The sequence below is a fragment of the Enhydra lutris genome, unplaced genomic scaffold (genome assembly GCF_002288905.1).
Source record: "Enhydra lutris kenyoni isolate GAN:26980312 unplaced genomic scaffold, ASM228890v2 scaffoldscaffold8, whole genome shotgun sequence".
Taxonomy (NCBI): Eukaryota; Metazoa; Chordata; class Mammalia; order Carnivora; family Mustelidae; genus Enhydra; species Enhydra lutris.
Window position 1 is genome coordinate 29,815,481 of NW_019154092.1, and position 144,179 is coordinate 29,959,659.

A 144,179-nucleotide genomic window follows, 5' to 3' on the forward strand; every position below is an offset into this window, starting at 1 on the left:
GTGGCAATACCGTAGTAGCTGTCTGCATTCTCCCAAGTGTGGTTGGCCAGTTTCTAGTGAGTTCTTTATCCACTCTGGTTGCCCACTTCATAAATTGTATGTGTTGCCTTTGTATTTTTTCTTGATCTGTGGGCCAGCAGTTGTATGTGGTTAACATTTGAGAATCTCTGTTTCAAATCTGGGAAGTGAAAGTTTTTTTTGTTTTTGTGTTTTTAAGATTTTATTTATTTATTTGGCAGACAGAGATCACAAGTAGGCAGAGAGGCAGGGCAGAGAGGAAGAGTGGGAAGCAGGCTCCCTGCTGAGCAGAGAGCCTGATGTGGGGCTCAATCCCAGGACCCCGAGATCATGAGCTGAGCAGAAGGCAGAGGCTTTAACCCACTGAGCCACCCAGGCGCCCAGTGAAAGAGTTTTTAATAAAAAATTAAAAACAGAAAAGTACAGTAGCAGAATCTGCCTTTCCCCTATGTCTTAACATCTTCCCCCCCTACTTTCTTCTGTGTCAATTAGCATTAGGTTTGGCTGCATTTGAAAGATCCCTACAACGCACCCCCCCCCCCCCCCCCCCAAAAGGTGCTTTAAAGAGGCCTTTTTTCCTCCAGGACATGGCAGCTATGTGGTCAACAAGGACTGTGCATCTATCTTTCTGCTTTACAGTCCTTAGCTTATAGCTCTCTTTCTCAAGGTCATCTCATGGTTGCTGAGCAGGTCCTTGTGACTCCATCCCTCATGTTCTTATCCCAGGTTGGAGGATAAAGGGAGTAAGGGCAAAGGGCCCATGTCCCCATGAAGTCCTTACCCTTTCAGTATCTTTCCCATGGCCCAATCCAGTGATTTCTGATTTTATCTTATTGGCTACCTTAATCCACTGTGTAAGCCAAGATGTGTAAATTGCCACTCTTAGAGCAGTTTGATTTGTAAGACCAAATAGGAAAATAGGAATTGGGTAAGAAACCAAATTGTAGCAGTCTGCCACAATTTAGATTTTTTTAAAAAAGATTTTATTTATTTATTTGACAGAAATCACAAGTAGGCAGTGAGAGAGAGAGAGAGAGAGAGAGAGAGGAGGAAGCAGGCTCCCTGCTGAGCAGAGAGCCTGATGTGGGGCTCGATCCTAGGACCCTAGGATCATGACCCGAGCTGAAGGCAGAGGCTTTCACCCACTGAGCCACCCAGGCACCCCGCACAATTTAGATATTTTATGTAAAAAAAGTTCCAGTATTATTGAAGTCCTTCCCTCCCTCCTCAGAAATATCCATAATGTGAATTTGGTATATTATATTTCTACATATTATTCTGTCTTTACAATATGTGTTTGTGTCTATGAATAATGTCTTATTCTAATAGCCTTAAAACTCTTTATAAATGGAACATACTATACATATCCTGCATGTATTGCTTTTTTTCATTCAACAGTGTTTACCCATGTTGATGCATACAGTTCTTGTTTAATTTTAACTGCCTGTATATTTTGTTACACAGTTTATTTACCCATTTCCTCTTGCTGTGTATCTAGGTTGTTACCTTTTTTTTTCCCCCATTATAAACAGTGTTGTAGTCTTTGTGCATGTCTCCTTATATGTGTGAGAGTTTCTCCAGGGTACGTACCTGAAGTTGAATTACTGAATAATGGGGTAGTGGTTTCTTCAGCTATTCTAGATATTGCTGGATCGCTTTCCAAAGTGGCTGTGCCAGATTACTAGGAACAACATTGTATGAGTGTCACATTTCTTTATTCCTTACTAACACTTGTGTTTTGCCAGTTCAATGAGGTCAAATTCATTTTTCTGCAAACTAAAGTTGAGTATATTTTCATACATTCATTGGCTATATATGTTTCATTGCCTCTCATTTGCCCATTACCATGCCATTTTTCATTTGTGTGTTGTTTTGAGTTGGAAAAGTTTTTAATACATTCTGATATTAATCTTTTCTTGACTATTTTCCCCTAGTCTTTGGTTTATCATTTGACTATCTATGATGACATCTTTGGCTATATTTTAAAAATTAATATTTAGGACGCGTCCGTGGCTCAGTCAGTTAAGTGTCTGCCTTCAGCTCATGTCAAGATCCCAGGGTCCTGAGATGGAGCTCCATGTTGGGTTCCCTGCTCAGTGGGGAGCCTGCTTCTCCCTCTCCCTCTGCTGCTCCCCCTGCTTGTGTGCTCTCTCTCTCTCTCTCTCTCAAATAAATAAATAAAATCTTTTTTTTTTAAATTAACTTTCATGTAGTGGAGATTACTTTTTCCTTTTATGGTTTGTGCTTTTTGAGTATTAAGAAATTCTTCCTTACCCAAAGATATGAAGATATTTGCCTATATTTTAGTTTAAAGTTGTAGAACATATATCCTTAAACTTTAATTCACCTGGAATTGTTCTTTTGTATGGCGTGAGGTCAGAGTTTTATTTCATTTTTACATGTGGATGAACATTTATTAAACAGCCTGTCTTTTTCGCACTGATTTATAGTGCCACCTCTGTCCTATATCAAGTTTGCATATTCATGTGGGTCTGATTCTGGACTCTCTTCTGTTTTATTGGTTCCTTAATCTATCTCTGCCCATGTATCACACTGACTTAAGTACTGTAGCTTGTATATGGTAGACAAAGTACTTTCACCCTGTTCAAAATTTTATTGACTTTCATGTCCTTGTTCTTCCATGTGATTTTAACCTGCTTTTACAGTTCTTTAAAGAAAATTATATTGAGATTTTTGATTGGAAGCGTATTAAGTATATAGATTAATATTGAGAGAATCTATTTCTTTAATAAACTATCCATATTTGACCATGCTGTTTTTATTTTGTAAAGAACTTTTTAAGCAATATTCTAGTTATTGGCAATAAGAATTTATCGAATTTTGCCTGTTAAACTTGTATCCAGCAGTCTTGCCAAAAGTTTTCATTAGTTCTCATTGTCTTTATTGTTTTGGATTTTTCTATCATTTTCTTTGTTTTTCTTCTTCTTTCCAATTCCTAAATCTTTTGTTTTACTCTTCTGGGTAGAATTTCTAGTACATTCTTAACAGGAAGAAGTGACAGAATACATTTTTATCCTTTCACTAACTTGGAAGAGAATGCTTCCAACACTTTATGAGAAACTGTTTTGTTTACTATAGATTTGGGGCAGATATCCTTTATCAGGCTAACAGAGTTTATTCTTAATTTCAATCTCCTGGGATTTCTTTATAAATATCATGAGTGGGTGCTAGGTTATAGTATTACACGTAAAACAAGTCCCTGGCAACTATGTAGTTCCACCTAACTCCCACCTTTGTTGTTTGCTCTAATTTTTTCACATATTACATCTTCATATTAAGAAATTAATGCACTACAAAGAGTTTTAATTTAGTCAGCTGTGTGTCTTTTTTTTTTTTTTTTTTAGATTTTATTTATTTATTTGACAGACAGAGATCACAAGTAGGCAGAGAGACAGGCAGAGAGAGAGGAGGAAGCAGGCTCCCTGCTGAGCAGAAGCCCGATGCAGGACTCGATCCCAGGACCCTGAGATCATGACCTGAGCTGAAGGCAGTGGCTTAACCCACTGAGCCACCCAGGCGCCCCAGCCGTAAGTCTTTTTAAAAAAGCAAGAAGGTGGGGCGCCTGGGTGGCTCAGCGGGTTAAGCCGCTGCCTTCGGCTCGGGTCATGATCTCAGGGTTCTGGGATCGAGTCCCGCATGGGGCTCTCTGCTCAGCAGGGAGCCTGCTTCCCTCTCTCTCTGCCTGCCTCTGTCTACCGTGATCTCCCTCTCTGTCAAATAAATAAATAAAATCTTTAAAAAAAAAAAAAAAAGCAAGAAGGAGGAGCACCTGTGTGGTTCTGTTTGTTAAGTGGTTAGGCATCTGCCTTTGGCTCAGGTCATGATCTCAGTCAGGGTCCTGGAATCAAGCCCCACATTGGGATTCCTGCTCAATGGAGAGCCTGCTTCACCCACTCTGCTCCTTCCCCTGCTTGTACTCTCTACCTTGTGTACTCTCTCTTTCTCAAATAAATAAAAATTTTTTAAAAAAGATTTTGTCAGAGAGAGAGAGTGAGCACACAAACAGGAAGACCAGCAGACAGAGGGAGAAGCAGGCTCCATGCTAAGCAAGGAGCCTGATATGGGACTTAATCCCAGGATCCCAAGATCATGACCTGAGCTGAAGGCAGACACTTAACTGACTGAGCCCAGGTATCCCTAAATAAAAATTAAAGGGGGAAAAAAAAAAAAAAAAAAAACCAAGAGGGAGGAATCAGGCTTTTACGTTTGCTTCTACATTTACCATTTCTTCTGTTCTTACTTTCTCCTTACAGATCTGGTGTCCTTTCCCTCTGCCTGAAGAATTTCCTTTAGCCTTGCTTGTAGTGCAGGTCTGCAAAGAGATGAGTTATTTTGGCTTCTCTTTACCTGAAAACTGTTTCATATAATGAGAAGTCAGCCATTTTTTACCTCTGTATATAGTATGTCTTTTTTCCCTCTGGCTACTTTCAGGTTATTCTCTGTATCTTTAGTGTTTAGCTTTTGTATATGATGAGCTCTAGTTGGGATTTTCTTTGTATTTATCATGCTTAGGGTTCACTGGACTTAGATTTGTGATTTCTCCAAGTTGTGGACATTTTTAATTGTTATTTTTGCATATACTTTTCTGTATATATAATTTTTATGTAATTTTCTCCCTTTGGCACTTTGATTTCACATACGTTAAACTTTACGATATTGTACCATAATTCACTGAGGCTCTCTGTTCATTAAAAAATTTTTCTTTCAGATCTTCAGATTGGATACTTGCTTTTGATGTATCTTTAAATTGACTGACCCTTTACAGGCATACCTCATTTTATTGTACTTTGCAGATACTGTGTTTTTTACAAATTGAAGGTTTGTGGCAACCCTAAGTTGAGCAAGTCTGTTGACATTATTTTCCAGTGGTGTTTACTCACTTTGAGTCTCTATGTCTAATTTTTTATGTCAAAATCTTGTAATATTTCAGACTTTTTCATTATTATTATGTTTGTCATGGTGACCTTTGATCAGCGAGCTTTGATGTCACTATTGCACTTGTTTTGGGCTGCCACAAACTGTACTTATATAAGATCTGGTGAACTTAATTGGTAAATATTATGTGTATTCTGACTGCTTCACCTGCCGACTGTCGTCTACCCCCTCTCACGTTCTCCCCCCTTCTCTTCGGGCTTCCCTGTTCACCAGGACACAAGAATATGGAAATTGGGCCAATTCTAACCCTACAGTGGCCTCTCGGTGTTCAAGTAAAAGGAGGCATTACATGCCTCTACTTTAAATCAAAAGCTAGAAATGATTAAGCTGAGTGAGGAAGGCATGTTGAAACTGAGATAGGGCGAAAGCTCCAGATAATCTGCCAACCAAGCCCGGAATGCAAAAGAAAAGTGCTTGAAGGAAAGTAAAAGTGCTACTCCAGTGAAGAGTGATAAGAAAGCCAAACAGTGGTATTACTGATATGCAGGAAGTTTTAGTGGTATGAATAGAAGATCAAACCAGCCACAACATTCCCTTAAGTCAGAGCCTAATCCAGCACAAGCCTCTAATTCTCTTCAGTTCCATGAAGGTTGAGAGAGGTGAGGAAGCTGCAAAGAAAAGGCCGAAGTTGGCAGGCCGGGTGGTTCGTGAGGTTTGAGGAAGGAAGGCATCTCTGTAATGTAAAAGTGCAAGGTGAAGCAGCAAGTGCTGATGAAGAAGCGGCAGCAGCTTACCCAGAAGATCCAGCCAGGGTGATTAATGAAGGTATCTTCACTAAATAACAGATTTTCAGTATAGACAGAATAGCCTTCTTATTGGATGAAAATGCCATCTAGGACTTTCATAGCTAGACAGGAGAAGTCAGTGCCTGATTCCAAAGCTTCAGAGGTCAGGTTAACTCTCTTATTAGGAGCTAATGCAACTGGTGACTTTAGGTTGAAACCAATGCTCATTGATCATTCTGAAAATCCCAGGTCTTAAGAGTTATGCTAAATCCTGGCCTTTTCTCTAGAAATGGACCAGCAAAGCTTGAATGATAGCACATCTGTTTATAACATGGTTTACTGTTTACAACATGGTTTTAAGCCCATCGTTGAGACCTACAGCTCAGGAAAAAATAAAAATTCCTTTGAATATTTTATTGCTAATTGACAATAGACCTGGTCACCCCAGAGCTCTGTTGGAAATACACGATGAGATTGACGTTTCCATGTCTGCTAACACAATATCTATTCTTCAGCTCCGGGATCAAGGAGTATTTTTAACTTTTAAGTCTTATTATTTAAGAAATACATTTTGTAAGGCTATAGCTGCTATAGGTAATGATTCCTCTGATGGATCTGGGCAAAGTCAGTTAAATACTTTCTGGAAACTCTAGACGCTATGAAGAACATAATGTGATTCATGGGAAGAGGCTGAAATATCAACATTAACAGGACTCTGGAAGAAGTTATTCCAGCCCTCATGGACGACTTTGACGGGTTCAAGACATCAGTGGAGGAAGTCACTGCAGATGTGGTAGAAATAGCAAAAGAACTAGAATTAGTAGAGTCTGAAGTTGTGACTGAATTGCACTTTTTGATAAAATTTGCACAGATGAGGAGTTATTTCTTGTGATGAGCAAAGAAAGTGGCTTCTTGAGATAGCATCTACTCCTGGTGAAAATGCTGTGAAGATTGTTGAAATGACAGCAGAGGATTTACAATATCATATAAATTTAGTTGATCAAGCAGCAGTAGAGTTTGAGAAAATTGACTCTAATTTTTTTTCAAGATTTTATTTATTTATTTGAGAGAGAGCAGAGAGCACAAAGTGGAGGGTAGAGGGGAAGAGGGAGAGGAAGAAGTGGACTCCCCGCTGAGCAGGGAGCCTGACGGGGGGCTCCATCCCTTGACCCTGAGATCATGACCCGAGCCGAAGGCAGACACCTAAGCAACTGAGTTACCCAGGTACCCCAGTTGACTCTAATTTTGAAAGAAGTTATGCTGTCGGTAAAATACTGTCAAACAGCCTAGCATGCTACAGAGAAGTTACTCATGAAAGGAAGAGTCAGTTGATATGGCAAATTTCATTGTTGTCTTATTTTAAGAAATTGCCACAGTCAGCCCAACCTTCAGCATCCACTGTCCTGATCAGTCAGTAGCCATCAACGCAGAGGCAAGACCCTTCATCAGCAAAATGATTACGACTCTGAAAGCTCAGATAATGATTAGCATTTTTTTAGCGATGAAGTATTTTTTGAGGTATGTACATTAGTTTTTTTAGACACAATACTATCACATCTTAATAAACTAAAATGTAAACTTCTATATGTATTGTGAAACAAAAAATTAATATTACTTTATTTATTATGGTGGTCTGGAACTGAACCCACAGTATCTTTAAGATATGCCTGTATTTCTTCCCTCTCATGTGCTGTTGAACCTGTGAAGTGAATTCTATATTTCAGACTTCATATATTTGTGTTCTTCGTGGTTCTGTATGGTTCCTTTTTATGCTTTGTATTTACCTGATGAGTTACTTCTCTTCCTTTATTTTTCTTAAGTTCTTGAACACATGGTTAGTAGCTGCTTTATAGCCCTTGTCTACTAATTCCAACATCTGGGTAATCTTGTGTCCAAAGTATATTGACTGCTTTTTTTTTTTTTTTTTTAACCATAGTCACATTCTCTTGTTTATTTTCATGTCTAGTAATTTTTTATTGAATACTGAATGTTATAAATGCTTTTGTGATCCATAATTCTGTTTTCTCCGAAAGAGTGTTGATTCTTTGTTGTTCTAGCAGGCAGTTAACTGGCTGGACTTAAATCCCAAACTCTGTTTCTCCTGCATTGGGCAACAACCTGATCTCTTGCTCAGTTCTTTCAGCCATTTTAGGCATTTCTTTTCTTTGGGACCTCTGGAGTCTCCTGTGTTGTGTGTTTAGGGCTTAGGTAAGGATTGTGGTGAGGTTTAAATACATAAATATATCTAGGATTTTCTTCCTTACTTTCCAGTTGTCCTACTGGCCCCAGCCTTCATCCTTTGATGCCACAAGCCAATGAGAGTGAGAGCTCCTTCTTGAGTTTTACCTGCTGCACACGATGCAAGGTGGTCTCTGCCTTCAGGCAAACAGCCATAAAAAGGCAAATCTCACCTAGTATAGTTCCCCTCTTTCAAGGGTTGCCTTTTCTTTTCTGTGTTTTGGTTGCTGTTTAGTGCTTCTCTAATTTAAAAAAAATTTTTTTTAAGTTTTTATTTGAATTCCCGTTGACATACAGTGTAATATTAGTTTCAGGCGTCCAATATAGTGATTCAACACTTCCGTGCAACCCCTGGTGCTCATCACAAGGGCCCTCCACAATCCCCATCACCTATGTAACCTATCCAGTGCTTTTCAGTAGTGGTTTTTATGTTTGGGCCAGAGTTTGTAATTATTGTTTGTGGGAGGGTTACTCCAGTAGGAACAGTTTCACCTTTCTCTGTGTAAGTCTTTCATGTTTTATTTTTAAAGACTTTTTTTTAGAGCAGTTACATGTTTAGAGTAAAACTGAGAGGAAGGTGTAGATACTTCCCGTGTGCTTTCTGCCCCCACCCATAAATAGCTCCCCTATTATAGGTATAATTTCTCCTTCATCACCTCTGAGACAGCGTAACTTTTCCCAAATGTGCCCAACAGTTTTCCCCTTGGGTCCTGTTCGTTGAGATTTGGTCACTTGCACCAGGAAGAGGAATAGAAGAGCCATGGCTAGCTTGAATGAATAGAGAAAAGGTAGTCTAGCAGGGAATGATCAGTTGAATTCAGTTGGAGATCTAATGGAGTGAAGCATGGTGTATGTGGAGGGGGGTAAGGCATAAGCAGTACTGGGACGCCTGCATGGGCTCAGTCGTTACGTGGCTGCCTTTGGCTCAAGTCAGTATCCCAGGGTCCTGGGATGGAGCCCTGCATCAGGTTCCCTGCTTAGCAGGCAGTCTACTTCTCATTCCTCCTCCCCACTTGTGCTCTCTCTATCAAATAAATAGGTAAAATCTTAAAACAAAACAAAACAAAACAAAAAAACAAAAACAAAGGAATAAATAGTTCCTGCTGCAGGTGCTATCTCTGTGTCTTTGGCCTTCCCACCTGGAAAGTGAATATCCTGATAGATTTCTAAGAGGAAGAACAATAGTTTTTTTCCACTGAGCTTGCTGTTGGATCTCAGTAATATTTTATTCATGTATTAGACATTAACTGAACACCTATTATGCGCAAGCTTTGGGGAAACACCTGTTATGTGCCCGTGTTCAGCATTAGAGATCTGGCTAAATAAGACATGAGTTTTGCCCTCAGGTATGGCTGACTTAAAGTCCAGTGGGATAGGTTGGCTGAAGTAATAAGGGGGGGAGGATAGAGTTATTCTGTAATAATCTGATTTTAGGAAATTTATTTTTCAACAGGAAATGTGGGACATGTGGATTTGGGATATGAATTCATTTGAAAAACCACTTTGGGGTAAGTTGATAGCTGGGTGTGAATGACTTCAGGGTTGCACTTCTCTTTGCCTTGGGGCTTGCTCTTACAGCTGTGGAGGTTTCATAGTTGTGTTGATGGGACTTTTTGCCTCATCTATACGTAAGTGAATGGCTTGTATTAAAATGCAAATTCAGGGGCGCCTGGGTGGCTCAGTGGGTTAAGCCGCTGCCTTCGGCTCAGGTCATGATCTCAGAGTCCTGGGATCGAGCCCCGCATCGGGCTCTCTGCTCTCTAGGGGAGCCTGCTTCCTCCTCTCTCTCTGCCTGCCTCTCTGCCTGCTTGTGATCTCTCTGTCAAATAAATAAATAAAATCTTAAAAAAAAAAAAAAAATAAAATAAAATGCAAATTCAATTATTTGAGAAATGTAACCATCAGGCACGATCCCAGTACTAATTAATTAGTGCATTCATATTTCCTCAGGGAGGTCAGTTTGAAGACTAGATGAATATCAGTCTAGGAATAAAAAATTTTTATATGGGGTTTAACGTGCTTGAGCTCACCCAAGAATCCTGTCATGTGGACTGGGAATCACACTCATAGAATCAGTGTTAAAGATTCAGTTAAAGTTTACCTCTGAGTTTCTTTTTGTAGTACTCTGCATGACCATTTGAATAATCATTGCATCAGTACAAGTATAAAAGTTCCTGGTTTTTGGTTTCATCTAAGAAAGTACCTCTAGAAATACTATTTAATATTTACTGAGTGTGTGCTGATATCTAAGTGGTGTACATTACCTCATTTAATTTAATGAAATGGGACTATAAGGTGGGCATGTTTTTCTCAAAGTAATGAAGAGCCCTGAATATATGCAAATAAAGAGTAACATTTCTAGGATTGCTTAGCTAGTAAGTGTTGGAATTGAAACTTGAACCCAGATTTGAATATCAGCATTTGGACTAATAGATACTCACTTCTCTTTTAATATGCTGATTGTGTTTGGGGTTCCCACAGCTACCCCCAGGTTTAGTGATTGGCTAGGAGGACTCACAGGATTCAGCATGTAGTCATAAGAACAACTAAGACTTCTTAGAGTGAAAGGATACAAAGTAGTTTTGACAAAGGGAAAAGTGCATAGGGTGAAGTCTGGAGGACAATAGGCACAAGCTTCCAAGAACCTCTCCCAGGGGAGTCACACTGGATGTGCTCTAGCAATGAATTGTGACAATAACATGTGAAGTGTTACAGGCTGGGGAAACTCACTAAACTCAGTGCCAGTGTTTTCATTGGGGCTGGTCATTGTGGCCTAGCATGTACCAAAATTTTAGTCTCCCAGAAGGCAGTCATGTGGTTTACACAAACTATATTGTTTGACAAATGGGTTAGGCACAGTTAGGTACACTTACCATTTGAGGTGAGTTTTATATCACTGTAGGGAATTGTGTATCATTTAAGTTACCAGATGCCAGTCAAGGGCCCACCTTGCAACCAAGCCCTTTCTAGGGATAGTAATCTTGTGACTGCTGTGTTCACTTTTACCCTGTACATTGGTTTATTCATTTAAGCAGATTGTGATTATGATCATGTAGCATTTAGAAGTAGGTCTTACGGCAAACCAAATGCTTTAATGGTGTTTATTTTTATGGCAGTACCATAACTGCCTATTAGTTTTGATCTTCTGGACTCCCCCAACTTAACATAATGTTGTACTCCTGGCTAAGGTTTATTACAGCAAAAGATGCAGTACAGGAACCAGCAGGAAGAAGCTACATGCAGGTGAATGCTAGGAAGATAAGACACAAATGTTGATGTCTTTCCTCTGTGAGGCTCACATGGACGTATTTTTCTGTGGCCAGCCCTGGTGGCTAAAACTTAGGACCCTGACCAGACACCAGGTGCACATCATAAATCTTGATGCCTACTTTAAACAATGCTGACAGTCTGATATATCCTGACCTGCTGCCTCTGACATCCTTAGCCAGGGACTGTGAACATTCCAGGAGTTTAGTTTTCAGAGTTTGGACGGGGGTCATTACCATGGCTCCAGGCATCCCCCAGAGATTAGGAAAGCCTGAGTAAAACAGACCTGCAGTGTTAACTCTCTCCCTGCAGCGTCCTATTGTATTGTTAAATGTAACATTTAATGCTGATACATTTTTTCTGAATCTGATATTCTAAACTTAGAAAAAAAAATAGTAAATATAGTTGCTAAATTTCACTTCTCTTAGAATTCTTTTCACTTCTTTTAGATTCTTTTCTTTTGGGAATTTATATAATGGTGACTTCTGGATTTACCATTTTTGTCCACAACTATGTGGGTTGTATATGTTATGTTAAAGAATAGTGCAGAAATGTGAAGTGTAAACAGTTAAATTAAAATATTACAAAATTAACCTTCACTTTATGAAGATCTTCCTGTGAACACAATAGGATTTTTTATGGAATTTGCAGATGCACAGAAATACCAGTTTTTCAGAAAAAGAATAACTCATAGTTTAAAAATTGGCTGATTCCAGGATTTGAAACCAATCTTTATTTATCTATTGCTATTTGAAATCTGTATTGTGTGAAAAAGACAAAGTAGATGGAGAAAGCTCTGTCCTTGAAAATGTTAAGTTCTCTGAGTTAACAGAGTTAGATATGTTTCTTTATTGCCAAACTTCACAGAACCTTTAGGGCAATAACGTGCAGTGTGGATCTCCCAGGGCATAGAGAGACTGTAACATTTCTCTAACTTACTTGACCATGGAGTTTCTTCAGTAAGATCCCACAGGTGTGGATCCTGCAGTGCAGTGTTCTTTAGAACAAAATAGGATGGGGCACCTGGGTGGCTCAGTTGGTTAAGCGTCTGTCTGCCTTCCCTGGGTCCTGGATGGAGCCCTGCACGGAGCCCTGCACTGGGCTGCCTGCTCAGTTAGGAGCCTGCTTCTCTCTCTCCCTCGCCTGCTGCTCCCCCTGCTTGCTCTCTCAGTCAAAAAAAAAAAATAAATAAATAAAATCTTAAAAAAAAAAAAAAGAAAGAAAGAATGAACCTTGTTGCAGAAAAGTTTAATATCTTACTGCCTTCTGATAAAAACTAGTTAGAAACTTCCCTATCTGTATGTCTTTTTCCTGCCAGGCTTCCTGAGTTGATGTTTCTCTTTTGTAATGTGAATGGTGCATCTCTTAGGTTCGTGTTTAACTGTGTGATAAGGGCTTCCATTGTGTGGATCATTGCCTTCAGGCATGTACCACCTAGGTACCTGACCTGGTATCAAGAATGTAATTGGCGGGGCTGCCTGGGTGGCTCAGTGGGTTAAGCCTCTGCCTTCAGCTCAGGTCCTGATCTCAGGGTTCTGGGATCGAGTCCCACATCGGGCTCTCTGCTAGGCAGGGAGCCTGCTTCCTCCTCCTCTCTCGAATGGTGCATCTCTTAGGTTCGTGTTTAATTGCTCTCTGTCAAATAAATAAAATCTTTAAAAAAAAAAAAAAAGAATGTAATTGGCGAAGACTCAGTAAATACCCTGAGAGCATGGGATGAACTGTGACTCTAAAATACTGAACCCCCCTTTCTTTTTTAAAGGAACAACAGTATAGTAGACATAAAAGTTAGGTGCTGTAAGTTTTAATAATGACATCATTTTGTAAGATATTTTCAGAATTTTTCTTTTATCTTTTTAAGCATTTAAAAAATATGTTTTAGAGAGGGAGGGAGAGAGAGAGCCCAAGCACAAGTCGGGTTGAGGGTAAAGGACAAGCAGACTCCCTGGTGAGCACAGAGCTCCACTTGGGGCTCAGTCTCAGGACCCTGAGGTGATGATGTGAGCTGAAACCAAGAGGTGGATGCTGAACTGACTGCGCCACCCAGCTGCCCCTGGAATTCTTCTTTTGAATGGCTCTTGAGTTGAACTCCTCATTACCAACTTCTTCTCTATGACTTGTATCATTTTTAAAATTTAATTTAATCCTAACAGTAGGATTATTCTATCATAGACATGTAAACTTTTAACTACTAGATTTTCTTTTTTCAGTAGGTGGAATATCGTTTTTAGGAATTATGGTTGTTATAGCTAAGGAAGGCCAGTTGGTCAATAGTAGCCAAGGCCCTCCTCAAGAAGTAGTGCAAGGTGCGAAGACTTCTTTAGTGTATATCAAGAATTGCTATAAAGCTGTAAGTAAGACAGCAATGTGGTATAAGGTAGATGGTTCGGTGGAACAGAACTTAGAACCCTGGCAATCTGGTTTATGACAAAGTTTGCATTGCATGTACACCTTTAGTAAGAGGATGAACTTTCCACACAGTATGGCAGGACATTTCGTTAGCCACATGGAAGAAAGCGATGTTGAATCTCTATTTAAACCTGAAAGGTAAAACTTAAAAATTTGTAGACATTAGAACTTTATTTTTAATGATATCTAAATAGAAAAGAATTTCTTAAGACATAGAAAATGTAAACCACAAAAGCCACCTCTTATTAAGAAGACAATCTATAAGCTGGGAAAAGATTCTTGCAGTGCATGTAGCCAAAGTAAGATTAGAATCCAGACTGCACAAAGGTCTTTAGAAACTTATAGGAAAAAGAACAACCCACTGAATAGAATAGTGGCCTAGACTTCATAGGCATATTAGAGAAGCAGAAATGGAATGACCAGTAATGTCAGAGACAGTGGGGAAGTGCAAATTAAAACTACATTAAGATACCAACTACATACTCCAGATTGTCAGAAAATAAGAAAGTCTGACATCAGTAAGTGTTGCCAGGGAGCACACCCAGAGCTCTCGGTTTGCTTACTGTTTTGCATCAACCACCTGGGAAAACAAATTGGTCATGTTTAGTCTTACTGAAAATCTGCATTCCCTATGACCTAATACCTTTATGTGTGTTCTCTAGGTCAGGGGTTGGTGTGACAACTCATGTGTTAAAAAAGATTTTTACATTTTAAAATTGTGAAGTGAAACAAAATTATGTAATTTATAATGTGGAAATTACATGAAATTCAGATTTCACTGTCCATAAATAAAGTTCAGTTGGAATACTGTCACACTTACATGTTTATGTTGTTTATGTCTGCTTTTGTGGTGTAGTACCAGAGTTGAATGCTTACACTGTAGATCTGTCTTGCAAAGCCTAAAATATTTACCATCTTGTCCTTTGCAGAAGTTTACCACCCTTGCCCTGCACCCCTTACTCCTGCACATGTGTGCCAGGAAACATGTTTAGGAATGTTCCTAACAGTACTGTTTGTAACTATAGAAACCTAGAAAGAACCACATGTCTATTAAGCATAAAGTGGATAAACTGTGGTATGCTAAGCCAGTGGAATACTACTGAGTAGTAAACACAAATTGATTGTAACTGCAAGCAACATACGATGGCTCTCGGGAACTTGGTATTAAAAAAAAGAAAAAAGGAAGACAGATTTTTCCATTTATGAGCAATTCAGGAACAGACACATGTAAAGAAGGCATTGCTAAGGCTACCAGTGAGGTAAAACTGTCAGGAAAAGAAAGAATGGTAAGTTTGGAATAGAAGTTGCGTTTGAGGAGCTGGGAAAGGGATGGTATTGGAGAGGGAACTTTGAAGATTGTTTTCTTATTCTTAAACTGGGTGGTGGATACATGATACATGTGTTACGATCCTTTATTTCAGTGATGTTCCTCCTACATACTTTCGATATTTGATGTATTTCTGTGATTTGGAGTATTAAAAATTATCTATTCAAATAGTATAGTTTGCCTCATGATGTATAGTTGTTTATAACTAGTAAAAGGGAACCTCATCAGTTGACTAGAACCTGCTTGGTTTCACCTGTTGGTCTCCTCCTCTTTCCTCCCCACCTCTCCACATCCCAGGTGTTCTGGTTGTGTTAGGAACCGATTTCTTTTCTTTTTAAATGTTTATTTATTTTTTAAATTTCTTTTCAGTGTTCCAGAATTCATTGTTTATGCACCAAAACCAGTGCTCCATGCAATATGTGCCCTCCATAATACCCACCACCAGGCTTACCCAACCTCCCACCCCCTGCCCCTCCAAAACCTTCAGATTGTTTTTCAGAGTCCACAGTCTCTCATGGTTCACCTCTCCCTCCAATTTTCCCCAACTCCCTTCTCCTCTCCATCTCCCCATGTCCTCTGTGTTATTTCTTATGCTCCACAAATAAGCGAAGGAAGCATCAGGGACTTGGTCGCCATCCGGACTCTCTGCCTCTTGTTCTGTATGCCTCTCCGTGGGCTCATTCTCTTGAACTTGAAGGTGGCCTTTCTCCTGGTGTTGGGCAGTGTGGTTGACCGCAGAGCTGCTTGCATAGCCTCCAGCTCTGTGACTTGAAAAGCCAAGGGGTGAGGTCCTGTGGTTGGCCTGGCCATGTCACTTGACTATCTTCTGACCAGGGAGCTGGGTCTGTTACCAGAAGAAACCTTTGGGGGAGGGTAAGAGCAAGAGTCAGCATCATGAACCAGAAAGCTCCCTTGGTTTATATCTATTTTATGTCTATTTTTTACGGGTACATTAATACATGGCATTTGACATAGCTTTTTTTTTTTTTTTTAAGATTTTATTTATTTGACAGAGATCACAGTAGGCAGAGAGGTAGGCAGAGAGAGAGTGAGGGAAGCAGGCTCCCCACTGAGCAGAGAGCCCAACGTGGGGCTTGATCCCAGGACCCTGAGATCATGGCCCGAGCTGAAGGCAGAGGTTTTAACCCACTGAGACACCCAGATGCCCCTTGACATAGCTTTGTAAATATCAAGGCTAGTTTGAAATGACCCTTAAGACATCTGATGTTGCCTATAACGTGATATCCAGTAGTTGAGGTGGAATAGGGGTTAGGAATGTCTGTTGAACCTATAACTTAAAAGAAAAATCAAGGGGCACCTGGGTGGCTCAGTGGGTTAAAGCTCTGCTTTTGGCTTGGGTCGTGGTCCCGGGGTCCTGGGATCAAGCCCCACTTCGGGCTCTCTGGTCAGCGGGGAGCTGGCTTCCTCCTGCCTCTCTCTGCCTGCATCTCTGCCCGCTTATGATCTCTGTCAAATAAATAAATAAAATCTTAAAAAAAAAATCAAAATACAGTATCACCACAAATATCTCTTTTGCTACCCCTTTAAAGTCACAGCCATTCCTTTCTTTTCTCCCTGATAAGGACATTTAAGACATTAAATGTTTGAGTCAAACTAGACATTACAAAGTTGCTTTAAGACATATCTCCTGTATTCCAAAGACTGGGAGGACACTTAACCAATTGGTGGTAGTGTTCAATTGGGATGAGTGTTTACAGGGGGTTTTCTATCTTTTCTTTTACTTTTTGTTTGCCAAATCCTTTGCATTGAGCATGTATTACTTTATAATTGAGCATGTATTGCTTTATAATTAGGAAAAATGTTAATTTTTAAAGGTATTGCTAGACGTTAAGTCAGTTTATCACCTTGGAAATTGACATTCCATTCAAGATACTGGTAAATTTTATAGGAGTCTATACCACGAATACCCCAAATGATAAACATGTTTCCCCAACCTCTAAACTTGGAGTAGCACCTGGGAAACAATTAGAGAAAGAGACTATCTAAATTTATATGGCATGTGAACATTAGTTTGTACAGAATTTTTAGACTAGTTCTTAACTAATTTTTTGTTAAATAGAATGAGAGTATGCTGATACCTAAAAATTGGTTCATGTTTTTGGCTGGTGAATGAGTCTTCTCATTGCCAAATTTTAGTAAGTAATCACTTGACAACTCAAAGACAGTGGGAGAAATGTTGGCCTTAAACACTTCACTGGAAGTGGAAACTATAAAATTATAAGCTAAAGCACTAGAGCCATACTTACCTCAGCCAGTGAGTAAAAGGCCAGAATACCTGTGACTTTGTTTTGACAACTTTGGCCTCGTTATTATCTTTGTTACTGGTATAAGGTAGGATCTAAGTTTATTTCGTATCATATAGAAAGCCATTTGTCCCTCTATCAGTTTTCTACTCTCATCTGTGGTAGTACCAGTTTTCTGTACATGTATGGGTTTGTTTTAGAGAACCACATGGTTTTAGATTCTTCGGCTTTATTATAAATCCAGTCCCGAAAAGCTTCGTTTCTGTTTTGATTAGAATTGTATTAAATTTATAGAATAATTTTGGAAAGAGGCTATTACTTTTTTTTCTCCTGAACATAGTATAACTAGCCATTAGTTCTCTTATACCCCTTATAAGTTCTCTTAAAAGTTCTCTTATACCCCTCAGTAAAGCTCTACAACTTTTTCTGTGTCTTGGACGTATTTTGTTAAAGGTTTTGTTTTTTTTGGGGGGGTGGTTTTTTTTGTTTTGTTTTGTTTTGAGATTTATTTATTTGAGAGAGGGAGAAGGAGAAGCAGGCTCCCCGCTGAGCAGGGAGCCCTCTGTGGCCTCTGTCCCAGGACCCTGGGATCATGACCCAAGCTGAAGGCAGACATTTAACTGAGCCACCAGGAGCCCCTATTTTGTTCAAGTTTATCCCCAAATATCTTAGGGTTTTTATAGCTATTTTGAATATGATTTGTTTTCTTTTATATATTTGAAGTAGTTACTATTACTATACAGGACATGATTGTTATATGTTCATCTTGTATTTAGCAACCTTTTTTTTTTTTTTTTTTTAAAGATTTTATTTATTTATTTGAGAGAGAGCACAGAGGGAATGTGAGAGGGAGAAGCAGACTCCCAACTCAGCAGAGAGCCCTATCCCGGGACCCTGAGATCATGACCTGAGCCAAAGGCAGATGCCCACCCAGCTGAGCCACCCAGGCACCCCTTGTATTCAGCAACCTTGATGAGGTCATGAATTAGCTGTAATGATTTATCTATTGATATCTTTTGAGTTTCTGATAGAAATCATGTCATCTGCAAATAATTTTGTCTCTTTTTCTCTCCCTCATCCTTATTCCTTTTCTTGACTTACTGCTTAGACTCTAGTACGATGTGAAATTAAAGTAAGGTTGCATAAGTCATTTCATGTTACAGAAGTGCAAGACAAGTCGACAAGTCGTGTCATTAAATATCTTTACTGTAGATTAAAAAATTCTCTTTTTAGGCCTTTTTTGTTGTTGAAATCCTATATTGATGAATTATCTCCAAAGGTAATGGCTGCAGACAATAGACATTTTTTATCTTGTATTTGCTTGGGTCAGGAATGCAGGAGCTTCTTAGTAGTAGTAGTACTTAAGTAGTAGTACTTAAGTGTCCTTCTGACATTGTGCTGGCTTTCCCCAGAGTGTGAGCTGAGAGAAAGCTGAGGATGTGTGTTTTATGACCAGGCTTGAAATCTCTCACCATTACTTCTACCATATTCTGTTGACTAGAAGCATATCACCAAGTCCAGCCCCATGCTAGGAGGGAAATTAAACTCCAAAAAATTTGTTTTGTATATTGATTTTTTTAAAGTCTGTCTGCCCCAGCGATGTTGCATAGGAGCAAGGGCTTCTGTCCTTATACCTTTACCTTAGACTGTTCCTTTGGGCCCCAAACTTTTGTATCCTTAGCTGCGGTTAATATCTCTTCTTGAAGGTATCAGGGTTATCTGATACTCAACATGTCCAAAGTCAGACAAGTTTCTTCCCATCTTGCATCTTCCTCCCTTCCAAAGATCTGCCCTCGTTCTTTGGTTCCTGTTTCTATGACTGGCACCACTCTGCATCCATTGGTACAAGCCAGGATTTCCTCCTCTTTCGCCCCATCTAATTTGTCCTTAAATCCCGTTGAGTTTGTCCCTGAGTACCTCTTGAGTCTGGCCACTCTTATCCAGCTCCAGCTTTATCTCACATCGCAGTTTCCTCTTCTTTTGTCTTTGATCCCCTGACCTCTCAGTGCTGGGCTCCTTCCTGCCACAGAGCCTTTGCTACTCACTGCCCCCAATGCTTATTTTCCCCTCAAATCCTGTCTTCCTCAGGGAAGCCTTCCTGACAAAGTCCAATCTTTGTAATACAGATGTTTATATTGCTGTGTACCTCCCTTCAAAACAATGATCACCAGTGAAATTTTATGTATGTGTGGCTGTTTGCCTAATCCCTGCTTTCCTGGAGCCAGCTCTAAATTTCATAAGGGCAAGGGGTGTGCATTCTGTTCATTTTTGTATTCCATGCATTTGACACAGTCCGTGTTTTTACTGAGTTTGTGTGCATTGAACAAATTAATAAGTGCATGAATATGTTTGATTCTGGTTCTGATTGAGAAATAGAGTAAACAAAATATATAACTAGTAAATAAACTAATTTAGCCTCTCCTTACTATGTTAGAGAATGATTATCATGTTTTTAAGTCTTTTTAGGTTTTCTGGCAGAAGTTCCAGCTACAAATTAAGTGAATAGGTCTATTGAAATGTCCCATCTCTCCTACCTCTGTTGGGTCATATGCTGCAGAGTTAGTGATCCTAGGAGCTAAGGGTGCTCTTTGAATCGAACTGTACTGCCTTGGAAAAATTAAATAGGAATGGATGCAAAATAATAGAGATTTGCATTGAAGTAATCTGGGCTGTAAGCATTAAAAAAAAAAATCAGATTTTCGAGAACATGAAGTTACTTTTGATTTTCATATACTGTATCATCAGTACCATTGTTTACTTTGCCAGTGACCAAAAGAGCTAGCCTTTCGTGTAAAATAGCACAGAAGATAAATTTATATCCATCTAGCTCTTCTGGAGAGAACTGTTGTTTAATGAGGCTGTGCACTACAGTGTTTTTGGTTCTCCCCTCATCATGGTTACTGTAGTTTTCAGTAGTTGCTCACTGCACATGACTCGATATCAAATATTGAGTAGGTATGATTTTGAGGCAAGAATGTGACAGTAACATGGATCCCTTGTTCACTGTGCAGTCAGGAAATGTTGGTTTGATGAAGGAAGGAATATAGGCAAGAGAGCACAAGTCCCAGAGAGAAAAGAGCACAGATAATACTTTTTAAGTATCCCTTAGGATTTTTGGGGGGTGCTTTTCAGGTTGCTGTCTAGCAATCTCGTGAAGTAGGCAAGAACTATTATATGTTTTTCATAGATAAACTCTCTGGCCTGGCCTGAATTGTTCAGGTAAATACCTCTGCTGCCCACCATGGAACATTAAGGTGCTCTTTGAGAAGCCACTATGTTGCCCATCAGCCCAGTCCTTGAAAACATCTGCTCATTTGGCGTTCACTGTGAGGCATATGTGCAAAGTGTGGGTTTCCTCCATCTCCTTCATCTGAGTGCACTTGGCTTGTCTCCTTCCGGCTCAGCAGTGAGATAGGCCTTTGAGCTTCCGTGTCTGCTGTTCATCACAGTGACTCCTGGCCTCTCTGAAGTCCCTCAGTCTCCTCCAGAGCTCCCCGAGATGACCTCCTCATGTAGCAGAAATGTTACTAGTCACACTATCCCAAATGACTTTCCAAATTTGGCGACAGTTTCTCCAGTCATTTTCTCATGTTATTTTCACAGGTTGTGGGGTAGGGGTAGGGGTAGGGGAATAGAAACTAAAGATCAGGGATATCTGTAAAATTACTGTCAGAGCCAGGACTAGGTCTCAGATCATATGATCCTCTTTTCTTCTCCATTACACTTTCCCTCAGTGTTTCTGAATATCTAGTGATGAGTCAGTGTTTATTTGTAGGAGTTATTAGTATGTTCTTGATACTACTAATTTTTCTGTATTTTATAAGTATTTTTTAAGTCTGATTTTTAAACTTATTCTGAATACCAAAATTTCGTATACATGTTAGTCTTAGTCTTATAGTTCATTATAGTTATTTTTAAGTTAATCTTTTTTTCTTTTTGTCTCTATAGGTTATGAACGTGATTTCTGATGAAACTGGATTGGAATAATTTTCATGACCTTTGTATATTTATATATATATATATTTTAAAATTTTGCATTTGACTTAAGTGCCATGAGAAAATTTGCATATTGCAAGGTGGTCCTAGCCACCTCCTTGATTTGGGTACTCTTGGATATGTTCCTGCTGCTTTACTTCAGTGAATGCAACAAATGTGATGAAAAAAAGGAGCGAGGACTTCCTGCTGGGGACGGTTAGTGATATTTTATAATAATACATCTGTTTTAATAAGTGTATTACTGGTTTGTTCACCAATTTGGGTACTATAAAATTTTAATCTTTTTAGATTAATAGTAATCCCTGGCTTCCTAAATAATGATGATCATATTATTACCAGTTTTCCAGTGACTTCTTCCAACGGTTAAAATATTAAAGTATCATAAATTCATTATTTGTGTTCAGTGTTAAACACGTGGTTAATTTTCTGCAAGTTGTGTTACCAAGAAATGTAGGAAAGCTAATATCAACTATTATTAGACTAATAAGGACTAGTAGTTGGAACCAACAAAATTGTATGGCATTAGTGTAATGCCAGAAATGCTGGGTGTTTAAATTACAGTATCTGGTATCAAAAGACTTTTTTCCCTTGCCTTCTCATCTCCGTTTTCAGGGAAATCATTCTGGATGGATGTGATCTGGAGACTTCTTTTTGTTAATGCTGTAGATAGCACTTTTAGGGAGGGCTTTCGTAAAGATGAGGCCGAATGATAGAGGTTGAGAGTGAGACTGCAATAGTTGGTGTGGAAAAGAAAGGAAACACAAATACGAAGGACCTGGGTTGGAAGTACTAACATTTTTGGCAGTGGACACAGGGAAAATTCAGTTTTGAACCCCTTGTGTTCAAACCAACAAACAAATGTTGCTTTTCATTTTTAAATTATTTTTATTTTTTAAAAGATTTATTCATTTGAGAGAGAGCACATGCGCACAGGCTGAGGGGGCCAAGGGAGGGGGAGAGGGGAAGCAGACTCCCTGCTGAGTGTGGAGCCTGTATTAGGGCTGGATCTCATAACCCTGAGATCATGACCTGAGCCGAAATCAAGAGTTGGAAGCTCAACCGACTGAGCCACCCAGGCGCCCCTGCTTTTAATTTTTTTTTAACGTAATGAAAATGAGGCAATGATTCAGCTGTTCTGAGCTCTGAACTCTCTATGATTAGTTATAGAAAATATGGCTGTGTAGTGATTCTGATATTTTTAGGAATTATATGTGAATGACTACTGTTCTAATGTAAGCTTTGAGTCTGTGATATTTAAATTTTTCATTATTTTTATGAGACCACCTGGTCCTCTAAAGTTTATAATCTAAAAATATTTATTTGTATTGATTATGCCTACTTACTGTAATTTTTATAGATGAGATTATTTAACCAGTCCTGTTTATTTCTTCTTGGGAAATTTGCCTAAAATTAGGCTCATAGGCTCATTGGCTAGTACTGGGCTAGCACTGGTGAATGTTTTTAAACGCTGATATGTGCTAGGCAGTGTATTAGGAGCTAGTGATACACAGCTCAGCAACAACAACAACAAAAAGACAAAATTCCTCCCTTTGGGGAACTCATAGCCATAGGAGAGAAAGAATAATAGTAAAATACTGATAGAATAAATAACATTCCAGAGATGTGTGTAAGAGCAGAACGGGAGGAACGTGTGTCTGAGAGGGTGCAGTAAGGAAATAATGCTCGTGTTGAGTGGTGTCAGGGTGAGCAGGTGTTTGTTAGGTTTGATGAATAAGCAAGGGAAAGAAGCATTCGCAAGATAAGCAAGCGAGAGAACAGAGTTGATGGATAGAAAACAAGAGGAAGGAGCACAGATGAAGCTTAAGAGGTTAGCAGAGGCCAGACTGCGGACAGTCTTTTCTGGCATGCTGAATGTTTTGGATTTCTTTATAGGCAGCGGCATGCCATTGAAGGATTTTAAACGGGAATAAGTAACCTGATGGCATCCAGACTGAGGAGAAAGCATTTGGTGGTCATGTGGCTGATGTACTAGAGGAGACTAGCTGCGAGGCTGTTGTGACAGTTTAAGAGAAGTTCTTAAGGCCTACACTGAAGTGATACTGAAATAGAAAGGAAAACAATATATATGAAAAGTATATAAAAGGTGGAATTTATATAACATGGGGAGCCACTGAATGTAGGTAGTAATAAAAGAAGAGTTTAAGATCTCTCTCAGGTTTCCCTGCTTGGTGAGTTGACAGGAAGCAGGCCCCCAGAGGTAGAGCAGCTTTGATGGGGGTGGCAGGATGAGCTGGCTTGGGAGTATTTGACTAGGAGGTGCTGGTAGGAATGTTCTACAGAAGACAGTTGTTCAAGGTGCAGAATGTAGGTGGCAGTGTAAGCCTTGTCTGTGCAGAACACTGCGCCGGGAGCATGTGTAGGCTTAGAAGAGACAGACCCAGGGTTGGAGAGCGTCATGGAGGTCAGTAAAGGAAGAGAGGCTTCTCAGGAAGTCAGAGGTGGAAGGAGACACCAGAGGGAGGGTGGTCATGAAAATCCAGGAGTTGTGTTTGTCAGAGATTTTACCTGAGATGAAGATAAGGTGCTTCTTTATATTTGGTAATGGGGTTTCTTTTGACCCTGGCAGGTGCCATTTCAGTGCCAGGGGATTTGATGTACCCATGAAGGAGCAGAGATACAGTGTAGCCTCTTCTTTCAGGAAGCTTCCACACAGAGGAAAAGGGGGTCTGCATGGGGTACCTGGCTGGTTCAGTCAGTGGAGCATGAAACTCTTGATCTCATGGTTGTGAGTTTGAGCCCCACATTGGGTAAAGGGGTTACTTAAAAAGAAAAAAAAATGTTTTAAATATTTTCTTTATTTATTTGACAGAGATCACAAGTAGGCAGAGGCAGGCAGAGAGAGAGAGAGAGGGAGGCAGGCTCCCTGCTGAGCAGAGAGCCCGATGCAGGACTCGATCCCAGGACCCTGAGATCATGACCTGAGCCGAAGGCAGAGGCTTTAACCCACTGAGCTACCCGGGTGCCCCATAAAAAGAAAATCTTAACAAAAAGAAGAAACGAAGAAGAAAAGGTGTAGTGCGCTGGTTAAAGGAATGGAGGCAAAGTCATCTCTGTGTGTATGTTTTTATGTACTACAAGGGATAAAATACGAGGGACAAATGCAATACCTGAAGGAGCACATTCTTAGCAGATGAGACAGACAGTGTGGTATCAGAGCCATAAGAAAAGGGTTACATTTGAAGAAATCGCCAAGGTTAATACAGTTCTGAAAGCCACTGTGGCATGAGCATCAAAGACAAGAAGTGACTTTTATACCAAAGCATAAAAGTACTACCTAAAGGAGAAATGGTCTGGGAGCAACAGCAGGAGGCTTTGAGCCCTCATTGGGACCTCCTGGGAAAGAAGGACCAGTTCTCCCAGAAGAGGTTTGTGAGGCTAGTGGGCTCTGGGGGAGGGCAGAGTTAAGTCCAGTGGAAGGGGCCTGTGTGTTGTGGAGAAAGACGATAAAGCAGCTTTACAATGGCCAAAGGGGGGGGAATCTTGGGTGTTTGGTGGGACTACTGAGAAGGAGGGAAGCTCAAGAGAGAAGGACTGAGCAATACACATGAGGGTGAGGAGACAGTGTGGAAGGAGACAGAGTGGGAGGCTGGCAGTTCCGGGTGGAGCATCCATTTGCAACTTTGTTCCTTGTAGCCTTAAGGAGTTAAAGGGAAAGGGGGAAAACGATTGGAGGAAGGGGGACAGGTGGTGCTAAGAATGGCTTGAATAATCTGCTCCCTGTGAAGTTTCAGTGCAGTAGGAGCTGGGAGGTCGTGGGTGGTGCTGGCACCCTGAAGTCCCTGCGTTCTCAGCTTAAGGCTGGGAAGGGCTTGCAGTGGTGCCCTTGAGAACTTGCACTGAAGCGGCTGGGAAAGGACACATAGCTGAGAGCACCAAGGTCATGGACCTTCTTAGTGGAGAAGCACGTGCACCCGCTGATCGGAAGAGTGGAGGTCTCTTGAAAGTACCATGATCTTTGGATCTCTAGGATCTTTGGTTTTTACGGCATTTGAAAAACCAAAAACGCATAAGATAAAAAATAATGAACAGAATTACTGTTTCAGTATTACAAAGATCTCATTCTGAACATTCTTTGAACTGCTCTACAGTGCCCATTTGGTGAAATTTATCCAATTCTGATCTTTATATTGTGAATAAAGGTGTCCTGTTTTTAGGTGGAATGGATCGATTATCTTTACCATAATGCTGGATCTCTTAAAAGATTGTCAATGATAATCTCTTTTCTAGGATTTACTTGTTACTTGCCTACTTCACGTAATAGTGGGCCAGTCTTTGTGATTACAGAAAGGTTGGTTTTGATTTGGTTTTTTTCCTGAGCAGTTCTGTCTCATACTTTTATACTTGGCATTTTATACCCCAGGCTATTTGAGAATAGCAGTACTCTTCTCTTGCTAGAGAATTAGACAGGATCCTCTTGAAAAACTGGGGTTAGTGTGGGTTGTGTCCTGGGAATATTTTTGTTGCCCTCCTGACTTCCTAATTAACTCGTTCATTCAATTTATGGATTTGGATGTTGTATAAAATATTCAGTGTTTTTACAGATGCAGTTTCTAGTAGGAATTGAACTTTTATGCCAGCACTATACTCAATTTTCCAATCATTAATATGTTGATAATTCAAGTTTTCATGTGTGTATGCTAGGATTATTTCAACTTCAAACATCAGGAAGCCTTTTGGTGGTTAAAAACTTAAAAGAATATTATTAGTAAAGGCTTTCAGAAACTTACAAGGTTTTTTGCACGTGTAAAGGTTTATATACTGAACACATTACAAATAAATTGAACATAACTTTGGAATGAAAGTTGAAACTGACAAGGATTTGAGGTAGCAGAGAGTTAATCAGTGAATTTTACTATATACTTTTGATTTACTTTTTTTTGAGAGAGGAAGAGAGAGCACACGTGCACAAGGAGGGGGTGGAAGGGTCAGAGGGAGAGGGAGAATCTTAAGCAGACTTCACACTCAGCACGGAGCCTGATGCCAAGCTTGAACTCATGATTCTGAGATCATGACCTAAGTTGAAATCAGAGTCGGACACTTAATCCACTGAGCCACCTAGGTACTCCTATAATTTTGACGTTAAAAAAATCAGGTAATTTGCTGTATTTCATCACCATCTTACATATTTTTGTTTATAGAATACTTATACTAAGAAAGCAGAAACATTCCAGTTAACATTTAAGCCACATCCCATTTTCGGAGATTATTAAAATGTGGAAAAACATTTTGGGATAGGTAAAATATAATGCCTAAAAACAGTAAGAATGATAATTTTGTAAGAAGATAAAATCATTTGGGAGAAATGATTTTAGCCTTTTATTAGTATTTTTTCCCCCAAAGGGTATTATAACTTTATACTTTTTTATTCTATTTACATGAGAAAAACAGAAATTAAAAAAAAATTTTTTTTTTAAAGATTTTATTTATTTATTTGACAGACAGAAATCACAAGCAGGCATAGAAGCAGGCAGAGAGAGAGGAAGGGAAGCAGGCTCCCTGCTGATACCAGGACTCTGGGATTATGACCCGAGCCGAAGGCATAGGCTTTAACCCACTGAGCCACCCAGACGCCCCACAAATTAAAAATTTCTAAGATTTATTAAAGTACATTCAAAGGTATATCATGTGGTTTGTGTATATTGATATGATTGGTGACATTCAGAATCAATCTGTAGTTTTCTTGGTAATTAAGTTTTTAAAACATACTTTATTGTCTTTTAAATGAAGTTTACTCAAAATATAAAAAGCATTTGTTCTGACATAATACTTTGGATTAACATTAATGTGAACATCTCCCTTGTCAAAGTTGGATTTGTTAGAAATGATCTGCATGTAAAATTTTATGCCAAGAAGAATTTTCTTTCAGTTCAGGAAATGATATCCAAACCCCATTTTGGTTGCTCTGAAACAAAAATTTCACTGAACTCACTTTTAATTTACCTAAAAGACTGGACAGTAGAATGCCTGGAAGTTAATGCTTACCATGCAATCTACTAGCACATTAGTAGTGAAAATATATTCATTATCCACATGCATTTTATCCTGAGCTCTTTGCCAAAGGAAACTATTTGACTAGTCCATTTAATTCTTTAGGATATTATAATCTCTAGATTATTGTGGTGGATTTTGTACTTCATGTAGTAGTCATATAATTCTTGGTAATTTCTACTGTAGCTTGGAAATCTCATGTGTACCGGTAGGTTAAATGATATAATGTGGGCATTATACTAGATATTCCGATTACTAGTAAGTACCAAGTGGTCAAATCAGTAAAATGTTGCAACAGCAGGATTGTATATGTTGTACAGTTTTGTCTGCTTCTTTAAGATACTAAAGCCAGAGTTTTACTTCATAATGATGGGGCATTTAACATTCTGGCCATATAATCTCTTATTCTGTAAACTATCAAGTTTATTCTTACTAGTCCTCACAGTAATAATTTCTGGAGTCTTCCTTCATGCTCCCCCAACCCCCACTGAAAATGTCAAACATAAATAAAAGTAGAGAAAATAGAACTCCCATATACCCACCATCTGGCTCCAGCAGTTGTCAATTCTTCAAGACTAGTCTTATGGCATGGATATATGGGTACCTCTTTTTCTCTGTCCTCCCTTTCAATCTTTTTGTTGTTTTTGATGAAGAAATTGGCTGTTTTCTTTTTCCCAGTTTTCTGTAGTCAGGATTTGCATCTCTTTAACATTTTTTGTCATGTCCTTCAGTGCCCTATATTTTCTGTGAATTTAGTAGGTAGGCCCGGATGCTTGATCAAGTTCAGGATCTACCCTTATCCCCGTCACCTCACCCAAGCAATAATATGTTCTAGACGGCATTCTATATAACTTAATATTCTTCTTAATTTAAAAACTAAACAGCATGAAAAACTTTTTTCTCATTTTAACTTTTCTTTAAAGTATCATCTTATACTAAAATAGGGTTTAGATAACTGAGAGAGATTTATAATTAAGGCCACTAGATGTCTCCTACCTACTATTTGTGTTAACTCTGCCGTGCACACAGGTTGATTGCCACCACCAGAACTCTACTGCTTTCTGTTGACCCCTGAACATCCCAATCCCCAAATCTGTTGGTTGCCCTTTTTTTCCCCCCAGGGACAGGTAATTAAGTAGAATTGACTCTAAGTGTTTTTATAATTTATGATTTTTAAACATTTAAAATTATATGTGGGGATTATACATCTGTGTTTGTATTATAGTTTTTATTACACTTGTCACTGACAGTTTTTGTAATCTGTCAACCCTAATATTTAAAGAGCTTTGGTGCACCTGGGTGCCTCAGTTAGTTAAGTGCCAGACTCTTGATTTTGTCTTGGGTCATGATCACAAGATCATGAGATTAAGCTCCACATTAGGCTGAGTGTGGAGCTTGCTTAAGATTCTCTTTCCCGGGACGCCTGGGTGGCTCAGTTGGTTAAGCAGCTGCCTTCGGCTCAGGTCATGATCCCAGTGTCTTGGGATCGAGTCCCACATCGGGCTCCTTGCTCATCAGGGAGCCTGCTTCTCCCTCTGCCTCTGCCTGCCATTCTTTCTGCCTGTGCTTGCTCTCTCTCCCTCTCTCTCTCTCTGACAAATAAATAAATAAAATCTTTAAAAAAAAAAAAAAAAAAAGATTCTCTTTCTCCGGGGCACCTGGGTGGCTCAGTGGGTTGGGCTGCTGCCTTCGGCTCAGGTCGTGATCTCGGGGTCCTGGGTTCGAATGTCGCTTAGGGCTCTCTGCTCAGCAGGGAGCCTGCTTCTCTCTCTCTCTCTCTCTCTCTCTCTCTCTCTCTGCCTGCCTCTCCATCTACTTGTGATCTCTCTCTGTCAAATAAATAAATAAAATCTTTAAAAAAAAAGATTCTCTCTCCCCGTACACCTGGGTGGCTCAGTGGGTTAAGCCTCTTGTCTTCCGCTCAGGTCATGATCTCAGGGTCTTGGGATAGAGCCCCGCATTGGGCTCTCTGCTCAGCAGGAAGCCTGCTTCCCTGCCCCCGCTCTGCCTGCCTCTCTGTCTACTTGTGATCTCTTGCTCTCTGTCAAATAATAAATAAAATTAAAAAAAAAAAGAAATCTCCCTGGGATGCCTTGGTGGCTCAGTTAAGCATCCAGTTCTTGATTTCAGCTCAGTTCATGATCTCAGAGTCATGAGATCGAGCCCCACCTCCAGTTCCGACTGGGCATGGAGCCAACTTAGGATTCTCTCTCCCTCTCCCACCCCCTGCCTACTTGCGCACATGCATGCCCTCTCAAAAACACATTATAAGGTGCACAGGTGGTTTAGTGGTAGAATTCTCACCTGCCACGTGGAAGGCCCAGGTTCAATTCCTGGCCCATGCAGCACACCGCCCTTTTGGGGTGCCTGGGTGGCTCAGTGGGTTAAAGCCTCTGACTTCGGCTCGGGTCATGATCCCAGGGTCCTGGGATCGAGCCCCACATTGGGCTCTGCACAGCAGGGAGCCTGCTTCCCCGCCCTCTCTCTCTGCCTGCCTCTCTGCCTGCCTCTCTGCCTGCTTGTGATCTCTGTCTGTCAAGCAAATAAATAAGAAAATCTTTAAAAAAGAACACATTATAAAATGAAATTTAAAAAAATAAAGAGCTTAGTTACTTGGCAAACATTAGGCAGGATTTGTTTTTAAAAATGGTTTTACATGAGTTTTTTATAATTGTAAAGTTATTTCCTAATATTTTAATGCCCTCCTAAAATCACAGTTCATTCTGAGAACAGGAACAGAATTATTTTATACCATTTTTTTCTTGATGGTTGTCTAAGATATGTTTTTATATTCTAGTTGGAGTTGTTGAAGACACAATAATTTCATATTTTACAGCCCTGGTGTTTGTAGGTTGCTTTGTACCACCATCTGAAGCAACCATCTTACAGGTCAGCTTTACCAGCCAGTGATATTCTTGGGTAGATGAAACCTGGCTGAAGAGAGATGGTTTGTCTACTGTCTCAATGTCTCTATTTTTGTGTAGAGACTTTTTAGAGGTGCCTAAAAAAATAAACAATGAGAGAATAGAAATTTCAGCTTTAAAAATAAACAAGTAATGTACAAAACAGGTATTTTTATCCCATTCTTGGCTTTACCTCATTCTCTCCTTGTGCCTTTTAGATGAGAAGTTTAATATACTTTTTTCCAAGTTTAATGTATCTGAGAACTTGTTTTTCTTGAAGTTGTAAAGGAAATAACTTTAAAATTATAGAAAACAAGCAAAAAAAATTATAGAAAACAATTCTGAACATCTCAAAAGTGTAAAACAAGAAACAGTATTTGGCAATTGCTGAATATTACTTTTTAAGTTAAATTTAATTTTAAGATTTTATTTAAAATTTATTTATTTAATAAATATATATTTATTATATATAAATATAATAAATATAAATAAATAATAAAAATTATTTATTTATCTGAGAGAGAGAGTGCTCATGTGCACCAGTGGGGCCGGGGCAAAGGAAGTGGGAGAAGCAGACTTCCCACTGAATAGGGAGCCCAATGTGGCATCTGATCCCAGGACCCTCAGATCATGACCTGAGCTGAAGGCAGACGTTTAACCGTCTGAGCCACACAGGCGCCCCTGAATATTACTCTTTTTATGTATATACCAAGAGATAATATTACTTCTGGTTAGAATTATCTTTCATGATGCTCCACCTTGCTTAATGCTTATTATAATGTCTTAATTGATTCTAGGATTTCATTTTGACTTATTTTGAATAGTGCTCACATTTAATTGAGCATATAGTTATAAAACTCCTATAGGACAGTATTATGAATTCCACGAAAGGTACACGAATGAATCAAACCAGAGCTAAAAAGAGGTGTAATCTAGTGGGGGGCCCACAGGACAGGTTAGCAATCATAGGAGGTAGCAGTTGATAAGAGATGTAAGAGCTCTTGATGATGAAATGATGTGGCATTCAAGAGTAGTAGATGATCACTGTAGAGAGATTTGGAAAAGCTGCAGACAAGAGAATCTCTTTTAGCTGGGCCTTAAAAGACAACTAGGTGTTTGGTATTACAGAAATAAGACTGGGGAGGTGCAGTGAGAGGGGACTTCTGTGAGCAAATGCACCAAAGCAGGAAAATACGAGGCACATATGAAGGAAAGTAGCGAGTTGCTGTTTGACTGAAGGATTAAGTACTGAAGTAGGGGTGGGGAGTGGCTTGGTAGAGGGCTGAGCAGATGGTCGGTTTTGAAAGTTAGGTTAAATTCCCTATTAAAGAGTTAGACTCTAGTGCTCACAGGAATACCACAATGAAAGTTGTGCTTTAGAGGGTTAATGTGGTAATGATATTTGAGATGGGAATGCCAAGGCTGTGCATGATGCAGGTGAGTAGTGCAGGGTGAGGAGGTCTTGAGTGAGGACGCTGGTGTGGAGGAGGAGGACAGGGCAGCTGCTAGGAGGTTTTACAGACTGGGAGAGGAAGGGCTCAGAAATGGCTCTGGTTGTTGAGGGCACAGTTTAAACTCATTATTAAAATAGAAACATTTATCAATTGCTATAAAATTGATGTTAAGTTTCTTCTGTATTTTTAGTTCTAGAGCCAATACAAAAGCCTCATGAAGGTCCTGGAGAAATGGGGAAACCAGTCGTCATTCCTAAAGAGGATCAAGAAAAGATGAAAGAGATGTTTAAAATCAATCAGTTCAATTTAATGGCGAGTGAGATGATCGCACTCAACAGATCTTTACCAGATGTCAGGTTAGAAGGGTAAGTTTCTGGTGTGGTCCTGACAGCATTGAATTTGAATGAAAAGTGTGTTCTGAGTTCCCAATAAATTACACTTTGGTGTTGACTGTTCTTAAAGTGAATGTTTGATCACTAAGTTATTACTTACCCACTTAAATTTAAATACTGATAAAAATACTGCTGATCATTAGGCTATAAATTTTAGGCTTTGGAAAATAATAATTTATCTTAATAGATTAGTAAGGGATTTTAAACTTCTCAAAACATTCCTATAATCAGCTTTTTAAAAAAGATTCTTTTAAGAGGTATGTAACTTAAAATGGTAATGTATATAGTCATAGGCGTACAGATGACTAAATTTTTACATATACGTACATACCTGTCTAATCGTCATCCACATCAAGATATGTGTGTTGTGTGGATGAATATTCCATAACTTATTTACACACTCATAGACATTTGGGTTGTCTCCACCTTTGACTCTTATGAGTAAAGCAGTTGTGACATTCTTGTGCATGTCTTTTGGAGGACTTAGGCACTCATTTCTGTTTGATATGTACGGGGAAAGGAATAGATTATACATTTATACAGCATTAGTATGTGCTACCAGACATTTTTCCAGGATGATTGTACTGATTTACATTCCCACTACCAATGTAAGAGGACCAGTTGCCCCACATGAAGAAGGTAACATAAGGTATCTGGGCTAGAGGACAGCAGACCCCATTACACAGCTTCCCATTAGAAGCAAAGGAACTATATAGAAAACACATGGAGCAGGTGAACATACACATTTGGCTCCTGAGACCATAGTCGCCTTGCCCTCTGGGCCTCCCATTAGCACCAACAGCCAGGCCATCTTTCTCCAGGCAAGAGATTGGAGGATCATTCTTGATAGGGTAGGACTAGGCACAGAGGAAAAAAAAAAACCAAACCTCATAGTAATCATCACTCCAAGCTAATATTCAGCTTTTTGGTTCCCTATTTTTATAACAAATACATAACTAAGGAATACTAGACAATCACAAGAAACACTCAAACATGAAAAGTATAGTGCCCAGAAGAGAAATAACACAAGTTGGAGGAAGCAAAAACTCTTCAGGGAGAAGAAAACTTAAAAAGAATTAATCCCAATGAAATAAGAAAGCATATTACAACCATAAAGCAGTAGGATGTTATTCAAAAGATATATTTGGAAAACCAGGAGTGGAGTTTAAAAAGACAGAAAGAAAAGGGCAAAACTTAGTGCAACTCAGCAGCAACCCTGGAAATAAAGGAGCAAAATTTCAGAGGAAAAGAATTGCCAGTCTAGAATTCTGTATCTGCCCTTACTTGCAATCAAATGCATAGGTTAAAAAAGGACGTTTTTGGAAATGAAAAGTCTCATAATCATAACATGGAACTGCCACACACCCTTTCTTGGAAGGTTACTGGAGATTATGATCCACCAAATGAGGACCTATACTCAGAAAAAGATGGACAGAGGTTGTGGAAGACAGGGGATTTGGCCTAAAACAAATGTGGTAGGAGTCCCTTGAGGATGGTGAAGGGAGAGCCCTCGGTGACAGTTGTTAGGCCAAGAGGAAACCACCCAGATGGAAGCAGGACTTTAAGAAGATGGATGATGGTACAGCTGAAGGCCTCTGGAAGAGATTTAGACGATGGGGAGTTTGGGAGGCAATTAGTAAGTGCATAGAAAACCATAGCAGGGGAAATATTATAATTTCAGGGAAGATTTTTAAAGTTGTACAGAGAAAGCAAAAGCAGTTACAGTTTAGTACATGGCACAGCTGTGAATGCGTCCTAGAAGGCCACCATTTAATATTGTTCATATAAAAATTAAACTGTGGAAAAAAAAAATTAAACTGGGGGATGGGGAGTATCAGTGTGTTTGTCCAGCAGATTGGCTAAGTGGTGGTCAGTCAAAAGAAGCTTCGCTATAATCTTAAGTTTTCCCAAGCTGTTAACCCTCCTGAACAATACAGACAGAGAGCTGCACTCTTCAGGGAAGCCTGCAGTTGAAATGTTAATGGTGTCTGTGCTAAAAAGAGCCTTGATTGTTAGTGTTCCTGGTAGAGTAGTCTGCTATATATGTTACTGTTCTCAACACATTTTATTGAACATTTATGTTTTGAACAGTGTTTAAGTGGTGTGATACACATGCTTGTGCACTAAATTTTGGGGTTGATGAGGACTGCCTGGATTTGAAAGTCTCACTTCGCACAAGCTGCTGATATGCAGTCCTTACCAACCGTTTGTTCTCTGTGGGAGTGGGCCGCTTATGAAGTTGGCACAAAGTCGCTACTGTCCCTGAGTAGCTTTTTTGCACCTTCTTGCTCCATCTCTGTGCAGGTATCTTTTGAAGTTTTTTGTTTGTTTGTAACTTTGTGGGGAATTTCAAATGTGTATGGAAAGACAGTAGTATAAGGAACCCTCGTGTTCCTCACCTTGCTTCAGTAATGCCCAATAGTCTTGTCTCTTACTTACACCCTCTCATAGTCCCCCAGCAATCTCTGTCACCTGGTATGTACACCTCTGTGTATCTTGCTACTATTCTAGGGTAAGTCTGTATGAACAGTAGAACACAGTACAAGTGATAGAGTGTTGCTTTCAGGATTAGGTTATAAAATACACTGTGGTTTCTAATTTGGTTTTTACTCTCACTTGGGTCATTAGCTCTGGAATTAGCCAAGCGACTTGATAGCAGCAGCAGTCCTATCGTAAAGCCCCTCTGGTTTGTGGCCTTTTGTGAATAACCAACTAAGTTTGATTAGAAGTGTATTATCCAGTTCCAGGTAAAGGTGTATCATCTGTAAATATTCCAGTGTGTATCTCTGAAAGATGAAGACTCATATAGGAAGGAAGGTCATGATACCATTTCACGCCTAAAAAATTAATTTAACAGTGACTCCATAATAACATGAAATGCTTAGTTGGTGTTCAGATTTCCCTAGTTATGTCATACTTTTTTTTTTGTAGTGTTTTTTTTTTTTTTAAAGATTTTATTCATTTGAGAGAGAGAAGGTGAGAGAGAGAGCATTGACAGGGGGGGAGGGTCAGAGGAAGAGGCAGGCTCCCCACCAAATAGAGAGCCCTACATGGGACTCGATCCTAGGACCCAAGGGCCACAACCCAAGCTGAAGGCAGTCACCCAGCCAGCTGAGCCACCCAGGCACCTCTGTAGTGTTTTTATCAGGATCCAAATAAGGGCCACACGATGCAAATGGTACACATGTCTCTCAAGCCTCTCTCAGTCTCTGCAGGTTCCCTCTCCATTTTTTTCCCCCAGAGACCAGGCAGAGTATCTTGTATCTTTCCTCAGCCTGCATTTTGTGGACTGCATCACTACAGTGTCATCGACTATTCCTCTGTCCCTCTCTTGGCTGTGGTTTGGTAGGTTAACGGCATTTTGTACCAGTATCCTTCAAGTCAGCTGAATTGTGTACTTCTGGTACTAAAGTTGTACAGTCTGGTCAGTCATGTGCATCCCCATTGGACAGGTCTGTTGAATGTCCCATCCATCTGTTTTTCCTTCTTAGAACTCCGATTAGCCAGGCTTTGGACTACTTGAATTGGTTCTGTTAGTCTCTTATATTTTTGTCTTATCTTTATTCTTCTTCCAGGGGAAATTTCTAGACTATCTTTGAGCTATTCTCTTGAATTTTTTATTTGTTAAGTTTTTTATTGCTAAGTTTTTGTCATTGTTATCTGACATTTAAAAAATGTAGACACAAAACCCTACCTACACTTTACCACTTTTATACATATAAACGGTTGTGAGATATTTAGTATAACAATAGCATTTTACTCTTTCTAGTTTTTAAAGTAAATTTAACTTTCTTTTAAAGAATAATCAGTTCTGGGGTGCCTAGGTGTCTCAGTTTAAGCATTAAGCTCTTGGGTTTGGTTCAGGTCATAATCTCAGGGTCCTCGGATTGAACCCTGCGTCAGGCTCCGTGCTCAGTGGGGAGTCTGCGGGAGATTCTCGCTCCCTTTGCCCCTCCCTCCACTCATGCATGCATGTGATCTCTCAGATAAAATAAATAAATTATAAGAAAAATAATGAGTTCCATTAATCAGGGTGTTGCTGTTAAAGTTCTTAAAAAAAATTGCTGTGGCCCAGGATAATTAAATTGAGTTTGGATCCAGGTCTGGCTCTAAATTCTCTTCTTTCTCTACCTAATTTCTGGAAGTTATTTTTTTGTCACTTTCTTAACTATTCCTTTTAATGCTAAGTTAAATTCTGGAAACAGATTTAAATAACATATTTAGTAGAATTCTGTTTATTTTTTAGATAAGCTCCTCTGGATGATTTTGATGAATTCGTGGGTGTTGCTTTGCTTTTAATTTTTTAGATTTTAACTTTCCCAGGTGTTTTCAGTAACATATTTGCTCTACAAATAATTGGTATTTCTGAGGCTGATAGGTGTTTTGTTTCAGTTACATAAAATTTTATTGTGTACATTCTAGCATAAATATTACTTTTTCATACCTTTGTCTTCTAATTCGGTTTCTACCTGCTTCATGAAATGTAAATTTTCTGTTATAGAACTTTAGAAAATTCCCTGATAGATATATATGTGTGTGTGTGTGTGTTTATTTTTGTTGTTGTTTTCTATCTTTTGCCTCAGAAAGATGTGGTAATGAGTAATTTAAAAATATGCTTGGGTGGAGACACCTGGGTGGCTCAGTTAGTCAAGGACCTGCCTTCTGCTCAGGTCTTGATCCCAGAGTCCCGGGATGGAGCCCTGTGTCAGGCTCCCTGCTTAGCGGGGAGTCTGCTTGTCCCTCTCCCTCTGCCCCTCCCCCAAGCACATGTGTGCACTCGCTCGTTCTCTCTCTCTCTCTCTCAAATAAATAAATAGAATCTTTAAAAAATACATACTTGGGGTGCCTGGGTGCTTCAGTCGGTTAAGCATCTGACTTTGGCTCAGGTCAGGTTCTCACAGTCCTGGGATGGAGTCCTGAGTCTGGCTCCATGCTCAGCAGGGAGTCTGCTTGTCCCTCTCCCTCTGTCCCTCCCCTCATTTGTGCTCTGTCTCTCTTGAAGAAATAAAGTAGTTTAAAAAAAAAAAAAAAAGGTTTTTTTGCTTCAAGATATTTGTCTTAAAGTACTTTTTATCATGTATTTTCCATCATTTACTAGGGATCTCTTGAAAATTTTACTTCTTTTTTGGAAAAACTAGCCTTCTCTTTAACTGTTATTTTTTTAAAATGGTGTAAACATTCAGGAAGCTATAGGAGATAACAAACCTTTGTTCCAACCACCAGCCTTTTATTGAATCTTAAGTTGCCATATTTTCTTTTTATTTTGCTTTTAGCAATAAAACCTTACGGCTGTAGTTGAATCTCTTTGTATACTTCTCCCAGTTGCATCACATTTCTCTCTAACCATTGTTCTGGTTTTTCTACTTACTATTACTGTTCATGCTTTAAAAGTACTTCTTCATATCTATATATATATAAACAATATAGTTTATAGTTTTGTATTTTTACTTAACAAGTGGTAGTAGAGCATAGGCACATATCCTTGTACAACTTTGTAAGAATTGTTTTTGCCCAAGCATTGATTTGGAGATTTATCCATGTCAGTGCATGTAGTTCTGGATCATTCATTTTAACTGCTTTGTAAAAGTCCATTGTATGAATATGCCACAATTTATCTATTGTTCTTTTGCTTTTTGTATATATATTTTATGGTTGCAGTGTCTCTGTAAATATCCTTTTACATGTATTCTCTTCTACAGATGTTAACAGTTTTCTGTAGAACAATGCTTTTCAAGTTACAGTTCAGGACCCTTTACTCACTAATGGATCGTAAAATCAGTTTAGTGAATACCTCTTAGCACTTTAATTAATGAAGTAGAAGATAGCAGGGTGTGTTTTATGTAAAAGCATTTTTTCATTAATCATTATTTCAGGATGTATTAGATTAACATAAAATGTATTTGTTATCAAGAGTCATGACCAGAAGTGTTTGACAGTAGAAGTGAAATCGTGCTGAGAGGTACTCACTTTTTTATTTCACTCAATTTTTTAAAAAAAACTACTCCCACACTGAGTTACCAATTTACATTTCGAGCTACAGTAGTTCATGCAGAGGATAATAGTGGCATGGACCAGGCTAGCACAGGTGCAGATGTTTTAAAATTTTGATTGCCTTTTTTTTTTTTTACGATGGAACCTATCAGAATGTTGTTGGGTTGGATATGGAGTAAAAGAGAAAAGGAAAAGTAAATTTAGGCCTGAGTAGTCATCTCAATTACAGTGATACTTGCCAAGATAGAAGAGGAAAATAGAAATATGGGGAAGGAAATCAATAAGCATATATTTATAAAAGCCTGGAGTTCAGGGGAGATATTGAAACTGGAGCTATGAATTTGGACAAGTGAATATAAAGTCATGGGCTTCGTTGAGATAGCCTTCGGAGTGGATGAGATGAAGAAGAGTTTAAGTCAGATGATTGACATTTCAGCTTTTGAAGAGTGAGAAGAGGAGGAAGATCTAGCAAAAGGGTAAGAGAACGAGGTATGAGGGGGAAAGTATGTGGAAGTCAAGCAAATGTTTAAGGAGTAAGTGGTCAACTCTTTTAAATTGTGCTGAGATGAATGATGAAGTCTCTAAACTGACCCATGAATTTTTGTATATGGATGCTGTTGGAACTTAGATAAAATTGTTTCTGTGGAGTAACAGGAATGAAATTCTGATTTAAAACAATGAGGAAGACTTCCAGTTTCTATGATGGCGCAGCCTTGGTGATTTAGATCAACTCTTCAGTTGAGGACAATTAGAAAGTTGGGGGGGAATCTCTCTCTCTCTCTTTCTCTCTCTCTATATATAAATTATTTGCTTAAAACCATATAGAGGTTAGAAGGCAGTGAAGAATTTCAGAGCCAAACTATGGGAGAAGGTAAAGACTCAGAGAAACAAGCCTGGAACTTTTACCTTGATGCATTCCAGAAGGTGAATACCTAAATAGTACTTTTTTTTTTTTTTACATTCCATATGATTTATTATTTTTTTTTATTTAAATTCAGTTAGTTAGCCAACATATAGTACATCATTAGTTTCAGATGTAGTGTTCATAAATAGTACCTTTGATAGTATTTTGGGGCTGGGGTATAACACCTGGAGTCCAGAATCTATCAAGTCTGTGTGTGTGTGTTTTGAGGGGGGAGAGTCACATATCCCTTCCTCCATGTTTTATATGGAGATTTAAAAACAAGATTGAGAATTTCAGCAGAGAACTAGAATCTATTAGAAAATAATGAAGTGAGGGGTGCCTGGGTGGCTCAGTGGGTTAAAGCCCCTGCCTTCGGCTCAGGTCATGATCCCAGGGTTCTGAGATCAAGTCCTGCATTGGGCTCTCTGCTCAGCGGGGAGCTTGTTTCCCCCTCTGTTTGCCTGCCTCTCTGCCTACTTGTGATCTCTGTCTGTCAGATAAATAAATAAAATCTTAAAAAAAAAAAAGAAAAGAAAAAGAAAATAATCAAGTGGAAATTCTAGAACTGGAGAAGTACAGTAATAAAAAGTAAAGACTAATGGATGGGTTTAGCAGCAGACTAGACATAGCTAAAGAGAGAATTAGTGAGCTGAATTATAGATCAGAAGTAAATATCCAGAATGAAACATAGAGGATGGAAAATAAAGAAGAGATAGTAAGAGACACAGGAGATAAAGAGGTCTAGGATTGCCAACAAATTGTAGTCAAAATAAGAAAGAGAATAGAGGAGTACCAATATTCAAAAGTATAATAGCCAAGAATTTTCTAAAACTAATGTTAAAAACATTAAGGCACAGAATCAGTAAGTTTGATGAACCTTCAGGAGGATACCTGCCACATCATACTTGGGCATATCATAATAAAACTGTTGGAAGCCAGAGCTAGAGAAAAGAATTGTAAAAACAAGCAAAGGGTTGGAGGGGGAAGATAAAGATCACCTTCAAAGGTCCAACAGTAAGTCTGACAGCTACTTCTCAAGAGAAAAAATAAGGAAGCCAAAAGATAATAACAAGGTGTCTTTTAGAGTCTGAGATAACTTTAAATAAGCCTAAAATTTTATACCCAGCACAGATATCTTTCAAAAATAAAGACCTATAAGAGAAACAAAACTGAGATAATTCATTACCCTAAAAAACACTAAAGGGTGTTCTCTAAGCAGAAAGAAAATGATCCCACTGGAATGATCAGGTATGGAAATGAAGGAAGAACAATGGAATTGGTAAATATGTAGGTAAATGAAGGTCAACTATGTAAAGAATATCTTATCACATAAAATATCAGTAAAATTAAAATACAGAACAAAGCATTTTCTTTGGGTGGGGATAAATGGAGTTAAACATTTGTAAGGTTTTTTTGGGGTGTGTATGTATTGTCAAGTTGTGGGTGGTAAAGATAGCAATTAGTATTAGACTTTAATAAATCAAGGTAGTGTGTTGCAGTTTTTAAGGTTATCACTAGAAGAAGATAAATATTAGAGTGGAGAAAGTAGAAATTTTAAAAATATAAATTCAGAGGTACTTGGCTGGCTCAGTTGGTAGAGCATGTGACTCTTGATCTTGCAGTCATGAGTTCAGTCAAGCCACACATTGGGTATGGAATCCATTTTTATATATATAATGAAAATTCAGAAGTATAGATAAAAGATTAGGATCAATAAGTACTGATTGTTTTAAGGTTGATACTTATAATGAAGATAATTATATTTCTATGTCAGTTTTCTAACAAAAGATGGGCAACAGATTTTTTTTTAAATACCACTTACAGTGCAATCAAAAAATATCAAATATCAGAAACTCTCTTCAAAGAAAATTCCAAAATGTTATTGAGAGAAATTAAAGATCTAATTAATGGAACAATGCCCATCTTTATGGGTGGACAGTTCAATATTATAAAATGTTGGTTTTCTCCAAATTGATTTATAGAGTCAGTGAATTTCTAGTCACCACATTTGTGTATGTGTATAATTTGACAGATTGGTTCCCAAATGTAACTGGAAGTACAGAGACCAAGAATAGCCAGACATTTTTGTAGAAGAATAAGGTTGGAGGATTTGCAATAACAGTTACCAAAATGTCTCAAGAAGGTATAATAATTAAGATATTTTTGCAAGGATAGACACACACATTGGTGAAACAAAATAGGGAGTCTGTAACCAGTCCCATACTACTTGAACACTTGGTTTAGGACAAAGATAGCACTGCTTAGTAGTAGAAGGATGTTCTTCTAAAGAAAAAAGTAAACAGTATTGGGTCATCCTGATAATTTAAAGACAAAACTGAAACTAACTTTTCCTCACACAATGTAGAAAATCATTTTCATGTGTGTTACAGATATAAATGTGAGGGCAAAGCAATAAAGCTCCTAGCAGATCACACAGAATTTATTATGATCTTGAGAGAGAGGAAGATTTTTTTAAACAGGACTTAGAAACACCCAAAAAATGCAGGGAAAGTTTGATAAATGGGGCTGCATTAAAGACTTTTTGTTCATTTAAAAAAAAAAAAGTGGAAAGAAAAATCCATTGAAAAGGCAAGTCACAGAAGAAATTTATGATACTTATAACCAGCAAAATGCTCAGATCCAGAATATATAAATAACTCCTACACATCAAAAAGGAAAAGGAAAACGGACAAAAGACTTGAAGAGATAATCCAAATGACCAATAAACATAAGACAAGATGCTCAACCTTTTTAGTCAAGAAAACACAAAACTAGTGAAATACCACTTCATACTCTCATATAGTGTTGGTGGCAGTGTAAATTGTTACGCCCACATTGAAAAACATGCCAGTATCTAGTAAAATGAGCAGTAGCATACTTCATGACCCCGCAGATCTGCACCTAGGTGTATCTAACAGATGCATGCATGAATGCTTCAGGAGACAAGGCCAAAAATGTTAATGGTAGCACTTTTATATTGGCTCCAAACTGAAATAATCTAAATGCATCAGCAGTGATTGTGGTAGATCCATTCGATGGAATACTTTACAAGCAGTGGAAATGAACAAAAGCCACAACGTGAATGAATTTCACCATTTATACCAAGCTAGAGTCACAGAAGAATATATATGGAATTATGCTGTCTCTAGGAATGGCCCGAAACAGGCACCACAAAACCATGATGGTAAGGGTTAGGACAGTGATTCCTTAGGGGAGGAAGAAAACGTAATGGGAGCAAGGGGACTTGTGGTGCTGGCCATGTTCTCTCTCCTCCCTTGAGTCATGGTTACATGGGCATTTGTTGTGTGATAACTCATTCAGCTCTAAATTTATGTCTTGTGCACTCTGCTTTACTTCAAATAAAATCAGCTTGAGAAAAGAGTGGGGGAAGCAAAGTTGGGGGGCAGCAGTGGAGGCAGTAGGGGTGGCAATGCTTTGGAGGCATCATCGGAGAAAGGAGAGAAGTGGAGGTGTTAGCTGGGGGGATTGTGCGATTACAGGAGATTCTTTCTTTTTTCAAAGATGGTATATAGTGCAGTCTGTGTGTTGATGGGAATGATCCCACTCAGGGTAACTTTGAGAGGGGAGTATTACAGCAAGAGCATTTAACTCAAGTGGGTGAGAAGGAAGATAGTTGGCTTCAGACAGGAACAGGGATAATTCGGGCCTCGAGTCGTGGGAAAAAGGCACAGTGTTCGCGATCACCATGCCTACAGGATGGTAAATGTGTTCATGGGAGTATGGAAATTCTCTGACAGCTTCTGTGTTTTGGGTGAAATTGCCACCTGTGAGTGAGGAAGGTGGGAAAGGTATTGAAAATCCGTGGACATGTGAAACAAGCACGTTGAAGGAGGCAAGTAGGAAATTCAGGAGAACTCTGCACAGTGCTGAGAGCCTGCTTGAGGTTTGTGGTTATAAATTGGAAATGAGTCCATTCAGCATGCTCTCATGTTTTCTTTAGCCATATTCAGCCCCTCAAGTGAGATGCAAACTCAGCAGAAAGTTGGACTTAGCTAGGATTGGGATATTCCAGCAAGTGAGAGAAAAGAATAGGGAGCCCAGGATGACACTAATGATAAAGAGCCATGGATCTAAGCAGAGTAGCAAACCTGGAGAAAATGAAGGGGGCAACAGAAAGTAAGAAGAGGGAGGGTCTGGAGTGGAGACCCCTGTGAAGGAAGCCAAAGATCTAGGATTATTGGAGTAATGGAGTTGGAAGAGCAAGGATTGGCGGGGGGGAGGGGGTGGTGGTGATGGCGACCAGAGATTGTGATGCTTAAAATGGAAATGATCGGTACTGGCAGGGTCTAGGGATATAGCATGAAAGTACATGGGTGAGATGTAGTAGAGGACAGTTTCATTGGAGGAGGGCAGAACAAAGATCTGAGAGGCCAGGGTATTGAAAAATGGACTACATAGATGCTAAAATGACCAAGAATGTTATGACAAGACTAGCGGTGGAACTGGTAGGGAAGGCGATAGATGACAGTGACAAGGATGGACTGGCACATTCTTTAAAAGACTTGGGCCTTCTTACGGAAAAGCAATAGTCTTCAGTCAGCAGTAAGGAACAGGGGATGTTCCTACCACCCCCTCCAGATTGAGTGGTATGTGAGATAGGGAAGAAAAGCATCCTCCTCTTGAAGATTACTCACAGGATGCCTGGGTGGCTCAGTTGGTTTAGTACCGCCCGACTCTTGATTTTGGCACAGGTCACGATCTCAGGGGTTATGAGATCAGGCCCCATGTTGGGCACCATTCTCATTGAGAAGTCTACTCAAGATTCTCTCCCTGTTCCTCTGCGCCTCCCTCTCACTTGCGCTCTCTGTCTCAAATAATCTTAAGAAAAAATAAACTGCTTAGGAAGTGGTCTTCTTGGCAATATTTTAATTAGTACTAGAAGATGAAGGGAATACTCAGAAAAGGGATTATGAGGAGGTGCCTGGGTGGCTCAGTTGGTTAAGCATCTGCCTTCAGCTCAGGTCATGATCCCGGGATCCTGGAAATGTGCCCCCCATCGGGTTCCCTGCTCAGAGGGGAGCCTGCTTTTCCCTCTCCCTCCGACTTCTGCTTTCCCGCCTTGTGCTCTCTTTTGTTCTATCAAATAAATTTAAAACCTCTTCAAAAAGGGGGATTAGGAATATAGCTCATTTTACTGGTGTCAAAACCAAGAATTCCCTGCACCAAAGTGGAAGGTTTGCAGGTATTATAAAACAGCCCGTTACTTTACCTGCAAAATGGGTTTATTTGGGAATAACAGAGAATTGCGATTCAGGACAAACTACACAAAACCGTAGGCAAATCCAATAATCAAAGGGAAATACTTCTTTTATGGAGGAAGAAATTGGGAAGAGGGTTTGTTTGTTTGTTTGCTTGTTTGTTTGTTTTGAGGGAGAGAGAGCATGCCCGTGAGGGGTCAGAGGGAGAGAGAATCTCAAGCAGACTCTTGACTAAGAGACTGAGCCACCCAGGTGCCCCAGGAGAAGCTGTTTTGAGTGAAATTTCATTAGAGAAAAGCAAGAGTTCGGGGTGATGGTTCCTCATTTGCTGAGGTGCAGGAGGTACTCAGTTTCTTGTAGAAGATGCATGTACATCTTTCCCTGTTGGGACCTGTAGTTAGTGAATTCCTGTTGACCATTCTTTTGTTGGAGTCTGTAATTGACATTCTTGTAACTGAAGTTGGGTGGTATGGCTCCCCTTTCCTGCCTCCTCCCCCGCCCCCCCCCAGGCTCCTGACTTTTCATGAGGTTTCTCTCCATTAATTTTCATAGAGGTCAGGAGCTTTAGTTAGCCCAGTAGCAATTAGGATTTGGGTAATTCACAATAACTGAAAGGCCTGGTTTTTTTGTCACTTGTTCACAGCATTATCTTACAGTTTTAGAACATTTTCACAAGGTATATAATTATGTAGTTATTCTCATTTCTAATATTTTTGTTACTTTTTCTTTAAATAATCTTGCTAGCGATTTGCAATTTTTAATTCTCAAAAAAGAAGTAGCTTTTCCTTTATCTCATTTTTTAAAAATTTGTTTTCTGTGTAATTATCTCTTCTGTTTTGTGTTTAATCTGGTCTCTCCCTTGTTTAGTTAAATGCTTAATCTATTATTTAAAAATATTTTTGTTTTCTAATAGTCATTAAGGACTCTGTATCTGGGGTGCCTGGGTGGCTCAGTTGGTTGAGCGACTGCCTTTGGCTGGGGTCATGATCCTGGAGTCCTAGGATCGAGTCCCACATCAGGCTCCATGCTCGGTGGGAAGTCTGCTTCTTGCTCTGGCCCTCCCCCTTCTCATGCTCTCTCTCTCATTCTCTCTCAAGTATATAAATAAAATCTTAAAAAAAAAAAAAAGACTCTGTATCTATGAACACTTCAGTGCAGTCTATTGTTTTATGTATTTTCATTCTTATTCCTAAGTAGTTGGTGAATTCCATTTGATTTCTGCTTAACTCAGGATGACCTAGAAATACATTTAAATGTTTCTAGGTACATTTCTTTCTGCCTATTTATTTATTTATTTATTTGACAGACAGATCACAAGTAGGCAGAGAGGCAGGCAGAGAGAGGAGGAAGCAGGCTCCCTGCCAGGCAGAGAGCCCGATGCGGAGCTCGATCCCAGGACCCTGAGATCATGACCTGAGCTGAAGGCAGAGGCTTTAACCCACTGAGCCACCCAGGTGCCCCTCTTTCTGCTTTTTGATTTGCTCATTTTTTATTAGTGATTTCTAGATTAATTTCATCATGGTCAGAGAACATGACCTGTATATGAATATGATCTATTTCAAATGGGTTGAAACCTCCTTTTTGACCTAGAAAGTGTTCAGCTTTTTAAAAATGCTCCCTCTGCAGTTGAAAATAACTATTTGGTTGCCTGTTACTTCTGGGTTTTTTTCTGTTTCTTAGTACATGATGTGTTAGATTCTGATTAATTTGTATTTTTAAAAAACCTCCCCTATAATTATGGATTTGACAGTTTCTCAATTTGTTCTTATATTTTTCAAGGCTGCATCATTGGATGCAGTGATTGATAGTATATTCTTGTTTTTAAACCCAGTGTTCACTATATCTGTATTAATTTTTTTATCCTGGTTTTGATATTGCTATACTACATTTAGTCTGTTTAACATTTTCCTGGTATGTCTGTTTTTCTTTCTTTCTTTCTTTCTTTTTTTTTTCTATCAGCCATCTGTGATTTTATTTTATGTATATCTCTATTAAATGGCTGGATTTATATTTTCATTTCACTCCAGTCATTTTTTTTTTTTTTTTAAGATTTTGTTTATTTATTTGACAGAGAGAGATCACAAGCAGGCAGAGAGGCAGTCAGAGAGAGAGGAGGAAGCAGGCTCCCCGCTGAGCGAAGAGCCCGATGCGGGGCTTGATCCCAGGACCCTGAGATCATGACCTGAGCCGAAGGCAGCGGCCTAACCCACTGAGCCACCCAGGCGCCCCAACTCCAGTCATTTTTTAATGGGCGAGTTTGATGCATCTACATTTATTGTGACTATTAAATTTGGATTTCTTTTAGGTTGAACCATATGAAATTGATATTCAACCATTTTAGACCTGTGAAAACAAGTTTCATAAAGTTAAACCTAATCTTATTTTTTTTTTCACCATCCTTTTTATTTTTTCCTCCTTCCTGCCTTGCTAATTGATATAGTTTCATTTGATAAAATTTTTAGTATTCATGTTTTTCTATCTCTTGGTTTGGAAGCTGCACATTTTATTTTTATTCCTTTAGTAGTAAGACCTGGGTATATTTTAATTGCCGACATGTGGACTTATCTTTATCTACATGTTCACTGCACATCATGTACTCTTGATCTGAGCATTCATATTCTTCAATTCTGGGACATTTCTGGCTGTAATCTTAAATATTGCTGTGTTACCATTCCCTCAGCTTGTTCTTCTAGAATTATTCATATGCATAGACTAGAACTTCTCAGTCTATACTTTTTTTCCCCTTTGTCCCTTTTTGAGTTATATATAATGAATTTCTCATTAATATCTCGATAGCGGCTAAATCCAGGTCTCGCTCTGCCATTTATTGGCTTTGTGGCTTTGGAAGAGGTAGTGACCTTTCTATACTTGAGAATCCTTATCCGTACAGTAAGAAATATAACAAGGGCTGTTGTGAAGCTTTGTGGTGCTTCGAATACTTCCTGGCACCTAGGAAACAGAGAAGACCTGTGTTCACAGAGTAAGCTCTAGGTCCAAGTGCGAGTTTCATGAAAAGCCATTACAAGCATGCTTTTCTACCCCATTCTTTTTTACTAAGCATTGTCTGGCTTCTGCAGTGTATTAATAATGAAATGTGCAATAAGAAACATGAAATTTGTATTTATCTCTGCACTAAGATGAATAAAGCTGGCCAACAGGTACTTTTCAGACTACTTTACAGAGGTGGAAGTATAAGTGGTGTGGACAGCTCCAAGAGTGCAGCTTTTTTACCCCCTTTTCTGAATCCACAAAAGCCCTGCTTGACCTAAGTCGTGGGCTTACCTGGTAGTATGGTTGGCAGTGTCTCGACCATCCTGTGCCTTCCAGGAGCCTTTACTCTATTGCAGGATTTCCAAGGACACATTTCCTGCAGGAAACTGGGGGAAAGAATAACATTGTTCAAGTGTCAAGAAGAGTGAAAAACAATCAAAGAATAACTTTCATGATGTGTGATCTTGGAGCAAATTCCAAGTCATCTAATGTGGCAATTCCATCCTATGTAATTAGTCTCAGATGTTCAAAAAGTAATAATACCAGGGGTGCCTGGGTGGCTCAATTGTTAAGTGTCTGCCTTTGGCTCAGGTCATGATCCCAGCGTCCTGGATCAAACCCTGCATCGGGGTCCCTGCTCAGTGGGAAGCCTGCTTCTCCCTCTCCCACTCTCCCTGCTTGTGATCCCTCTCTCACTTTGTCTCTCTCTGTCAAATAAAATCTTAAAAAAAAAAAAAAAGTAATACCAATTAGTGAGTGCTTATTATGTACCAGGCACTACACACATTATCATTTCTAAGCAGTTGAGTAAAATAGTAGTATGCCCAGTTGACAGATGGGGAAACTCAGACTTGGGGAGATTAAATGATTTATGTTAAGTACAGTTAATAAGTGATCCAAGTGAAATCTGTCATTGACAAAACGTGTAATCTTAATCACTGTGCTCTGCCATCACTTGTATGAAGGATCTTCATTGATCTTGTCTGAATGGCAGTACCCGGAGGAAAAATTATAAAATGTTGCCAGACACTGCCAGACAGGTGGCCCACCTTAAGAAATGCTGACCTGTCGTTAGTAAATTGTAGTGATAGGCTAACTTTAGTGGATGACAAGTACTTTAAAAATCATAGCTGAAAGGAACATGGAGAAGAGAATTGGATTATATACACATACTCACCTGGACTTAGCGTAAAGCTGTTTCCTTTCCCAAGGCCTCGGTTTCCTTATCTGTAAAACTGGGAGAACAGTGCCTCTGTCTTACGGTTGTTGTGAGGATAGAGTGAGGCAATGCGTAAAAATTCGTAATGCTAACCCTAACCCTAAAAGGGCTAAAATAAGTACAATGAGAATTTAACAGTTGCAAAATAGTATAAATAGTAATTATCATGGCACTTCTGTTGTTCTACATTCCTGAATTGTTAGGTGTTTGTGTGGATTGATTCTCTGGTAAGCCCAGTCTTGCTGAGATGATAACTATCCTAAGCAAATTTAATAATCTCTCTATTTCCCAAAACACTGCTGAGTCACTCAGGCAGGCACTCAAACTAACTCAGACCACATTGTGAATTTCATGCATTAGAGTTAATTCAGTAGTTCTTTCACTCACTTATAACAAGAATGCTTGTTATGTAGGCCATCTTTTAATTACTGTTGTACATGGAAACATAGATGAAACAACTTGTGTTTTCACTCATTGTGTAAAACCAGGGATTTTTTCAATCAACTCCAGCTCCATTCCAGTATGTAACTCACTCTCACTAAAAGCATCTGTCCACTGTGGTAGTGATGGTATAGTTTCAAAAACCTGCCCATCTCCCCTCATCCTTTCTCAGTCTGTGCTCTCTGACAAACAAAGGAGTAAACCAGGGAAGAGAAGGGCATGGGGTGTGAAAGACAGGAGATTCAGTGTGCAGGACAGCCAGTAGAATCCCGGTGAGGATGGCAGAGGGAAAGCCCTGGACCACAGTGGTGCGGGCACAGAGGCAACCCGCCCAGAAAATTTCAGGAGGGATTGCTTTAAGACGATTTCATTCATATTACAGCTCATGCTTCGGAACATCTTAAGGGACTATTTAAACGATTTGTTGAGAGTCTGGATTTGAATTAGTGATAGATATATAGAAAATAAAGAAAAGTGGCAAAAATAACTTAGGGTAAAGTGGAAGGCAATGTCATGGAGAAAAGGAAAAGTATTCACATTATACGAATCAGCTATAAGTAGCATTTTACATAGTCCTTATATAAACATTAAATAACAGTCAACCAAATTTCTAATACAGCTACCTCGAGGGAGTAGCAATTGTATGTGTTAGGATGGGGATAGGAGGGAAATAAATCTTTACATTCTGCAGTAAGTTAATATGTAATATCTAGAACTAGAAAAAAATCAGCAAATAAAAATTCAGATACAGTATTTAGAATTATGGAGGTAAATACCAAGAGAAAGAGGTCAAAGAATTGCATGTGGTTTCCTTACAGGGACAGAATGGTAGGGGAGAGAACAGCTTTTTAAAATAAGCTTTATACTGTTCTTTTATTCTTTATGTTTTCATATTTCTTCTAGATTCCTAATTGCTATGCATTATGGTAACTTTGTTTTTAACTAAGAAATTGGCAAACTTTTTTCCGAAGTGGCTGCACTATGAACATTCCCACCTGCAAAATGTCCGAGCATTCCAGTTTCTCCACAACTTCACCAACATTTTTTTGTACCTGTGTTTATTCTTAGAGATGTTCTGCTGCACGTGAAGTAGTATCTCATTGTGATCTTCGTTTTCATTGCCTGTGACTAATGATATTGGGGATATTTCCATGTATTTATTGGCCATACTTGTATCTTTAGTGAAATTTCTCTGGATTTTTTTACCCGTTTTATTAGATTGTCTTTATTAGATTGTCTAGTTGCAGAGCTATAAGAGTTATTTATATATTCTAGATACAGCTCCTTTATCAGATAAATAATTTCTAAATATCTTCTCTGAGTTTGTGTCTTGTCTTTTCATTTCCTTAGTGGTACTTTTTGAAGCACAAAAATTTTTAATTTTGATAAAGTCAAATGTATTAGTTTGTATTATGCTTTTAGTGTCATTATGTTTAATAGTACAAGACTAAACGCTTTCCCCTAAGGTCAGAAGCAAGGAAAGAATGCTCTCCACTTCTATTCAACATTGTACTTGAAGGCATTCCAGAACTCAGAAGTATGTACCAGGTGCAGAAGGAGAGCCCCCAAGAGAAACCCACTCTTTCTGTTCTGAGGCATGAGAACAGGATTTCTTAAGGGTTAGTGGAGAACCCCCCCCCCCATTTTTGTATCTTCTTTTTTCCCCTTCTCTGCTCTCCCAGTCCCTAGGGTTGTTGCCAGGGCTGCCCAGCCATGGGAGCAGTGCCAGGCAAACAACTAAAGCTGAGGGAGGGGAATCTCTTTGACCAGAGGATATCTGGTCTCCAGAACCTGGGTAGAATCTCCCATGCTTCTCTTTTCTTGTCTCCTGCTGCTGGTCCTAGAGCACAGACACAGGCACCAGCAGTGCACAGCCAAGTTAGAGAACTGAAGCCTCCACTTTCTAGCTCTGTTGGAACGTCCGCGTAAAAGACGGCTGTTCTATGCCAGTAGGTATATAGATTTAATGCAATTCCATTCAAAATCCCAGCAAGATATTTAAAAATATATCCAGAAAGGCAAAGGAAATAGCAAAAATATTTTATTAAAAGAATAAAGTTGGATGAAATAACAGTACCCAAATTAAAGATGTACTATAAAGCTACAGTAATCAAGACAGTGTGCTCTTGGCAAAGAGACAGACATATAGACTAGTGGAACAGAAGAGATAGTTCGGAAATAGACCCACATGAATATGACTATTTGGTTTTCGACAAAAGTGTAAAAACCACTCATTAGAGGAAAGATTATCTTTTCACAAACGGTGTTGGGACAGCTAGACATCCATGTGCAAAAATAAGAATCTCAACCTTAATCTCAAGTGTCTTTTGAAAATTAACTCAAATTGGATAATCTAAACTCTAAAAGTTTATAATTTTAGGGAAAATATTCAGGATTGGCATTAGGCAGAGAGTATTTAGACATGACACCAAAAGAATCATTTCATAAAATAGAAAATTGTTAAGTTGAATATCAAATTTTAAAACTTTCACTCTGATGGAAACACTGTTAAGAGAATGAAATGATAGGGTGCCTGGGTGGCTCAGTCATCAAGCGTCTGCCTTCGGCTCAGGTCATGATCCCAGGGTCCTGGGATCGAGCCCCGCATCGGGCTCCCTGCTTGGCAGGGAGGCTGCTTCTCCCTCTCCTACTCCCCCTGCTTGTGTTCCCTCTCTCGCTGTGTCTCTGTCAAAAAAATAAATAAAATCTTTTTAAAAAATGAATGAAATGATGAGCTATAGGGTGGAAGAAAATATTTGCAAACCATACCTCCGACAAAGGACTCGTATCAAAAATATATGAAGAACTCTCAAACATAACCCAATTAAGAAAAATGAAAGCACTAACATGTCAAAACACTTGATACTTACCCAAGATACCATATGGATGGCAAATGAACACAGGAAAAGACATTAGCCATCAAGGAAATGCCAATTAAAGCCATAATGAGGCACCACTCTATGCCTCTTTAAATGGCTACCAAAAAATACAGTATCAGGTGCTGACAAAGATCAGGGCATTTGGCACTCTCATACATTTCTGGTAGGAATGCAAAATGGTACAGTCTCTGGAAAACAGTTCAGCAGTTTCAGAATTACACTTAAAAACTTAAACTGTGTAACCCAGTAGCCCATCCCTGGATATTTACCCCAGTGAAATAGGGGTAAAAACATGAAAACATGTTCACATAAAAATCAGTACCTGAATGCATGTAACTAACAACTCTTCATAACAGCCCTAAACTGGAAACAACTAGTGAATAAAGACACTGAAAGATGAGATTTCTGATGCACTCTTCATAAAAAAATAAACTTTTGACACATAGGACTTCAGTGAATCTCAGAGACATGCCGAGTAAAACAAACCAGTCTCCAAGATTACACGCTGTGTAATTCCATTTATAGGGTATTTGTGAAAAGGCAAAACAATAGTAATGGAGAACAGATACTGGTTGCTAGGGGTTACATGTAGGGGAGGTTGAGACTATATATCCCTATATAGGGATAATAAAAGGGGTTCTTTGGAGGTGGAACTGTTCTGTTTCCTAAAAGTGGTGGTGGTTTTATTAAGCTATGCATTTGTTAAAACTTAGAGAATTTATTACCCCCTTCAAAGAAATGACACTGTTGGTAGGTATGTGGAACACTGAAACTATGACACACTGCTGGTGACAGTGGAAATTACTACATCCTCTTTGGAAAACCATTCTTGGTATCTACTAAAGCTGAGCCTGTATACCTTATTGTCCAATAACACAAAAATGCATACATGCAGTCACCAGAAGACATGTACTTGAGTGATTTTCACAGCACTGTTTATAGTAGCCTAGACTGGAAAGTATCTTAATGTCCATAAATATTAGAATAGAAAAGAAGCTATGATATCTGTATGTGGGGGGGTATTGTGTACCCATATATCACACATACACACATATATTCCTTTAAAGGAGTACTGTGCAGCAGTAAAAATAAGCTCGCCCGTATCAGCGGGGATGATATACAAGCAGTGTTGAAGGAAAGAATTGAGACACAAAAGAATATGCTCTGTGTATCAGTAGTTCTTTTAAAGTATGGTCCTGGGACATTTGGAGGTCCTTCAGATCCTTTCAGGGAGCCTGCAAGGTCAAAAAGTTTTCATAGTGTTACCAAGACATTTATTTGCCCCCTTCGCTCTTACCCTTCAGCTAGCGCACCATGGAGTTTGAGAAGCTGTGTGAATCAGGTTCTAGCAGGGAAACAGAAATCACAGAATAATTTGAACAGAAATTTTTAATATAATGGGGTTAACTGTGAGGGCATAAAGATAGTTATGAAGTATATCCTAGGGTTGAGAGTACCAGGGAATGACAAACGTTGAAGGGAGCCTTCTCCCTGATGCTGGGCTTCAGACCGCGTTGGAGAAGTCATATTTGCTGCTCATTGGGTGGTGGAGAAATTTGCTGGTTACCCTTGGTGAGACCTGGCACGCAGTACCCTCCAGAGTGAGGGCTGGCAGACAGGCTTAATGAATAGGAAATCAGAGCCAGAACTGGGAAACAGGAACCACGCTTCTGGAGTACAGAAAGCCAAAACTGGGAAGTCAGCTGCTGAGGTACCTGAGAGACTGAGAATGTGCCTAAGAGGGTGGGTGCTGCTGAAACTCAGAGGGGTTGATGCATCTGGGTGTGCGGCTCCCACTTCACAGGCAGCGCCAAAGCAGGAAGAAGAAGATTGAAAGTGTGCTGGAACCAGGAAGGGAAATTTGTACTTCCTACAGTGTCCCTCCAACACCCTGAGTGTGTGTGCCATGCAAAGCTTACGTATGCCCTTTGCCAGCTGCAAAGAAGACATGCTTATAGGAGCCAGTTGCATGATCACAGAGCAGGCAGTGTATTTGGAGCTAAGAGGCAATAAATCCATAATGGGCACACTCTATGATAGCATGGGTAATACGTGTTTGTAGAGTCTTAGGTTTTAAGATTTTCTGTTTCAGTGTGTAACATAAATACCAGGAGCTGTACTTTACATAAAAGTGCTTTGGGATTATCAGTTTTTAAACACAAAGGGGTTATGAGTCAAAAGTTTGAGAACTATTGCTCTCTATTATTCCCTTTAAATTAAAGTTCAAACAAAAGACAATTCATTGGTAATGCTAAAGGCCCAGCATACTGGTTACTTTGGGTGGGAGCACAAAATAACCTTCTGGGGGGTAGGACACAGTCTGTTTCTTCATCTGGGTGCTGATGCATTCACTTGGAAACTCATTCATGCTTATGATCTGTCTGCTTTTTGTATGTGTATTATAATTTCAGTAAAAAGTTCAGCCTCTTTTCCCTCTTTCCCCAACCTACACCCTGTTGTGAAACCTGCATGTAACTGTTTTTTAATAGTAGCACAGTCCTACACTAGCTAATCTTCATTCCTCAGGATGAAAGACTCAGTTGGGACAAAGTGGAAAAAAGCTGCTTGGTAACACAGCTGTGGCCTTCCTGCTCACCCTCAGCTCTGTGTCCCCCACCCCCAGAATGATCCCCTACTCCCACCTACTCCCACCCCCAGAATGATTCCCTACTGGTGGGCACAATTGGTCCCTCCATGGGAGTAGCTTAACTAGAAGGCTGAAAGGATCTTTGGTTTTCCTTGAGTGCCCTATATATTTCCCAGGTTGGGGTGGGGCTTACATGTTCTGAGATCAGTTATGTTGACTTTTTCATACTTTCTCTATATTTCCTATGCTATATTTAGGAATTCGCTGTATTCTCTGACTGATTGAATTTAACTGTTTGATTTAGGAAATTATTTTCCTTTTTTGTCTGGATCCTGATTTGTGCTTTGCTTTGTGATTCTTTCATCCTCTCTGAACGATTTCCATTTTAGTCTCTATTTCCAGTGTTCTTACTGTCTTTATGGTCTTTCTTTCCATATAGTTTCAGAATTGAATTCTTTCCTGTGTCTTCCAAGAAATAAATCTGGCCTGTTTCTTCTCTACTGCAGAATCTCTTCTCAGAATTTCCTCTTCTTCCTGTCCACTTGCTAGCCGTGCACACAGCTACTGGTACTGCTTATACACTGCACAGTTTGCCTAGTCATCTTCTGTTCTCACTTGATTTCATTCTTTTGTTGTTTGGTAAGCCAGCAGCTTTGTAGTCGCTCTGGCTGATCTCTGCTTCCCAGTTCTCCTGCAGTAATGAGTGGGATTAATTTGGGAAGAGAAATCATATATGACTTAGTACGCTTCAGTTAAATAATATTAGAAACTCTTTTTCTGAGCTCCCTTACCCATAACAGGCCCATTTCTGATTTCAAAGTCCTGTGCCAGTAGTCTGTGAGTCAGGCATTCGGGATGAAAACATGAGTGTCTTGGCTTGCTCACCTGTGATGTACCTGAAGCATATAGTACTGAGTATAAATGTATAAGCTAGCCTCTGTTTATAACATAACAGTTTTAATGGGAAGCTGTTCTCAGAAGTATTACTTGGAATGCTAAGGGCACATTATCCTTCCCAAAGCCACGCACCTGGTCTTCTGGGCCTCACCTCTATGGCCTGGACTTGGAGGAAAGGAGCTGTAGACCGAGCCTCAGGCTATGTGGTGGCTCCTAGTGGGGTTTGGAATGAACCCAGGGTGAGGGGCACAGACTGGTGTAGAAAGGAGTCTGTAGGCCTGTGAGTAGGAGTGGGGTTACTAGTAGAAGGAGATGGAGAGCACACTGTTAAGGGGAGAATCAAGACAATGGTAGGGGCTGAAGAGGGATATAATGAAGGACAATGGAAGCGTTTTTGTTTCTCCTTTCCTCTTTGGAGAGAGGAGGAACTGGTGTTGATGGGCCCACAGTGAACTCTCCTCCTTCTGTTTCTCCTCCTTTCAGCCCCTGGCCCTTGTCCTGTCTTTCCCCTCCCATTTTCCTTCCTTCCAGCTGCCAGCCAGTGGCGCTCGGGCGACACTTTCAGTAGCTGGGCTGTCATGGCCGCTTCAGAAGAGGGGCTTATTGGCATTTTCTTCAGCTTCTGCCCCCTTCTTTCCTGACTCCAGTCCCACTGGCAGGTATAACATGAGATGGGAGAGACCGTGAGGTTTGAGGAGCTTGTGAGAGCTGGAAATCAAGGTGGAAAGAGAAGGCTAGAACCAACGGTTGGAGTTTGGAGATACCTACGAAAGAATTCCATGTGCATTTTTAGGAGTGCAGATGTTCTAAACCGCATCCCCTGATGTCCTCTTGCCTACTGCTGTTACCGTTCTCACCCGTGCGGTAGCTCCATAGCAGATGAGACTGGCGGGAGAGACCATGTTGCCTGACAAAGTGCTGGAAACATACAACGAATACATCGATTTTGTGCACATATAGTTTGGGTGTGTTTGATCTTTTTGTTGGTTGTATGTCTAGATGTAGTTTTTACCATATATTTTCACCATGGAGGAGGCAGCATCAAGCGTTTGTTGAACAGAGCACGGACTGTGAGTCCTCGTCAAGCTCTGCCACTCCTGCTTATGTCTGTCCTCAGCTTCTCCTCTGTGAAATGTGGCTCCAGGTACCTCCCAGAATTCTTAGGAAGCTTCTGTACCTAATACAAAATACTCAGTAAATATTAGTTCTCTTCCTTTCTGGAAGGTTTTTTTTTTTTTTTTAAGATTATTAAACTGCATAGACTTTTAGTGTTTCTGATTTTTTTGTCTAATTGGATTCTTGAAACACATTCAGTTTCCGATTGGTGATGTAGTCTTAGTACATTGTCCATTAAAATGAATCAGCAGAAGACACTGATCAGGAAGAGGGGCCTAATTTTAAGACTATAGTTCATATCTCTAAGACAATTTAAGTCTAAACATATAACTTTAAATAGGTACTATTTGTTAAACATGCAGCATTAACCCAAACTTAAATAAATGAACAGTTACCAGGAGTCCCACCACTAGAGCAAACTGTCTTTATTGTTCTATTATCCCTTCTACTCCAGATGCATTGAATATGCTTTTAACAGTCACTTTTTATAAAGGCATTTGCTTTGTCTCTAGGTGTAAAACAAAGGTGTATCCAGATAATCTTCCTACAACCAGTGTGGTGATTGTTTTCCACAATGAGGCTTGGAGCACACTTCTGCGAACTGTCCATAGTGTCATTAATCGCTCACCAAGACACATGCTAGAAGAAATTGTTCTAGTAGATGATGCCAGTGAAAGAGGTAAATTTTAAATTTTAATGCCAGTAATATGCTACAGCTTTTATCATTAATGGTTAAGAAACGGTATCATTTTTAACCTAATAATTTTATTCAGACTTTAATTTATCCTAAAAGTATCGGTGGCATTTAGACTCATTCACATATGCAAAAAATTACGCCCTTGTGAAACTTAAAATATTACCTTAACATTTGTGTCACAGCTTAATCTTTTTTTAAAAAGAAATAATGTATATAATACAAACATTTATGCAGAACAGTGAAAAAACCCACATGATTTTGTTAGAATTTTCCTTGTGGGAAGCTGCAGCCATGAGTTAATGGAGAGAGACTGGATCCTCCTTGGAGCCAGGATGGAGAAATTGAATTCCATGTGTAGTGGGAAGTACCTCTGACAGGAAAATGGAATCTTAGCTGGGTGAGCCTTTGTTCTCCAGATTATTCTTAGGTTTTCCCATTTTCTCCATTCCTAGGTTCAGGAATGACCTATAGCTAGTTATATAAAAGGGTGAGGAAGGAACTTAGGAGAGTGGTATGTAATATGACTCTGACCTCATAAGAAATTTCTACAGTGACTCTTACTCTTCCAGGAATCTCAGAATTTTTCACAAGCTTAGAATCTCTCAAATTATCTCATCAAACACTATCTTAGGAAAGTTTTTAAAAGTACCTTGAGCTAACGTTATTTATTTTGAATCCTTCTTAGAGATTTTATACCACGGGGTGATGTAGAAAAGGCTCTGCTAGGTCCCATCTGTAGGGAAACCTGTTAAACTCAGACATACCCAGCATTTCCCAGGCGCTTTTTCTTACACTACTGTTGAGGACCATTGGTGTCTTATGTTCATCCGCCCGATGTTCCAGTGCTCTCATGAGAAAAATTTGGAAGAACTACAGAAAATGGCTCTTCCTTCCTTCCTTCACCAGCCGTAGACTTCCTGACCATCATTTCAAGCTCTTTTGCTACTTCAACTTTCTCGACAAATCTCTCTCTGCATCTACTAAGGTGTTTTCTTTTAGTATTTTACCTCTCTCTCCATAACTATACAAAGTATGTAAATTTAATCACAATCACCTCATGTCTTAATTATAGGGAGTAATTTACACATTAATAACAGTTTAAATCTTACCACTGTGCCAAATTGTAGAAGTATAAACAAAAAATATAGCTTACCTCCTTAATGTGATTAAGATGACCATTTATAAACACACAAAGCATTTAAATAATAGTATGTAATGTAATTAATGTCAAAATGAGTGAGGTGTTAGAAATTAAGAATAGCATACTTAAAGAGTTATTGTTGACAATAGAAGTGTAAGCCCTCGTGTGGATAATTGTTTGCTAGGAGTTAATTAATCCCTCTTTAAGAAAATTAGCCCAAGTTCATTGAAGCAGGAATATATACAAACACTGAGCCTGGAAGTGACTTGTGTTTGTTTTACTTACATGCTGATATTTGCTAAATTAAATATTCCTCAAGGAGAGCTGTTTTTCCTCAGACGAAGCGAATTATTTTTCCATTTCCTCCTTTGTGTTCTCTAATCTTCTCTTGTGTGCCTGGGAGGGCTGTGCGTAAGAGCGCGTTTTTGTAGGACATGACCTATTCAAAGACACATGTGCCCACAGCTCTAACTTGACAAAGTCACATATACTAATAATAATTTCCCTTCCTCACTGGGGCCCTTCTTAATCACCTACCTGTACAAATCTATAAGAGAAACATGGACCAAGATCTACTTCATGGCTCTACTTGGGGCTCTCAGTTCACTCAGCAGGACCCCAGAGTGCTACCCCAGAGACCCGGTCAGGAGTCTGGTTCTCCATCTTCCTGCCTGGGAAGCCTCAGATGTGTGGCTCACTGTTTCTGATGGTTGGGAACCACCAGGTATTGTGTTGTTGTGGTTAGAACTGTAGTCCTTTTATTCAGATTGAGAATTCCCTAGTATAACTTTCTTTGGCTTTCTTATTTGGGTGGTAACTGGTAGGCCCTAGAACCAGAGCAAGCTCTGTTTTTATGTAACTCTTTAAGTTTGCCTTTCTTACTCATGAGACACGGGCAAGGCACCCTCACTTCTCACCTGGGCTACTGAAACAGACTGCTGGTCTGGTCTTCCCACACACACCCTCGCCTTCCCCCTCTGTTCTCCTTGCTGCATGCCCTGGGAGCTTTTAAACATGCTGCTCTGATCTTGGCATTTCTGTCTAACCCCGTTCCTCGGAGGCCTGTGTGACTCGGCCTCTGCCTGCATCTCTCCTCACATCCCAAGCCATCCCCTGCCCACCCCAGCCCCACAGTTCAGCTCACATGTTTACTCAGAATCGAGATATAGTTAGAGAGGCCTTCCTTGAATTCCCAAGACCAGGTCGGGTCCCTCTGAACATGTTTTGGAACATTACACTCCATGGCTCTCATCAGAGTTTTAACTATTTATCTGTTTAATGACCATCTCCCCTACCAGACTCTACACTCCGTCAGGCATGTGTGCTTACCACTCTTTCCTCATTGCCCACAGCACTTATTGCATAAACAGTCCAGAATTTAACAAGTGAATGAAAGAGGGATCTACCAGTCAGTTAATTCTTGCCTTCACTTCTTGTCTGTGCAGACTTCTAATTAGGTTGCGTTAGCGTGCCTGGTTTGCATCTGGCCTCAGGATACCCAGTTTCACAGTTGACCTGCTGAGTTGTCAGTAGCTCCATTTATTAGGTATGAAGTAGGCACTATAATTATCCCCATTTTACTGGTGAGGCTTAGTGTAAATCTAGCGCTTGCCTCTTAACTGCTACATAACTCACGTCTCATAACATCACTGTTACAGGGTCTGAAATGAAAACAGAGTCTGGATGAATCCCCACTCCATGTCAGAAGTTACGTAATCGTCATCTCAGAAGGTTATCTTAAGACTTAGAAGTGATATAATGTTCCTAATCTGAGAGGACTATTGTTTTTCTTATCTTTCGCAAAAGGAAGCAGAGATTCTTAGTTAGTAGGGATTAGGAGTCAGATTTTTTAGACTCTAAATTCCTTGTTGTTTCGACTGCTCGAAGATTTCTCAAATGTTCCTGTAAGCAGTGAAATTTTCCCTGACACCCTCTCTGGCAGCCTCACGTTCCCTGATGGAAAGATGCTGAGGGATCCATTTATAGGCTAATAGCTATAAAGATATTCTGATAAACAAGATTCTCCCTTATTTTTAGATGACAAAGTAGCTTCTACTCATAGTCACTTAACCCCCCATGGCTTCATTTTTGTAGAATTATCCCTGGGTACATAATTCTATATCCTCTTTTAGGAACACACCTATTTCTTTTCTTTTCTTTTTCTTTCTTTTTTTTTTTTTTAAAGAATTTTTTTATCTGTTTATTTGAGAGCAGTAATTGAGGGAGTAAGTGGGAGAGACAGCACACACATGCATGAGCAGGGGGGAGGAGCAGAGGGAGAGGCAAGAGCAGGCTCTCCACCCAGCAGGTAGCCTGATATAGGACTCGATCCCAGAATCCTGGCATCATGACCTGAGCTGAGAGCAGACACTTAACCAACTAAGCCACCCAGGCGCCCAGACACCTATTTCTTAGCCTTATTGCATGAAGGCCACAAAGATGTAGAACGAAGATGCCAAGAAAATTTGTGGAATGGCAACTGTTTTGAGCTGCCAGACCAGAGAATCATGCATTTTTCATTTTATTTATAGAGAGGACAGAGTATTTTAACTTTCAGAGACGTGGGACTTGGGAATTAGATTGCTTTGATTCTTAAGAAGACTTTAAGCTGTCTGATATTTTTGGGAAAGCTTATTGGGAGACATCTTGTGTATGACACACCCAGCCTCAACCGGTCTGAAGCACTAAAACATACCCCACACCCCATCACCCGGGAGTCCGTCACACTCTGAACATGAAGTTAAATTTGTGTTAGTGCAGGTGATTCCACAGTCCTGAATTGTTCTCTCTCAAGTTCCCTTCTAGGATTTCTTGTTGTGGGTGAAAAGATGAGCTTTGAAGTCAGGCAGACCAGGGTTTGAATCTTGGATCCACTCCTTAACAAGCTGTGTGAATTTCATTGGTTCATTTTAGATTCTAAGTCTCAGATTTCTGTGTCTAAAATATGTGTAGTGACAGAGTCTCATAGCATTGCTGTTGTCAGGATTAAATGATATAAAATAGTTAAAGAGCCTGGCATTGTGCCAAACAGTCAGAAAATGATAGCTGCCATTGCAGAATCTTGCTCTTCTCCAGGATCGACATTCCCCTCGCCTTTTTATTCAGAATGGAGTTACAGCTCTCTGACGCTAAGATTTGGTTCATAAAAATCACAGTGGTGACTAGTAGGAGTTCTACTCCAGCTATTTTACAGATACTGTTTTTAGCTCAAATTAATGAGGAAATACATTAGCAGAACTGGAAACACTCAGTAGTCTGGTATGTTGGGGTCATAGACCTTTCACTTTCAAATTTTCATATCCTGATTATTTCATTATTGAGTCATTCTGGTCTCACCAGTTCAAGCAGGCAAGAAGCATGTCACTCCTATTTGTCTTTCTCTCTGCTCTACATAGGAAGCCCTTTGGATTCCCATGTTTAATACTTAAGGAGACCCTTAATACATATATCATGCTCTCTGGGACTTTCCCCTTACGAGAATCCTATGGGACAGAGCTAGTCCTGGGAGTCCCAGCAGTTCTCTCTCAAGTTTTTCCTCCCCTAAAGAGATTATTCTCCTAACTGTCCTGTTGGGACTAGTTGGAAGGACATTTGGCCATATTACCCTCAAAAACTTCTCTAGCAGAAATTCCACAAACTAACCTGAGCTGAAAAATTTTTCTCTGTGTTGAGGAAGCTGAGCCTTTCCTGCTTTTTAAAGTCCGATACATACTTTGGAGGTAAGACTTCCTTGGCTCAGAGGCATAACCTCTATCTGAACACTCCAGGATAGATGCTGGTTTCACACAGCCCCTTCCTTTCCTTTTCCCCCCCTTTTCCTTCAATTGCGCTTCCCTCTTAAAACCTGTGTTACTTAGATCTACCTGTCTGTTAAGGAACTCTGTTTGGTCCAGCATTTCCCTTCTGAGCTTGACCTCACTTACTGCCTCCTGCAGAAGAACTACATAGTTTAAGACTGTGGTAGTCCATAAGACAGTGAGTCTCGGGTTGGATCTTGAAGAAATCCCACAACTGTCTGAGTTCTAACAGTTGTTGCATGTTCTGTTCCTTCTGTCTACAGAGGTCTGGAGTTAATGCTCTTCGACTGCTTTCTTTCTACTCCTGATCTTTAAGCATGATTAGAAAAAGAAGAAGTGAGCTGGCACAGTTGCTTAGGGAACTGGGGACATATTTGTCTTTGATTGAGCCTGAGCCCAAAGGCTTTCTCCTAATTCTTCATGTAATAAGATAGAGGCAAATCTAGGACATGGTATCGGGAGATAAAAAGGCTCCCTGTAGTGAAATAGGTTTATGAGTCAGGGAGCTTCACTAAAAGTGCTCAGTAAATAGTTGCTGAATGAATATTATGCATCAGAATTGCTTTACATCTGGGTAGCACCAGGTCAGTCTTTTCATGTCCTATTTTTTGTTTTGTTTTATTAATTTTTCAGACTTCTTAAAAAGACCTCTGGAGAGTTACGTGAAAAAATTAAAAGTACCAGTTCATGTAATTCGAATGGAACAACGTTCTGGCTTGATCAGAGCTAGATTAAAAGGAGCTGCTGTGTCTAAAGGCCAAGTGATCACCTTCTTAGATGCTCACTGTGAATGTACAGTGGGATGGCTGGAGCCTCTCTTAGCCAGAATCAAACATGACAGGTAAGTTTCTCAAGTCTATACATTTGTTTTCAGTGTGTTTGTCCTAAATGGTATGATAAGCTGAAAAATTCTGAGTATATAAATAAATGCAAAAATAATTTCCTCTGAAGTTTCCTTTAAAATACCCATGAAGAACTCTAAACTAAAAGGGAAGATAATCACAAAGAAATGTTTATAGTCTTGTTGGTGAGGCTGGATTAGGAAACATGTTCAGATGTATACCTTATGCTCTATTTACTAATTGAGAGCAGAACAGAAGACAGTGACCTCAGGAAACGTAAGATAAAACCCTTTATTGTCCCTGCTGTCTAAGGCTAATACTGGGGCAGGCAAGTTATCTCATCCCTGTCACCTTCCTTACTGGGACTCTAGCCCTCAGCTTGATGCATGGCAAGAAGAAGAAGGTGGGTGGGGAGATACACAGTGCATCTTAAAGTGCTTCATATGTATATGGTATCATCTCTGATGATACAGGAAGAGCAGTGGGAGCAATGCATGCATTTTTCAAAGAATTACCTGCTGCTGGTCCCTGGCGTAGTTCTTGTGTATCCGGAGAGAAGCTAACTTCCATCTGCTAGACTTAACATTAGTTGAATTTCTTCTTGTCATTGCAGTTTGTGCCAGAACTGTCCGTGCCAACTTAGCATTAAGGTTTAGATTTTAGTAAGGTAAACTGTACTAGTTGAGTGAAACATGGCAAAAGCCACTGCATCTGTTCTGTTAGCAAATACTGGGACTACATCTCGCCCTTTCAGAGGTGAATAAATGGGGAAAACCAGCATTGGGGCAATAAGAAGGTACAGCAGTGTTAGGAAGAACAGTGCCTGAAGAAGGAAGAGACCATCTCTGTAAATTGTTTTCTAGGAGTAGTGCCTGACTGATTTGGGAAATCCTGGCTTGCATAAGACCACATGTGAGCAGGAGCCTGGGCCTAGGGAGAGAAAGCAGCAGTGTGAGGAAATGGCAGAAATGAAAGGGGGGATTGACTAAACTGAGAACCACAATTTCCAGTTCGGGCTGTATAGTAGATTAGGTGTCCTGACTTACATTTCCAACTGAAAGAGCTTAAATGCTGGATAAATTGTAAGACACGTTTTTAAATACATCACTGAGCTGGCACTGAAGTCAAGTTATGCAAACATCAAAGCAAAGTGAGATGAGTGAGTGGTCCAAACACTAAAATCAGCTCTCACTTGGAGAGGTTCTGCCAAACTTAGAGGACATAGAACCTCTCTGACTTGATAGACAAATGGGTGGAAAGGTAGGAGACAGGGTCTAGGCCCTGCCTAAGGCTGGAGAAGGAAGAGCAAACACCTGTGTAAAGCTAGGATCTTGTATCTCCGTGTGAGTGAGAATGAGAAATACATCTTACCACATCAAAGAAAACTTTCCTGTTTCAACCTTGGTATGCGGTGGTGACAGGGAAACAAGTCTCCCCTAAGAATTTGTAAACAATATAGAAAAGGAGGGAAGCAACTCGACTCTTCATGAGACTAATATAACTTTGATATCAAAGCCAGAAAAGAAATATATGGAAAATTACCCAAACCCACTCATGAACACTAACAGAAAATCTCATAATACCAGAAAATTGAGTCCACTAGGAGGGAAAAATAATTATATAAAATACACACTCACACGTATCTAAATATATAATATATATAATGTAGATTTTATGTATTTATATGAGAGAGGGTTAGTGAGAGAGAGAGAGAGCGCAAGCGCAAACACTAGCCGGGGGAACAGTAGAGGGAGAGGGAGAAGCAGACTTCCGGCTGAGCAGGGAGCCCGATGTAGGGCTCGATTCTGGGACTCTGGGATCATGACCTGAGCTGAAGGCAGATGCTTAACTGAGCCACCCAGGCACCCCAAAATATTTTTATTTTTATGTGAAAAATATTTAAAAGAACATATGACTAATTGGTTTAGTTTAATAATATAAAACCAGTTCACATAATACATTCTCATTAACATTTCTAAAACTGATTAAAACCTATCATTAAAAATCTGTCATCACTTTAATAAATAAAAAACGTGTTCACTTGTGATTAAATTGAACATCCGAATGGAAATTTACTAATCTAAGGAAGGATGGCTTTTGAAAAAAGCTTTAGCTAGCAAACATCATATTAATAGAAAAAAGTTGATTTTTTTTTTTTTTTTTTTTGAGAGAGAGAAAGAGTACATGCAAGTGAGAGGGAGAGAGAGAATCCTAAGCAGACTCCATGTGCAGAGCTTGACAACAGGGCTTGATCTCATGACCCTGAGATCATGACCAGAGTTGAAATCAAAGAGTCCAATGCTTAATGGACTAAGCCACATAGCCCCACCCCAAAATATTTTCTAAAAGATATAGTGCATCCTTATGATGCCCTGAATTACTACTATTAGTTAGTATTATTAGAAGCCTTAAATTTTATAGGAATATAAGAAATAAAAGGTGTAAAATGGAACAAGATGGGATCGGGAGGGAGACAAACCATAAGAGACTCTTAATCTCACAAAACAAACTGAGGGTTGCTGGGGAGAGGGTGGTTGGGTTATGGACATTTGGGAGGGTATGTGCTATGGGGAATGCTGTGAAGTGTGTAAACCTGGCGATTCACAGACCTGTACCCCTGGGGCCAATAATACATTGTATGTTAATAAGAAATAAAATTAAAATTTTTAAAAAAAGAAAGGGTATAAGGATTACAAAGGAAAAGTACTGTCAATTGCGGATGGTGTGTTCTTTTTTTTTTTTTTTTTTTAAGATTTTATTTATTTGACAGACCCAGCGAGAGAGGGAACACAAGCAGAAGGAGTGGGAGAGGGAGAAGCAGGGCTTCCCGCAGAGCAGGGAGCCCACTGTGGGGCTCAATCCCAGGACCTGGGATCATGACCTGAGCCGAAGGCAGACACTTAATGACTGAGCCACCCAGGCACCCCCAGATGATGTGTTCCTTTTTTTTTTTTTTTTTTTAAAGATTTATTTATTTATTTGACAGACAGAGATCACAGGTAGGCAGAGAGGCAGGCAGAGAGAGAGAGGAGGAAACAGGCTCCCTGCCGAGCAGAGAGCCCGATGCGGGGCTCGATCCCAGGACCCTGGGATCATGACCTGAGCCGAAGGCAGAGGCTTTAACCCACTGAGCCACCCAGGCGCCCCAGATGATGTGTTCTTAATGGAAAAAAGTCTTACATAAAACAGTAGAGAGAATAATTTAGCAGTGTTGCCAAATACAAGGTCTCTATAGAAAAGCTTTCTCCACAACAGCAAAGAATAGTTAGAAAATACGATGTAAAAAGAAAAAAGGAATGATCCCATTTATAATAGCAGTAGAAATCAAAAGCTATAATTAGGAATATGTTTAACAAAATACCCATAGGGGCACCTGGGTGGCTCAGTCAGTTGGATGTCTGACTTTGGCTTAGGTCATGATCTCAGGGTCCGGGGATAGAGCCCTGCATCGGGCTCTGTGCTCAGTGGGGAGTCTGTTTGTCCCTCTCCCTCTGCCCTCCCACTCCTGTGCTCACAGGGTCTCTCAAATAATATTTTTAAAAATCCATAAAATAGAACACTTTTGAAATTTACTAGAAGATAATCTAAGTAGAGAAGAGGATGATATTCATGGATAGAAAAGTAAAAATAACTGTTATCCCCACATTGAACTATAAATTCAGTGCATTTCCAGTTGCAGTCTCAACAGAATGTTCTTGGAGGAACTGGCTGGTTCTGTTATGTGGAAATGCATATTTTTTTTAAAATCTGAGAAAATGTATGTACCCATGCCTAGACCATAAGAAACATTCAATAAACATCTGTTATTATAAAAAAAAATAGCTAAGATATCCTTGAAGAAGAAGAGTCACATACAACAGAGCTGGCGCACTACCAGATACCAAGATTTATTTTGAGGCTATCTTAATTGTGGCAGTGACCTACTGATGCAGGAATTCACAAATAGACTAGTGAAACAGTAATGTCTAGAAACCATCCCATGTTTATATGGAAACTTGACTTATGACAGAGAAGACATTGATAATTACCACAGAGGAAAAAAAAGACCATCAAATAAATCATGCTGGAATAATTGGTTATCTGTAAGGAAAATAAATGTAGTTGGACACTTACTGTATATCATACCAAAATCAACTCCATAAGGACTAAAGACTTAAATATGAAGAGCAAAAATATAATCCTCTTTAAGACGGCATAGGAGGATATCTTTATGATTTTGGTGTAGGGAAAGATTCCTTAAACACTACAGGAAAGATGAAGATGGTGCGGATGGGGAAGATGGCAAAGGTTACATACTCCAGAATGTGACTGCCAGGGACTCTATGTGGTGCACCTTTCCTAGGAAGGAGCTATGGTCATGTGGAAGTTTTTTCAGGTTTATAAAAAATATCACAATACCAACAGGAAAAGTTTTTAATATCTGGGGGAATCAGACGATTTGTGTGAATAGATACAACCCTGCAGGGGAAATATCCTTTCTAATAACTAGAAAATAAAAAATTTTAAATTGTAAGATACTATTTAACATTATATTGGCAAAAAAATGTAAGAAAATATCATCCAAAGTCTATAGCTTTATAAAGAAGCTGCAGGGAGAAATATACACATATACCTATGTATATGGAAAGTGGTAAAGATTGAGTGTTACAGAAAAAGTTCATTCCTTTAATTCAGTAAACCCATTCCTATCTTAAAAGCAAAATACTGATTATATGAACATTTGCACTTAGTATTTTATCTTTTTATTTTTTTGAAAAAAGTATTTTATTTTGTATGATTATGTTCAATTAGTACATCATTCGTTTTTGATGTAGTATTCGGTGATTCATTAGTTGCGTGTAACACCCAGTGCTTGTAGTTTTAATAGCAAAAAACTGTAAGGAACACAAATATCCAAGAATTTACTAAGAAAACTTACCTTAAAATGATTAAATATATAATCATTTGAAACTATTACTTCTGAAAACTGGAAATATTTGAAGTGTTTTTACATGTGGCAAATACATAAAAGTATGAATGAAAAGGGAATGGAAGATTATCAACAGTTGCAAGTGTGATAAGTAATGATGCTAACTTAAGGGTACCTGGGTGTCCCAGTCAGTTAAGTGTCCAACTGTTGGGTTCAGCTTGGGTCATGAGAATGAGCCTGGCATCGTGCTCAGCTCAGAGTCCTCTTAGGGCTGTCTGTCTCTCCCCCCCATCCCTCTCCCTCCCTCCTTCCCTCTCTCTCTCTCTCTCTCTCTTTCTCACACCAAAAAAAAAAAAAATTATGCTAACTTAGTAGGATACAGCAGGAAATTTTTCCACCATTGCTCTTAACATTGTAGAATGTACTTTTATTTTAAAAGCACTTAGCATATAATTATAATATAGTTGTTATGCTGTCCCTCAAAAAGGAAAGTGAAGATTTTTTCATTTGCTTTTATAATTTTAGGAAAACAGTGGTCTGTCCTATCATTGATGTGATCAGTGATGATACTTTTGAGTACATGGCAGGCTCTGATATGACCTATGGTGGCTTCAACTGGAAGCTTAATTTCCGCTGGTATCCAGTTCCCCAAAGAGAGATGGACCGAAGGAAAGGTGATCGGACTCTTCCTGTCAGGTAACTACTTTGTCATACATTTTCCCTAAGGTGTTATCAACAGGGAACAGTGGAGCTTTGGGAATCGTATCAAAAGGATTCTAAGTATATTTTGAGAGACATGAGACACTTGAGTACCATATATGTAAAGAGCCACACAGACATTATTATATTAAAGAGGGCTTTCTCCTCTGATCCATTAATAAAATTGGGATTTTTCATTTATATAAATCTAGTGCATCTGGAAAGTGATGGTCACATGCATAAGTTCTTTTATTCCTATATGAACAACATTTTGCAAATCTGTCAGATTTGTGCTTTCAGTTGTTAAAGATAATAATATTTAACTTTAAATCCAATTATCCCTGAATTAATTTAAATGTAATTGTAATGTGAAAATATTACCTAAAAGTGGGTCATAGCGCCTAACAAAATACAAGCTTGTAAATTCAGACTTGTACCATCTGGATGGTAGTTACTGACTGATGAGGTTAGAAAAGCATGTTTCAAATATAAAAATAACCAGAATTGACAGATGTATAAAAAAAGATTGCCGTGAACACATTCTGATTTTCCCCCTGTTTTATACTTGGTCATCTATAGATTTTTTTTCAGAGAGGGGTAAGAATCTTGATGTTATTCAGAGCCTTGAAATCGAGACCATGAGTCTCTGAGCCATCCTGGGATTCGTCAGGGCAGCATCAGTTTGCTGCCGCTGTCAACACTGAGAGCCCGTCAGGGCCAGGCCTTAGCTTTCTTCCCTCCCGGGCTTCTCAGGCCTGCTTTCCCTTGCACTTGGGTCCTGTTCTGGCAAAGCTAAGGAGAATTTCATTAATTCTGTACTAAGTCCTTTCCTATAGCAAAGGTACTTGTCCCCAGTTTTGCTGACAATTCAAATAACCACCTAAATCAGGAGTTCCTAAGCGTTCCATAGATGGTGGGCTTCTTTGAGAAATCTGATAAAAGCTAGGAGTCTTTTCTAATAGGGGGAAAGTGTACACGCGCAAACAGCGGGTTGAGCATACAATTCTAAGAAATGTAGAGATTTCTCAAAACCTAGGTCAAGAAACCCTGGTACTAAATGGTAACTCTGGGTGTTGGCCTGTTTCCTCTGATTTCTAACATAGTAGACTTCTCATTTTTTTTTCTCTTCTAAAATCGAAGTATGTCCTAACTTTTATGTGGAAATGACTGTCCTGGAAAGGCACATGCTGCAGCCCTTCTACAGCATGGAATCCGTCTGTTTTTAGGGCATGGAGTTGGAAGTGACAATTCATCCTGAAGTGTGATCACCATTGTCTCCTCTGTCCCTGGAACTTGTTTTCTTCTAGTTGGAGTCCATTTTTCTCCATGCTCATCCTTCATGGAAATCAAATGGTTGATTGATACTCATTTATATCAGTCCTCCTTTGTTATCATTTCTCTGCTTAATTCCACCTGTTTGCACCCACTCTACATCACTGGGCCATGTTCTGATGAATTGGGCCCCTCTTCTGCAGAGAATGAACCATTCTTGGTCTGGCTAACAGTCCCCTTAGGAGTGACTGATTGTATTCTCTACTCCTCATCTACTAAGAAAAGGATGTCAGTGTTTTCATCCTATGTAATCTACCTCTTTGCAGTATTTGCCTCACTTTAGAACCTGGTATATTAGAGCTGCTAACATAAATCTCGTTGGCTATCTAGTCAGTATAGTTAGTTAATATAGTCAGTGTAGTTGCTAGGGACTATGGGAAGATACCCAGTCAGATGGAGAGAATTATGATAACTAACTTCTGTTTAAGGAGTTTCAGATGGAAGCTTGGTCAGGACCTGTGGACCCAGAAAGGTACTGAAAGCAGGAGAGGCCTTGGGATGGGGCAGAGAAAGCTCTCAGGGCACAAGCTGTGACAGAGGGTAGGCCCAACAGTCAGCATGTCTGAAGACCAAATAGCATAGCAGAAAAACACAGAAAATCCTTAGGTCCCTATGAAAGTTTCTGAAGAGTGTAAGATACAGCATTTGTTCTCTAGTTATGAACAGTTAATGAAACTACTTTTAAAAATAAAAACTGATTGTAAATTTTAAATTCTTAAAATTAACAGCATAGTATTATGATTGAATTTCAGAACACCTACAATGGCAGGAGGCCTTTTTTCAATAGACAGAGATTACTTTCAGGAAATTGGAACATACGATGCCGGAATGGATATTTGGGGAGGAGAAAACCTAGAAATTTCCTTTAGGGTAAGTTCCTTTTGGGAAAAAAATAATCTTTTATTTAACCTTAAATATAGATATACTTTAATTATTCATATTATGTAGCTCTAAATAAAAATTGAATTTAGTGTGAGTTTTGTCAGACTTCAAAAACCTCAGTTCATAAAAATTTCATGTTACTATTAAGGTTCCTCATAAACTGTATTTTAAGCCAATAAATCAGTGATCTTAATAGTTAAACTATAAAACTTACACAAGATTCCCTAGTTGTTTTGAATTCCTGTTATTTTCAAGGAAGTAATTCAAGCTCTAAAAATAAAAAACAATATGTAGTTTCTATATGTTACTATGGTACTTGACTGCCAAAAACATAATTTCACTTTCTGTAATATGCTTTGTCCTTCTGTTGTGAAAATTATTCTTGCTTACATAAAACCTGGTCACTTTACCGGCTTTACATTTTTCAATAGAAAAAGGCAAAAGAATTCTGTAATTGCTCTAACTTAATTTAACCCAGTCAACCTTATATAAAACTCTTAAGTATTTCACATTAACTAAAATCAACATGTTAAGTGACTGCGTATTTCTGAAATAATCATCCTGAAACACACAACTTACAGTGGAAACCACATCGAACTACACTGTAACCTAAACCAGCTACCTCACTTCATTCCTAATGGATTACTTTGCTCTCTTAGAAAAGGAGAGGTTTGGACTCTAGATCGTCTTAGAAATCCCATCCAGCCATATCACTTTGTGATCCTGGGAGAACTTTAAAGTAGAGACACTGAATATTTAACAGAATCAGAACTTCTCAAAATCTGTTTCAATTATAAATAACAGATTTTTGACTTACAGAAAAATGCATTTTGAAAGGAGCAGAAGGATAATTTCATTAAACTAAGAATATGAACCCAAACTTGATCCCTCTTTTACCCATTTTTAGTTTTTATTCTCATGAGGATGACAGTATCCTGTCACTGTCCAAGTGAATAACTCATGAGAGATCCAGTTTAGATTTCTAGGATCTGTTTATTGTACAGGCTATGACAAGTTTGGAAAAGGAGGAACAGATAGGACTCTGGCTGAATAAGCCATGGTCAAAACTATGTCCTCACTGTCATGGTCATGACTATGAGCCATGCATATACTACAGAAAAAATTTAAACTTGAATTTAAACTTAGGGGCGCTTGAGTGGCTCATTTGATTAAGTGTCTGCCTTCGGCTCAAGTCATGATCCCAGGGTCGTGGGATCAAGCCCTGTAGTGGGCTCCCTGATGCTCAGCAGGAAGTCTGCTTCTCCCTCTCCCACTCCCCCTGCTTGTGTTCCTCTCTCGCTGTGTCTCTGTCAAATAAATAAAAATCTTAAAAATAAATAAATAAACCATCATTGTTTTCAGATCTGGCAATGTGGAGGGACTTTAGAGATCGTTACCTGCTCACATGTTGGACACGTGTTTCGGAAAGCCACACCTTACACGTTTCCAGGAGGCACAGGACAGATTATCAATAAAAATAACAGACGACTTGCAGAAGTGTGGATGGATGAGTTCAAGAATTTCTTCTATATAATTTCTCCAGGTTAGCATTTTGCATTAGAGATATAAGACTAGGGGCGCCTGGGTGGCTCAGTGGGTTGAGCCTCTGCCTTCAGGTCATGATCCCAGGGTCCTGGGATCGAGCCCCATATCAGGCTCTCTGCTCAGTGGGGAGACTGCTTCTCCCTCTCTCTTTGCCTCTCTGCCTACTTCTGCCTACTTGTGATTTCTCTCTCTGTCAAATAAATAAATAAAAAATCTTAAAAAAAAAAAAAAGACAAGACTAGAACTTTCTTGTCCCTGATCCTAATGCATCTTAGAAGAAGTAAGAAGGGGGTAGAAAAGCTTTGAGAAGAGGCAAAGCACCAACCTCATAGGGTTGTCATAAGGAAGAAATGAAAGCACACACAGTATACAGAGTGCCCAGCACAGTGCCTGCTGTGTTAGTAACAGTAAGCTGTCCAGGCCTGTATTGCAGACATTACTGTGAGCCCAGGTGTTACAAGTGTTCTCTTTTATTTTTAACCTAATTGTAATGTGGAACATTTATATGAGAATTCGAGTCTCTCAGGGCCAGTGCAGAGCACAGTAGCATGCCTCATGGGACTTCTGTCCAGGAACTTCTCTGCCATTCAGGGTGTTGTGGAACAGTGGTTCCATCAGCCCTAAGTCTTCCTGACATTGTTAGCATTCCAGCCTCGTTTTTTCATTACCACAATACTGTCAAGTCACAGTTCACACACCAGTGAGTTCTGGGAGAGAAACCTTCCCGAAAACAGTTGCTCTGCTTAATATTTGGGCCAAAGAGATCTTGATTCTTGTTTTTGCCTTCACATATGTGAAAGTCTTCTGAGCCTATGAAAAGTTACATTTGTGTGTAATACAAGCATTGTATTTAATTCTCACAGAAATTTAATTTTTCGGGACATCTGGATAGCTCAGTCAGTTGAGCATCCATCTTCAGCTCAGGTCATGATCCCACGGTCCTGGGATCAAGTCCTGCATTGGGCTTCCTGCTTGGCAGAGACCCTGCTGCTCCCCCTGCTTGTACGCATGTGTTTTCTCTCTATTGCTCCCTGACAAAATCTTTTTTAAAAATTAATTTTTCTTTGAAAAAAATAAAACACATGTAAATATATTTCCTTATTTTTTATTTTGGACAGTGGATTTATGGTATATGACTTCTGTAGTCACATCACCAAAATGGTACCCCTTTTCCCATTTGCCTGGCTTGTTAAATGCAATGTTTAAATATAAATGTGTTACTTAATAGAATATGAATAATTCAGAGTCAATTATTTCTTTGAACAGGTGTTACAAAGGTAGATTATGGAGATATATCATCAAGACTTGGTTTAAGACACAAACTACAATGCAAACCTTTCTCCTGGTACCTAGAGAATATTTATCCTGATTCCCAGATTCCACGTCACTATTTCTCTTTGGGAGAGGTAAAATATATATTTTCTATGTGGTTATTTATGTTCTCATTCATCAAAAGCAGTGGAGGTTAAACATCCAACAAGGGAATCACTTCATACTAAAATTACATAACCTCAAGTGTGAGAAAGTTCTTGTCGGTTAACACCGTCTACCTCCTAATTTGAAATCTTGTTGATTTTTTGTCATGTTGCAGTTTATTAAAATAAGAATGTTCTGCTCCTAACTTTACAGAGTTGGACTCTTATTTCAATATTTTAGTGTGTTCTGCAGACTTCTTATTTTAACAAACTGACCCATTTAGTTGAAAGCATACATTCCTAAAGATAATGTCCTGGTGTTAATTAACCTGAAATGAAAGAAGTAAAGATAAATTGTGAAGAACTGACAAGGAAAGTTGGAAGACCATATATAATGTAAGTCATAGCAGCAAATGATATGTGTGGAGAGGGCCACAGCAGGCCTCATCCCAGGGCTGAACCTTCCTGACACTCCACTCCATAGGAGGCTGCCACTTCTTCAGTCTTCTCGTGCATTCAACAAATATTCGAGTATCTACTGTAGATACTACCTTACATACAAGGAATACAGCAGGGAATAAAGTCTCTGCTCTTGTGAGCCTTGTAGTCTGTGGAGGAAGCCAGGTATTTAAAGTACACAGTATAGCAGGCAGTACTAAGGGCAAAGGAGAATGAGAATGGCTGGTGGGCTTGAGTATTGCTGCTGTTTTTGTTGGGGCAGTCGAAAAAGGCCCCTCGTAGGAGTTTTGATTTTGAGCAGAAATTTAAAGAAGTGAATGAGGAAGTCATATGAATTCCTGGGGAAAGAGCATTCCAGGTCCAGGGAAAAACAAGTACAAAGGCCCTAAGATAAGAGTGTACTTAGCGCGTTCCAGAAACAGCAGAGGCCTGTTGTCTGAAATGGGATGAACAGGGGTGGGGAGGGTAGTAGAAATTGAGGTCGAAACATACGGAAGGTGAGATAGTATAGAGCTGGTAGGCCACAGTGAGCACATTATGTTTTATTCTGAGGATGGGAAGGCAGAGAGAGCCAAGCAAACCTTCACTGGGAAAGGAACAGATTGCTATATTGAGCAAAACTATGAGAGGACAAGAGTAGAGCTGGAGTCTTGGTGAAAGGAAAGAGTAGTGAAGGACTGTGTTAAGATTTTCGCCTGAGATACTAGGAAGGAAAGTTGGCATTATCAAGATAGGAAGGCTTGTGTAGGAGGCGCAGGGACATTCAGCTGTGCAGTTTGGGACATGTTAAATTGGATCCATGTAAAGATACAGGGTAGGTCATTGCATTTACAAATCTTCAGTCTGAATGAGAGATTGGGGCTGGAGATCTGAAGTTAGGGATTATCAATATATGAAACAAAACTGCATGAGATCGCCTTGGGAAGACCAAGCGTAGTTGGAGAAGAGGGGGGAGGAATGAGGATCGAGCCATAGGAAACTCCACAATGTAGAATTTTTGAAATGAGAGGGAATTAGCCAAAAAGATTTAGAGAAGAGTGACCACTGAAATAGAACCAAGAGAGTGGTGTCCCAGAGACTAAGTGAAAGATGTGTTTCAGGAAAGAGGAAGTGGTTGGTTGTGGAGAAAGACTAGTGCAGAGAACTGGCCATTGGACTGGCAAAGGAGAAGTCGTCATTAGGCACCATCTCACTGTGTCCATAGGGTTCCTGTGGAGGTTGGTAGGGACAAAACCCTAATGGCTTCAAGGAAGTGGAGATCATGATCGTGGCAAGTCTTGTAAGAAATTTTGTTTAAAGGAGAGCAGAGAAATGGTTGGTAGCTAAAGGGGAGTATGGGGGGGAGGGGGGGGGGGGTTGTTTGCTAAAAAAGAGCCATTGATTGTAGGAGTCATGTTTAGTAGATGGTCACGGTGGGGGACAGGATGAGAAGGCAGGGGACAGGATGAGAAGGCAGGGCACCCATTGAAATAGGAAGGAAGGTGGAGAGAGTAGTGACAAATGTTAGGGTCAGTTGAATTGAGGGTAGAAGCAGGAAGTTTGTGATGGAAGTATGAGGAAGCTTTTCTGATTCTTCTGTTTCCTTATTGAACAGAAGATTGTCAGTTGAAAATGATGAGAGGGTATTGATTTGGGGGTGCAGGTAGGGAACGAGGAAGAGATGTAGAGTAGGGTGCAGAGAGCAAATACGTTACAGAGGGGAGCCCAGGGACTGATAGTGGTGAGTCAGAATGAAACTATTCAGCCCATGCCAGGGTGAGTGAGTACAGGTTACTGTTCGCCCTTAGTTGTTACTGAGGCTACTTCAGGCTTGACTCGAGTGCCTCTGAACTTTGTTGTCATTTAAGAAATTCATCCTCAAGCAGATGAGGAGTATGCTGAGTTTCTTGCTTCATTAATGAGACTGTTGTTGCCTTTGTTGTAGCCACATTCCAGTCAAGGGGGGTTGTGTGTAGGGGGGTGAATATTGGCCATCAAAATTTTCAGTGTACCATGGAATGTATATGGGGGATGTACCATGGGAAGATTTATAGCAGTTGCTCCTGTAATTTGCCTTTTTTAAAATTTATTTAAATTTTACTTAGTTAACCTACAGTGCAATATTGGTTTCTGGAGTAGAATTCGGTGATTCGTTATTTACATACAATACCCAGTGCCCATCACAAGAAGTGCTTTCAATACCCATCACCCATCTAGCCCATCTCCCTGCCCACCTCCCTCCATCAACCTTCAGTTTGTTCTTTATCATTAAGAGTCTCTTGTGGTTTGTTTCCCTCTCCTTATGTTCATCTGTTTTGTTTCTTAAATTCCACATGAGTGAGATGCTGTGGTATTTGTCTTTCTCTGACTTATTTCATAGAGCATAATACACTCTAGGTCCATTCATGTTGTTGCAAATGGCAAGATTTCATTCTTTTTGATGGCTAATATTCCAGTGCATGCACGTGCACGCGCACACACACACACGCACACACAATCTTTATCCATTCATTAGTCAGTGGACATTTGCTATATGAGCTGTCTCCATAGTTTGGCTATTGATAATGCTGTTGTAAACATTGGGGTGCATGTATCCTTTTGAATCTATTTTTGTTTCCTTTAGGTAAATATCTGGTAGTGTAATTGCTGAATCATAAGACAGTTGTATTTTTAACTTTTTGAGGAACCTTCATACTGTTCTCCAAACTGACTGCACCAGTTTGCATTCTCACCTGCAGTGTAAGAGTGTTCCCCTTTCTCCACATCCTCTCCAACACCTGTTTCTTGTGTTGTTAATTTTAGCCATTCTGACAGGTGTGAGGTGGTATCTCATTGTGGTTCTGATTTTCCCTGATGATGAGTGACGTTGGGTATCTTTTCATGTATCTGTTAGCCATCTGGATATCTCCTTTGGAAAAGTGTCTATTCCTGTCTTCTGTCCATTTCTTTTTTTTTCCCCCCAGCCTCTAAGGTCTTCTCATTTCTTAACTGGATTATCTGGGTTTTTGGATGTTGAATTTGATAAGTTCTTTATAGATTTTTGGATACTGACCCTTTATCAGATATGTTATTTGCAGATATCTTCTCTCATCCCATAGGCTACCTTTTTAGTTGTGTTGATTGCTTCCTTCGCTGTGCAGAAGCTTTTTATCTTGAAGTCCCAATAGTTCATTTTTGCTTTTGTTTTCCTTCTCTCTGGCAACGTGTCTGGTAAGAAGTTGCTACAGCTAAAGTCAGAGAGGTTTCTGCCTGTGTTATCCTCTAGGATTTTGACAGTTTCCTGCCTCACGTTTAGAAATGGATGAAAGCATCCGTTTTGAATTTTTGTGTGTGGTATAAGAAATTGGTCCATTTTCATTCTTCTGCATGTTGCTGTGCAGTTTTCCCAACACCATTTTTGAAGAGACTGTTTTTTCCATTGGATATTCTTTCCTGTTTTATTAAAGATTAGTTGACCATATAGTTGTGAGTATACCTCACCTTTAGAATAGAGAAGGGGTTGTTTTTTCCCCTTGAACTGACCCAGTTTTGGATAATACCTAGGCATTGTTTGCTGGGCCAGAATACAGGTGTATTACAAAGAGCCACTTTTCCAACCCACAGTAGATGATTGCCAAGGCAAGTTTGTTTTTTACCTGCCTCTTAACAGCTGGCTTTTTAAAAACAGATTTTACCATCCGTGGCCTGCTTGTCACTGCCTTTTTAACAAAGCAGATGGTCCTAAGCTTGTTTGCCCTTAAGATCAGGCCATCCTATGCAGTTGCTCTAACTTTTGGGGTTGGGGTCTTTCTTAAGCACCCACCCTAGTGCAGCTGGGGATCTCATGCTGGGATCATAACTCCAGCTACATGAGCTTTACTGTGCTAAAAACTGGAATTTAGACTTTTGGGGATCTTTTGTCATACATCAAGAGTCTGGAGAAGCCTGAAATCCTAGGATTTTAGAGTAAGAGGGAATGAGAGGGTGGAGTTTAGTCTCTACCTTCACTAAGTCTGACTCTCATAGCTCCTGTAGGACCTGGAACTGAGTAGATGTGTTTCTTTGTGATATCTAATAACTGTTAATCAAGGGGATAAATAAAAGAAACCAAATAAGTCAGACCTTTTGACAGCTTAGCCAGTCTTACGGACTAACCCATGGCTTCTCTAGGCAGATCTGACAACCCTAAGATACAGTGAGCATGAACTCTGTCAGGTGCCGGTCTGAGTGCTTTACAAACACTAACTCCTGTTATTCTCAAACCAGCACTATGAGGTACAGGTGGTATTATCCCCACTTGACAGTAAGGAAACTGAGGCATACCTAAATGGTTTGAACAACATCCTCAGGTCACAGCTGAGAAATGGAAGAGGTGGAATTTGAACATGGGCAATATGGCTTGAGAGCTTGTGTTCGTAACCATTAACACCCATACTCTTTCTCATATCCAACCAATATTTCTCTTATGGCAGAGAGGGGAAAAGTGAATCCAGATTCTGTTATACGAGATTTCAAGAATTCTTTAATTGCCTATATTGCTCACCTTCTGGAGGAGACTGAGCAAAAACTAAGAATCCTGGGCTCTGGGTTCCTGCCTGTTCCCAGGAATGAGTGTGTTCACAGTTATTTTCAACTTCCATATTGTAATGATAGATGTAATGATAGATGAGTTGCTGAATGTGTGGATAAGGAAGAAAACCTGACATTTATCCTGGGCCTACTACATGTCAGTTTCTGTTAGGCTTCTGCATGTGTTACCTTACTGAGTGCCCTCGGCAAACCTGAGAGATATTGGTACCCCTGTTACATAGATGAGAAACTGAGGTTCTTACAGCTTTCCCAGTTACTGTGTTCTAAAGAATACTGAGGTCTAATGTCCCCCAAGGTGCTCGACTAGAAAGGCAGGGAATCGGGGAGGAGGGAGTAGATTTTGTGATCAGAAATGTTTGGGAAATACTGCTTTTTATATCTTAACATCCTTCTCTACCACCCGTCCTCACCCCTACCAAAAGTCACGGTATAGTAAACTGCTTTGAGAAGTCCTTCAGCAAAGAAACCTATTTAAATCTGTTTAACCCAGTAATTTTTAGACACATTTGATCACAAAACCCCCTTGTATAGTGGCACATAGGTCAACGCTTGGCTGGATGATTTTGTTCAGATCATGGTTCTGGGAGTTACCGTCTTAGAGTGCAGACTGGTCACAGTCTCATAGCTAGTAATGCTAGAGTAGGGAGAGAAGCCCACATCTGCATGTCCCCATACCCCAAACTTTCACTCCTGCCCACCTGCCTCAGAAATGCACCCCTTTCCCCCCGACCACTGTATTTCAGATGTTGCTGTGATCCAAGTGGAAAGCTCCCTATTTCCTGTTTTCCTCACCCGTTGTACATGGTGCCTGGGACCGTTTTGGTTTGGCTCCTTGGCAAGCCTGGCTCTGTAAAGAAAGATGTGTTACTCAGACATAAACAAATCCTATAAAAAGGACCATTAGCCTGCTAACTTTCCTCCTGGAAATAATTTAGATCCATTAAGATTTCTACTAATTCCAGAAAGTATGAACCGGAAGTGGGCACTTTTCTGTGCCTTTCACAGAGGGATAAGGATGTGGTAACTTGGCTTCATTAGCGTGTGTGCACATTGTTTCCCATCACTGACAAGGAGTCCCTCTCAAACCATGGAAAACTTTAGCCTTTGTGTCCGCATCTGTCCTACACATCCAGTGTGGTAGCTGCTTGCCACCAGTGGCTGTATTTAAATGAACTAAAATTAAATAAAATTTGAAAGTCAGTTCCTCAGTCACACTAGCCGGATATTTAGTGCCCAATAGCAAGAAGTAAAAGAAGAAATATAATAAAGTACTCAGTAGCCACATAGGCTAGTAGCTACCATGTTGGATGGCACAAGTAGAGAATACTTCCATCGTCAACGAAAGTTCTACCAGACAGCACTGGAGACATTAACACAAACAGCCAACACAGGAGGTTGTCCGCCTTGTCATTCGACACATTTCTCCCTGCCCAGGCCCTGAGTTGAGGTAACCACATTGCTTGCCAAATCCACTTTAAAACAAACTTATAATTACTGTATGCCCTCTGTAATCCTCATTACTCTCAAATAATTCAGGTGCGTCCTAGAAGAGCTTTCACAGGGAAATACTGTATCAGGGTTCCAGACCATCCTGTCAGTAGTTACTTTCCTGCCAGGTTAAGGGGAACGTCAGGACCGTATTTTTGTTTAGGAGTATCTACTCTAACGAGGAAATCTCCCCTCTTCCTACATCCAGTCTTTTCATTTAAGGATCCCTGATAATTTAGAATCTCGGTTTCATTAGACATCCTGAGGATTACCAAATATCTTACCCAAGAGGACGTCTCTTACCTCGACAGTCATCAAGATGGAACTTGGAATGTGAGGAAGCTGGAAGGATTGATAGTGCAGCAAGGCCACTGAGCATTCTGCTGTTGGTCCGGTCCACTCTGTGTTTGTAGTGGAAACTTCAGACCTTACTGTGCATATGTATCTGTGTGTTTGTTTGTCTAGTTTACCTCTAACTTCCTCTGTTTTCATTATTGTCCCATAGATACGAAATGTGGAAACAAATCAGTGTCTAGATAACATGGCCAGAAAAGAGAATGAAAAAGTTGGAATTTTTAACTGTCATGGTATGGGAGGTAACCAGGTAAGTGTTTTAGTAAAGCTTTAAAAGGAATACTTTTTGGATTTATTTTAATCTTATGCCCCTTTTATCTCATTACATCATTCGGGAAATATTTTCTTACCTATGAAGAGACAATAATAAAGACCTTTTAGGAGAAGGGAGCTTTTAATCTAATGATTATTTTTAAACGAAACATTTGTAAAAGGCCCCTTTGTGAGAACTGTATTTACATTGCTGTGCATGAGATTTACTTTGCCCTTTTTAGTCAAACAGATGACAGCTCTTGACAATACACTCAGTGTATACAGAGAGCTCAAGGTCATTTTTTCTTTTCTCTGTGCAAAATTAGTGGTAGCTTTTCTGAGTCATTCTCCTAATACCACATTACTCAAGTTCAAAAAAATCTTGAAATATTTTTTTTCTTCCAGATTATTGGCTGCTTTCTTTTAGTGTTAAAGCTTATATGTGTGCATCTTTTTCAGGTTTTCTCTTATACTGCCAACAAAGAAATTAGAACAGATGACCTTTGCTTAGATGTCTCTAAACTTAATGGCCCAGTCACAATGCTCAAATGCCACCACCTAAAAGGCAACCAACTTTGGGAGTATGATTCAGTGGTAAGTTAACCAATTGCATATAGGAGTGAAATTAAGTGTGTTCTGTAGCTAGAAGAAGGAATTCTTTATAGTGGAAAGAATTTAATTCTTAGAGTTTGAATATGTATCAAATTGTTCTTACGCTCTAAAAATGGACAGATGGTGGCACGCCTGGGTGTCTCAGTGGGTTAAGCATCTGCCTTTGGCTCAGGTCATGATTCCAGGGTCCTGAGATTGAGCCCCGCATCAGGCCCTCTGCTCAGCGGGGAGCCTGCTTCTTCCTCTCCCTCTGCCTGCCTCTCTGCCTACTTGTGATCGCTCTCTGTCAAATAAATAAAATCTTAAAAAAATAAATTTTTAAAAAAGTGGACAGATGGGAAAAACAACCCAAGTAAAAGAGACATATAATCTCCCCAGTAATTGGCCTTGCCTCCAGTTCTGGTCCTTGTTGCCACTATAGCCACTCTTTCTTCTGTCTGTCCTCAAGCTCTGTCGTCTTGTGTGGGAGAAATGGAGCCAGGAGGAGGCTGTTTAAATTACTGAATTAAACACTTAAGAGGTGAGCTTTAAATAATGAAATTCCCTGGCTCATGATTGTTCTGTGACATATAACAAAACTTTTTATATTTATCTTTGCTTTCCTCTGGAACCTCTCCCACTTGCCATACACTGTATGTTGTACTCACACGGAGGTGCATGAAGAATCAATCAAAGCGTGCCCAGTGAGTCTCTCTCCTGTGCCTTGTACCTGGCTAACCTCCCAACTTGTGCTTTTGCTTTATAGTTCTGGAACCAGTTCTAGAATCTTCAGTAGGTCTTTCTCTGGTTCTTTTTCCTCTGCACCTGCAGTTTTCTCTCTCATGTTAGGAAAGACTTCTCCTCCTGCTTGACTTTCTGCATTCCACCATGTGTTGTATGACAGTGAGTGGCCGACATTCATGCCTCTGGTTCTCCAGCCTTAGCTCCTGCCTCAGCCTGACACTACCGAAACAGATCCCGGATGCAAAGCCACGACCATTTCTGTCTCTTTTCCCCTAACTTCTCTGTTAGCATTTACTGTTGGGGAACAGATGAGATTTTAAAATTCTTTTATCCATTGGCTTTAGATGCACTACTGCTTAGTGTCTTCTCTTAGCTTTCTCTCTCTCCATCTGCTTGGATTACTCCACTGCTGCTTTCTTCCCCTTCCACGGAAATTGTGCCATATGACCATGTCATATGCAAACCCCGGGCTGCTGTAATCATCAACCCTACTGTTCCTGGAACATGCCCTGTACCCTTGCACCTGCACTGAAGATCATATAGTTAACCTCTGCCTCTGACAAATCTTACTCCATCTTGAGGGTCCAGCTCTGACCTCACTTCCCTGAAGCCCAGCTAGAAATCAGCTCCCTCTCTCCTAGTTCCAGTCCTCCCTGACCCGTCATGCTCAACTGCTTTGTACTTGTTTCTGTTCCGGTCTTCTCTCCACTGTTAACTCCTAGAGGGCAGAGACTGTGCTTTATAAATCCCGGATCTCCCTCCACAGTGTCAAACTATGGTAAAAGTAATACTAAATATAAGAGTTCAGTTAATAGCACTGTTAGAAATGGCCTGAACTGGCTGTTCTGGGGTTGGTCATGGGCACAGGCTGCTGCAGCACTGCAGGCCGTGCAGCCTCTCGGCCCTCGGATGCTACATGCCAGGGGCACCCACAGTGTCTCAGCGGGAAGGGCGCCGGGTACTGCAGTCAGTTAAGTGTCCAGGTCGTGAGCTCAGGCTTGTGAGACCGAGCCCTGAGGCCAGCTCCGTGCTCAGCGGGAGTCTGATATTCTCTCCCTCTGCCCCTCCTTCCCAGCTCATGTTCTAAAATAAATAATCTTTGAAAAAAAAATAAATCTCCCAATCATTCAGTGAAAAATGAGTCTATTAGGAAACATAAAACCTGTTTATAGTAGCATGAACAAATAGGGGCTTACTCTTCTTAATAAGTGGAAGTACGTGGCTTCTGGGGTAGAGATTCAGTGGTGTCAGGGATAATTTTGCTGCATATTCCTAGCCTTTTTGGCTGTTGCAGCTCTTACCCTCATATCCCAACTCAAGAGCGGAGAAAGAGAAGAGGGGACATCGCCCTACCCCATGTTTTGCTCTTTATCAGGAAAGCTGGAGCTTCCCCTGGACCTCCCCTGCAGAGTCTGCTGTCTTATGGGCCAGAACTTCATCCCATCCTGACACCCCCTCCACCAGCTGAAAGGGAGGCTGGTTAAGCAAGCATTGGGGTTCCGGTGTCACTGGTGTGAGGGAGACAGAAGTGGGAATGGCTGCCTGTAGCCTGTGTATGATCTACGCAGTCCACCACACCTGGTATTCCAGAAGTAGATACGTGGTTAGAAATTTAAGGAGCTAAAGTGGGTTTAGGGGATTTAGAAAGCAGCAGTTATGAGTGTAAAATTTTAAACCGTCTGGAGCTGTTTGCACAGAGTCTTGTCTGAGATAAAATTTTAGTTTGCAGGTTGGGTTCTACCAGAAGCAGACTCAGATGAAGTTTCGTGTTCACAGTGTTTATTAGGCAGCAGCCTTTGGATCAGCACCTGTAAAAAGGAGAGGGAGAAGGCCCGAGTTGGGCAGAGGGAGGAGTCACACCGCGCTGCAGCTCCCCCAGACTCAGCCAGCTGCACAGGGAGCTCCGGGATAGCCTGTCAGTGTTGTCCTGCCTCCATCGGTCAGAAACACAGCAAGCTAAAGAAACAAAAAAAATAAATTACTGACATATTTTAAGTTTTATTTATTTAAGTAATCTCTGTACCCAACATGGGGCTCAAACTCAAGAACCCAAGATCAAGAGTCACACATGCTCCCTGGAGCCAGCCGGGTGCCAGGGAGTCATGATGTCTTAGGTTCCAAAGGAACCCTAGAAATAAAACCCAGGGCCTTGTTTTATAGGTGTAGAGACAGTGAAGCCCAGAATGGAACTTACCCTTTGTTACATAAAGATTATTTGAAGATTATTGGTCACAGAGCAGATAAAATGATGTAACAGTATCTCAAGCCCTGAATTCTAGACCCAGGATTCTTTGCACGGTCCCATACTATCTTCATCTTACTTCTATTCTATATTACATTTGGTTCATGACACCAGGTTCTTGTGCTTTGATGATCGTAACTGTCCTTTCTAGAATAAATTGCAGATTTTGATCCAGTTATATCTAGAGATTAGGGACAAGAGCCAGCAAATTATCTTTTCTAGGTTACAAGTAGACTTCAGACAATTAAAATTACAGCTCTTATCCTCTCCTTCAAAGGTTACAGCTGTCAACTGTTTATCCTTCATCAAGCTTTTTCTCTATGGAGACTAGTCCGTGCCGACTGGGTCCTCTTCTGGGTAGTGACAGCAGTCCCCATGAAAAGGACATGTTCCAGATAAAAGAATTACATTAAAACAGGGATGAGTATGAGTCAAATAAATGTGTGTTAGTAGACATATTTCACATTTCCTTATAGTTGTATATGTTTACAGGAGAATGCTTAATTCACATTCCTACACTACTGCTTTGAGTAACAAATGAACTGACCCACACTAATCACTCCTAACACTCCTCTGTCCTGACGTTTTGAAATTATTCAAAATCAACATGACAGCATCAGATCTGTAGCACAGACAAGTACGTAGAAAATTATATAGCCGCATCTCTCAGCCATTTATTAAGGGCTGCTTCTTCAATCTTACAATCTCTTAAGATTTTGAGTATTCTAAAGGACCTGAGGTTTGGAATCACAGAACTAATTTGAACAGCCTTATCACAGGGAAATGAAGTGATTTTGAAATAGCTTTTTGAAAATAGGTTGAGGATCCTAAATTAGGAACCACTAATCTGATTTTTTTTTTTTTTTCCTGGAAGCTGTAGCACAAAAGTGAAATTTCTCCCAGTGCTTTAAGCTTGTGCAGAATTGGGACTTAGTATTTTGGTTATCTTACTTCAAGCTCAGCATAACCCACTATACCCCAGTGCCTTTCTCCCTCCCACATAGCTCTTACGGCGGTCTTTATGTAGACACTTTTCTACAGAGCAGTTTAAGTCTTACCAAAAATGATGGTTGAGATGTGTGAATCTTATTTTTCACTTTCATGTTAAGATTTCTTTTCTGTCACTTTCAGAAATTAACCCTGCAGCATGTGAACAGTAATCAGTGCCTGGATAAAGCCACAGAAGAGGATAGCCAGGTGCCCAGCATAAGAGACTGCAATGGAAGCCGGTCCCAGCAGTGGCTTCTTCGAAATGTCACCCTTCCAGAAATATTCTGAGACCAAATTTACAAAAAAAAACAAAAAAAACAAAAAAACAAAAAACGGAGAAAAGAAAAAAGAAAAAAAATAAGGATTGACTGGGCTACCTCAGCATACATTTCTGCCACATTCTTAAGTAGCAAAAAAGGAAAAGTGCTTTCTTCCTCCGGGGATGTAAGGTTTATCAGCCATTAAAACTTAGACTCCTCTCGCTTTTCACTAGCTGTGAACCAGCCTTCTTGTCCAAAGGACGTGAAACTACATAGTAGCGAGACTGTGCACACTGATGTTTACAAGATTGAAAGAGTCATAAGAGTCATCAAGAATCATGGTAAAGAATATTCAATGATGCAATCAACACAATGTGCTTTCCGGAGCTGCCCCTCGTACGGTTTGCTTGCACGTCAGTAACTGCTGCCGAACGTGCGATCCTAATGAAGAGATTTCCAAGATTTTTTTTTCTGATTAGAACTGGTAACCAGTATATTAAATATTGATATAAAAATAAGTGAAAAAGAACTGGAACCAGTTTCAGAATCATGAAAACAACATTTTTACGATTTAAGAAGAAACTATATTAAACAGGGTTTAAAGGAAATTAAAACAGGACTATGAGAAGTACAATTTGTTATAGTATAGTATCAAATTTCTATATAGATTTTATACCTCAGTGGGGAAAAATAACTGATTCCAATGACATTCATTTTCATCTGTGATAGTCATGGATGCTTTTTTTTTTTCCTTGGGGTGCTGAAATTGAGCTGAAAAAGGCTCTTTGAACATAGTTTTAATTGCTTTCTTCAATTTTTTATTTGGTTTATGGGCTGTTGGAATTGTAATTTTTAATTGCCTTCAAAGAATGAAGATTTAACAATGTCTGGTCTCACTGAACACATTAGATCTCTCAGTTGCTCTTGGGTCAACTGGCTAGTAGACTTTCACATACAAAATTCTTATTAGATCTTGAACTTCTTAACTTGATTCAGCTGATTATGCTTAATACCCAAGATTCATACTACTGTACTACAGATTTATTTTCACAGCAATAAATCTTCAGTTATGATTCCACTCAACAAAAGGCCTGCAGAAGTGATTATTTGGATATTTAGAGAGGATACGATGGATGTTTTTTTTGGAAAACTTTTTTCACTCCATACTCAGATGTGCTTTATTGTCAAGTGCATATTTAGATTAGGTTCTTGAATTGTAATGGTGATCTGCTGCCCCCCCTTTTTTTTTCTAATAAAATTTGACTGAAAATGTTTGACCTTGTTTTAATGAGTTAACCGAAGAACTGCAGCTACTGCTCCACATTAGTCCTGCATTTCTTCCGTTTAGGTTAAATCCATTTTTTTTTTTCTGATTTTTAATACCACAAAATAACTTCAGAATCAATTAAAAGTTGAGTTAATTTCATAAAAGATCTCATTGTGACATGTTTTCTGATATGTAAAGCAGTTCATTGGCAAAGTGTATTTCCTTATTTGTAAGGTTATATTTAGTGACATTCTTTTCTTTGATTATCAAGGACTCTCACTGCAGGCAGTGCTATTTGTTGTGCCTAAGAATGTTTCTGAAAGTTCTGTCACTAATGCTACTTGCGAAGTTGAGTGCACGGAAAGTTTCTCATCTCCTATTCACGTTAATCAGTATCAAGAATATGAAGCACATGTGGAGGCTTTAGGGTGAGACTCTAGTACAGAATGCAGAAATTTTGTCCACAGGAAATCTGCAGTGAAGTAGGTGCTGGATTGGTTCCCCCTCCCTCCCCACTCCATGAGCTCTGTTAATTCTGTCTTCAGTAGGCCTCTATGTTTGAATAAACCAGATGTCTAATAAATTATTTTCATGCTCAGAATTTCAGGTTTTTGTACTCTAGTATAGCTTGGTCTTATTTCTTACTGTAAGAAAGCTTAATAGCAATGTGATTTAAGGTTTTGTTTTGTTTTTTAAGAGGGGGATGTGAGTGATTTAATTCATGGGTACTTTTAGAACCTGATGATATTCCCATTGCCTTTATTTTTCTAATACAAAATATTCCTCAGTAGTTGTGCCTTACATTGATTTATTTGAAGTTAAAATGGATCCCTAGTCATTATATCCATTTGTAGGTCAGGCTGTATGCTAACCACTATTAATAAGTCAAACTGGGAAGAAAAAAAATGAATCAGAAAGAAAGCCAAAGGTGAAAAGGGGATTATTATTGGATCACTGAAGAATTCATAAATGTGACAAGGATAATCTGAATCTCTCAAATGTATTCACCTTATTCTAATCCCAATCCATTTTAACGTCTTTCTGTTCTAATTGGCAGTCTCAAAAAACAGCAAAATGACGGGCAGCATGTAGGCCATGTCCTCATTTCCCTAGTCTACATTTAGCTGAAAAAGAGAAGTTCTGTAGGTCTGGTGCTCTCCCCATCTTTCAAGAAATACACCAAAAGCAGATTGAACTCCAGAATTACATGTTTTTTAAAGAAGAAAGAAAATCAGAAGGTAGTGTTTCTGAGGCAGTAACTGTGAGCAGAGGTATACAAAGACTGAACCATTTTTTTACTCTGGAAAATTAGACGTGTTCTCAATTATATAACACTTTCCCCATTCTCTGACTTCCTGGAGTTTAACAAGAATTTGCTTGATCTACTAGAACTAATAGTTTTGCAAGAAATGTGGCAAAACTCATTTTTCTATATACTAGCAACAATTAAAAATTAAATTTTTAAATTCTTACCATCTGTAATCATATCAAATAAGTCAAATACCTAGAATGTTAACAAGAAATATGTTAAGACTTCTACCCTACAAAACTACAAAATGTTGCTGAAATTACAGAACGCTGCAATAAATATATTCATGAATTGAAAGGCTGCATACTGTCAAAATCTGTTTCCCACAAATTGATTTCTAGAAGCCAGATTCCAATGAAATAAAAATCCTGTGAGGCTTTCTTATAAAAATTTGCAGATATATATAGAAATCCAACAGATCCAGAACAGCCAAGATAATCTTGAAGAAGGGGGATGGGGGAACGGGGTTGGAAGAAAACACTACTTGATTTCATGAATTGCTTTAAAATTACAGTAATTAAGAGTGTGATATTAGAGTTAGGACAAACAGATCAGTGGATTAAGAACAGAGTCCAGAAGCAGACCCATACATACATATGGTCATTGGCTTTTCAACAAATACACAAGTAACTCCATAGGGAAAGTCTCCGAACATTGATGCTTTCACACAGTGCACAAGGTGTTCATCATGGATCACAGGACCCAAATGTGAAGGGCGAAGCAAATCATGGAGAAGAAAACAGACCATCTTCATGACTCGGGATACTAAAAGATATCTTAGGACATAAACTTCATAAAAGAAAAAAACTGATTTCACCAAAACTACACTCTTCTCATCAGATACTAAAGTGAAAAACAATGCTGCAGCCAAGGACAAAACAGTTGCAAAGGACTCACGCAGGAAAACAGTTTAGAAGCCACTGCAAGAGCAACACAGTATAAAAGTTAATAAGTGACTTGAATACACACTTCACAGAAGCTATTCAGATGCACAATTAGCATAGAAAAGGGTGTTCAACCTCAGCCGCCCTGGAAGGCAGAATGAAACCACCAGGAAACAGTATTGCACACCTGCCTGGCGAGCAAGGGCAGCAGAGGGCAGAAGTGTTCAGTATAATCACCATGGGAAGCCGCTTGCCAGTTTTATACAAATGCATGCCCCCTCTGGGATTCCACTTCTAGGGATAAGACTATCTCCCACATTAGGATGCATTCAAGAATACTGAGAGCAGATCTGAAAGAACCCCTAGTCTGGAAACTACTCAAATATCTGTCAATAACATCATGGATAATCAAGTAATGGTTATTGAAATACTAGTCTACAATTTTTTAAAAATGATTTACTGGTAGAACAATATGGATAAATATAAAAAATACTGAAGGAAGAATGCTAGAACATATTTATATGAAGCTCAAGAACAAGCAAAACAAACCTAAGGTGCTTACCTCTGGGTGAGTACATAGACTCAAAAGAGGCATGATAACTTTCTGGAATGATGGAATTAGTTTTAACTGATTTAGATAATGGCAACATGCACATAATTTAAAGTTTTACTGAGCTATATATTTTGGAGGATATATGCATTTTATCATAGGTAAATAATTCTGCAATAAAGTGCAGGGGGGAGGCAGTAAGATATTTAGCTTGCTGGCATCAAGATTTTCTAAAAAGTCTTACACTGCTGCAGAATTCCCCAAAGCTGGCTCAATTGCAATAAATGTGTAAATAAATAAGTGAGATACTGAACACAAGAAAATACAGAAAAATCTGTAAGGTCCAGGAAAAAAAAAATTCTTTAATCTACATAAATGAGCCAAAGAAGTAACTGTTAACTATGAAAGCCCTTTCTCTCCTAAGAACAAGAGAATAACCAGAGTTTGGGGAATGATAGCTCCTAGGCCTTAGGCCTGAACAAAGTTGGGGAATTGAACTGAAGATCCCGACATAAAATTGGAAAATTCGGTTACACCTACGAGTCAAAGGGTACATAAAGGAGTCTCCTGCCCTGTAAAGGAAACCAAAGAGTAATCTGACTGATTCTGCCCTTTTCCTAGATAGCAAGTGGTGATGGGGATGACGCCACCTCCGTGATCACAAGGCCTGCTTCTGTTTAAAGATTTCATTTTTACATAATCTCTACAGCCATGTAGGGTTTGAACTCAACTCCGAGATCAAGCATCACATGCTTCACCAACCGAGGCAGCCAGGCATCCCAAGGCCTGTTTTTAAATAAAAACAACTCTTGATCTAAGATTTTATTTGAGAGAGAGTGAGAGTACCAGTGTGGGGAAGGGCAGGGGTGGAGGAAAAAGCAGACTCCCCGCCGAGCAAGAAGCCCAATGTAGGGCTCCATCCCAGGACCTGAGATCATGACCTGAGCCCAAGGCAGACACTTAACTGAGTGACTCAGGTGCCCCTAGATCAAGAGTTTTAAACCACAGTTATGATGTCTGCAGATGAAAAAAAGTGAATCTAGACAGACGGCACTTGCTGGAAACCACTAGAATACAATGTCTTTTGGAGGAAAAAAACAACCCACTCCCCTATACACCCACAAATTAAATAATGAAATCACTATCAAAAAGAAAATGAGGGGCGCCCGGATAGCTCAGTGGGTTAAGCCTCTGCCTTCAGCTCGGGTCATGATCTCAGGGCTCGGGCTCTCTGCTCAGCGGGGAGCCTGCTTCCCTCCCTCTCTGCCTGCTTCTCTGCCTACTTGTGATCTCTGTCAAATAAATAAATAAAATCTTTTAAAAAAAGAGGGAGAGAGAGAAAATGAGCCACCAGTGTGTTACCAAAAAAACTTCTGGCAGTGACAATAGCTTGTGTCAAACTAACTCTGCCAATAAATTAATAATCCTTGTCAACAATGTTTTAATGTCCCAGAGAAAGAACAAATGGCACAAAGTGTAGGAGATTCAACCCTTATTAGGACCTTCTGGGATGCCTGGATGGCTCAGTTGGTTTAGCATCTGCCTTTGGCTTGGGTCATGATCCCTGGTCAGTGGGGAGCCTGCTTCTCCCTCCTGCTTATGCGTGCATGATGCTTGATGCTCCTCCTGCTTATGCATGCACGCTCTCTCTCTCTCTCACTCTCTCTCTCTCTCTCTCTCACTCTCTCTTTCTCTCACACAAGTAAGTAAAATCTTTTAAAAAATAAAAGGACCTTCTGGGTAAGGTAACATATGTATAACTTTTCCCCAAAGAGCATTCCCATGCACACAACCTACCAGAAGTAGCAGTCACACACACAGTGACTACTGTCTTAGGCTGAGGAGTGAAAAGTCTTATTTATGAGCAGAGTGGCTGGAAATTGAAGAATATCTATAACGAGGGAGCCCTAGAAGAGCCCCCAAATCTGCATTTGAATTTCTTCAAACGCTTGCCTGATTTGACTGAGCACAGGATGAGAGTCCAAGAAGTCCAGAGAAAAAACTACAAGGCAGAATTAAGCAGAGATCTCAGCCATTTCCCAGGGCCAAGAACAGAGTTTAGAGTTTAAAATCCTTCCATTTGGGGGCACCTGGGTGACTCAGTGGATTGAGCCTCTGCCTTCGGCTCAGGTCATGATCCCAGGGTCCTGGAATCGAGCCCCACATCAGGCTCTCTGCTCAGCAGGGAGCCTGCTTCTCCCTCTTTCTCTGCCTGCCTCTCTGCCTACTTGTGATCTCTGTCTGTCAAATAAATAAATAAAATCTTTTAAAAAAATAATAAAGTCCTTCCATTTGAAGGGGCTTGATAAACACTTGAGACTTTACAGGCATACCAGTGGAGATAATGCAGGCTCAATTCCAGACCACTGCAATGAAGCAAATATTGCAATAAAACAAGGCAAATTAGTTATTCGGTTTCCCAGTACATATAAAAGTTACATATGCACTTTACTATAATCTGTTAAGTGTGAATAGCATTATGTCTAAAAACACCATGTCCGATGTATATAATTTGTTTTTTTTTTTTTTTTTTTGTTTTTTTTTTTGAGAGAGAGCACGAGCAGTGTTCGCAGGGGCAGAGGGAGTGAAAGAATCTCAAGCAGACTCTGCTGTGCACAGAGCAGTGGGGCTCAACCCCACAACCGTGACACCACAACCTGAGCCAAAATTGAGAGCCAGACACTCAAACCAACTGAGACACTCAGGTACCCTTAAAAATATTTCAATGATAAAAAATGCTAACTCTCATCTGAGCTTTCAGTGAGTTGTAATCACAGATCAAAGATCACCATAACAAATACAATAAAAATGAGAACATTTGTAATATTGTAACAATTACCAAAACGTGACACACAGACATGAAGTGAGCAAATGCCACTGGAAAATGGCATCAACAGACTTGCTCAATGCAAGGTGAGAAATAGTATTTGTGAACCTCACTGAAGTGCAATAAAACCAAGTATGCCTGTATATTGAAACCCAAGGCCATGTGTAGGAATAAAGACCATTTCTTAAGGACTTGGGGCTATTCCTAGGGCCAAGGACAAAGTGGGGGAAAGGCCAGACCTAACAAAGTATACAACCAAGCCTCTGCAACATCCAGTTGCTCTAATAATCTGCTTCCTTGGACAAAATTCAGCAGTCTTCAGTGGAACATAACATAATACACAACTCTTGGGTGCATCAGTTACAATATTGAGTTGTCCCGTACAAAACAAAAAGTAACAAAGAAACAAGGAAGTAGCCCAACAAAAAGCAGACTCACTGATGACCTAGATGATGGAATTAGCGGGCAAGTTCAATATAAATGGCTTGGTTTTTTTAAGATACAGAAAAAAATGGATATAATCAAGAGGTGGAAGATTTCAGAAGATATCTAGAAAGTGGAAAAGAAAACTAAGAATCCTAAAATCCTAAAATTAATATATATATACTTTTATATATATATAAATTATATATATAATCACATCCAATTGATTTAAATATATATATATATTTTACATATATATTTAAATCAATTGAATGTGATACAATAGAAAAAAGGATCCATGAACTTGAACACAAATCAATTGAGAATTTCCAAACTGAACCACAGATAGAGAAAAAGACTGAGGGAGGGGAAAAGAGCCTTGAGGATAAAATACATGCATCTGAGACCCAAAAGGAGAGAACACAGAATGGGAGCTCTGAGGGAGAACTTGTTTCATGTTTCTCTCATCACTTCCATAATTACTGACAATCCTTGCCTTGCAGATGCATCACTCTAAATTCTGCCTTTGTCTACACATGGCATTATACTTTCTGTACCTCTCTTTCTCTCCTTTTATATGGTCACCAGTTGTACTGGACTTAGGGACTTACTCTAATTCAGTATGAATTTCTCAACTAACTAAACCTTCAAAGACACTGTTATCACACAGATATAGATTGAATTATGTCACATATCTTAAGAAAAATATGTTAAGGCCCTAATCCTGAGTACCTCAGAATATGAATTTATTTAGAAATAGGGTCTTTACAGAAGCAATCAAGAGAGAGAGATATTGTTAAGGTAAACTCTAATCCAATATCACTGAGGTCCTTATAAAAAGGGAAAATTTGGACACATTAAGAAGGATGAGAAAACATGGGTAGAACAACATCTACAAGCCAAGGAATGCCCGAGGCAACCAGAAGCTAGGAGAGAGGGGTAAAAACAGATTATCAGATCATCTCTCAGCCCTTGGAAGCAATCCACCCTGCCAAAACCTTGATTTTGGACTTTGAGCCTCCAGAACTCAAGAACAATAAACTTCTGTTGTTTAATCAACTCAATGTGTGGCACTTTGTTATGGTAGGTTCAGGAAAATAATAGATTCTATTTCAAATAAGCTCTCATTTTGCAGTTCCAAGTAGATGAGAATTTGGGGGAAAAACACCTACTAACCATTTAAAGAAGAATTAACACCAATCCTTTATAAACTCTTGCAAGAAGGAAGAGGATCATCATTCTGTGATGCCAGCATTACACTGATACCAGCGCCAGACAAAGATAACACAAGGAAAAAAAAACCCTAAAGATTAATATGCCCAATTATTATAGATGCAAATTCTTTAACAAAATGCTAGTAAACCAAATCCAGCATTATATTAAGATAATTACAGGGATATCTAGGTGGCTCAGTCAATTAAGCATCTTCCTTCAGCTCAGATCATAATCCCAGGGTCCTGGGATTGAGCCCCATCCCAGGGTACCTGCTCAGCAGGGAGACTGCTTCTCCCTCTCTCTCTCTGCTGCTCCCCACTGCTTGTGCTCTCTCTCTCCCTGTCTCTGTCAAATAAATAAAATCTTTACAAAAAATAAAAAAATAATTATAAACCATGATAAAGTTGGATTTATCTAGGAATGCAAGGTTGGTTCAATATATGAAAATCCATGTAATATACCATACTATTTGAATAAACAAAAGTCACAGGATCATTTCAATAGCTACAGTAAAGTCATTTGACAAAATCCAACACACTTTCATGAGAAAAATATTCAGCAAACTGGGAATAGAAGAGAACTTCCTCAATTTAATAAAGGGTCTCTATGAAAAATCCACAGCTGTCATCATATTTAATGTTGAAAGACTGGATGCTTTTCCCCTAGGATCAGAAACATAGCAAAAATGTCCAGTTTTACTATGTATATTCAGCACTGTACTGGTGGTTTTGGCCAGGATAATTTTAAAAAACATTTTATTTATTTGACAGAGAGAGAGATCACAAGTAGGCAGAGAGGCAGGTGAGGTGGGGGGGGAAGCAGACTCCCTGATGAGCAGAGAGCCTGATGCGGGGCTCAATCCCAAGACTCTAAGATCATGACCTAAGCCAAAAGCATACGCTCAACCCACTGAGCCACTCAGGGGCCCCACTGGCCAGGGTTATTTTGAGGCAAGAAAAAGCATCCACATTGAAAGGGAAAAAATGAAACTATCTCTATTTGCAAATGACATCATTTCATATGTTTAAAAATTCTAGGGATTCCATTAAAAATTATTAGAACTAGGGGCACCTGGGTGGCTTAGTGGGTTAAGCCTCTGCCATTAGCTCAGTTTCATAATCTCAGGGTCCTGGGATTGAGCCCCGAGTGTGGCTCTCTGCTCAGCAGGGAGCCTGCTTCCCCCTTTCTCTCTGCCTGTCTCTCTGCCTACTTGTGATCTCTCACTGTGTCAAATAAATGAAATCTTCTAAAAAAACTATTAGAATAAATGAGTTCAGCAAGGTTGTAGGATACAGTATCAATATAGAAAAATCAGTTGTATTTCTGTACACTAGCAATAAATAATTCAAAAATAGTGTCAAAATAATAAAATACTTAGCAATAAATTTAACAAAAAATACAAGACATACACAATGAAAAACAGGCCAATGAAAGAAATTATCATCTAAAAAAATCACAGGTTCATGAATCAAGAGTATTCTTTAAAAGATTTTATTTATTTATTCAACAGAGAGAGAGAAATCACGAGCAGGCAGAGCTATGGTTTCAGTGCAATTCCTATCACAACCCTCAAAGCCTTTTTTGCAGATATAGACAAGCTGATCCTAAAATTCATATGGAAATTCAAGGTGTCTAGAATAACCAAAACAATCTTGAAAAAGAAAAAAGTTGACTTTTCAATTTCCAGTCTTACTACAAAGTTATAGTAATAAAGACAGTGTGACAGTAGAATAAGGGTAGAAATATAGATCAATGGAATAGAATTGAGAGTCTGGAAATAACCCCTATGCTTATGTTCACTAGATATTGAATAAAGGTGTGAAGAAAATTTATCTGAATACCAATAAATGGTTGTGGGATAACTGGAAATCTACATGCAAAAGAAGAGAAGTTAGGTCCCCTGTATCACACAATATAAAAAAAAATTTAACTCAAAATGTATCAAAGACCTAAATATACGAGCTAAAACTAGAACACCCTTAGAAGAAAACATATCCATAATCCTCATGACATGATCACTGGGCACTAATCTCTTAGATGTAAAACCAAAAGCAACAGCAAAGGTAGAAAGCAAATATAGAAATAGAGCTTCATCAAAACTAAAAGCTTTTTTAAAAAAGATTTTATTTATTTATTTGACAGAGAGAGAGATCACAAGTAGGCAGAGCAGTAGGCACAGAGAGAGGGAAGCAGGATCCCTGCTGAGCAGAGAGCCCAATGCAGGGCTTAATCCCAGGACCCTGAGATCATGACCTGAGTAGAAGGCAGAGGCTTAACCCACTGAGCCACCCAGACACGCCAAAACTAAGAGCTTTTGGAATCTGGTTCAAGAAAACAATGTAGGAAGATCCTGAACTCACCATCACCATGGACAAAACCAAATCTACAGCTCCATATATAATCATTTCTTCTGAAAAAATCCTAAAAACTAGTGGACAAATGCCTTCACATCAGGCAAATGAGAACACACACACACACACACACACACACACACCAAAGAAGGTGGGAAAGGCTGAGACACAATCTTGCCATACACTCCATGCCCAGTCTTGTGACCCCACAAGTGGGAGGGAACAGAAAACTCAGAGCTTCTCCCTGAGAAACAATGGCTTCTTACCCCACATCAAGAACCCCAATTTTGGGGGCGCCTGGGTGGCTCAGTGGGTTAAGGCCTCTGTCTTCAGCTCAGGTCATGGTCCCAAAGTCCTGGGATCAAGCCCCGCATTGGGTTCTCTGCGCAGTGGGGAGCCTGCTTCCCCTTCTCTCTCTCTCTGCCTGCCTCTCTGCCTACTTGTGATCTCTGTCTGTCAAATAAATAAATAAAATCTTTAAAAAAATAAAAAAGAACCCCAATTTTTAAGGCTGGCACCTGAGATACAGCCCCAAAACATCTAGCTTTGGAAACCAATGGGACTCATGCCCATGAGACCCATGGAAGAGTGGTGAATTGAGAAATGTGTCTTCAAATGTTTACATGTAGACTCACTGCCCCCATTGCTTAGAATAGAAATAGCCCTTTGAAAGGCATCCAGACTTTATGTGAAATGCTCTTTGCATCAGTCTGAGGAGCAGGGGCCTGCTAGGATACTCTCAAGGGGAAGAAGCTGGTAGACATCATCTTCTTACTCTCCCTCTGCCTTGTTAAAGCTGGTGGGCTCCATGCTTTTATTCAAGTGGATGCTGTCTTTGCACTCCCCCTCTGCCTTGCTTTAAACAGCAGGCACCATCTTCATGCTCTCCACCTGCTGCACGCCAGAGCATCAGTGTCCCCAGCGGGAGCTTCTGCATGCATCTGGTGCCCCGGTTGTTATGTCTAGTGACCTGGTTTTTGCCGCTGCCTCTCACAGAATGCCCCTTGATTGCTTCGCTGGTGGTCAAGGGATTTTGTGTTCCTAGGTCCCACAGGACTAAAATAATTGGAGAGTGAGTCCTTGGCAAGCTACCATCCTGAGGGTACACTATACAGACAGCTAAAACACACCCTGAGTCTTCCTGTAAGAGAGGCCTATGTGCTTGTCTTGAAGCTTAGACTTGAGGGGCAGGCTTCTGCTTTGGCACAGATCTAGGAGATACATAGGTGTAAGGAACACAGACTGAGGGATACCGTCTTTGAGTTCTCCCTCTGCCTCACTACAGCTGACTATTATCTTCCAGAAAGGAGCTTTTGCACTCATCTAGAGCCCTCATTTTTTAAAAAGATTTTGTTTATTTATTTGACAGAGAAAGACAAAGAGAGAGAGAGGGAACACAAGCAGGAGGGGTGGGAGAGAGAGAAGCAGGATTCCCACCGAGCAGGGAGCCTGATGTGGGGCTTGATCCCAGGACCCCAGTATCATGACTTGAGCCAAAGGCAGACGTGCAACTGACTGAACTACCCAGGTGCCCCTGGAGCTCTCATTTTTGTGAGACATCTCCTAATATCCTGGCTCTTGTGGCCAGTGGGGATTATGCAGTCCTACAGGATTATATATATTTGCATCCTTTAAAAGCTGCTGCTGAAGGGACTGGCTTCCAGTCAGCCTAAATCTAGATGATGAGCAACATCCTCCCATCTGGGACATAAAAGGACCCTAGTAGACCTTTGAATGCTGGGAGTTATTTAAAGTAGGCTTCCTGGTCAATCACAAGGTTTGACAGATAACCAAGAGCAATGTAGGGATGAATGATGTTTCATTACCTGCACAAAGCCAATCCTCCAAAGTCAGGAGAAGTGTCTGTTCTACTTAATTCACAGAAACCAACATAGAGTCAAACAAAGTGAGGAGACAGGAATATGTTCCAAACAAAGAACAAGACAAAACTTCAGAAAAAGAACTAAATGAAGTGAAGATAAGCAATCTACCTGATAAAGAGTTCAAAGTAATGGTCCTAAAAATGCTCACTGAACTCAGGGGAAGAAAGGAAGATTGTACCATGATCAAGTGGGATTTATCCCAGGGATGTAAGGATGGTTCAGCATCTACAAATCAACCAATATAACATATCAAATTAACAAAATGAAGGAAAAAAAAAAAACATGATCAGTTCAATAGAGGCATAGAAAGCATCTGTCATAGTCAACATCTATTTATGATAAAAATCATATCAAAATCTCAACAAAGTGGGTATAGAGAGAACATACCTCAACAAAAAGTTAACACCACACTGAATGGCAAAAAGCTAAGAGCTTTTCCTTGAAGATTAGGAAGAAGAAAAAATATCTAGGAATAAATTTAAATAAGGAGATAAAAACTTACATAATGAGAACTATGAGACACGGACGAAAGAAACTGAAGACACACATAAATGGAAAGATAGCCCATGCTCATGGACTGGAAGAATTAATATTGTTAAAATGCCTATATTAAAATGCCAAAATATGGGACGCCTGGGTGGCTCAGTTGGTTGGACGACTGCCTTTGGCTCGGGTCATGATCCCGGGCGGCCAGGATCGAGTCCCGCGTCGGGCTCCCAGCTCCATGGGGAGTCTGCTTCTCCCTCTGACCTTCTCCTCCTCGCTTATGCTCTCTCACTGTCTCTCTCTCAAATAAATAAATAAAATCTTTAAAAAAAAATGCCAAAATATTCAATGTAACCCCTATCAAAATTCCAATGCCATTTTTTTTTTCATCAGAAATAGAATATTCCTAAAAATTTTCATGGGACCACAAAAAGACCCTGAAAGGCTAAAGCAATTTTGAGAAAGAAGAACAAAGTGACATAATGCTATCTTGTATCAAGGGAAGAAGGAAGAAGAAGAAAGAAGAAAGAAGAAAGAAGAAAGAAGAAGAAGAAGAAAGAAGAAGAAGGAAGAAGAAGAAGAAGGAAGAAGAAGAAGGAAGAAGAAGAAGAAGGAAGAAAGAAGAAAGAAGAAAGAAGAAAGAAGAAAGAAGAAAGAAGAAAGAAGAAAGAAGAAGAAGAAGAAGAAGAAGAAGAAGAAGAAGAAGAAGCAGCAGCAGCAGAAGCAGCAGCAGCAGCAGCAGCAGAAGCAGCAACAGCAGCAGCAGCAGCAAATTCTGGAGCTGAAAACTACAAATACTGTTGGGGCCGATTCCATGTTAAAATCTGTTAAACCCCTAGGGCCTGCCTGGGCCTGCTTAGCCGGAGTGACTCCATGTTGCCTAGGTAGCCATTTTGTTGCCTAGGAAGCCATTTTGTTGTTTAATAAATGCCTCAGCAGTTAGTGATATCGGTTCCGGGTAACTGTTGCTAAAACACACACCTAAAATAAGGCCAAACAGGTAAAAGACATCCAATCAGTCAAAGTCACATACGTAGAGGTCTGCAGTTGTGCCCCATAAAAACTAGCCTGTAAGACCAAGGGGGGTCACTCTCTTCAGAGGCGGTCCTGGCCGGTCAGTCTGACTTCTAATGCTTGGCATAGAATAAGGCTTTGCATAACTTTTACTTTGACTCAGTCTCGTTCCTTTGATAACGGACCCAACATTTGGGGGCTCATCTGGGATCAAACGACGAGAACTGAGTCAACATCAGAATTTCTGGGAAAAGCCTCCAGAGGTAGGATCTCGAGATTTTATTCTGCAAGATCTGGTCTGTCTGGTTGCCGAGCTCCAGGGTATAGCCCACCAGGGAGAAGCTTTGATAATGGACCCAACAATACTGAGCTAAAAAATTTAGTAGAAGGATTCAACAGTGGACTTGATCAGGCAGGCAAATTTGTTAACAGGTCATTTGAAATTATCAAGTCAAAGAGCAAAAGAATAAAGAATAAAGAATAGTGAAGAGAACCTAAGGGACTTAAGAGACACTAGCAGATGGACCAATGTTCACATTATAGAAATCCCAGAAGGAAGAAAGAGAAAAGGGGGCAGAGAGTATATTTGGAGGAATTATAACCAAAAACTTCCTAAATCTGAGGAAAGAAATAGGCATACAGATTCCAGAAGCTCAAAGAACTCCAACTAGAATAAATTTAAAGGATTTATAAGGAAATTGTCTAAAGTCAAAGATAAAGGCAGAATCTTGAAAGCAGCAAGAGAAAAGCAATTTGTCATATGCAAAGGAACTTCCATAAGATTATCAAATTTCTCAGCAGAAACTTTGAAAGCATGAAGTGGGATGATATACTGAAAGTGCTGAGGGGAAATGACTCAACCAAGAATACTTTATCTGATAATATTATCCTGCAAAAATGAAGGAGAGAAAAGAAATTCCAAGATAAACTGCTGAGGGAGTTCATTACCATTAGACCTGCTCTACAAGAAACGCTACAAGAAGTCCTTCAAGTTGAAATAAAATGATGGTAAAGAACAACACAAAGCTATATGAAAACATAAGGCTGGGTACCTGGGTGGCTCAGTGGGTTGAGCCTCTGCTTTCAGCTCAGGTCATGATCTCAGAGTCCTGGTATCGAGGCCCACATCAGGTTCTCTGCTCAGCAGGGAGTTTGCTTCCCCTTCTCTCTCTCTGCCTGCCTCTCTGCCTACTTGTGACCTTTCTCCCTCTCAAATAAATAAATAAAATCTTTAAAAAAAAGAGATAAGGCTGTACAATAAAGGTAAATAAATGAAAAAAATTTAATTTCTACTATTGTAATTTTTGTGCATACATTTATTTTTTTAATATTTTTTTCAAAGAATTTATTTATTTGACACAGAGGGAGAGAGAGAGAGAGAGAGAGATCCCCATGTGGGGCTCGATCCCAGGACCCTGAGATCATGACCTGAGCTGAAGGCAGAGGCTTAACCCACTGAGCCACCCGGGTGCCCCCAAATATTTTAAGTAATCTCTACACCCAACATGAGGCTCAAGCTCATGAATCTGAGACCAAGAGTCACATGGTCCATCATGTGACTGGTGGTCCTCCAGCCAGGTGCTTCTTGGTGCATAAATTTAAATGAGAAAAATAACTATATATCTATGTCAATAGGCATACAGTATTTGAAGATGCAATGGTGACATCACTAACAAGTGATGGGGTGGAGCTGCAAAGGAGCAGAGTTTTTATATACAGTTGAAATTATTAGTTTAAAACAGAACTCTACAACTTGAAGATATTTAATTACAATGATAAACACAAAGAAAATATCTGTAACATGTATATTTAAAAGGAAAGGGGGGGAGGGACAGGGTGGTGGGGTTATGGACATTGGGGAGGGTATGTGCTATGGTGAGTGCTGTGAAGTGTGTAAACCTGGTGATTCACAGACCTGTACCCCTGGGGCTAATAATACATTATATGTTTATAAAAAACTTTTAAAAACTATTTTTAAAATGTGCATACAGATATATGAAATATAAAAAAAGGAAAGGAGAAAGGAATTAAAGCATAGCACTACAAAAAAAATCAATGAAAAAAAGAAGGGAAGAAAGGAGGGACAATAAAGCTACAAGACATTCAGAAAACAAAGTAGCAATAATAAGTTCTTTAAAATATATGATTCATGTATATCCTATCTACAGGAGACTTTAGACCTAAGGATGCATACAGGCTAAAAGTATAAAGGTGGAAAAAAATATTCCATCTAAATTAACCAAGAATAGGGGGCACCTGGGTGGCTCAGTGGGTTAAGCCGCTGCCTTCGGCTCAGGTCATGATCTCAGGGTCCTGGGATCGAGTCCCGCATGGGGCTCTTTGCTCAGCAGGGAGCCTGCTTCCCTCTCTCTCTCTCTCTCTGCCTGCCTCTCCATCTACTTGTGATCTCTGTCAAATAAATTTAAAAAATAAATAAATTAATTAATTAACCAAGAATAGAACAAGAATGGCTACACTAAAGTCAGACAACCTTTAAATCAAAAACTGTTATCAAAGACAAAGAAGGATACGCTATAATGGGAAAAAGGATCAATTTCACCAAGAAGCTTTATCAGTTTTAAAAATCTATGCACCATACGTCAGAGCTCCTAAATATAGGAGGCTAACTTTGATAAACTAGGAGGGAGAAGGTTCCAGGGAAGATGGTAGAGTAGGAGACCCTAGGCTCACCTCTTCCCACAGAGACACCTAGATAACACCCACATCAGTGTAAATAATTCAGGAAACAACTCAAAGACTTACAGAACAGACTCTCCACAGCTAAATGTAGAGAAGACTATATCAAAGAGGGTAGGAAAAGCAGAGATGTGTTTGGGAAACAAAATGACTTGTGAGACTGCCCATGGGAAGGAGGGTCACCACAGGCATTGAGAAGGGAAATGAGCAGGCCCCACTGCCAGGAAGAGGAATCCCCACAATATTTCCCTTTGAAGACCAGAGTGGCTTAATTACATGAGTTTTTATAATCAATGGGGCTTAACACCTGTAACCTTAAAAATCAGCAGCTTTACTCTGAGAGAGCCAGGAGGGTGACAGGAAACTAAGCCCCCACCCTTAAAGAGACAGCACAGCAAACAGCCCCACTGAGCTACAATAGAAACAGCAGTTTGAAAAACATCCGAGGCATACAAAGGGAGATTTATTTAACCTCAGAGCATGCCCAAGAGGCATAGGAATCTTTGGATTTCTCCAAGAACAAAAGAACTGACTGGTGCCATTTCTCTCCCCTACACCTTCCCCCGCCCCCAGTCTACATACATGGACACCTGTGGGAATGAGCATGAACACTCTCTGCCTAGCTTGCTAACAGAGTGCTGGGCGCCCCCATTCTCCCACGGACTTGCCCCATCCAACCTGCCCTCAGCATGCAACCAACCAAAGCAGTACCACAAGCACAGCATTGTACAAGCAATCCCAACAGTGACCAGCACCATTCCAAAATGACTCCTTCCCTGGGCAGAGGGGAAGATAACCACACACAACAGTTCAAGTGCAGCCCCAGCATGGGGCTGGGGGCAGACATCTGGTCTGAATGCAGGTCCTGCCTGTAGCAAGAAAAACCACCCAGGAGACAATGTTGGGAGAACAGCCTGTAGTTTGGAGTGACCACACTCTGGAAAACACTTGGTCTGACCTAACTCAAGCCCAGGTGGCACCAGACTGGCTACTTAATACAGGGACCAATCCCTGCCCACAACAGGTAAAGAGAGCCATGGCAGATGACCGGACTGAAGACAAAAGTGGCTCAACCACAACAGTAGGGCACACACATCACACACAGGAGACACTCCTGAAGTGCCAGGTTCTGGTGAAGTGGGGACACTACACTGCTGGGCACTATGGGAAATCTTCCTCATCAGGCCACTACTTTCAAAAGCAGGAGATGTAGCTGACTTTCCTAACACATAGAAAGAGACACAGAGTTAGACAAAATGAGAGAGAGGAGTATGTCCCAAATGAAAGAACAGGTCAAAATCACAGCAAGAGAGCTAAATGAAATGTGGATAAGCAATTTGCCTGATAGAGAATTGAAAGGAATAGTCATAAAGATACTCATTAGACTTGAGAAAAGAGCAGAGGATCTCAGTAAGACCCTCAACCAACCCTCAGTAAGACCTGCAACCAAGAATACTCTACCCAGCAAGGCTATCATTCAGAATAGAAGGAGTGATATAAAGAATTTCCCAAAGGAAAGTTAAAGGAATTCATCACTACTAAACCAGGCTTACAAGAAATGTTAAAAGGATTCTTTGAGTAAGGAGAGACCATGGTCAGGAGTCAGAAAGGTAGGCAAGGAAAGATTTCACAGGTACATAAAAACTTATTAAAAGTAATAGATTAATCACATATAAAACCACCATGGAGATTACAGCACAAAAGTTGTAAAATCAAGTAAACATAAAAATCAATCAAGAATTCACAAAATGAAATAATATAAAATATGACACCATATCCCTGAAATGTGGGGGTAGCAGAGGAGTAAAAATTTAGTAATTTTAGAATGGGTTCAAACTTAAGTGACCATTGGCTTATTATAGACTGCTATATGCATAAGATGTTATATATAAGCCTAATGGTAACCACAAGTCAAAAGCTGTAATAGATATGCAAAAAAATAAAGGAATCCAAGCATATCACTAAAGAAACCCACCAAACCACAAGAGGACAAGACAAGAAAGGAACAGAGAAGAACTATAAAAACAACTGTAAAACAAGTAACAAATTGACAATACATACATATCTATGAACAATTACTTTGAAATAAATAGACTAAACACTATAGTCAAAAGACATTGGGTAATTGAAGGGATAGGAAAACAAGACCCATCTATATGCTGTGTACAAGAGACATTTCAGACCTAAAGACACATGTAGATTGAAAGTGAAGGAATGGAAAAATATTTATCATGCAAATGAAAGTAAAAAGAAAACCAAGGTAGCAGTATTTATATCAAACAAAAATACTTTAAAACAAAGACTGTAAAACAAGAGACAAAAAAGGACCCTGCATGATCATAAAGCAAACAATTCAACAAGCAGATATAATAATTGGAAATATTAGTATGCCCAAGATGAGAGCACAAACACATAAAGCAGCTATTAACAAACATAAAGGAAGAAATCAATAGTAATACAATAACAGTAGGAGAATTTAACACCCCAATTACATCAATGGATAGATCATCCAAACATGAAAATCAATAAGAAAACAGTGGCTTTGAATGACACACTGGATCAGATGGATCCAACAGATATATTCAGGACACTCCATCTAAAAACAGCAGAATACACATTTTTTTCATGAGCACTACTGGGTATTTACCCCAAAGGTAAAGATGTAGTGAAAAGAAGGGCCATATGCACCCAAATGTCCATTGCAGCAATGTCCACAATAGCCAAGCTGTGGAAGGAGCCAAGATGCCCTTCAACAGACAAATGGATAAAGAAGATGTGGTCCATATTATACAATGGAATTTTACTCAGCCATCAGAAAGGATGAATACCTAGTATTTGCATCAACATGGATGAGACTGGAGGAGATTATGCTGAGAGAAATAAGTCAAGCAGAGAAAGTCACTTATCATATGGTTTCATTTACTTGTGGAACATAAGGAATAACATAGAGGACATTAGGAGAAGGAAAGGAAAAGTGAATTGGGGCAAACTGGAGGGGGAGAAGAACCATGAGAGATTATGGACTCTGAGAAACAATCTGAGGGTTTGGGAGGGGAGGGGGATGAGGGAATGGGTGAGCCTCATGGCAGGTATTAAGGAGGGCCCATATTGCATGGAGCACTTGTTGTTGTACATAAACAATGAATCTTGGAACGCTGCATCAAAAACTAATGATGTATTTTATGGTGACTAACATAATACAATAAAAAATAAATAAAATACTAACAGTTAAAAAAAGAGAGACCTGGAACATTTTCCAGAATAGATCATGTTAGGCCACAGAACAAGTCTCAACAAATTCAAAAATACCGAACTCATACCATGCATCTTTTCTGACCACACACTATGAAACTAGGAGTCAACTTCAAGCAAAAATCTGGAAAGAATACAAATACAGGGAGATTAACATTCTACTAAATGGTGACTGGATCAACCAAGTAATAATCAAAGAGGGAATTTTTTAAAAAACACAAAGAAAAATGAAAATGAAAACACAACAGTCCAAAATCTTTGGGATGCAGAAAAAAACTGTTCTAAGAGGTTAGATTATACACCTCAACAAGAAAAATCTCAAATAAATAACTTAACCTTACACCTAAAAGAGCTACAAAAGTAAGAACAAACAAACCCAAAACTTACTGGAAGGAAAGAAAAAAAAAAAGATTAGAGCAGAAATAAATGAAATATAAATTTAAAAAAAATCTGTGAAACCAGGAGCTGCTTTTATTTTAAAAGATCAACAAAATTGATGAACCATTAGCCAGCTTTATCATCCCCCCAACAAAAAAGAGAGAGAGGATGCACAAGAAATCAGAAATGAAAAAGGTTGAAATAACCAATGCTACAGAAATACAAATGATTATAATATTATGAAAAATTATATGCCAATGAATTGGATAACCTAGAAAAAAATGGATAAATTCCTAGAAACATATAATCTCCCAAAACTGAATCAGGAAGAAACAGAAAATTTGAACAGCTTGATTACCAGCAATGAAATTGAATCAGTAATCAAAAAACTCCCCAAACAGAAGTCCAGGACTAGATGGCTTCAGAGGTGAACTGTACCAAACATTTAAAGAAGAGTTAGTGCCTATTCTTTTCAAACTATCACAAAAATTAGGAGAGGAAGGAAAGATTTCGAATTCATTCTATGAGACCAGCATTACCCTGATAACAAATCCAGATAACAACACTACAGAACAGGAAAACTACAAACCAATATCTCTGCAAAAATCCTCAACAAAATATTAGCAAACTGAATCCAAAAATACATTAAAGGAAATCATTCACCATGATCAAGTTGTATTTATTCCTGGATACAAGGGTGGTTCAATATTTGCAAGTCAATGTGATACAGCACATCAACAAGAGAGAGGATAAAAACCCAAAGACCCTATCAATAGATGCAGAAAAAGCATTTAACAAAGTACAACTTCTATTCATGATAAAAACGCTCAACAGAGTAGGTTTAGAGGGAACATACCTCAACATAATAAGGACCATATATGAAAAACCTACAGCTAATAATCATACTCAATGGTGAAAAGTGAAGAGCTCTTTCCCGAAGATCAGGAACAAGACAAAGATGTCCACTCTCACCACTTTTATTCAACATAATATTGGAAATCCTAACTACAACAATCAGACAGCAAAGAGAAATAAAAATGCATCGAAATTGGTATGGAAGAATAACATTTCCATTATTTAAAGATGACATGATACTATATATAGAAAACCCTGAAGATTCCATCAAGAAACTACTAGCACTGATAAATGAATTCAGTAGAGTCTCAGGACATATAATTAATATACAGAAATCTGTTGCATTTCTATACACTAATAATACAGTAGCAAAAAGAGAAATAAATAATCCCATTTACTACTGCATCAAAAATAATAAAATATCTAAGAATAAACTTAACCAAGGAGGTGAAAGACCTGTACTCTGAAAACTGTGAGAACTGATGAAAGAAATGGAAGATGACACAAACAAATGGAAAGATATTCCATGCTCATGGATTGGAAGAACAAATATTTAAAATGTCTTTACTATCCAAAGCAGTCTACAGATTTAATGCAATCCCTATCAAAATACCAAAAGCATTTGGGAGCTTGCTTCCCCCTCTCTCTCTGCCTGCCTCTCTGCCTACTTGTGATCTCTCTGTCAAATAAATAAAATCTTTAAAAAAAAATACCAAAAGCATTTTTCACAGAACTAGAAGATATAATCCTAAAATTTTTGTGGAGCCACAAAAAGCCAGAGCAATCCTGAGAAAGACAAACAAAACTGGAGGTGAAGAGAGGCAAGATGATGGAGGAGTAGCTGACTGAAATGACATCAGGTCACAGGCGTTCAGCTAGATAGTTATCAAACCATTCCAAACACCTACAAACTCAACAGGGGATCCAAGAGAAGAGCAGCAAAGACTGGTCCCAAAAGACGGGACAATTCCCTGCATATTTTCAGGCCACAATGCTCTGAAGCTAGAACTTAATTACAAAAGGAAAGTTGGAAAGAACTCAAATACATGGAAGCTAAAGAGCATCCTATTAAAGAATGAATGGATCAACCAGAAAATTAAAGAAGAATTTTAAAAATTCATGGAAACAAATGATAATGAACACAACTGTTCAAAATCTGTGGGACACAGCAAAGGCAGTCCTGAGAGGAAAGTATATATCCATACAAGCCTTGCTCAAGAAACAAGATAGGTCTCAAGTACACAACCTAACCCCACACCTAATGGAGCTGGAGAAAGAACAGCAAAAAAAGCCTAAACCCAGCAGGAGAAGAGAAATAATAAAGTTCAGAGCAGAAATCAATGGAACAGAAACCAAAAGAACAGTAGAACAAATCAATGAAACTAGGAGCTGGTTCTTTGAAAGAATTAATAAGATTGATAAACCCCTGGCCAGACTTATCAAAAAGAAAAGAGAAAGGACCCAAATAAATAAAATCATGAATGATAGAGGAGAGATCATAACCAACACCGAAGAAATAAAAAGAATTATAAGAACATATTATGAGCAACTATACGTCAGCAAATTTGACAATCTGGAAGAAATGGATGCATTCCTAGAGACATATAAACTATCAAAACTGAACCATGAAGAAATAGAAAACCTGAACAGACCCATAACCAGTAAGAAGATTGAAGCAGTCATCAAAAATCTCCCAAAAAAAACAAGAGCCTAGGGCCAGATGGCTTCCCAGGGAAATTCTACCAAACATTTAAAGAAGAATTAATACCTATTCTCCTGAAACTGTTCCAAAAAATAGAAATGGAAGAAAAACTGCCAAACTCATTTTATGAGACCAGCATTACCTTGATCCCAAAACCAAAGACCCCATTGAAAAGGAGAATTACAGAAAAATATCCTTGATGAACACAGATGCAAAAATTCTCACCAAAATACTAGCCAATAGGATCGAGCAGCACATTAAAAGGATTATTTGCCACGATCAAGTGGGATTTATTCCTAGGCTGCAAGTTTGGTTCAACATCTGCGAATCAATAAATGTGATACAATACATTAATAAAAGAAAGAACAGGAACCATATGATACTCTCAATAGATGCTGAAAAGCATTTGACAAAGTACAGCATCCTTCCTTGATCAAAACTCTTCAAAGTGTAAGGATAGAGGGCACATTCCTTAATATCATCAAAGCCATCTATGAAAAACCGACAGCAAATATCATTCTCAATGGGGAAAAACTGAGAGCTTTTCTGCTAAGATGAGGAACATGGCAGGGATGTCCACTATCACCACTGCTATTCAACATGGTACTAGAAGTCCTAGCCTCAGCAATCAGACAACAAAAAGAAATTAAAGGCATCTGAATCAGCAAAGAAGAAGTCAAACTCTCACTCTTTGCAGATGATACGATACTTTATGTGAAAAACCCAAAAGACTCCACTCCAAAACTGCTAGAACTTGTATAAGAATTCAGTAAAGTGTCAGGATATAAAATCAACGCACAGAAATCAGCTGCATTTCTATACACCAATAACAAGACAGAAGAAAGAGAAATTAAGGAATCAATCCCATTTACAACTGCACCCAGAACAATAAGATACCTAGGAATAAACCTAACCAAAGAGGCAAAGAATCTGTACTCAGGAAACTATAAAGTACTCATGAAAGAAATTGAGGAAGACACAAAGAAATGGAAAAACGTTCCATGCTCATGGACTGGAAGAACAAATATTGTGAAAATGTCTATGCTATCTAAAGCAATCTACACATTTAATGCAATCCCTATCAAAATACCATCAATTTTTTTCAAAGAAATGGAACAAATAATCCTAAAATTTATATGGAACCAGAAAAGACCCCAAATAGCCAGAGGAATGTTGAAAAAGAAAGCCAAAGTTGGTGGCATCACAACTCCAGACTTCAAGCTCTATTACAAAGCGGTAATCATCAAGACAGTACGGTACTGGCACAAAAACAGACACATAGATCAATGGAACAAAATAGGAGCCCAGAAATAGACCCTCAACTCTATGGTCAACTAATCTTTGACAAAGCAGGAAAGAATGTCCAATGGAAAAAAGACAGTCTCTTCAACAAATGGTGTCGGGAAAACTGGACAGCCATATGCAGAAGAATGAAACTGGACCATTTCCTTATTCCACACACAAAAATAGACTCAAAATGGATGAAAGAGCTCAATGTGAGACAGGAATCCATCAAAATCCTTGAGGAAAACACAAGCAGCAACCTCTTCGACCTAAGCCACAGCAACTTCTTCCTAGAAACATTGCCAAAGGCAAATGAAGCAAGGTCAAAAATGATCTATTAGGACTTCATCAAAATAAAAAGCTTTTGCACAGCAAAGGAAACAGTCAACAAAACCAAAAGACAACTGACAGAATGGGAGAAGATATTTGCAAATGACATATCAGATAAAGGGCTAGTATCCAAAATCTATGAAGAACTTACCAAACTCAACACCCAAAGAACAAATAATCCAATCAAGAAATAGGCAGAAGACGTGAACAGACATTTCTGCAAAGAAGATATGCAGATGGCCAACAGACACATGAAAAAAACGCTCCACATCGCTCATCATCAAATACATACAAATCAAAACCACAATGAGATTCCACCTCATACCCATCAAAATGGCTAAAATTAACAAGTAAGGAATTGACAGATGTTGGCGAGGATGCAGAGAAAGGAAAGCCCTCCTACTCTGTTGGTGGGAATGCAAGCTGGTGCAGCTACTCTGGAAAACAGCATGGAGGTTCCTCAGAAAGTTGAAAATAGAGCTACCGTATGACCCAGCAATCGCACTCCTGGGTATTTACCCTAAAGATACAAATGTAGTGATCCAAAGGGGCACATGCACCAGAATGTTTATAGCAGCAATGTCCACAATAGCCAAACTATGGAAAGAACCTAGATGTTCATCAACAGGGGAATAAAGAAAATGTGGTATATATATATATATACAATGGAATACTATGCAACCATCAAAACCCCTGATATCTTGCCATTTGCAACGATGTGCATGGAACTAGAGGGTATTATGCTGAGCAAAAGAAGTCAATCAGAGAAAGACAATTATCATGTGATCTCCCTGATATGAGGAATTTGAGAGGCAGAGTTGGGGGTTTGGGGGTTGAGAAGGAAAAAATCTAACAAGATTGGATCGGTAGGGAGACAAACTGTAAGAGATTCTTAATCTCACAAAACAAACTGAGGGTTGCTGGGTGGGGTATGGAGAGGGTGATTGGGTTATGGACTTTGGGGAGGGTATGTGAAAGGGTGAGTGCTGTGAAGTGTGTAAGCCTGATGATTCACAGACCTGTACCCCTGGGGCCAATATTACATTATATGTTAATAAAAATAATTAATAAAAATTGGGGGGGGAAACCCCAAAGTGGAGGTATCACAATCAGTGATTTCAAGATATACTACAGTGAAACCACAATGAGATACCACCTCACACCAGTCACAGTGGCTGAAATTAGCAAGTCAGGAAACAACAGATATTGGTGAAGATGCAGAGAAAGGGGAACCCTCTTACACTGTTATACTATACTCTTACATTGTTATACTATTTTCTACAGTGGTTACACCAGTATTGGTGTATATATTTCTATATTTCTCAAAAAGTTAAAAATAGGACTACCCAAGACCCAGCAATTGCACTACTAGGTATTTATTCAAAGGATACAGACAGGGGTGCCTGGATGGCTCAGTTGGTTGTGGACCAGCTCAGGTCATGATCCCAGAGTCCTGGGATTGAGCCCCACGTCAGGCTCCCTGCTCAGCAGGGAGTCTGCTTATCCCTCTCCCTCTGCCCCTTCCCCACACTCATGGTCTCTCTCTCAAATAAATCTTTTTTTTTAATAAGTTCCAACTATATTATATTGATAGCAATGTCTTTTTTATTTATTTGATGGAGAGAGAGGGATCACAAGTAAGCAGAGAGGTAGGCAGAGAGAGAGAGAGGGAGGGAGGCAGGCTCCCTGCTGAGCAGAGAGCCCAATGTAGGGCCCGATCCCAGGACCCTGAGATCATGGCCTGAGCCAAAAGCAGAGACTTAACCCACTGAGCCACCCAGGTGCCCCTAAAATAAATAAACTCTAAAAAAAAAAAAAAAAAAGGATACATATATAGTGATTTGAAAAGGTACATGAACCCCGATATTTATAGCAGCTATGTCCACAATAGCCAAAATATGGAAAAAAACCAAATGTCCATTGACAGATAAATGGATAAAGAAGATATGGTGTACATATGCACAGTGGAATATTACTCAGCCAACAAAAAGAATAAAGTCTTGCCATTTGCAATGATGTGGATGGAACTTTTTATGCTAAGTGAACTAAATCAGTCAGAGAAAGACAAACACCATATGATTTCACTCATATGTGGAATTTAAGAAATAAAACATGATCATAGGGGAAAGGAAGGAAAAATAAGATGAGAACAGAGAGGGAGTCAAAACATGAGAGACTCTTAACTACAAGAAACAAACTGAGGGTTGCTAGAGGGGAGGTTGAGGGGGATGGGGTAACAGGGTGATGGGCATTAAGGAGGGCACTTGATGTAATGAGCACTGGGTGTTACTGAACTCTATCCCCTGAAACTAAAAAAGAAAAAGAAATACTATAAAGCTGTAGCAATGAAAACAGTAGGGTATTTTTAAAAAATATTTTATTTATTTATTTGACACACAGATAGAGATCACAAGTAGGCAGAGAGGCAGGCAGAGAGAGAGGGGGAAGAAGGCTCCCTGCTGAGCAGAGAGCCCAATGCGGGACTCGATCCCAGGACCCCAAGATCATGACCTGAGCTGAAGGCAGAGGCTTAACCTCCTGAGCCACCCAGGCGCCCAAAACAGTAGGGTATTGACATAAAAATAGAAACAAAATCAGTGCAACAGAACAGAGTGCCAGAAATAGACCCACGAATATGTGGTCAATTAATCTATGACAAAGGGAACAAGAATATGCAATGGGAAAAAGATGATCTCTTCAACAAATGGTCTTAGGAAAATTGGACAGCTACATGCAAAGGAATGAAACTGGACCACTTACACCATACACAAAAATAAACTCAAAATTTATTAAAGACCTAATTGTGAAACCTGAAACAATAAAAATCCTAGAAAAGAACACAGGCAAAAATTTCTGACAACGGCAGTAGCAACGTTTTTCTAGATATGTCTTCTGAGGCAAGGGAAATAAGAACAAAAATAAACCACTTGGACTATAGAAAAATAAAAAGATTTTGTACAGCATAGGAAACAGTAAAACAAAAAAAAAACAACCTACTGAAAGGGAGAAAATTTGCAAATGATGTATCTAATAAGGGGTTAGTATCCAAAATGTATAAAGAATTTATATAACTCAATACAAAAAAAATTAAAAATGGGCAGAAGACATGAACAGACATTTCTCCAGTGAAGAAAAACAGATGGCCAACAGACATAAAAAGATGCTGAACATCAGTTATCATCAGGTAAATGCACACCAAAACCACAATGAGATGTCACCTCACACCTGTCAGAATGGCTAAAGTCAAAAACATAAGAAACAACAAGTGTTGGTGAGGATGTGGAGAAATAGGAATCCTCTTGCACTATTGGTAGGAATGCAAACTGGTGCAGCCACTGTGGAAAACATTATGGAGGTTCCTCAAAAAATTAAAAACAGTATTACCGTATGATCCACTACTGAGTACTTACCCAAAGAATATGAAACCACTAATTTGAAAAGATATATGTACCCTTATGTGTATTGCAGCATCATTTACAATAGCGAAGATATGAAAGGAGCCCAAATGTCCATCAATAGATGAATGGATAAAGATGTGGTGTCTACACACACATACACACATTCACACACAATGGAATATTGCAAAGCCATAAAGAAAAAGGAAATCTTACCATTTGCCACAACATGGATGGATCTAGAGAGTATAGTGCCAAGTACAATAAGTCAATCAGAGAAAGGGAAATAGAATATTATCTCACTCATATGTGGAATTTAAGAAAGAAAACAAATGAACCAGAAAAAAAGACAAACAAGAAAATAGACTCTTAAATATAGAGAACAAATTGGTGGTTGTCAGAGGGGAGGCAACTGGGGGAATGGATGAAATAGGCGAAAGTGATTAAGAGTACACTTGTGATGAGTACTGAGTAATGTACAGAATTGCTGAATCAGTATATTATACACCTGAAACTAATATAACACAGTATGTTAATTATACTGGAATTTTTTTAAAAAAGCATAGGAGTGAGAAATAGACAGCAACATAATACTGGTTAAAGACTTCAAATCCTGGGGCGCCTGGGTGGCTCGGTGGGTTAGGCCTCTGCCTTCGGCTTGGGTCATAATCTCAGGGTCCTAGGATCGAGTCCCGCATCGGGATCTCTGCTTGGCAGGGAGCCTGCTTCCTCCTCTCTCTCTCTGCCTACCTCTCTGCCTACTTGTGATCTCTGTCTGTCAAATAAATAAATTAAATCTTTAAAAAAAAAAAAAAAAAAGACTTCAAATCCTGACTTCTAATAATGCATAGAACAACTAGACAAAAGATCAATAAACAAATGGAGGAATTGAACAACACTATAGAACTGGACCTCCCAAAGGTTCACAGAACACTCCACCCAACAAGAGCAGAATGTCCATTCTTCTCAAGTGTACATGGAGACTCTCCATGACTGACCACATGGTAGGACACAAAACAACTCTTAAAGCCAAGATGACTAAAATCATACAAAGTATCTTTTCCTATCACAATGGAATGAAACTAGACATCAGCAGCACAAAACTAGAAGATCCATATGTGGAAATTAAACAATACACTCTTGGGGCGCCTGGGTGGCTCAGTGGGTTAAGCTTCTGCCTTCGGCTCAGGTCATGATCTCAGGGTCCTGGGATCGGGTCCCACATCGGGCTCTCTGCTCAGTGGGGAGCCTGCTTCCCCCTCTCTCTCTACCGGCTGCTCTGCCTACTTGTTATCTCTTTCTCTGTGTGTCAAATAAATAAATAAATAAAATCTTTTAAAAATACATTCTTAAACAACAAATGGATCAAAGAATTTACCAAAAAAAAAAAAAATAGAGAATACCTTAAGACAAACAAAAATAAAACACAACACACCAAAGCATATGGGCTACAGTGAAAGTAGTGCTAATAGGGAAGTGTGTCACAGTAAATTAGCACAATCAGAAGGCAGAAAGGTGATGACTTGATCAACCAAAACCCTTACCTCAAGAAATGAGAAAAAGAAGAACAAACTAAACCCAAAAATAGAAGGAAGGAAATAACCAAGATTAGAGCAGATACAAATTAAATAGGGAATAAAAAAACAACTTTAAAAATCAAACTAAGCAATTTTTAAAAGAGCAATATAAATGACAGATCCTTATCTAGATTAATTATCAAAAAAGAGAAGACTTAAATAACTGAGATCATAAAAGAGGGGGATTACAACTAATATCACATAAATAAAAGGCATTATAGAAAACACTATGAGCAATGTACACCAACAAACTGAATAACCTAGAAGAAATGGATAAAATCCTAAAAACATTAATCTGCCACAAGTGAATCATGAGGTAATAGAAATCTCAACAAACTAATAATGAATAATAAGATTGAATCAGTTACCAAAACCTCCCAAGAAAGAAAAGTCCAGGACCAGATGGCAGAGAATTCTACCAAACATTTAAAGATTTAACACTAATCCTCCTGAAAATCTCCCAAAAAAGTTAAGAGGAAGGACACTTCTAAGCTCTTTCTGTGAGACGAGAATTAATCTGATACCAAAGCCAGATAAAACACTGTAAGACAACTATACACCAATATCCCTGATAAATACGGATACAAAAATCCTTAGCAAAATACTAGCAAATGCAATTCAGTAGCAAATTAAAAGGATTATATACCATGACCCAGTGGGATTTATTCTTGAAATGCAAGGTTGGTCCCACATAAGAAAAACAATATAATACACCATATTAACAGGTGAAGTAAAACACCCCAATCATCTCAACTGATGTGGAAAAGCATATGACAAGATTCAACACACTTTTCTGATTAAAAAAATTAACTAGCCAAAAGCAGAAACTAGTTCAACATAATAAAGACCATATATGAAAAGCCAACAGCTATCATCACACTCAGTGACAGACTGAAATGTTTTCCTCTGTCATCAGGAATAAGGCAAGGATGCCTGCTCTTGCCACTTTTGTTCAACACAATATTGAAAGTCCTAGCCAGAACAATTTGACAAGAAATAGAAGATATCCAAATAAGAAAGGAAGAAGTAGGGGTGCCTGGGTGGCTCAGTGGGTTAAGCCTCTGCCTTCAACTCAGCTCATGATCCCAAGGTCTTGGGATTGAGCCTCACATCGGGCTCCCTGCTCAGCAGGAAGCCCACCTCTCCCTCTCCCATTCCCCCTGCTTGTATTCCTTCTCTCGCTGACTCTCTCTCTGTGTCAAATAAATAAATAAAATCTTAAAAAAAAAAGGAAGGAATAAATAAAGTTTTCTGTGTGCAAATGACATGATTTTATATGTAGAAACTCCTAAAGATTACACACACACACACACAATGTTAGAATTAATAAATTCAGCAAAGTTGTTGGATAGTAAATCAACACACAAAACAGTAGTATTTTTATATACTAATGATGAACAATCTGAAAAAGAAATTAAGAAATCAATTCCATTTGTTACAATAGCATCAAAAAGAACACGGGGTGCCTGTGGCTCAGTTAAGTGACTGACTTTGGGTTAGGTCTTGATCTTAGGGTTGTGAGATCAGGCCTCGCCTTGGACCTTGTGCTGGTGTGAAGCCTGCTTAAGATTCTCCCTCTTCCTTTCCCTCTGCCCCTCCTCTACACCTCTACCCCCCCAAACAAACAAAAAACACTAATTCAAAGGGATACATGCACCCCCATATTTATAGCAGCATTATTTACAATAGTCAAACTATGGAAACAGCCTAAGTGTCCATGGATTTTTTTTTTCAGATTATTTTTTAAGATTTTATTTATTTATGACAGAGAGAGATAGTGAGAAAGGGAACACAAGCACAAGGGAGCTGGAGAGGAAGAAGCAGGCTCCCCGCCGAGCAGGGAGTCCTGATGTGGGGCTCGATCCCAGGACCCTGGGATCACGACCTAAGCCCAAGGCAAATGTCCAATGACTGAGCCATCCAGGTGCCCCCATGGATTTTTTTTTAAAGAAGTTATTTATTTACTTATTTGGCAGAGAGAGAGACACACAGAGAGAGAGGGAACACAAGCAGGAGGAGTGGGAGAGGGAGAAGCAGGCTTCCCACTAAGCAGGGAGCCCGATGCGGGGATCGATCCCAGAACCCCAGGATCATGACCTCAGCTGAAGGCAGACGCTTAACGACTGAGCCACCCAGGCGCCCCCCAAGTGTCCACGGATTGATGAAAGGATAAAGAAAGTGTGGTATTTTTACACAATGGAATATTACTTATCCACAAAAAAGAGTGAAATCTTGCTATTTGCAACAACATGGATGGAGCTAGAGAGTATAACACTAAGCGGAATAAGTGCCTCAGAGAAAGACAAATACCATATGACCTCACCCATATGTGTAATTTAAGAGACAATCTAAAACAAGCAAAGGGGAAGAAAAAGAGAGAGAGAGGAAACAGACCCTTAGCTATAGAGAACAGATGGTTATTGAAGTGAAGTAGATAGGGGGATGGGTTAAATGGTGGGAATTAAGGAGGGCAGTTGTCATGATGAACACAGGGTGATATACAGAAGTGTTGAATCACTATATTGTACACCTGAAACTAATATTATGCTATATTTTAACTATATTGGAATTTAAAGAAAACAATAAAACTTCTAGAAGAGGGCACCTGGGTGGCTCAGTTGTTAAGTGTCTGCCTTCAGCTCAGGTCATGATTCCAGGGTCCTGGGATCAAGCCCGGCATTGGGCTCCCTGCACAGCAGGAAGCCTGCTTCTCCTTCTCCCACTCCCCTGCTTGTGTTCCCTCTCTTGCTATGTCTCTCTCTGTATCAAATAAATAAACAAAATCTTAAAAAAGGAACTTTTAGAAGAAAACATAGGAAAAGCTTCATGACTTCGGACTTAGCAATGATTTCTCTGACATGAAACCAAAAGCAACAAAGGAAACAGACAAATGGGACTATATCAAACTTAGAAACTTGTGCAGCAAAGGCCACAATGAACAGCGTGAAAAGCAACCTATGGAATGGGAGAAAATATTTGCAAATCATGGATCTAACAAGGGCTTAACATCTAGAATATACAAAGAAATCCTACAACTCAAGAAATTAATTAACCTGATTAAAAAATGGACATAAGACTTGACTATTCTTCCAAAGATAGTACACAAATGGACAAGTATATGAATCATCAGAGAAATGCAAATCAAAACCACAATTAGATATCACTTCACACCCATTAGAATGGGTAATATATTAAAAACAACAACAGAAAATAACAAGTGTTCTCAGGGATGTGGAGAAGTTGGAACTTGCGCACTGTTGTAAAATTATATAGCCACTATTGAAAAGAGTATGGAGGTTAATCAAAAAAATTAAAGCTGGAATGAGTATATGATCCATCAATTCCATTTAGGGAAAAATCAAAAAGAATTAAAAATAGGGTCTCAAAGAGATATTTGCATACCCATGTTCACTGCAGCATTATTCACATAGCCAAGAGATAGAACGGTCCAAATGTCCAAATGCCCACTGCTGGATGAATGGATAAACGAATGGGATACACACACACGCACACACACACACACACACACCAGATTATTCAGCCTTAAAAAAGAAGGAAATCCTGTTACATGCTACATGAATGAACCATGAGGACACTATGCTAAGTGAAATATGCCAGTTGCAAAATACAAATATTACATGTTTCCACTTTCATCAGGTACCTAAAGTAGTCAAATTCTTTGAAATAGAAAGTAGAATAGTGGTTACCAGGGGCTGGGGTGGGGGCTGGGAGGGGAGTTACTGTTTAATGGGGTCATTTCACAGCAATGGAAGTATATTTAAGACGACCACACTGTACAGTTTAAATAGTTAAGATGGTAAATTTTATGTTGCAGCTTTTACCACAGATCATCAGATTCTAGCACAAATGTGGAGCAACAGAAACGCTCATACATTGCCGTACTGTACATGTACCACTTTGTACAGCCACTTGGAAGGCAGTTTGGTGATTCTTTTAAAAAACTAAATATAGGGGCGCCTGGGTGGCTCAGTGGGTTAAGCCTCTGCCTTCGGTTCAGGTCATGATCTCAGGGTCCTGGGATTGAGCCCCGCATCAGGCTCTCTGCTCAGCGGTGAGCCTGCTTCCTCCTCTCTCTGCCTGCCTCTCTGCCTACTTGTGATCTCTCTCTCTGTGTCAAAAAAAAAAAAAAAAAATATAAAAAAAAAAAAAAAAAAACTAAATATACCCTTACCATATGATCCACTATTCACACTCCTTGGTATTGGCCCAAAGGAACCAAAAACACGTCCACACAAAACCTGCACAAGGGTGTTTATAGCAGCCTTTTCATAATTGCCTAAACTTGAAAACAACCAAGATGTCTCTCAGGGGCACCTGGGTGGCTCAGTTGGTTAAGCATCTGCCTTTGGTTCTGGTCATGATCCCAGAGTCTTGGGATCAAGCCCTGCACCAGGCTCCTTGCTCAGTTGGGAGTCTGCTTCTGCTTCTCCCTCTCCCTCCACCCTTTCCCCCAGCTTGTGCTCTCGCTCTCTCTCTCAAATAAATGAATAAAATCTTTTTAAAAAGATGCCCTTCAGTAGGTGAATGGATACATAAACTGTGGTACATCCAGACAATGGAATATTACTCTGTACTAAAAAGAAATGAGCTAACAAAAAGAAGAAAGAAGAAAGGAAAGGGAAAGAAAGAAAAAAAGAGAGAAATGAGCTATCAAGCCATGAAAAGATATGAAGTAATCTTAAATGCATATTACTAAGGAAAAGAAGCCAATCTAAGCAGGCTATGTACTGTAGGGTTTCAGCTATAGGACATTCTGGAAAAGGCAAAATCATGGAGACAATAACATGATCAGTAGTTGCCAGATGTGGGGGGTGGAGCTGAGAGGCAAGGGAGAGCTAGGCAGAGCACCAAGGATGTTTAGGGCAATGGAAATACTCTGATGTTATAATGATGCATATATGTCATCATACATTTGTCCCAGCACTCTTGTTTGGACACCACCAAGAGCAAACCCTAAGGTCAACTATGGACTTTGAGTGACTACAATGTGTCAGTGTAGGTTTATCCTTGGTAACAATGTACCATGCTGGTGAGTGACGCTGGTAAGGGGAGAGGCCATCCATGTGCAAGGGTATAAAGTAAATGGGAAATTTCTATACCTCCCTTTCAATTTTGTTGTGAACCTAAAATTGCTCTAAAAATATAAAGTCTAAAGAATTACAAGGAATGAAGTAGTAAGGCATGTGACAACATAGATTATACCTTGAAAATATGCTACACGGAAGAAGAAGCCAAACTCAAAAGGACACATAAATTTCTGATTCTAGATAAGCGATGCTCAGATTAGTCATCCATAGAGAGAGAAAATAGGTAAATTGTTGGCAGGGCCTTGGAGAAAAGGGATTGGGGAGTGACTGGAAACAGGTACAGGTTTATTTTTGAGATTATAGACACGTTCTAGAATTAGGTAGTAGACACGGGACACACCTTAGTGAATATACTAAGAACTACTGAACAGTACACTTTAATAATCAAGTAAACAAGAAGTAGAAAGTAAAATAATAAATTTCATATAAATAAAATCAGAGAGCCTCTGTTGCCAATGGTCCTGCACTACAAGAAATTCTGTAAGAAGTTCTTTGTACAGAAGGCAACAGCAGCAGATGGACATTCAAATCTAGAAAAAGGAACAAAAAGCACTAGAGATGATATTTGCCATCACAATAAACAACAAATAGGAATAACTTTAATGAAATATATTCAAGATATTTATGCTGACAATTAAAAAGCAAGAGAGGGGCGCCTCGGTGGTTCAGTTGGTTAAGCAGCTAACTCGGTTTTGGCTCAAGTCATGATCTCATGGTGGGGAGCTTGAGCTCTGTGCTGGGTGTGGAGCCTGCCTAAGATTCTCGCTCCCTCTCCTCCTGCTCCCCTAACCAGTGTGCACATATGCTAGAAATCTTCCTTTCTCCAAAAAAAAACCAAAAAACAAAAACAAAAAACCAAAAAAAAAAAAAAAAAAAAACCAGAAAACAAACCACAGCAAGAGAAAGTAAATAAAAGCTAGAAATTGGAGAGATAAACCAGGCTTATTAATTGGGAGATTCCAAGCGTCAGCTCCAAGTAATGTCAACCCCACTTTCAAGGACCTTAAAAATGAGGACACTTATCAGGTAACAGAGGTTCAGAGGGAAGCTCCACTTCAGTTGTTGGGCCCCATCCTACCCTTTCCTCTCCTTGAAGCCCCACCCCCAGCCAGAGCCAAGATGGCTGCCACAATTTTAGGCACCATGTCTGGAGATCACAATCAGAGGGAGAAGGCCATCTCTCTTTAGGGACAAGAAAATCATTTTACAGAACCTCACTTCTCCAGCACCCCTCTCACAGCTCATCACCTGACATGGGACACTGTCCCCTCCACAGCAATCACCAATGTGGGGGATGAGAATGTGTGGAGCTGTTCAGACTAATCCTTTAGGGTAAAGGGGGTGTTGAGAAAGTCACCCAACACCACCCCGGGGCATGCTCACATCATGTCACCCTAGCCCTCATCCCCAGGGTCTGTACTAGTACCTCTCTCCAGACTCTACCTGGAAAATCTAGCATGTGCTCGCTCTGTGATACTGTGGGAACAGTGATGTGGGGTGCGTGGGGTCAGGAACTCACTCGGTCAACCAAGAGTGTGGAAACCAGTGATTGAGAAGCCATCATCTGAAATGGTTTTGTTTTTACTGTCACTGTCCCCCAGCCATCTTCTGGGGGGTCTCCTCCATTTGGGAGCCGTTCCCTTACGAACACCTTGGCCCAGTTTCACTTTTTAGCCATCTTCATTTGTTTTATTCTGACGGCTAATCTTGAGCTGAATCCTCCTTTCTCTTCTCCTCCTTCCCAGAGGGTTTTTGGTAGAGGCAGAGTGGGGTGAGATGGGGTTTGGGGGATTTTCCAATCAGCTTTCCCCTTGTTCTTCTCTATATTCCCCTGTAGTGGGGGGTGGGGACAATACTCTGAGACCAACTGCCAGGTCCTTTGCCTTCCTGCTTCTTGACCCTTAGGGACCCCAGGCAGCTCTCCCATTACACTGTCTGCTGTTCAGGTTGTCGAGGGAACCCCAGCCCGCACACTGCCCAAGGAGACGAGCAGCCTGTGTGCTGCGAACGCTGGGCTCCCTGCAGCCCAGCGCCCTGTTCTACTGAGTGGGGACATATCCAGAAGGGCAGAGTTTCTCCAGAAGGACCGACCCTCCCTCTGCCCCAGCTCCTTGACCAGCTGGGTCAGAAACTACCCCATCCTCCTGTGTGGAGGGGCTGCCCTACTTCAGCTCCTGCCTCATACGCTGGGAAGAATCCTTGCTCTCTGTCCTCGGCTCTGGGCCTTTGCCACATTTCAGAACCACAGGCAACACCACACTGCATGTCCTATGGGAGGATGGAAGAGGGAAAGGTACCTGGGCTCACTTCATAATTGTGGCATTTGAACGGCCAAAGCGAAGGTGCCAGCTGGGAAAGGGGACACGGCCCAATGGGAAGCACACAGGCTTCAAGTCAGACAGTCACAGGTTCAAACCCAAAGTGCATCTGTTGGGGGATGTCTAGCAAGTAACCTGTCTGGGCTTCAGTCTGGGATCTCTAAAATGCCTTCCTTACTGGGGAGTTACAATACCTCAAGGGCATTAACCAGTGACATTTTCTTCTCCCGTCAGGAGCCCCTGGTGGAAGCAGCCACACCCAGCCATGTGCCATACCAGAACAAGGACACCTCCTCCCCGTACCCCCCAACCCCTGGCTATCAATCTGGTCCTCCATAACCAATGCATGGCTTGATTCAACTCTAACGAAGAAACATTTAAAACTGCAAAAAGTGGGGCGCCTAGGTGGCTCAGTGGGTTAAACCTCTGCCTTCAGCTCAGGTCATGATCCCAGGATCCTGGGATTAAGCCCCACATGGGGCTCTCTGCTCAGCGGGAAGCCTGTTTTCCCCTCTCTCTGTTTCCCTCTCTGCTTACTTGTGATCTTTGTGCCAAATAAATAAATAAAATCTTTAAAAAAAAAAAAAACTGTACTTGGGGCGCCTGGGTGGCTCAGTGGGTTAAGCCGCTGCCTTCAGCTCAGGTCACGATCTCGGGGTCCTGGGATCGAGTCCCGCATCGGGCTCTCTGCTCAGCAAGGAGCCTGCTTCTCTCTCTCTCTCTCTCTCTCTGCCTGCCTCTCTGTCTACTTGTGATCTCTATCAAATAAATAAATCTTAAAAAAAAAAAAAAACTGTACAACGTGAAAAGAAACAGGATAGTATTACTCTTCAGCACTTCCATTCTTACTCAGCTCAACAGCCCCCCAACTTCCCCACACACTCCATTCCTCACCCTGCCTCAGCTGGGAAGGCTGCTCCACAGGAAGCTTCAGGGACAAAAGGAAGAAAAGTCTCAAAAAAGCGAGAAAAGTCTCAGCTGATCTTTCTCATGATTCCTAGACAAACTATTAATAGGGAGAATTCAACATTAGATTAAAAAGGACAAATTCACTTCAACCAAGCTGGAATTGTCTTATAATGTAACGAAGGTCAATCTATGTCTATCTTGTATCAGTAAATGTTTGATAAAACTCTACTAGTAAGAGCTTGCTGCAAAAGCAGGTATTGAACATGTTGCTTTTTAAGTACTCTTGTACTTGAACATGTTATTTTAAACCCAAAGCCAAAATTATATTTTGTGGGAAAACCCTAGCGCCTTTGTTATTTAAATCAAACAAAACAAGGATGCCTGTTATCACCATTACGACTTACCAGTGTTCCGGAAGTTCTGGGCAATACATTAGGACATGAAACAGAAAGGAGGCAAAAAATGTCATCAAGAACAACAATCTGCCCTCATTATTTGCAGATGATTGCCATTTATTTATTCATTAATTCACCAAATATACACTAAGAGCCGCCTCCACATCCCACTCCATTCAGGGGCTCAGAAGGCCAAATTCACTGTCCTTATGGAGAAGACAGGAGGTGGGAGGGTGGTGAGACAGAAAAAAACAAGGGAAACGAAAAAGAATGTGCCTTGAAGAAAACTCAAGCAGCCAGTGAAGTCACAGAGGGGAGGGAGCCATTCTGTATCAGGTCAGCCTACCTGAGGAAGGGCTATTTGACTACAGCCTCAAAGGTACCAAAGAGCAAACTGTTAGCAAACCGAAAGATGAGCAGAGCAATAGGCCCAAGGAATAACGAGGGGAAGGGAAAGAGCCCAAGACAGGACCAAGAAGCAGGCAACCGGAGGGCTTATTGTTGTAGGCAGAATAATGGCCCCCAATGAAGGTCCTGTCCTAATGCTTCGGACTTGTGATTACGTTAGGTTACTTGACAAGGGAGAATCAAGTTTGCAGATGGAAGTAAGGTTCCTGCCCATCATGTGACCTTGAGAAGAGGAAATGATTCTGGATTATCTGGGTGGTCCCAATGCAATCACCAGTGTCCCTAAATGTAAAAGAGGGAGGCAGAAGAGTCAGTGTCAGAGTAATGTGTGCTGTAACAAAGACGCAACTGGCCATTGCTGGCTTTGAAGACTGAAGGGGGCCATGAGCCAAGGAGGGCAAAAATCCCCTTGACATTAGAAAGTATGAAAACACAGATTGTCTCTTAAATTCTCCAGAAAGGAACATAGCCCTCCTTTGATTACCTTGATCTTAGGCCAAAAAACCCATCTTGGACTTCTGATCTCCAGAATTGTCTGATAATAAATTTGTGTTTTTAAGCACCTAGTTTGTGTTCATTTGTAACAGCAACAGTAAGGAACTAATACAATGGCAGATTACCTTGATTGATTTTTAAATACTGAACTACCATCACATCCCTGGAATAAACCCATGTAGTGCTGGTGTATAATTCTTTTATAGATCGATAAATTCTGCTTCCTAATGTTAAGAATTTTTAAATCTATGTTTTGAGGGCTGTCTGTAGATGTCTTTTTTGTGCTATCATTGCACTTTCTGATAGGTTAATGCTGATTTCATATAAAGGAGTGGGAAGTGTTTCCTGGGAGAGATTTCTAGAATTAGAATAGAATTCTGTAGATGCTTGGTAGAATTTTCCAGGTAAGCCACTTGGACCTGGAATTGATAGGTTTTTATACTGTAGTTTCAGTATCTCTAAAGTTACAAAACCACTTCAATTATTTTATATTAAGTGAATTTGGTAATTTGTATTTTCAAAAACTTGGTTCACGGGCGCCTGCGTGGCTCAGTGGGTTAAGCCGCTGCCTTCGGCTCAGGTCGTGATCTCAGGGTCCTGGGATCGAGTCCCGCATCGGGCTCTTTGCTCGGCAGGGAGCCTGCTTCCCTCTCTCCCTCTCCGCCTGCCTCTTTGTCTACTTGTGATCTCTGTCAAATAAATAAATAAATAAAATCTTTAAAAAAAAAACTTGGTTCACTTCATCGAAGTTGTTGAATTGTTGTGTATGGAGTTGTGTGTGGTAATCCTTTGTTGTCCTTTTGAGGTATGCAGGGTATTAATATATACCTTGTTTTGCTCTTGATATGGATAATTTTTCTTCTCCATATTTACAATTTGTCAGTCTTGCTAGAAGTCTGTCGATATTATTGATCTTTTCAAAAAATCTGTCTTGGTTTCATTGATTCTTTTCTATTATTTTTCTGTTTTCAATTCCTTTAATTTCTGCCCTTATTTTTTATTTATTCTGCCCAATTATTTCTGTTCTGCTTGCTTTGTGCTTATTTTGGTCCAGTTTCTCAAGATGGGAGCTTATGCCATTGATTAAAACATTGTTCCTTTTTTTAGGAAAGCATTTACTGCTATACATTCCCCTCTATGTACCACCTCAGTTGTCTTGCATTTTGATAGGTTGTATTTTCACTGTCATTCAGTTTGTTCCATTGTCATTCATGTTCTTTTCTTTGAACGATCCTTGAGACTTCCTCTTTTACCTGTGTATTATTTAGAAGTGTGTCATTCAGTTTCCTAATGTTTGGAGACTTTTTTTGTTATTGTTGTTATAGCTGGTTCAAATTTATTATGATTAAAGAACACAATCTGTAGGATTTCAATTTTTTAAAATTTGTTAAGATTTACTTTATGGCACAGGATATGCCCTATCTTTGTAAATGTTCCACAGGCACTTGAAAAAAAAATGTGTAATCTGCTGTTGTTGGGTAGAATGTTTTATAAATATCAATTAGGTTCTATCAGCTGCTGATGAATTCTTCTATATTCTTGTTAATTTTCTAATTGTTTTATCAAATATTGAGAAAGGGATGTTCAAGTCTTGAAATACTTTTGTGGACCTACTTCTTTTAGTTCTATCAGTCTTTTCAACAGATTTTGTAGTGCTATTGTTTGGAGCAAGCACACACATGTAAGACTGCTATGTCTTCTTAAGGGATTGACCCTTCTATTGATAATGTTCCTTTCCATCCCTGATCATTTTCTTTGACCAAGGTCTACTTTATCTGACAATATAACCACACCTAGTTTGTTTTGATTAATATTTGTATGCCTTTCCTCATCTTTTAATTTTCAATCTACCTATTTGAAATATTAGGAGTATCTTGTAGACAGTACTCAGTTGGGACATTTTAAAATTCAACTTGCTAATCTCTGTCTTTTATTTTTTTTTTTTAAGATTTTATTTATTTATTTGACAGAGAGATCACAAGTAGGCAGAGAGGCAGGCAGAGAGAGAGAGGAAGGGAGAGAGCCCGAGCAGAGAGCCCGATACGGGACTCAATCCCAGGACCCTGAGATCATGACCTGAGCCAAAGGCAGAGGCCTAACCCACTGAGCCATCCAGGTGTCCCTAATCTCTGTCTTTTAATTGGTATATTTAGACCACATATATTTAATGTGGTTATTGATGTAAGGATTAAGTCTCCCATTTTTTTATATGCTTGTTTTGCTTTTAGTTTCTCAGTTCTCACTTTCTTACTTTCCTGTAGCTATTTTAAGATAAGCCTTTAGAGCAATTTTAGGTTCACAGCAAAATATATAAAGTACAGAGACTTCCCATATACCTTCTATGCCCACACACGCATAGCCTCCCCCATTGACAACACTCACCAAAGCAGTACATTTGTTACCAAGCATGAAACTACATTGACCCATCATAATCACTCAATGCCATAGTTTACCTTAGGGGTCACTCTTGGTTGTACATTCTATGGGCCTGAGATATGTATAATGACATGTATCCATCACTATAATATCATGCAGATTATTTTCATTGCCCTAAAAATGCTCCGTGCTCTATTTATCCTCTCCTCCAACTTCTGGCAACTATTGGTCTTTTCATTGTTTCTATAGTTTTGATTTTCCAGAATATCATACAGTTGAAATCCTACAGGATGTAGTCTTTCCAAATTGGCTTTTTTCCCCCACATTTAAGGCTACCCCATGTCTTTTCATAGCTTAATAGTGCATTTCTTTTTAGTGCTCAATAATATTCCATTGTCTGTGTGGAATAGTTTATGTATCCATTCATATGTAGTTTATGTATCCATTCATAAAGACATCTTAATTGTTTAGTTGCTTCTAAGTCTAGGCAATTATGAATAAGGCTACTGTAAACATCCACATGTGGGTTTTTGCATGGAAATAAGTTCCTACTCTTGTGTAAATACCAAGGAGTACAATTGCTGGATGCTGTGGTAAGAGATTTAATTTTGTAAGAAACGGCCAACTGTCTTTCAAAGTAACTATGCCATTTTGCATTCCCACCAGCAATGTAGGAGAGTCTCTGTTGCCCCACATTCTTGTCAGCTTTTGGTGTTGTTGGTGTTCTAGATTTTGGCTATTCTAATAGGTATGTAGTGTTATCTTAATTTCCATTTCCATGGTGACAGAGGATGTGGAACATCTTTTCATATGCTTATTTGCCATCTGTTTATCTTCTTTGGTGAGAGGTCAAAGTCTTTGGCCCATTTTTTAACTGGCTCTTTTCTTACTGTTGCATTTTAAGAGTTCTTTGTATATTTTGGGTAAACAGGCCTTTATCAGATGTGTCTTTTGCGAATATTTTCTCCCAGTCTGTGTCTTGTCTTCTCATTCTCTCGATAGAGTCTTTCATAAAACAGAAGTTTAACTTTAATGAAATCCAGCATACCAGTTTTTTCTTTCATGGATTGAGCCTTTTTTCTATCTAAAAAGTGTCACTATAACCAAAGTCCTCTTGGTTTTCTCCTATGTAACTGTATAGCTTTGCATTTTACATTTAGGTCTATCATCCATTTTGGTTTAATTTTTGTGAGGGGTACAAGGTCTGTGTCCAGGTCCATTTTTTTGTATGTGGATGACCAGTTGTTCCAGCCTCACTTGTTACAGAGACTGTCTTTTCTCCATTGTATTGTCCTTGCTCCTTTGTCAAAGGTTATATTTATGGGGGGGTCTTTTTTGGGCTTTCAGTTCTGTTCTACTGTTCTATATTTGTCTATCTTTTCACCAATACCACACTGTCTTTATTTCTGTAGTTTTATAGCAAGACTTCAAGTCAGATGCCATCAGGCCTCCAACATTGTTCTCTTCAATGCTGTGTTGAATATTCTTGGTCTCTATATAAACTTTAGAGTCATTTTGTGGATATCCATAAAGTAACTGGCTGATTTACCTCAAGGGTAAGTCTTATTATGAACAGAGTATTCTGACATATTTCAAAATAGTTCCTTTTTCCCACCCTTTGCCAGATGCCCTGTGGTGTTCTGCCCCCCCCCCAATATTTAATTGTGAGAATCTGTTGAGCTCCTGGAGGTGAATTTCACCATATTGTGGGGGTCCCCATGTAACAGGACCCCCCTCAAGTTTTCCTCCGAGACTTGCCCACACTGAGTCTCTAGCAATTACAGTTTTTCTTACATGGCACTGGTTTCCATAATAGATTCTAATAATGAATCTCTGCTCCTCTTTTGAGCTGTGACTCCCTGTGTCTGCCTGTCAGACTCCCCAGTCTTGGGGCAGGACTTTGCCTTGTGTCCTCTCCTTTCTTATGGACTCAAGAATTGTAGGGTTTGTCTGTTCAGCTTTTTACTTTTTAGGATGAAATAGCGACTTCCAAGCCCCTTACATGTGAAACTAGAAATCGAAATTCTTTCCTGCAGATTTTAGACTTCCATGAATGTCCTGAATATACACATGAGATTTTCAGATCAGAAACAGATTTCATATTACTGTTGACCTTTGAACAATGCAAGAGTTAGGGGCACCAACCCACTGTGCAGTTTAAAAACCCACATAAAACTTTTGACTCACCCAAAACTGAACTACTACCAACTTACTACTGATTGGAACCTTACCAATAACCAGAAGCCTTATTCACAATGTCAAGAGTCAGTTAACACAGATTTTGTATGTTACCTGCATTCTTACAGTAAAGGATACTAGAAAAAAGAGAATGTTATTAAGAAAATCATACAGGGGGCGCCTGGGTGGCTCAGTGGGTTAAAGCCTCTGCCTTCAGCTCAGGTCATGATCCCAGGGTCCTGGGATCGAGCCCCACATTGGGCTCTCTGCTCGGCAGAGAGCCTGCTTCCCCCCACCTCCGCTGCCTGCCTCTCTGCCTACCTGTGATCTGTCAAATAAATAAATAAAATCTTTTTTAAAAAAAGAAAGAAAGAAAATCATACAGAAGGAGTGCCTAGGTGGCTCCGTTGGCTAAGTGTCTGCCTTCAGCTCAGGTCACGATCCTGGGGTCCTGGGATCGAGCCCCACGTTGGACTCCCTGCTCAGTGGGGAGGCTGTTTCTCCCTCCCTCTCCCTCTGACCCTCCTCCACTCCTGCTCTCTCTCTCAAATAAAATCTTTTTATTTGAAAATCATATTAAAGAAAATCATATGGAAGAGAAAAATAGGTTTATAACACTAAACATATATTTATAGAAAGAAACAGTGTTTGGTGGCCAGGACAGTCGCCGCAGGCCTGGGCCCACAGACCGTGATGTTCAGCAGCCAGTGGCCTCCGCTCCAAAGCAGTAGCACCCAGGGAGGCCTGTGGGTGGCAATGCCAGCCTCAAAGTGCAGCACAGCTGCCCCACTGCCTGGAGGGAGGCCACCAGCCCATGGTCACCAGCTGCTGTGGCCACATGGGAGGCTGCCAGACTCCAGGAGGCAACTATGGGGAGACCCACCACCGGGAGTCCCTGCCAGGCCCGGAGGCTCTCAGGCCCCCAGCTACCCCTACACAGTCCCAGGGCCAGAGCAGAGGACTGGGAGGCCTGGGCACTGGGGCCACCAGACATCCTTGCCCACTGGGTATGTTCCTATACTTTAGCCCTGCCTTCTGCCTGCCAGTCCTGGGGACTTCTAATGGCCCCCGTAGGCCTCCCCCGATATTCAGGGCAGCAGGTGAGACCTCGGTGCCAGTCACCTTAGATTCCGTCCCGTGGAGGCTGGCAGGGCAATTGGAAATAAATGCCATGTGGCTTTTACAGTCAACTCAAAAAAATAAAAAAGAAAGAAATCCACCTGTAAGTGGACCCACGCAGTTCGAATCTATGTTGTTCAAGGGCCAACTGTATTTACCATGCGGAAAAGCACGTGTTTCTCCTGTGTCCCTGAAAATGAGGCAATGAGAGCTAGGTCAAATGCAAAGACACAGTCTATATTGTAATTGAGGAACACAGAAATGTGGCCATTTATGTACAAAAGAAAGAGCAGCCCCTCCACTTCGAGAGCGTCTCCTTGGAACCTCTTAATCTAACCCTTTGGAATAAGTATCTCCAGGACCCAAATAAGCTCAACATGTCAGCTTTTTAAAAGGTACAAATGTCTGTGTGTCCTGGGTTTCATCCCTTTTGAAATTTCAAAAGCCATTACCTAGGAAGATAATACTCTACCCTAGGTGTCCATCCTAGAACATAATTTTTTTTTTTTTTCTCTTGGAGAGATAAGACAAAGCTACTGGATGGAATTACTTAGCTCTGCCTTCAGGGAAACAAATGATTGCAGATCTAATCCTAATGATAGGTGCAAAGGAACATGTCTCTCAGGGGGAAGTGAAAAAATCCTCTTGAATATTAATTTCTGGGTCTCTGGAGTCTGAGGCTTTAATAGGAACACGGAGAAATCCAGGGGAAATGTATTTTCAAAAAACAAACAAACAAACAAAAAACCTCACCTCTCTTTCATTCCTTTAACCCTTCCCCATTTAACTATTTTCTCTGCATACAATGAGAACCACACCAGAAAATGCAGTTAATTTTTTTTGTTGTTGTTCCAACCAATTTAGAAAAGTCTGAAGAGAAAGGAAAATCTATTATATTTACTCAGTGTTTTTACTCTATGTTTTTCTGTCTTCCTTACTGGTGTTCTAAGATTCTTTCATTGTTTTGGTAATAGCTTTATTGAGATCTAGCTCACCTACATACAATTCACTGATTTCAAGTGTACCATTCAATAGTTTTTAGGATAGTCACAGAGTTGTGCAACCATCACAATAATCAATTTTCGAACATTTTCATCACCCCCAAAAGAAACCCCATCCTCTTTAGCTATCACCCTCCAAGTCCAAGGCAGCCACTAATCTATTTTCTCTCCGTGCAGAATTGCTGATTCTGGGAGTTCATATGCATGGAATCTTGAAATAATAACGTTTTCTGGCTGGCTTCTCTCACTTAGCATAACGTTTTCTAGGTTCATCCCTGTTGTAACTTGGATCAGTACCTCATCCCGTTGTATTGCCAAATAGTAATAATAGCCCATTGTGTGGATACACCATATTTGATTCATCTGTTCATCAGCTGATGGACATCTGGGTTGTTTCCACTTTTGAGCGTTTATGAATAATGAAGGCTGCCATGAACGTTTATGTACATATTTCTGTGGGACATCAGCTTTCATTTTTCTTGGGTACCTACCTGGGAGTAAAACTGCTGAGTCATGTGGTACCTTTAGGCCTCAATATTTGAGGAAGTGCCATATGGTTTTCCAAAGCAGCTGCACCATTCACCATTCCCACCAGCACCATCTGAGGGCTCCAGTTTCCCTGCCTCCTCACCAGCACCTGCTATGGTCTTTCTCACAGCAGCCATCCTATTGAGTGAGGAGTGTAGTTCACTGTGGCTTTGCTTCACGTTTTTCTGGTGACTGATGGTGTGGACAATATTTATGTCTGATTACTGGCCTTTGGTTTGTCTTCTTTGGAAAAATGTCTATTCAGATACTTCGCCCATTTTTAACTTTTTTTTTTAAATGACTGAATTGTTAGAGTTCTTTACATATTATAAATACAAGACCACTATCAGATACCTGATTTGAAAAAATCTTTTCCCATTATGTGGGCTGTCTTTTCACTTGTTTTAAAAAAATATTTATTATTTTAGAGAGGCAGGGAGGGGCAGAAAGAGCCTCAGGGAGACTCCACACCCAGCGGGAGCCCAGTGCAGGGCTAGATCACAACCTGAGCTGAAAACAAGAATCGGTTACTGAACTGACTGAGCCACCCATGCACACTGAGTCTTCTCACTTTCTTTATGGTATTTTTCGAAGTACAAAAGTTTGAAATTTTTATGAAATACAAATTATCTATTTTTTCTCTGGTTCTTGTGCTTAGGGTATCCTATTTAAGGAAGCACTGCCAAATCCAAGATCACAAAGATGTGCTCCTATCTTTTCTTCTAAGAGTTTTACTTATTTCATTTCATTTTTAGAGAGAAAGAAGGGGTCGGGGGGAGGGACAGAGGGAGAGCAAGAATCCTAAGCAGGCTCCACTGTCAGTATGGAGCTGGACATGGGGCTGGATCCCACAACCCTGAGATCACAACCCAAGCCAAAATCAAGAGTCAGACACCAAACCAAATGAGCCACCCAGTCACCCCCTTTTAAGAGTTTTATAATTTTAGCTCATAAATTTAGGTCTTTGATCTTTGTTAAGTTAATGTTTATATAGGGTACATTAGGAATTAAGATGCCCTCTTTTTTCATTTCCTTTCTGTGTTAAGAATTTCCTTTGGCGAACTTATTAAACTCAACATCCAAAGAAGTAATAACTAATGATTCAATCAAGAAATGGGCAGAAGACATGAACAGACATTTCTGCAAAGACATCCAAATGGCAAACGGACACATGAAAAACTATTCAACATCACTCATCATCAGGAAAATACAAATCAAAACTACAGGGACATACCACCTCACACCAGTTAGAAAGGCTAAAATTAACAAGTCAGGAAATGACAGATGTTAGCGAGAGTGCAAAGAAAGGGGAGGCCTCCTATAGTGTTGGTGGGATTGCAAGCTGGTGCAGCCACACTGGAAAACAGTATGGAGGTTCCTCAAAAAGTTGAAAATAGAGCTACCCTACAACCCAGGAATCACACTACCAGGTATTTACCCTAAAGATACAAATGAGGTGATCCGAAGGGGCACGTGCACCTGAATGTTCATAGCAGCAATATCCACAATAGCCAAACTATGGAAAGAGCCTAGATGTCCATTAACAGATGAGTGGATAAAGAAGATGCGGTATATGTCTACAATGGAATACTATGCAGCCATCAAAAAACCTCAAAATCTTGTCATTTGCAACAACGTGGATGGCACTAGAGGGTATTATGCTAAGCGAAATAAGTCAATCAAAGATAATTATCATATGAGCTCGCTGATATGAGGAATCTAAGAGGCAGGGCAGGGGAGGGCAGTTGTGAGGGGAAGGGAGGGAAAAAGTAAAACAAGATGGGACTTGGGAGGGAGACAAACCATAAGAGATTCTTAATCTCATGAAACAAACTGAGGGCTGCTGAGGGGTCAGGATAGGGTGGCCAGGTTATGGACATCGGGGAGGGTATGTGCTATGATGAGTGCTGTGAAATGTGTAAGACTAATAATTCACAGACCTGTACCCTTGAAACAAACAATACATTATAGGTTAACAAAATTTTAAAAAGGGGTCCCTGGGTGGCTCAGTGGGTTAAGCCTCTGCCTTAGGCTCAGGTCATGATCTCAGGGTCCTGGGATCGAGCCCCACATTGGGGTCTCTATTCAGCAGGGTGCCTACTTCCCCTCTCTCTCTGCTTGCCTTTCTGCCTATTTTTGATCTCTCTCTAATAAATAAATATTTTAAAATTTTTAATTTTTAAAAATTTAATTAAAAATTTTTTTCCTTTAGCCATTCTTTTAAAGAATGGCAATCAACTAAGTTTCTCAGTTTTTCTTCATTTGAGGAGGTCTGGATTTACCCTTCATTCCTAAAGGACATTTTCATAGAATATAAAACTGTGGTTAACAGATCTTTTCTTTCAGTGCTTGAAAAATGTTATACTATTTCCTCTAGCTTCTATGCTTTCTGTCATTTGGATTATTTTTCTTTTATAGGTAAGGTGTCATTTTTCTCAGTGCTAAAGAATTTTTTGTCTTTCCTTTACAGAATTTTTATCATATATCTCAGTGTGGCTTTCTCGGGCTTATCTTTTTGGGGATTTCTTCTGCTTCTTGAATACATTGGTTTTTTCTTTTGTCCAATTAGGGACATTTTCAGCTATTATTTCTTTGAACACTTTCTCAACCCCACACTGTTTTCTCATCTCCTTCTGAGTCTCCAGGAATACAAATAGTAAATCTCACTGCTCCCTGTGGCTCTGTTTGTTGTTTTTTTTAACTGTTTTTTCTCTATTTTTCAGGTAATTTTCTATATATTTTTTTTGCTTCCATGTTTATTTACTTTTTTTATACAGATGTATACTTTACGACAGTCTAGGTTTTATATTTAGGATTATGTAATTTATATGTACAGATATTTATAATAATAATTTTTATTTCCTACAAACCTCAGGAACCCCTGCACCCCCCTCAAATAATAAATATCAGACAAGACACCCACTTGCCCATTTGGGCCACTTTTATCACCTCTAAATAGGTTCCAATACCCTCCTGCCTTCACCCTCCCACCTTCTCCCACATCTGCTCAATCTCGAGAGACCATGCCAAAGGAATTTTGCACAAACACATCGATGAGACGACTTCTTAACCTGGCATCTCAAAGCAAGAAGCTAAGCAGAGGACAGCACCAATGGACCGCTGGCCAACCATTCTGGTGCCTCTAACCAAACGCTTCAGTATGGAGTACGGCTCAGGCCACGGATCAAGCAGACACAATGTAAAGACCTATTTTAGCCAGAACACTTCCATCCTGGTTAAACAATAACCTTGTTGTTTAACCCTTAAACTGTCCCTGCCCCCTTTCCCCCAGGGGACTTACTCAAAAACAAGTCCCGGAAACCAGCCCCAGGCAACAAAGCCCAAATACAAGGGTGGGTCAGGCCAAGTGGAGACATCCGATCAGTGGGGGGACGCATACTGTCTCCCTAGTTACCAAGGAGTATGGGCCCCGCCCTCTGGGCACCTTTTGGGCGCCAATTCTGACCACAATTTCATTGGCCACCTGTGCGTGGCCAGACCCAACTGCATGGCCTTTGCCCTTAAAAGCTAGTCTGTGAAACAGAGAGAGGTCGCCCTCTCTGTAAAAGGCATGGCCCTGGCTGGTCAGTTTGATTCTTGATGCTTGGCTCAAAACAAAGATTTGCTTGACCTTCGCTTTGTATCGGTCTCGCTCCTTTAATCACGAAAACCCATTATTGGGGGACCTAACACACAAGTCTTCCTCAGAACTGCTCCTGACCCAGCAGAGTCCTACTGTGACTGCAGCTGTCCCAGGAACCCAGCAGGACTGAAGGACGGGTTCTCTCCCAACAGAAGTGCAACGGTGGGAGCATCCGAAGCCCACGTGGGGACAGAAACTCACCTGCGAAGTCTCTCACCTTCCAGGATGCCCAGAGCCCTGGGGGCCAAAGCCCCAGGAAACTGGCACAAGCTCAGGGGGCCCAGGGGGTTCCAGGCTTACATCTGGCAGGGTCAAAGGCTGCGGCACCTCGGAACACACAGTTACAGTCTCAAATCAGAGAGTTAGAGGAGTCTGGCCAGCAGAGGAACTAAATGGGAGCCTGCCTGATACTACTCAGTGCTGTTGGCCTTGGCCATCTTCTGCCACCCGACCGTGGCCAATCTCATCTTCCTTCACGGCACGAGCTGCTCCCAAGGGAAAACACAGCCCTTACTCCCGGAACCCAAGCCGTACTAATGAATCCACAGGATACAGCTGGTCCTCAGGCGCCTTGGGCCACCATCCTGAGCACAGCCATCTGGAAACAGCGATGGCTTGGTCACTAATGCACTCCACACAGGTTTTAGAAAAGAAGAAACACGCATACACGCCACTCAGGTACTCACCCACGTCGCTGGGCCAGTTGGTCCTCCTGGCAGCTGCAAGGTGTCTGAAATTTGTCCCCAGAGATCATCCTGCCTGTTCCTCCAGCCGTCCATCTGAAGAACAGCCTCAGCATGTTGCTTTCCTGTCGACCCAGCCCAACTGCCAGCACCCCCCCCCAACAGGGTGCTGTTAGCACCCTGCCGTCAGAAAATGCTCTCCTATTTTGAACCCCAGGAGGGATAGCTGAGTGCCAGGGTTCGGGCCTGGTGGGGAGAAGTAGGGGTGGAGTATGGGGCATCCCAGGAGAGCAAACAGGGATGTGTTGGGGGTTAAATGTAGGTCTAGGTTGGGGGGAGCAGGCAGAGGAGGCTGGAATGCACCTAGCCTTACAGAAAACTCAGAGAATGAGGGAATTAAGCCTACCGTGCTGCGGCCATGACCCCTCCTTTTAAAAGAAGCCCAATCTAGGCTCTCAGGAGATCCTCGGGAATCCACGGGAGTGGCAGGTGAGTCCTGGGATGAGAAACACCTGGGTGCCCCAGGCACCAGAGGCTCCCTATCTCAAACTCCTTAAAAGAGTCTGGCTCAAGCCACTTATCAACCAAACTCCAATTCTTGACAACACCTAAGGGCCCCATCCCCCACCTCGGAGTCAGGGACAGCAGCACCTGGCCCCAAGGGCCCAGCAGTACCCCCAGCTTGGGCCCAAAGACTCTGCAAGGGCAGGACACCCACCGCCAGAACAGGGGAGCAAACCGTGGGCAGCTGCAGACGCTGAGCCTCCACTGGGGGCGGCTGGTGGCCCCAGGGCGGAAACTCCAGCTTCTGTTTCGGAACCCTGGGGCCGAATTTCCCATTTGGGGCTTCTTTAAATCTTCAATTTCCTTGGTGGGACCTTATTTGTTTGCTGAGAATTTTTGTCTTTTGATTTGTTTCAAGCTTGTTCGTAACTGCTCAGTGAAACCTTTTTTTTTTTTTTTAAATAACAGCTGCTCGAACGTTCTTGTCCAATCATTCCAAAGTCTGTGTCGTGGAAGTTTTTTTATTATTAATTATCTTTCCTCATTCGAGGTTAAACAGTGATGTTCATCTCAGACATTTCGGGTTATGCGACTCTGCATGTTAATTAAATTTTCCGTTTACGACGCGTCCTCGGACCGTGGGCCCTTGGTGGGGAGATGAGCGAGCGCCCCCTGCTGCAGCCAGGTGAGGATAGCCGCTTCCTCTCCGCCTCCGCGGACGCGGTGGGAGGGGACCCCGGCGCGGTGGGGGCGTTCAGGCTCCGCCCTTGGGTTTCTTTACTGCCGCCCTGGCTGGGGCTTGGGAACCGTTTTCACCGTGGGGCCGCGACAGAAGGCTAGGCTCTCCGGGGGCGCTGAGGGGCTCGTCGGTTGAGCGTCCTGCTGTTGGTTGCGGCTCAGGTCACGATCTCAGGGTCGTGGGATCGATCCCTGCCGGGGGCTCGGCTCTCAGCAGGGAGTTTGAGATTCTGTCCCCCTGCGCATCCCCTCCCTGCTCTCACTCTCTCAAATAAATAAACCTTAAAAAAAAAAAAGAAAAAGAAAAACAAACAACAACAATAATAACAACAACACCCAAAAAAACAAAGAACAAAAAAAAACTAGACTCTCCATTTGGAGATGGGGGTGGCTGGTACCAGGTTTCCCGTGGCGTCCGTCTGGAGTGGAACCGTTGTTTCTGTATTGCTTTGTTTCTGCGTCCTTACCGGTCCTTCAGCTACAGGGGGCACGCTTTTCGGAAGGCTTATCTTGTCTATGCACACTGGTGTCCCCAGGTTTTAGGTTTCTCTAGGACCCGTTCTAGGTATATAAAGCACAACAGTAACAAACCCAAGAGACAGAATCCGATGTCACTCCCTCCCCAGGTCCTGAATCTAGCTGGCCAGCCACCTTCTCTCCATCCTTAGTGTTTTCTGACTGCTGGGTTGTCTCTAACACCCCAAGTTCTTAGCTGTACTTTGCAGGCCAAAGAGGGAGCCGTGTTTAGTATGTCTTGTCAGGAACCATAAATCCCTATTTTCACTGAATATGTATGTTTAAACCTTTTGCTGTTCCTGGAGGTGGGACACGTGCACACGAAGTGGGGGGGTCTCCGTCTACAGGGACAGCACACTCGGGGCTGCGTGTGGCTTACAGAGGGACTCCAACTTTACGTCTGTGCTGGCTTTCTGTGGCCGCTATAACAGATGCCCCCAAACTTGGTAATTTCAAACACCCGTGTCTCCTCCTGCTGTTCTAGGGGCTAGAAGTCGGACAGGGGCTACTGTGACTGGGCGGGCAGGGCCGTGTTCCTTTCCGTACCATCTAGGGGAGATGCTGTTCCCTGTGCTTTTCCAGTTTCTAGAGGAGGCCCATTCCTAGGTTCATGGCCCCCTTCCTCGGTCTTCAAAGCCACAGCAGGTCAGCTTCTCAGATTCCATGACTCTGACCTCCTCTTCTGCCTCCTTTTTACTTAAGGGCTGCTGTGACTGCAGTGGGCCCACCGGGATCACCTGGGATACGTTACCTATGTGAGAATCAGCTTATTAGGGAATCTTGTTCCAGCTGCAACCAGCTTAATTCCTCCTGACCACAAAACCTCATGTACCCTTAGGATTAGCACGTGGACTCTCTGAGGGCCATGATTCTGCCACCCACACCATGGGACTCCATGCAGGCGCAGGTGGTGCATGGAGGCCCTGACCCCAGGATTACCGCTTCTGGGGACAGGAACAGGAAGTCCCCACAAGAGCCCTGGAAGGCAGGTCCCATCACTGTTGTTTCTCTTTACAGGTCGAAAAATTGAGGTCTGGGAAGATTAGGTCTTTTGTCGCGGGTCACAAGGCTGTTGCTGTGCCGTCGTGTCCTTAAAGCAGGATCGAGACAGCAGGGTCAGATGTCAAAAGCAGGCATCTCTCCAGCCAGAGGAGCTCCACCTCTGTGGACAGTCCCTTCTGTGCCAAAAAAGCCCATTTTCAGAGCCAGACCAGGTCAGATTCAGGTGTGGCCACAAAAAACTAAAAAGCCCCCTGCCTTCTGGAAGCTGTGGGGACAATCTAGGCCTGCTTAAGACAGGCCACAGCTAGAGTCACAGCCTCAGGTCTCCCTGTCCTCTGGGTCCAGGGCTGGGGAGAGAGGGTGGTCCTGGCGAGGGGTGGAAATAGGATGGGGTGCCACAATGACCCCTCCCTCCCTCCTTGGGGTCCCAGGTCCTAGAGACTAGCCCAGTACGCGATGTGCCCCCTTGCTCGAGGCATGGACGCATGGGGGCTGGCTCTGTGCTGAATAAGAGTGAGGGTCCAGGAAAGGCAGCTCCAGTTCGCCCACACTTCCGGGGCCCCACGTCCCCCGCAGAACATGCCAACTTTAGGGGCTCAAGTGGTAGCTGCACAAAGATGAGGGTCCACAGCCCTGGGCAGCTCGTGTCGCGGGCCCAGGGGAAAGAGCCTTGGCTTCATGATCCCACTTCACTTCACTTAGGCCCCTTGCAAAGCAGAGTCTTCCTTAGAGCCTGGGAGAAACCCTATTAACCCCAGAGAATTGCCCCTTGCAATGGAGCCCTTGTCACCACCCCCACCTCCCCGCCCCCCATATCACGGCCCCTGCCACAGAGATGCCCTTGGAGGAACCATAAAGCAGACTTCCCGAAGTGTGACCCATGGGCTTGCCAGAAGTCACATCCTCCGCCCCTACCCCCAGGCTTAATGTAACAAACTCTGGGGTCGACTCTGGTGCCCTGAAGTTGTGTTAAAGGATCATTTGCAGCAAAAAGAAAAAGTAGGACTCCAACAGATAGAAAATAAATCCGAGGGGCGCCTGGGTGGCTCAGTGGGTTAAAGCCTCTGCCTTTGGCTCAGGTCATGATCCCAGCGTCCTGGGATCAAGCCCCGCATTGCATCGGGCTCTCTGCTCAGCAGGGAGTCTGCTTCCTCCTCTCTCTCTCTGCCTGCCTCTCTGCCTACTTGTGATCTCAGTCTGTCAAATAAATAAATAAAATCTTAAAAAAAAAAAGAAAAGAAATCTGAGTTAAAGATTGTATGTGACTCACTAACGAAGAAACCTGAAGATGTTACAATCAATTCAAAGGAGAATCCAAAGCACAGACACATTTACACACCGGGAGTATTCGATGAGCTCACACACGGGTCCAAAACTGGCTTTTCCACATGGGAGGAGGGTTGTCTTTCCAGCAGAGAGAATCCATCTGCATGCCTGTAGACAAGAAGTACTTTGCATTGCTATCAGTCATCTACAATTCATAGCTATAAAATAGCACTTTGGGGGGCACCTGGCTGGCTCAGTCGGTGGTGTGTGCAACACTTAATCTCAGGACTGTGAGTTCAAGTCCCACATTGGGTATGAAGCCTACTCAAAAAATAAAAATAAACAATAAGGGGTGCCTGGGGGCTCAGTGGGTTAAAGCCTCTGCCTTTGCCTCAGGTCATGATCCCAAGGTCCTGGGATCAAGCCCCACATGGAGCTCTCTGCTCAGCGGGGAGTCTGCTTCCCTTCCTTTCTCTCTGCCTGCCTCTGCCTACTTGTGATCTCTGTCTGTCAAATAAAATAAATAAAATCTTAAAAAAAAATAGCACTTTGGCAATAAAAGACCAGAATCAGATAATCCTAAAGCATGTGACCTAAACAATTCATCGTTTCCATGAAGTCATACACTTTCCCCTACATTTGAGAACCTCTCCTCCCCCAGCTGAAAGGACCCAATATACTTTGGTTACAACACAGCCTGGCTTACTGGGGGACACACCCTCAGTGAGGCACAGGCTCTTCGTTAACCCTGGAAGCCCCAGCCACACAACCCTTCCCGAGGATTGGGAGAGGCTCAGGCAGCCCCTGGAGGGCTGCATGTTGCTTGTTGCCTTGACAAGGACCCAGGATGTTTATGGTGAGGATCATTGTGGCTTGTCAGAAACCCACCGGGAATGAGCAATTGACTTTTAGGAGTGTGAAATAATTTGCTTCTAAAAGGACTGAATACCAGCTTTAATTATGGGCAGACATTGCCAGACCTTGCATTCTAGTCATTTCTTTAGCGCTTACGTCTACCAAAATGACTAGAATGGCCTCTAAAATGTCAAGATGTGGGGGTTTTATGGGTCTCTGCCTCTTATTTTAGCCATCGAAAGCGAGGAGTCCAAGCCCCTGGAGAAGCTGTGAAGACCCCAGGAGCTGCAGCCACCTGTCACCTCCGTCCCAAGCCCCAGCCGCACTGTATGTTACTGTGTTGCCTTTGCAGTCTGACCCAGACCCCCCTCTGCACTGATGGAGGTGGGAGGGTGTTGGGAATGAGGGCCCAGGTGTGGTCTCTTTCCAGAAACGGTACTCCATGAGCCAGAGCAGGGCAAGCTGATGGGGGCCAGTTCATTCCCAGATCAAATAATGTACCCCCCAAGAGCAGCGAGAACTTCTCAGAGCAGAAAACACATCTAAAAGCAACCACACAGTGCCTGGTACACAGTAATTCCTCAAGAAGTGTTTAACCAATCCTGGGGTGCCGGGGGTGGCTCAGTCCCCTGAGCATCTGACTCTTGGTTTCAGCTCAGGTCATGATCTCAGAGTGTGAGATCGAGCCCCACATCTGCTTGAGATTCTCTCCCCACCCCCAACGGCCCCTCCCTTCATCTCTCTTGCTCTAAAATAAATAAATAAATCTTTTTTTTTTTAAGATTTTATTTATTTGAGAGAGAGAGAGCATAGAAGGGGGAGGGTCAGAGGGAGAAGCAGACCCCCCTGCTGAGCAAGGAGCCTGACTTGGGACTCAATCCCAGGACTCCAGGACCATGACCTGAGCCAAAGGTAGTCGCCCAACCAACTGAGCCACCCAGGTGCCCCTAAAGAAATTTAAAAAAAAAATGTGTTTAACCAATCCCAGTGGCATTTACTATTCTGTTTTATATGGAAATTGGACTCCTCGCCCTCTTTTTTTCCTGGGGGAGGAGGTTTAGCCTTGACTTAAAAATAAGCAGCTGATCTGGGCTCCTGGGGAGGTCTTGGTGGACCAGGCTCGGCGTGGCTTGTGCACAGGTCCCATGGGAGCATGTGCTTAGGGCCAGGGGAGTCAGATCTGGGGTGCAGAGGAGGACGGGCAGAAAAGACGGTGCATCGCACCGGGAAGGCCAGGATGGTGAAGCGGCAGGAGACACAACGCCTTCAATTATCCATTTGTTTAGTAAACATAAGGAGCACCTCGACATACTAGGCTCAAAGGGAAACCGTTTATCCAGGAGTTTCCCAGTCGGGGTTGCCTGGAATCTTAAAAGATGGGAAACAGATACTGATGACACAGGAGTGTGAAACTTTGGGTTAGACAGATTTCAACAAGTCTCTCTTGTTCCCCTGTGGTCTCAGAGGACGTGACTTGGGCCAGGGGTGCAAGAGGAAGGTGGCCGAGTCTGTGAGCAGCGCGTCCTCTGGGGGAAATCCTGATGGATGGGACGGGGCCCAGCTGCCCAAGGCCAACCTCCTCCTCAAAAAACAAGGACCCCAGAGCCTCTAGGGAGGTTAAAAGGCAAGCGGAGTTGGGTCATGGAAAAGAGAGGACGATGAAGGAGCTGGCCAAAGCAGCCTCTCCATCCAGACCCCTCTTCCTCGAGGTGGTCCCAGGGGAGCACGGGGGTCCCCTAGAGCTTGGGGGCTTCCAAGCAAACAGGATGGCCCTGTCACTTCCCCAAGTCAGTGGCCCCAGTGTGAGTCTCAAGGCCTTCTGGGCTCTGGCCTTACCTGCTGCAAGTGCTAGAAAGAACGACCTAGAGCCTTAGCTCTTGGACATCTTCCTGGTGCTTTGAGATTGCTAGAGGAGCACCAGGTAGCTGGGCTCACAACCGCCTCCGTGTGGCTGGCAAACACCAGAAGCTTTCATGTCGGGACTCCTTAGGGTCTTAAAGGGATCCGGGCAGTGTCTGCTTGTAATCTGGGTCCAGCTATGGCCAGGTCGTGACCTCCTTTGAGCAACGTGGCAGCTCCTGGCCCGGACTTTCTTGGCCCTTCTCTCTGCTTTGCACCCCCACACCCCGATGGCCAAACCCACCTTCTGGCAGGCAGGCAGTTAACGCTGGGCTCGAGCATCTGGGCAGACAACAGGCAAAGAACAGTGGGCAAGGTAGGCAAGGTCCACATCTCGTCCTTAGGAATGGTGGAGCCCAACGCAGTGGTGGGCACAGAGCAGGTTCTCCTACAACTCTGCTGACCAACTGACCTTAGCAATGAGCGAGACATGAATGGATGGTGCCCTCATCTTCTCATAGTCTAGCAGGGCAAATTGATACAGTTTAAACAGCTGTAAATGATTAAGTGAATAATTGCACTGCAAGGACCAGGAGGGAAAAATTCGGAATTCTGCGGAGGCCACCATCTGAGCTGGGCAGGCAGTGAGCCGTCAAGCAGGCTTCCTGGGGGAAGTGAGATTTAAGTTGAAACTTGAAGGATGAGAAAGAGTTGGCTGGTGAAGACCAGAAGAAAGAACATTCCAGGTGGAGGGAGTAGCATGAACAGGGCCCTGAAGCCCAGCTCTGGTCACAGCCCTCCGAGGGCTGGGTTCCCTCAGTAATCCCCAGGACTGCAGCCCCGCAAAGCCCACACTCCTCACATGGGCCCCCCAGCCTCAGGCCAAGCCTTTCTGTCAAACTTCTCTCCTGCTGCCCTCCTGCAGAGCTCAGGACCCCGCCTGACGGGCTACTCGTGTTCTCAGCACCTACCCTGTATTCCTCTGGGTGCTGTGGCCCCTGGGGACTGCCCTTTCCTCCCATCTCCGCCAGTTCAAATTCCTCCACTGTTCCAGTTCTGGGCATGACAGAAAAGGCATAGGCCACCCTGCACAGAGCAGCTGAGGACCCTGGCAAGTACACAGTGGCAGTGGACTAGGGCAGGAGGTGGCATTTGGAGCACCCGGAGCCAACGGTGAGCTCACTGCCTGTAGTGTCCCCTGCCGGGCCTCGGGGCCTCCCGAAACCTGCA

The 144,179-nt window shown here is 40.6% G+C and overlaps 1 protein-coding gene across 1 annotated transcript; it reads left to right on the plus strand.

The window, feature by feature from the left end:
* Positions 1-9,391: 9,391 nt before the first annotated feature.
* On the plus strand, positions 9,392-86,661 carry LOC111142596 (polypeptide N-acetylgalactosaminyltransferase 1). The gene is made up of 12 exons (XM_022495893.1): positions 9,392-9,445; positions 21,153-21,395; positions 31,757-31,931; positions 56,715-56,881; positions 62,471-62,678; positions 68,114-68,284; positions 70,372-70,489; positions 71,864-72,044; positions 73,313-73,452; positions 80,462-80,560; positions 81,022-81,156; positions 85,271-86,661. The coding sequence occupies exons 2-12, from the start codon at positions 21,257-21,259 to the stop codon at positions 85,415-85,417; spliced, it is 1,680 nt and encodes a 559-aa protein (XP_022351601.1). The 5' UTR covers positions 9,392-9,445; positions 21,153-21,256; the 3' UTR covers positions 85,418-86,661.
* The last annotated feature ends 57,518 nt before the right edge of the window (positions 86,662-144,179 follow it).

Coding starts and splice junctions, on each gene's coding strand:
- LOC111142596 (XM_022495893.1), top strand. CDS start 21,257: ATGAGAAAATTTGCATATTGCAAGGTGGTCCTAGCCACCTCCTTGATT. Junction 21,396..31,756: donor AGGACTTCCTGCTGGGGACG/GTTAGTGATATT, acceptor CTGTATTTTTAG/TTCTAGAGCCAATACAAAAG. Junction 70,490..71,863: donor ACCTAGAAATTTCCTTTAGG/GTAAGTTCCTTT, acceptor CATTGTTTTCAG/ATCTGGCAATGTGGAGGGAC.